A 140,833-nucleotide genomic window follows, 5' to 3' on the forward strand; every position below is an offset into this window, starting at 1 on the left:
CAGGGGCGTCGCCGGCCACTGGGAGGCTTCGAAGGCGCAGCGTCGGGTCCGAGGCCACACACGCCGGGGCTCCTGCTGACCCAGCCCGTCGGCCTGGGGGTGGGACGACAGGACGCAGCGAGCTAACAAGGTCCGGCGACCCCGACCTGCGACAGCCCCGGGGGCCGGGCGCCTCGGGGAGGTGCGAACGGCAGGCAGAGCCCGCGAGTTCGGCCAGGGAGCAGCCGGGTCACAGGTTCCACGACGGAACCGGAAGGACGCGACGGAAGCGGAAGCGGAGCCGGGCCGCGCAGGCGCCGTGGAGCCAGGGTCGCGGCGGCGGGCAGCGGTGAGTGCCTGTGCGGCGGCCAGCGTGCGATGGCCGGCCTGGCGCTCTCTGGGCGCCTCCAGCTCGCGGGCTCCTGCCTTGGCCGGTCCCGGCTGTCTTCCGGCTGTGAGCGGAGGTGGGCGGCATGGCCGTCGGGCACCGGGACGGGGACGGGGATGGGGGGCGCTGAAGGGCCGCGCTCGCCTATGGCGGGGCCGGCGGTGCGGAGCCCTGCTGATCCCGAGAGCTGGCTGGGAGGCGGCCGGTGTGGACTCGGAGTGACTGGGCTGAGGCCACGCCGTCCCGGGACTGTCACCTGCCGGTTACCTGCTACAAGGGCACCGCGCCCAGCAGCCTCGGTGGGGGTCTAGGTCGCACCAGTTAAGATGCAAAGTGGAATTAGGTTCGTTCGCATCCAGGATTTTCAAAAAAGTCACCGAGGTCTGCATCGGGGCTGGCCAACAACAAAGCTCCTACTGCTGGGCGCACTGCACATCCCTCGAGTCGTTGGGGTGGGGGGGTCACAGCAGGGAGCCAAGGGGCTGACTCCTAAGGTTGTGCAAGAACTTTGAAAGACAAATAGAAATTCTTTAAGCAAAATGATCAGATAAAGCTGAATGATCTACCAGTCATAAGTTTTCTTGAACCCATCAGACAGCAGGCATCACAGAGGGATCTCTTATCCTATCTTGAATGACCTAGCTTCCTAGGCCCAACAGACCATGGGAGGGCTTGCCATCCAAGCTGGTAAGTAGTCAGCTAAGTTTTAATGAAATGCTGAATACCAGCTGTTTTAGTCAGCTCTTTCACTGTTCTGACCAAAAGACATGACAAGAACAATTAGAGGAGGATAAGTTTACTTGGGGCTCACAGTATCAGAGTTCTCAGTCCACAGACAGCCAGCTCCATCCATCATGGCAGAAGGCTGTGGCTGGGGATCAGGACACGACAATCAGGAAGTAGACTTCCCTCACCAAGGACAAAATATATACCCCAAAGACATGTCTTCCTCCTCCAGCCACACCCCACCCATCTACATTACCAACCAGTTTATCAGTTTTAATGCACCAATTAGGTTAAGGCTCTCTTAATCAGTCATTTCACCTTTAAACTTTTTTTTGGGGGGGGGCAGCTTCTGGAGATTGAATTCAGGGGTACTCAACCACTGAGCCACATCCCCAACCCTATTTTGTATTTTTTATTTACAGACAGGGTCTCACTGAGTTGCTTAGCACCTTGATTTTGCTGATGCTGGCTTTGAATTCTCAATTCTCCTGTCTCAGCCTCCCAAGCCACTGGGATTACAGGCATGTGCCATTGCTAGCAGCTAAACTTGCTTGCATGCGCTTTTGAGAGACACCTCATATCCAAACCATAACACCAGCTATACCAAGTGTGGACTAGGGTTGGTGTATAGAGCCCCTGGGAGCCACAGAGACAAAGAGAGTTTGCAGTCACTCCGGACTCTTCACCAGCATGCACTGTGCTGTGGAAAAGATCCAGGGCAGGGGCAAAAATGCTTTCTTGGTGGTGCAGACTTGGAGGAAGAGGTGGCTGCTGCTCCAGCTGTACCCTATCATTTGAGGTCTCATATACTTGGGGAAGGGGCGGGATTCATGACACATCCACACATCCAGGGTCACAAGGCCTAGGCCTGACGGTAAAGGAAAGATAGAACTACTACTGTGCAGATGACAGTGAGTAGCATGCAGTTGTACCTGCAGCCTCAAGTGATGGTGCAGCAGATGTTGAGAACATTCTGGACAAATAAATCTCACACCCGAGCAAGGTATTGCTGGGGAAATATAAAGCCTGGCATACTCTAAGGATAACAATAGCAACTACAAAACCCAGACCTATGTCAGCTGCTAACTAGAATGATTCAATACCCAGTACTACAGGCTCAGCAGAAACAGGCTTGTTTTCAGGCGTAAGTACTGCTTACCTCCATTCCAAACAGTGTCAAGTTTTCAACCAGAATAGCAAAACAAAAGGCCCCATTGCCAAGGATCAAACAATCAATAGAACCAGAAGCAGATATGGCTCAGATGTTAGAACTGTCAAGATGGAGTTTAAGCATGATTAATATATTAAGAGCTTTAGTGAAAAAGGTAGACAGTATGCATATACAGATGGGAGTTTCAGCAGAGAAGAGAGCAGAAAGAGTTGATGGAAATGCTAGCAAGAAACAGCAGAGGCACAGAATGCCTTCAAAGGGCACAGCAGTTGACTTGCTATAGGTAAGGGGGGGAAATCAATGAACTTGAAGATAGGTCAATAGAGATCGCCCAAACTGAAATACAAGGAGAAGAGAATGGAAAACCCAAAGTAGAGCATCCAAGAACTGGGGGCCAGTATCAACTGGCATTAACATTTGCAGTAGCAATTTCAGCAGAAAAGAGAAATGGAGCAGAAGAAATATTTGTATTTTTCAGAACTAATGAAAGATACCATCCACAGATTGAAGAATTTGCTTACAGCAGCATCATCAGGATAAGTAACTTCAAAACAAAAGAACAATCCTGGAAATTGCTGAAAGCCAAAGATCAAATCTTCAGAGTAGCCAGAAAGAAATTCTGTAGAGATGAGGGGAAAGTCTTGCAGGTAGAAGGAACAGTAGGAGTGAAGGTGAGGAAGTGAGTTTTTGCTGGATAGGTAATTAGCCCCTAGAACTAGCTGCCTGTGGAAAAAGGTCATATCCAACTAAACTGCCTTATATGCCTAAGAAGGGAGCTCACTCCAGCCAGTTGGGAGCCACTTAGGGCTTCCTCTCCCAGCACAATGTGTAGCTTTGGGTTTTTAATAATCCTCTTGAATTTTATCATGATTTTCCTGTATCTATTGATATGACCATATGATTTTCTTCCCTCTGTTAGTGGCATGAATTGTACACATTGGTTTTTGAATGTCAAACCAACCTTGCATTCCTGGGACAAATCTGCTGTCACAATCCATTAGACCTTTGAATTCAACCTGCTAATATTTTGTTTACTTGTGTTGATGTCCATGAGGATGTTGGTCTGTAGTTATGTGATAAAAGCTTTGTCTAGTTTGCGGTGTCATGGTAACACTGGCAGTTTGGTGTCTACAAAATATTGATATCACAAAACCCCAGGAAGTGTTCCTTCTGCCTGCAGTGCTAGAAGAGTTCACATAGGATTAATGCTACTTCTTCACATGCTTGACGGAATTAGACAGTAAAGCCAGCTAGGCATGACATTTTGAAAAATGTATTTTTGTTTGTTTCATTTTTGGAGAAATTTTTAATTATAAATTTCATTTTCTTAGTAAAAATAGGGCTTGTAGGTTTCCAGTATCTTCTGAGTCACTTTTGATAATTGGTGTATTTACTGTTTTATTTTTTAATTTATTTATGTTGGTCCTGGAGATTGAACCCAGGGATTTTTCCCTTTTAATATTTTTAAATATTTATTTTTTGGTTGTAGTTGGACACAATAGCTTTATTTTATGTGGTGCTGAGGATCGAACCCAGGGCCTCACATGTGCTAGGCGAGCGCACTATTGCTGAGCCACAACCCCAGCCCTGCCCTTTTTATTTTTGAGACAGGATCTCACTATATTACCCACGCAGGCCTTGAACTTGCATCCTCCTGCCTTCAGCCTCCTGAGTCCTGGGATTACAGATGTGCATCACTGTGACTGGCTGATGATTGGCTGATAAATGGTAAAAATTTTTGGTTAAAAGTAATACACGATGTTCCTTTATTATCTGCAAAGTGTTTCTAGTCTTAATGATGCTGCCTCTTTCATTCCTGAGAGTAATAATTTATGTCTTCTTCAACTTTTCTTGATCAATCGAATTAGAGGCTATCGATTTTATTTAACTTTTGGAATAAGCAGTTTGGCTTTATTGAGTCTTTTTCTGTTGGCCTTTACCCCATTTCTTTGACTTCTGTTTCTTTTTTTATTATTATTTTCTTCTTTTCTACATGTGTTGGGTGTTATTTGCTTTCTCCTCCTAGCTTCTTAAGAAATCATCACTATAGGATTGAGTCTAAATATTCTTTTCTAGTGTAAACATGCAAAGTCATGAAATTCCTTCCTAAAAACCATGTAAGCTGCATTCTGCACATTTTGGTGTGTTGTATTTTAGTTTTCATATAGTTAAAAATATTTTCTAATTTGTCTTGTGATTTCTCCTTTGGACTATGGCTTTTTAAGAAGTATATTGCTGAATTTCTAAGTATTTAGGGAATTTCCAGGTACCTTTCTGTGATTGATTTCTAATGTAGTTGTTTCATAGTTGGCGTACATACGTGACAATTCTCATCTTTCAGAGCTTGAGGCTGGTGTCACAGCCCCGCAGTCCATCTCGAGCACACTCAAACATCACATGCGATTGTGAGCAGGTCTTGGGCTTGCTCTGAGCTCGGGATTTCTTGTCTGTAAGGGAGGCTTGCATTTTGTGGGTAAAAAATATGCACCAGACCATCGAGTGTCTGAGATGGGGGTTTGTGGTTCTGAAGGTGTGTTAGTCAGCTTTCTTGCTGCTGTGACTAAAGGACCTGACCAGCACAATTGTAGAGGAGAAAAGGTTAATTTGAGGGCTCACAGTTTCAGAGGTCTTAGTCCATAGAAGGCAGGCTCCAATCTTGGGGCTCAAGATGAGGCTGAACATCACAGCAGAAGAGTGTGGCAGACGAAAGCAGCTCACATCATGAGGAAGCAGAGAGAGAGACTCCACTCACTAGATACAAATGTACACCCCAAAGCCACGCCCCAGTTCCCACTCCTCCAGCCACACCCACCACTTCAGTTAATGCCATCAGGGATTAATTGACTGATGAGGTTAAGGCTATGCCCCAATCATTTCTCCTCCAAGCCTTCTTGCATTGTCTCACACATGAGCTTTCGGGGGAAAACACATCCAAACTATAATAGAAAGTGACATGCCCTGTCTTTTCATCTTGCAGATGGCATCTGAGGCAGAGTGCTGTCCTCTGGGTGTGTTCAAGTGCCAGCTCTGTTCTGTGACAGCTCCATACAGCTATGTGGGGCAGAAGCCCCCCAACACCCAGGCTGTTGTGTGAGTACATGTTTTGGGAGCCAGTGCCCGGGGTGGTTTGGCGGATGCTGGGCCAGAGTCTGACACCTGGCTTGGGTGTTGTGCCTCAGGCCTGTTCCTGCCCAGGCTTTGGGTGTTTCAGGTGTGACCGGTAGAGGCCCAGGCAGGACTTGAGGGCTTCTCGGATGTCCAGCTCCCAGGCTTTTCCTCCTAGCACAGCCCAGGGTTCAAGGACTGTTCCAGCCACGGGGTAGAATCTGTGGCCACGCTGAAACATCCCAGCAGTGGGCAACAGAAGCCATGGTGGCCTCATCATTTGGGGCTATGCCCTATTGTCTGGTGCTACTTCCTGGGAGGGACACCGTCTTCCTTGCTGTCCCGGCAGACGTGAGTGTTGAGGACCACCTCATGTGGGTCTGCCCACAGCAACCAAGAGTGGACCTGGTCTAGCACTTGCTTCTTGACCTTTCCATGTCAAATCAGAGGCCACATGGGGGAAAGCCGACCATGGCCCACTGGCAGGGGCACCAGGCTCCTTTCTTCTAGCTGTGGTTCTTCTGCTGACCAGGAATTGTGTCACCATGTAACCCTGCTGGTGTGAGAGCTGGCAGCTTGGGGGAGCCTTGTGTCCACACCCAGTGGTGAGACTGGGGTTGGGACACACTGGGACAGCCCTTCTTGTTATTAAAAAGGACTTCTCTCTACACAGATGGCTGGTGTAGACCAAGACTGGTTCAGGTCTCAGTTCTCTCCTGGCCTGCAGTGGCTTGGCCATTCTGTCACTACCCTGTGGCAGAGGTGGACAGTCCCTCCTCTGCTGAGCCTAGGCAGGGGTGCAGGTCCCAGCAGGTCCCCTACTGCACAGCCAGTGCCGTGGCTCGCAGCCAGGTGTCCACTGGCTTAGGTTGGGCTTGTCTCCTGCAGCCTGCTGGAAGAGAGCTACGTCATGAAGGACCCCTTCACTTCAGGCACAGACAGATTCCTGGTCCTTGGGTCCCGGTGCAGCTTGTGCAGCAGGCTGGTGTGTGTGGGTCCGGTGGGTAAGCCGCAGGGCCAGGACTGCCTGTCCTCACTGTGGGGATCTGGGGGCCCGCCCGGCACAGGTGGAGCCAGGGAAGCCTTTGTCGGAGGGCAGGTGAGGGTCAGGTGGAGTGTCTTGGCCTGGACAAGGAGTAGAACTAGATCCTTGCACTGTGGTACTGGCATGTGGCCACTGTGACCAGAGAAGTCCTGGAGGCTGAGAAGTCCATGAGCATCTGCCACAGAGCAAAGCACACAAGAGGGAACAGACACAGACAGCACCAGCCCACCAGCCCACCCCTCAAGGTCGGCTGATGAGGGCGTGGCCGAGCCTTGCACAAGCAGGGGTCAGGAGAGGTGGTGGAGGGTGAGGCACAGGAGAGCAGGTGAGCAGAAGGGAGGTGGCCCACACGGGTATCTCCATGGCAAAGGACTGCTTCCAAGAACTCAGGCAATTTGGTTAGTAGTTGAGGCTATGCCATGGTGCTAAGGGGCTGGAGAGAGACCCCCAAAATAGGGTGGTCCAAACAAGAGATACAGTTATTTACTCATTTTCTTATATATGAGTCTATGACAGGCAGTCCTTGCTGGGTGGACTGTGCTGCTATCATCAACATACAACATCCACTTGGGTCCACTATGGCTCTTGTAGCTTCTACCATCACATGTATATCCCAGCTAGCAAGAATGGACAAGGGAGCATATGTCCCTTCCTTTGGAGGGCATGATCAGGAGGTAGCATACTCATGATGACACCCCTGACCATACTCGCCACATGGCCATACCCAGTTGCAAAGCGGGCTGGGAAGTGTCCTGAGCTGGGTGCAAGGGGGAATCTCAGCAGTTCTAGTATTGAGGGTCATGAAGGAGAGTGGACGTGGCTGGGAAGGTCTGGCCTCCTGCCCAGACCAGTCACTGATTGGTGGCCTCTCAGGTCTGTGGGGCTGTCCCTGTCACCCCCTGCTGCTCCTGGCTCAGGCACTTGCCAAGGCCCTGTCCTGCTGAGATAACCAAGCGAGGACTCGGGACTCCAGCCCGAAGTGGGCTTTACTCCTGATGGAGCAGGGCAGGCCCGGCATCTGTCCCCCCGTACCCCCTGCCTCCTGGATGCCTTGCCAGACCCTTAGCTCTTGCTGCTCTGGCTGTGGCCCCCGCCCTCCCTGTGCCTGTGGGGGGCCGCTGGCAGCTCTGGAGGAGCAGCAGTGTCCAGGCCGCTCACTGCCCCCTCCCCTGCCCCAGGAGTGCAGCTTGTTCTACAGCAGGAGGTTCTGCCTCCCTTGTGTCCAGGACAACATCAGTGCCTTCCCTCGGGAAATCCAGCAAGACGTGGAGAAAAGGAAAGGTCCTAAGCGGCCCTCCAGCCAGCCCTGTCCTTGAACGTGAGTGCAGTCTGTGCCAAGTGGGCAGCAGTCTCCTGTGCAGAGCTCCTGGCCTGGTAGGGAGCAGCATCTGCAGCCCCAGGGAGTGGAGGAGCCGTGCCAGGAGGTGGAGCAGACAGCCTGTGGGTCCAGCCTGGTGCTGCGGAGCTGCCCCCAGGGCTGAGGATTCTGAGTGAGAGGGAGACTCCCTTCAGTGGGCAGCTCGGGTAGCCTGGAAGGCGCACACATGAGGCCTGGAACATGGTGGAGGGCCACGCTGCCATCCGTGCACAAGGAAGTCACTCTCCGAGGCTGCCTCCATGCACAGCAGTAGGTCTGGGGGACAGGATTTTTTCTTTACATCCTTATGTAAGCTTGGAAATGTCCTGCATCTTGACCACTCACTGCCCATTACCGACATGACTGAGAACCTCAAGAGCCCACCAATGCTTTGAAAAGAAACTCTTCCACAAGACACTTGGAGACTGGATGTCCCCATAGGCACTCTGGGATGGCAGTGTGAAGATGTTTTTTGTGGACACTTTGGGCAAGACATCATGGACAGGCAGTGGAGGGGGTGCTGGGAAGCCAAGTGTCGGCTTTCCAGCTGCTCAGGCTGGCTCCAGCCCGGGCCCCGCTGCACGCTCTGCCCTGCACTCTCAGGTCAGGAACACTGGCTTCCTTCCCTTCTGCCACCCCTCGCCACCCTGCACTCAGCCCTCTAGTCCACAGCCTCCCAGAGGTCCCCGTGTCTGCTTAGAGTCTCAGAGGCAGGAACTGCTGCCTTACTCTGTGACCACGGCAAGGCCGACCAGCAAGTTGGGTGAGATATAAAGATCTTTGATGTGTACACTGGATTTTATTTAAGAGCTTCCTAGGGGCCGGAATTGTGGCTCGAGTGAGAGCGCTCGCCTTGCACTTGTAAGGCACTGGGTTCGATCCTCGGCACCACATAAAAATAAAGATATTTAAAAAAAAAAAAGCTTCCTGTTTCGTGTACTTCAGATTCATGGATATCATGTTCTGGGGCCACATTGTCCTAGATCCATTCTGTCCTGCAGGGCAGAAGGTGACCCTGTGGTGACGGCGAGCTCCAGCAAGGGCAGGCCCAGAGCAGACCCAGCTGGGCTCGGTCTGTACAGAGCAGCTCTTCTCACAGCATCATTCAGGACTCACCGGGTAATCTTAAAAAATAGTTTATTTTTTAAAACCATTAAGGCAAAACTGTGCCCTGAAATTAACCTTTTACATTCACCAGTCTTACAGTAGGACATTCCAAACCTAAGTTCTCATGAATTCAGGAAACAGATCAACGAGTGTGGTCAGTTCACTCTCCTAAGAGGAAAGTGAAGACCCAAGATCTAAAAGAATTAAGGCCATGCTATAGCCATTTCCACATCACCTGGAACCAATCAGTTACCATGACTAGAAAAATGACACCTGCTTTCCTGTGCACACCCTGGATTCCTGAGGTCCTGGATGTCCCCATACCTGGGGAGGACCCTGGAGCCAGCTTGACGATTCCAACTTGAAACTGCTGCATTTACTAGAGCTAGGAGAGGGCTCTGAGCCCGAGCACTGAGGGCGAGAGGCACATAGGAGCGGTAACCATGACTGGCAAACGCTCTCCCCAGGGTTTTAGCATAACAGCACGGTGGATCCCTGTGGGTGTCAAAAATATACACCACAAAGAAATTTGGCCAAGAAACTGAAAAGGACGTGTGGGAGGCTCCTAGGCTCTGTGCTTCTGGTTGGGCCATCGAAGGCCACCATAGAACCTGCAGGTGCAAACAATAGTGTTCCAGATGGCTAGAGCTCTTTGGTAGTAACCCATAGGTGGTGCCCTGAAGAGCAGGAGCTGTTTACCAAGCAGGAATACACAATGGTCCAATCAGAACACTAGTACGAAGTGACCTGCAACCTGGGGTCTGTGGAGGCTTTGCTGGTAGAAATGCATAAAGACAGACTTGCACTTCTGCATGTAGGGGATGCTGAAGGGGGATCTACACACTGAGATAAAGCCTGCATGGCTCAGAAGAGAAAAACTGGTGTGCGTGTGTGCGCGTGCAATTGCATTTCAGTTGTTTTGTCTCAGCTTCATTTTCAGTAGGTTCACGAGTCAGCCTTTTAAGCATGTACATCACAAACGCTGATTTAAGAAAACAAATGTTTGCTGTTAGATGTATGATTGCAAGTTAGCTGTTTGTATTTTTTTTTTGGGGGGGTACTGTAATTGAACCCAGGGGTGCTTAACCACTGAGCCTCATCCCCAGCCTTTTTTTTTTTTATATACTTTATTTGGAGACAGGGTCTCGCTGAGTTGCTTGGGGCCTCGCTAAGTTGCGAAAGCTGGCTTTGAACTTGTGATCCTCCAGCCTCAGCCTCCCAAGCCTCTGGGATTATAGGCGTGTGCCATCACGCTGGTTATATTGGGATTTTTTTTTGAAAACTCAAGTCACAGTATTTAAGATATAGTTATTGACGTGATTCTTTTTACCATACAGTGTTGATAAGGTAGTGGCATTCAACATGAGTAATACTGTAACCTTACCAAGAAGGGCATTACGTGGTGTTCACTTATTGTGAGGTATATTTCATTTTAGGCCTGGAAAAGGAACTGACTGTGTCTTTAAAGAATGAAATTTCCAAAAGTGATGGACTCTCCAGAAGGCCAGCCACTGGGCGATCTCCAGGGCCAGAGCCCATCCTCGCTGACTAAAGGTAGAGGTGAGGCCCCAGGGGTTCGGGGAAGGTGGAGAGAGGGTCCCTTGCAGTTTGGGACATGGCAGCTCACACACCCCTGCCGCTGGCCTCACCGCTTGTCCTAGGCAGCACCACGGTGGTGCCAGGGCTGGCTTGTGCCTGGCGTCCATGGTGACGTGTCAGTTCATCAGATTCAGGGACTTGTGATGGCGGGGAAGACAGTGAGAGCAGGAGGCTGGCCTCTCTTCTCAAGAAAAAACCTTGGAGGTTTTCACTGTTTAGCCGACTGGCAAACTTTAAAACAAAACAGAACGTCACAGGTCTCACTGCGCTGTCTGTGAAGTAAAAATGGACGTTCCTTGTTTCTCTTTGCCATCAACAGCTGCAGGGCCATTAAGTGCTGGTCGTGGTCAGGTGCCCTGATCCCACTGCGATGTGGATGGACACCACTGGGTCGTACTCGCTGGCTGAGAACTCGGAGAGGATCTGGCAACATGTATCTCAGCGGGACCACGGGAGTGGGGGGTGGGGGAGTAGCCCAGCTTCCCTCCCAGGAGGGGCTCTCTAGGGAGAAAGGAACCCATTAGGTTTCTCATGTCTCAGACTGAGACTCTGAGAAGCAAGTGGGCGGCTAACGGGACTCCAGCTCTGAGAGGCCTCAGGGGTCCTGGGGCTACTCACAAGGGGACAGCAGCCTCTCCCTGCCCTCTCAGGAGGGGCCACACACCACCTTTTTCTGATGAGCCTGCAGCTCTGCTGAAGTAAAGTTTGAGAACTCGCTGCAGCCCACTGAGGTGCCCCAGGGACAGCACTGTGTGTCATTAAGCCAGAGCATGCATAAGGGTCCTTATCTGTTTTCAAACAAAATTTCCAATTTCACATTTCAGTGTGACTTTAAAGAAATAAAATGGCCTCCTACATTCATAGCCAGACCAAATCTATTGCTCTAATTCCTACCCTAGTCTGCTTAACAGGCGGGGTGGGGGGGCGGCAATGAATTTTCCTCAATTCTATTAAAATGGCACCTAATTATGTGTGTGTGCGTGTGTGTCCCAGAAAAAACCTAGACACCAACCTTTGAGCTCTCTCTGATATTTCTAGATAGAAGGTCTTGGAGGAGTACATGACTTGGAGAAAGGCCAGGTGATGAGTCAGTGATGTAGAAGATCCCTTGGTAAGAGGTCCCCGGCTGTCACCAGCACAGCGGAGGCAGATGGAGACCTATCTGTCACCACCCTTTGTTTGCTGCTCAAAGCTGAGCTGCCTTAGAGCTTTCTCTGTAATATCTGTGGACGTGATGTCTGAAGATGGGCTAGACTGTCAGCTCTCACTGTCCCTGTCCCTGGGAAGGTATGCAAGTCCCCTGTGATGACGACTCATTGGTCAGAAGTGTGCCTGTGCAGCTGCCCAGATCTTAGTGCTACTTATAAAGTGACAAATAAAGACAACCCCCCCCCACATGGCAGTGCCAGCATCACACTGAAACAAGCGTCCTGGGACACCTTTTCATAATCAGCTCAGTGGCATCAAGTTGACTTGCAACTTCTAGAAAGTATGATGCCCATGCCTATCTTGAGTCTACACCACATCCTTAACTTAGAGGAAGACTCATGAGGTAACTCCTCAGGGCACTGCCTCAAGTCCCCAGGCCACCGCAGTCGGCAGCTTCAGCCGCAAGAACGTGGGCTGAGCAAAGGGTGACCTCCCAGGTCCTGGAGACTCAGGGGACTCCAGCTAGCTTGTTGTCCCTGGTAGGATGGAGGAGGCGGGGAAGGTGGACAGGCACCACACCCTTCCTCCCCAGTCTGGATGTTTCCATTTAAAATGGAGGCAGATTCTGCATCTGTCCCCTCCAGGGGCTGCAGAGGGAGGAGGCCACGGGAGCCCGCCCTGCAGGCTCGGTGCTGAGCATGTTGAGAGGACATGGGTTGAAGAAGTCCTTCGAAGGGGCCAGAGGTCCTCTGACAAGATGCCACTCTCAGCTGGAAGCATAGACTTTCCGGTTGAAACAACGGGTCCTTCTTTAAACCAGATTCAACACAGACACCTGTGGCCACTGGGCCAGGACAAAAATTCCCCTCCATTAGGCATCGGCTGCTAAGTAGCAAATATGCCCCGTGTCACAGTAGGTTGAGAAGGGGCTTACAATGGGAACCGCTTGCAGTCGGACAGAGGAATGCAGAGGCAAGTGACAGCAGAGGGAGGCGTCTGTCAGGGTCTCTCCTACAGAAGGGCCTGGATTATTGTGGTCAGCAGGAGGGAGGGCTCCTGCAGCAGGGCCGTCAAGTCTTGCTCAGTCTTAGCTTCTCTAGGTGCGGGCAGTAATTGTTACACATGGACCTCTGTAAGACTTCCGTTAAACAACAAAACTGCCTTTAGAAAGTCACACGGTCTGCCATCTCCTTGTGTGTGACAGTCAGAGGTGTGTGAGCCATCAAGGAACCCTGACAGCACCGACTGGTATAGAGATGCCAGAAAGGCCAAGGGTTCTGCCCGCCTTAGCTCCAGCAGTGGGGCTGGGCACGCCTATTGAGGTAGCTGCTCCATGAACAGGAGGCGTTTGCCAACTGAGTCGTTCACTTGTCTCTTCTGTCAAACATTTTCCTAGTGCCTTGGGGTTCTAGGCCTCTCTGGGGATGCTGCATTGTCCCTGGACCCTCCACATGATACCAGAAGTGATCCATTCCTTCAGGGTCTTAAATGGCCCAGTGTTAAGAAGGGCCTCAGCACCAGCAGAAAGGTACCTTCATAGCTCTTAAGAAGAGGGACAGCTCTGGTGGCATTCTTGAGTGTGCCAAGTCCTGGGTTTCTTTCTCAACCACTTCACGTTGAATTTCATTTGTGTGGGCACACACTCTTTAGGAAGATGCTTTAAACTTATCAATGAACTGTGTGGAGGTCATGGGGAATAGGCAGCAAGGTGGGAAGAAAGGACCAGCTTAGCTTGCTGGCTGGCACTCTGAGGACGGCACTGCTGTGAGTCCTGCTGGCATAACTGGAGGCCTCTAATTAAGACGATCTACACTCACCCCGTTGGCCTGGTGCCCACAGGCGCTCAGGTTTCCCAAGGATGGTAGGTACAACATTCAGTGTGCCAGAAGCTCTGCTGGAACACCAGGAGGCAGGAGAACAGGGACTCACTGAGCAGAGAGGGTCCCATCTGGCTGTGAGCCCTACAATCTCAGCTGCACCCCTGCTTGTGCCTTATTCTACTTAGCATCTGGGGCACAAGGGTTATGTGCAGTCTGGGAGTCTGGCACTTGTTACTGTTCAAAGGCGAGAAAGTGAAGAACTGGGAAAGTTGGAGATTTTCTGTTTGCTGCCTGAGGAAGTGGGTGCCACCCATGTGGTCTAGAGGTTCCTGACCTGTCACACACGTCTCTGCTGTACTTTTTGCTGATGCCCAGTGACACCTAGCAAATAGTGAGTGCACTCTTGGTTGCTCCTATTGAAGTGCTGCCATCTGGTGCATGATCATCCAGACTGGATTATTGATACCCTGAGAAATCTTTGATTAAGTGATCCAAGACATTCAGCATTGCGTGGCCATTAGGGACTGATACTGAGATGGGACATGTGATTTTCCTTCCTATTAGCAGAGGTGAACAATGTCAAGTGACTTCTGGGCAGAGGTCTGTGGTCTCCAGCTCCACTGGGGATATCACTGGTCACCTTGCTGGGCCTAAGAGAACCAAGGAAATGAATTGCAGCCTTGGCATCTCAGAGTGGGCGTTCTCCGCATAGGCAACAACACTGATGCGCCGTGCCCTGCAACCTGAAGGCTGGCTTCCCTCGCAGTGAGGCCAACCCCCGAGTGGGACCAGACATGGAAATACTTTTCTCTGGACTTCTGATTCCTAGGACACTTGGGCAGACTGCTTGCTGGTGGTCAACAGATCCTTTGGATCATATTTTATTTATTTATTTGTTTTTGTACTGGGAGTTGAACCCAGGGCCTCGCACATGATAGGCCAGTACTCTACCACTGAGCCACATCCCCAGCTGGATCATATTTTTTAAAAAAGAAAAAAGATAGGGATAAATGTAATTTTTAAAAAGGATGTTTGAACCAAAATTTTCACTTGTTTTCTAGCTGAAATCCCCAGTCCTTTTTATTGGTGCCTTTTCCCAGTGCTGATCCCAGGAACTTTATCAGGACCAATCCTACTCATTCTTGAACAACAAATACTATTAACCTCAGAAAAACCAAATTTCCTAAAGATGGGGGTGGCACACAGGATCCAGCCAGGGCTTAGATGTGCACAACCCCGAGGAGAGGAGGCAGTGATATAGCAGGCTCAGCCCACCTCTGGCTGGAGCAACTGCCGGATGTTCTCCATGTGCGTCACCTGCCTGGTGGACAGAGGGAAAGGCCTCCAGGACTGTAGTTTCTAGACAAATAATGGGCAAAAACCAATGTTTTAGACATTGAGAACACTGCCTCACATAGGTAGTAGGAACAGAAGCCTTGCCTATCTCGGTGTTTAGTAAAACCAAACAAAACCCAACCATGGTGAAATCTGAGAGCAGGCAGGACTGTCCCATGCAGGACACCACACCTTGCCCTGTTCTCCAGGACCACCCTGCCCAGGTGACAAAGGCACATTTGCCTCATCTTCACTCCAGGGAGCTTCTCCAATTAAAAAAAAAATTAACCATCATATTTTAAAAGGCAATGCAAGAAATGACAAAGGGACTGCCGAATGGGCCAGAGGGACACAACACTCGTCAGTTTGTCCCTAAAACTGATCTCACACCTGCAAACAGCCTGACTGAATGCAGGTTGACAGGAGTGGGGGGTGGGGGAGAACACTCCCCGAGGGCCCCTCCTGCTCACCAGACACCAGCCTCAGCCCACCGCGGGTCTTGGGAGGTCTTGGGATCATCCACACCCACCCAGAAATGGGCTTTTCAACGTATGATTTGTGACCATGAAAACGGTGAGCCAAAAGCACACAATGGCCAGATCTCCATAGCTCATCAAATCCTTCTTGAAAACTCTCAATCCTATGATTAAAAACCAGCCCACTGTCTTCCAATTCAGGAAATGGAACTGAAGTCTTCCAAATAAATATTTCACTGCTTTTTAAATATGTAACCTTTGGCTATATCTAGATTTATAGGATTATAAATGTTAAAAAGTGCTGATTAGTTTTCCAAATTATAAAGGAGTACAACAGTCAAAAGGGTGGGAAGAAGGGAAAGACCAGGTATTTTGAGGTTACTCATTAATCAAATGGCAAATTACTAATGTGATATAAAGATATGTGCACCGATTAACACTGGGCTGGTGAAAATCAGACCCTGTACCATCACTCCCCTTAATCTCCAAGTGCGGACTGTTCACCCTGTCGCCAGCGCCTGAGTACTAGGCACATTCTTAGATGTACTGCTGGAGAAGGGGAAGACGTGGAGAGGAGCATTACCGTCACCCAGCCCTCAGGCTTCCCAGTGTCTGAGACTAAAAGGCTGGAAATCTGTGCAAATCCATGCTGCTCCCATTTCTCCTTGAAAAGTGGTTGCCGTGCATTCACAGAGATCAGTACATGTCCCTGTAGATCTCCTGCAGCAAAGGGTGCAGAGCTGCATCCGACTCTGTCTTTTTGATGGTCTGCACGAGCTGTGCATGTTCTGTGACCAGCTGCCGGAGGTCCACCATTTTTTGAAGGAGCTTTGGGAAGAGAAAGGCGTCGTCCGGATGGTTGCTCTGCAGGTGGAGTTTGAGCACGTGCACAATGCCCTCCTGCATTTTCTCAATGTGTCCTATGTTGAGAAGGCCAGGACGGTCTGTTCTCGAAGGAAGAGAGAGATGTTCAAGTAAATAATCATCTCATAACTGCTTATCAGCCTGGGGACCAGACACTCCTACCTCACACGGCCTTCAGATGTCAGCCTGACCAGGACCCAATAAGGACGACAGGAATGAGTCATTCCTCAGTAGTCACACAACCAGGACACAGTCCCTCCTTACGTCCCCCTTGCAGGGGACCCCCTTTTGGATCTGCCTGACTAACACCTGTCAGGGAAAAGAACTAAAAGCCTCGGGAGCAGTGGCACATCGTAGTGGCAGGTGACCACTCTCGTACCACGGGAATGCAGTCCTTCTCTCCCAGCCTCAAGCTCCCCCAGAGATGAAGCAGTGACTGTGTGGGACTTAGGCTGGTGGGTTAAGGACAGCACTGTCACAGGCACCTTCTGACATGACTCAGGTGAAAGAGGAGAGCAAGAGATGAATGAGGCTGGGGTGGACAGGATGCTGAGGAGACCTGGAGTGTGGAGGACTTCCCCTGGACAGTCTCAGCCCGAGTCCTGATCTCGGTCCAGAAAACACTGCCCCATTCACACCCAGCAGGCGGGGGTTGAAGGCCCACTCATTACTGTGCTCTTCAAGCGTGGATAATGAAGGGAAATTTTATCTTCATTTTTTTTTACTTGTAAAGTAAATATAAGTATTAAGTTTTAAACAGAGAAATCATTTAAAAGACAGACCACCTCTCTTGTAATTTTAACCCCACCTAATAGATTTAACCTATCTCACTGGACATGGCTAGATACACAGGATTAGTACAGTACTATATCATCCTTTCTACTACGTCTTGATCAAACAAAGGACAGTTATCAATTGTGCATGCCTCTTGCCCTTGCATCATTGCTGCTGGGCCATAGCAGCAATTCCTTCCATCTGACCAGTGCCCAGACAGATGCCAGCAGGTAGAGTGAGGAGATCATGGTGGACAGCACAGCTGTGGCAGTGGGTGACTGCCCCCCCCCCCACACACTGGTCTCTGCCTAGGCTGGGCAAGGTCAGCTGAGTTTACAGTAGGTGGATGACTTTCCTAGACTTGAGACATGGCTATTTAAAGAAACATGACACTGAGCCAAAAAACTGGCGTTGCAGAGCAGCTCCACAGAGAGGCCCGATTTCCCTGCCTGGGATCTGTTTCCTCTGGCAGAGCAACACTCGGGATTGCTGCCCGCGAACAACCAGTATTTTTCATTGTGAAGTAGCATAAGTGTTACCAAGAGTGACAGCTGTCATACCAACATCTGTATGGCACTGTATAGAACATTAGCTATAGCATGGATAGAGCAACTACAGCAGTGTTGAATATTAATTAGTACTATAGAATGCCATCCTATAGTACCAATGAAATCTGATATGCTTGTAATGCTAGATATAATCACATTACTGTGGAGCATATAAAATCATCATCAATGTTTATATAATATACAACGGTGTACACCATAATATCACACAACACTGCCAGGGCTCCCCCATAACTCCGCTCGGTGGCAGCTCCGGCTTAGGCACCTTCCCCCCTTGCAGTGCCCATTTTGACATAATGGAGCTCAAGCTGGCACTGGGATGACAGTTACCAAGTCCCTCAAGAGAGGAGCCCGTAAATGACTGGACACCAGTGGATTAAGTCGAGTACTTACCTCCACAGCAAATTATAGCAGCCACAAAAAGGGAGATGTCACTGTCGTCCAGCTCCAGTGCATTGAACTTCATGGCGAAGTCAAACTTGGGTTCCATGATGTCACAGAAAGGTTTTCTCAGATTTTTCAGGAATTCCCGTGTTATGAAGCCATTGCCATATGCCACCAGCATCCCATCTTTGTTCATCATGGAGGAAAGCATTGTGAATATGGCCTCATAAACGCCATATTTGAGCAAAGTGACTTGGTCATTCAAGTCCAAGTTTGCAAAGCCTGGGATGGCCTTGGCGAACTCCGTGAGCTCTGTGACGGTCTCCACCGACATGCACTGGCAGCAGTGGAAGAAGCGGACCTCGGCCTCCTTGTTCTGGATGCCATTGGCCACCATCTTGGCTACAAGAGTCTTTTCAGCCATGCACAACGTTTCCATGTCATGGATGACAAAAGGCTGAAAAGAAAGACCCTTACATCAGGCAGGCAGGTCATGATGAGCTATCTAAGTGCTGAGTCCTGATATAACTAGGTGCTCTTAGTTATGGTAAACTAGTGAGGAGCTACCAAGTCCAGGTCACAGCCCCATAACTGTGTACACTTTTTAAAAGATGTTAAAACCAAGTTCTGGCGATGGAAGCAGAGACGGTTAGCCACGTTATCAGCATGGGGTGATGTGTCTGGTGAGGCTGAGAACAGGCATGAACCAGCTGCTGGCCAGAATTAACATCTCTGTGCCAAGCAGGAGGAATGACAGCATCTGGGGGATCTGACTTACGGCCTGTCCCACAGCACACACGTGTGCTCACACACACACACACACACTCACCACATCAGTAGGGAAGTGCGGCCAGCACCATTTCAGGGCCCACCTGGCACACTGAAGCACAGAGCAGCAGCAGCTCAGTGGTTTTGAGAATAGTCTGCCAGAGGCCAGACACACCACTGAACACACCCGGCCCCGCGGCCTGAGTGCTCCCTATTTCTGGGCTGCCGAGCATCGCCAGGAGCTGCAGCGTTGAACCTCAGTGAGGGCTGCTGGGTGGGCCTGCAGCACACGTGGATAGGCTGGGGACAAGCAGGCTGCCTGCGAGATGTTTAAGAACTGGAACTTATAGATAGCACAGAAGTAGACAAAAACCTGACTCCACCTGAGGAAAGGCGACACTACCTGTACTTGTGAGTGAGAGCACATTCTCAGCACAAAATTCAAAGCAGCCAGGCGCTGTGGTACACGCCTTTAATCCCAGCTACTCAGGAGGCTGAGGCAGGAGGACCACGAGTTTAAGACCAGCCTGGGCAACTCCGCAAGGCCCTGTCTCAAAAAACAAACAACAACAAAACTGAAAGCCAACTTTCTAAATAGCTCAAATCTGAATAAGGAAGACAAAACAGTCTCTTTCCAACTTTAACCACAAGCCAGATGGGTGGGCACCATGGTGCACACCTGTAATCCCAGCGACCCAGGAGGCTGAGGCAGGAGGATCACAAATTTGGAGCCAGCTGAGCAACCTAATGAAATCCTATCTCAAAAAAAAAAAAAAAAAAAAAAGAAAGAAAGAAAGAAAAGAAAAGGGCTGGGGATGTGGTTCAGTGGTAAGTGCCCCTAGGTTCAATCCCTAGTATTGGGGGGAAAACATCAGGCCAGATAACCATTGTTTTGAAAAAAATTGGAGCATAGTTATGCTTCACAAAAAAAATGAAGCACAGATTTAAAGAATTGATATTCACAGGGTGGACCAGAAAGACACACACAGTGACCTCTGCATCTGTGGGTTCTGCATTCTGCATCCGCAGAGTCCAAAAAAAAATTGGATCAAAAATATTTTTTAAAAAAATTGTGTCTGTACTTGAGCTGGGTGCGGTGGCGCACACCTGTAGTCCCAGTGGCTTTGGAGGCTGAGGAGGAGGATCGCAAGTTCAAACCAGCCTCAGCAAAAGTGAAGCAAAAGTGAAGCACTAAGCAACTCAATGAGACCCTGTCTCTAAATAAAATACAAAACAGGGCTGGGGGTGTGGCTCCGTGGTTGAGTGCCCCTGAATTCAATCCCCGGTACCAAAAAAATAAAAATAAAAAATTTGTGTCTGTACTGAGTCTGTACAAGCTTCTCCCTGCCCACCACCCCCAGCAGTGTTGGGGATGAAACCCAGGGCTTTGCCCACGCTAGGCAAGGGCTTTGCTATTGAGCTACCCCCCCAATCCCCAGACATTTATTTTCTTGTCATTATTCCCTAAACGCAGCATAACAACTACTTCCATAGTATTTATATTGTATCAAGCATTAGAAATCCTCTAGAGATGACCTTCAGTATATGGGAGGATGTGCATAAGTTCTCAGCAAATTCTACCCTATTTTAAATAAGGGTCCTGAGCACCCTGGATTTTAGCATCCATTGGCTTACTGGACTCAGTCCCCCACAAATACAGAGGGAAGACTGTATTTTTGAAGGATAAATGGGAATATTCTCTCAATTACAGGAAAACATACTAGTAGACCACTTTACCTTTATTCAAATAACTGTCATATTTTCTTTCATTTTTCTTTGGTGTCACTGGGGCTCAAACCCTGGGTCTCACTCTACCAAGCAGCTGTGTCCCTGGCCCATAATTGTTTTCTAAAGTACATAAATGAAGGTGTTGAATAAGTAAAGTGGTTCTATGGTTTAAAAAAAAAATTAGAGCAGTTCTGAGTTAAATCTTGGGACCTCCCAGAGTCTTCACCATGGCAAATGTGTACTGCAACTCTTCCAGAATGAGGCTAGGTGAGTGGAGGCTAGAGTACAAGTGGAGGAGGGGGAGGAGGGGGAAGGGGGGAGAGGGAGGAGGGGGGAGGGGATGGGGGAGGAGGGGGGAGACTTTTTTGGGGGTGGGGATAGAGCATCTCACAGGACCAGAGTCAGCCCAGCTACATAATTTTTGTGATTTAAAGTAGCAAAATGAAAAGGTGGGCCCTCTTTGAGAAGGGATTAAGACTTCCAAGACGCGCTGGGGTTCAATTCCTAGTACTACATAAAAATAAATTAATAAAATAAACCTATAAAATGAAAGAATCATATATATAAGTAAAACTACTTCCAAGTCGGCCTCAGTCAGCCCTGGAGAGTGAAGCTGGCGGGTGAGGCTGGCACAGGACAGCACTGTGTGGAAGAGATGCTCAGGAACAGGCAGAGAATGGAGATGTGAGCTAATGCTGTCTCGATTCGTCTTTATAAAACCATCACTTGGATTCTAGAAAGCAGGCCTCATCTAACAGGCAAAATTGGAAACCATTTGATTGGAAAAATGGTTGCTAACATCGAGAACCTAAAGCTTGGTAAGAGAAACTCTGTTGAAACTCCCTCGAAAGTTTGCCACACTGTATCGATGAACATTTTGTAAGGCGATCTTTTTTTTTTTTTTTTTTTTTGTGGTGCTAGGGATTGAACCCGGGGCTTTGTGCATGCAAGGCAAGCTCTCTACCAACTGAGCTATATTCAGCCCCTTGTAAGGTGATCTTTAAAACCCATGCATCTTGTGCTTAATTCTGAAATGAGTTTTTTTTTTTTGTACTAGGGATTGAACCCAGGGGTGCTTAACCACTGAGTCATATCCCCAGCTCCCTAAGTACCTTTTTCTTTTCTTTTTGTGAGATAGGGTCTAAGTCCTTAAGGCCTCTCGGAGTTGCTGAGATGGCTTTGAACTTGCTATTCTCCTGCCTCAGCCTCCTGAGCAGCTGGGATTACAGATGTGTGCCACCACTCCTGGCTGTAATGTGCTTTTTATAATGATAGATCAGACATCACAGCCTGCCATTTCAATAAAGCATGCTGCAGATTTTGGACAGCGGGAGACAAAAAGTGCCAATTTCCCCAAAACCACTCTGAGGTAAGACCAGAGAGTGCCCCTACTTGACCCAGCACTGTCCCTGCTCACACATTGCTGGGTTCTACGGTGCCCAAAGACATCACTCACGAGAATCAGTCTCTAAAGTGTACTTCGACATTGAAAAGTCAGGCCACTGGTCTGTCTGGAAAAAATTAAATGTGAATCCTTGGTAGAACTGCTTTGGGTAAAACTAGCAGGCTCTGGTTATGCTTGCCTATAAATTCCTATACACAGTATTAAACTCCGTGTTCTTCAATATGAAAATGCCGTAAGGGGCAGGTATAATATTTGACCTTAATACAGCAGCAAGCCCACAATATGGTAGGAGGTGACATCCATCAGGAGAAGCAGTTCTGCCCCGACACACTACTTGGGGACACCTTTACTCCACAGACTCTGAAATGTTGAGGACACGTCTTTCAGAATGACTTTCAGAACCTGACATGAGTGCGATGCCCCCGTCATTACTGTATTCATGGGACTGAATGAGGCTCTGGTTCGTGAGGCTGACATGCAACAGTACTGGGCATCCAGCCGTGTGAAGGCCTGCGTTCAGGCCCCTGCACTCGACACTATGTGATCATGACCTTACACTTTGAATTTCTACAGTCTAAATATTTAGTGCCAAGGGTTTGTTTGGTTGGTTTCACCACTTTTCAGAAGGTACAGCCAGCTCTCCAAACTAAGAGCAGCTGCCTGAGCAAGTGTGTGCATGCCTGAGTGTGCCTGAGTGTGGAGCAGGTGCACAAGCGTGTGCGAGCATGCCCGTGGAGGGAAGCAAACATCCCAGGACAGCTGCTGGCCCTTGAGAGCTCCTGACCCACCTAGGATCGCTCTAAGAAGCTGTTGAAACACCTCTGTGGAAGCCATGCCCAGAGGAGACCCCTGTTCCCTCTTGCCCCTCCACCCTGCTTCCACTGGGTCACCCTCAAGTCAAGGGGCAGCAAGTTTCCCTCCACTCTGGCCCCATCACTAAGGGCCCTGACCATTTTCTGGTACAAGGACCTGAAACCTCAGGGGCCGAGACCAGTCCCAGGTCCAGACAGAAGCAGAAGTTCTCACGTGTTTCCTCAGCTAAAACCCACCTTTCATCAAAGCAGTGTGGCCTCCCTGCAGCTGCCTCCCCTCCCAGCAGTGTCCAGGGACTTTGCTGCAGGTGACTGGTCTGCATAGAGCAAAGGAACGGTCTTCCACAGGCCGTGCTCAGTCCCCTATTTCTAGAAAACCACAGGAGCCTTTGACATGCCACCTGTCCAGCACCTACTTGTCCCCATTAAGGTAGGGAATGGTTTAGGGCCAAGTGCTGGTCAGAGCTTAGGAGGGGGCTGGTGGCTACTCGCACCCGCCCAGCAGATCTGCAAGGAGCAGGAGGAGGACTGCACTGAGGGCCGAAGGGCCACCTTTCCCCAGCACACTGGTCATATTTGTCCTGGTTGTGCAATTCATGCTCCTCCTGAAGCAGAAGCAGAAATGAAGTCAGCTGCAGGCTTCAGGCCTGAGGCTGGCGGCCTCTCTACAGCTCTGCTGGAGGCTGGAGGCGGCCAAACCTGATGAAGCAGTCACTGAGTATTGGGCTACTGGGCAGGGACAGAGTGAATGCCTGGTCTCCCTAGCAGAGTTCTCACCAACAGATGGGACTGCTTTCTAAATCAGCAAGCTAGAGACTGGGGCCTTCCCCAGCCCCTGGCAGAGACAAAACCAGAACTCTGTGAAGAGTTCTTGGGCAGTGTGTCCTGGTGGAGGGCACCCTGCCAGTCAGGCCTCTCCCAGGCTGGGTGCAGATGGAGGAGCAGAGAGGAGGCCTGTGGTGAAGGCCAGGTGCTCTGTAAGCCTGCCAGCAGATGGGCAGGACCCATGGTGGGACATGACCTGGCCTGGAGCTGACAGTGTGGTCAAATGCAACGAGTGACCTGCAGCTGGACATTGCAGGGTGCCTGGCACAGAGATGTGTGGGCAAGAGCAGGCATCTGGCTCTTTGCCAAGTGAACCCCAACCTAGATGGTAACCTAGTGCATTTCTCCTGTGTCAGTGTCCTCAAGAGTCTGACTGCCCCAGCTCTGGCCGAGGCTGGGGGAATTCCTCATGGAGCTTGTGGATCTCAGTGGAGAGAAGCAGAGGAAACTGTGGGGACCAAATCAGCATCAAAGATCAGTATTTTATTAAGTGTAAAAGTGACTTTTAAGTGTGCTTCAAATTCTTTAAATTCAAGGGAGAAATGTAAGATCTCAAACGGAAGTTTTGGTTCTCCTAATTTGGGGTTCTCTTAGCCATCTCCGGGACAGAAATGTAAAGTTAAAGGCTACTCCCTCCACTTCACCCTACAATCCAGAAAGGGGCCACCTGGTGTGGTGCTTGCTGGAGACTTTAAAAATCTCTCATCCTATTTGACTGGAGAATGCATGGAAGAATTCAAAGGCTCAGTAAAAGAGAGGTTTGGTTTGGTCATGAAATTAAGCAGCTCATGAAATCCTTTATTTTACTGTGACTAAAAATTCTAGCTTATAATTCCCAATAAGGAATGTTTCGGTATTCATTAACACAGATTAAACCTGTCATACCATGCTCAAAGGGGAAGGCAGAATGACGTGTGACCACCCTAGGACCAAGCCCTGTGAAAGCTGATGGGACACCACTCCTGACATGGAGACAGGTGCATAAGCCTGCAGGGGGTGGGGAGAGGGTACATCTTAGCTGTCCCTAAAAAGGTCCAGAACTATCCACAAAGTCAGCCGAGTTTCTAGAAACAAAGGAGCCTTTCTAGGGCTTCCTCACTGCAGGGAGGGAAGGCAGGAGGTGTTGGGGACTGGAGGGAAGGTGGAAGCCAGTGGGCCAGTTTTAGGGGAAAGGATATGAGGGCATATTTTGAATAAAAAGTGAACACATTAATTTTCTGGCCTCAAATAAAGATTTTTTTTTTAATGCACCTAAGAAACAATGCTGGCTAGGCATGGTGGTGCATACCTACAATCCCTGCAACTTAGGAGGCTGAGGAAGGAGGATTGCAAGTCTGAGGCCAGCCTGGGCAACTTAGCAAGACCCTCAGCAAATTCGTGAGACCCTGTCTCAAAATAAAAAATGAAAAGGCCTGGGAAAGTGGCCCAGTGATTCAGAGCTCCTGGTTCACTCCCCTGGGGTCCCTGGCAGCACATGAACCAGACCTCTCTCAGTGTGTCAGCTACACGGCCTTGATGAGCACTTGCTTGCTAGGCGTTCCAAGGTGCACTCAAGCAAGAAGCGTTGCTCTAAAGCTACATGTTAGTCTGGGAATGAACCGTCTGCATTCCCACTGCCTTTCATTTGCCTTTGGGATGAACACCATCTTTCCCACACTGAGGTTTCCTGGGTCCCTCTCTACAGCACTGATTGAGGCGTTGCCAGGGGAATACTTGAGACCCTACCAAAGGGCAGCAAAGGCACCTACTGGATTGTGGCCCGTCTTTCCCGCGAGGATGACTCGGGCTTTGACCTTGTTCATTTGAAAGTTCTTCAAGTAGGCCTCGTAAATTCTCTTGGCAAGAGACTTGAGATCTGCAGTTTCAGAATCTTCTACATCATGTTCACAGGTAAGAATTTCTGCTTTCAATTTTGCTTTCTCAGATCTTGGCATTCGTCCAAAACGAATTGCTGAGGTGGGGGTGGGGACAACGGGAAACAAACATAAATAAGCAACGTGGGGAGAAGATCAGGCAAAGGTCAGCAGGTTGAGGAGGGCCGGCCAGCAGCTCCTGGTGTCACACTGCGCGAAGGGGCCTTACGGGGGTCCAGCCCACTCCTACTGCCACGCGACCTTCTACCAAGGAGAGAGAAAACAGCCCAGCCTCCAGAAAGCTAGGTTTCTAAAAGAAGGTTAAAATAAAAGCTAACGCCATCCCTCGCGTCATCAGCAGGACAGCCGACTGTCCTCGGGTGGAGTGGCCTTCATGGTGGGGGTTGAAAAGAGTGAGCAGAGACGAGCCTGCGGGAGCCCCTCCTTTACACGACCTACGCGCGGAAGCCAGCCATTCTAAGATCGCATCTGGCTGAAGCAGAGTGTGACGAACCCCGAGCATGGCACATGCCAAAGCTGGCCCGCACCTCACAGGGAGTGGCCCTCCTGCCACCCTGGTGAGAGCACTGCCCACCGCGTGAGGCTTCCAAGACATCCCCGCACAGGTGCTCTGCCCAGCCACTGCTGTGTCCTCCCCACATCTGTGTCCTCAGGCTTCTCTGGGTACAGGAAGACTCAGGCCTGGCATGTTCCCAGCATCTCATGCAAAACCTGGTCCATTCTGAGGACTGGGAAGTGGACTGCGGCACGGACAGCGCTGTGCGGGCAGCCTTACCTACCGTTGTGTGACATCCCAACGGACAGGCACTTGTGGAAGCGACAGTACTGGCACTTATTCCGATTCTTTTTCTGGATCTTGCAGTTGCGGTCACATTTGTCATATACCAGCTTTAGCCGGATAGTTCTCCGAAAGAAACCCTGCAAGAAGAATGTGTGGCTCATTAAGAACAGGCATGGCTGGGACACCTTGAGATCTTCACTCACCTGTTCTGTTCATTTGTTGTCTCTTTTTAAATGACCTGTGTTTAGAGAGACAATCTTCTTAAAAGTCTCACATAACTGGGACAGATAGAAAACTTTAGCTTTTCATTGCACTTAAAATGAACAACAATAAATGAGGCAGATTCAAAGTAATTTCAAAATGTCCCATTGTGAACATGCCTAGATCTCTCAAACGCCATATGTACAGAGTACCAAACCTGAGAATGTGTGTGCAGAGCCATCACAAAAGGGCGTGATACTTCAGCAGACCTGCAGGATGTGACAGGTCAGGGTCCTTCTGTAAGGACTGGTCTAGGAGCAGCTGCTGGACCACAGAGCCTGCCTTGTGTACTCCTGGTCCTGATCATGTTTGTCTGGCTAAGATATGCATGGGGTGTGGGTGGCTCCAATGGAGAGGTCCCCTGAATACAGGGATGAAGTGCCAGAGGCTCAGAAATGGTGGCAGAGGAGCTGAGCCGAGGTGCTGCCCTCCTGGGCCAGGCACTGTGGGGCCTGAGCAGAAGTCTGGACTCCTGGCGTCGCCAGATCCTCACCTGCTACATGGGAGCAAGAGCCTTACCTGGCCCAATCAGAGGGTCAACAGATAAGTGGGTAGACACGCTCCACATTAAAGCTGGTTTTCTGTCCAAGGACACCCTTATCTCAGTTATGTACAAGCTGAAGTAGAGCAACCTGCCGGACTCTGCGATGGGAGGAGTCAGCCCGTCCCGGGGATCAGTACCCCTCTGCGCCTTCTTCAGGTCTCTCAGCAACAGACATCTGTGTCGGAGACAGCAGTAGGCCCCCCCACCCTCACCCGTGCCACTGTACCTTGCAGCCTTCACATGCGTGGACCCCATAGTGGTAGCCCGAGGCCTTGTCCCCACAGATCCTACACTCGATGTTCAGTGTGCCACTGGGAGGCTCATCCACGCTGCCAGGAACCACAGGGTAACTAACTGAAGAGGGACTCGAAGCTGGAGAGAGGGTGTCTACAGAAAGAAGAGGAACGTGTATGAACATTCCCGGTGTCACGCCCTGTGGAAGCCAGGCCCTTCTGCCGCGGAGGCACATCGTGTGTGGTGTAAGCCGGGCAGCTGCCCATCCTGCGCTGGCCCTGTCCCTGGGCCATCCTCTCTCTGCTCCCTGAGGACCATAGTGCTGGGCTCGGGAGCTGCTGTGCTCTAGTTGGCACCTGCTGAACTGTGTCCTGGGCTGCACAGTGTCACGGTGGCCTTTGACGGGCCTCCGCCTGTGGGCTCCACATGCCTCTGCAGAACTCCTTCCTTCCAGCAGTTCTTCTGCAACAGTCAACACAGGAAACGGGGGCAGAACACAGGACTAAAACCTCCACGGGCAACCCTGCGAGCATAATCCAGGGGAGAGAAGTGAAGTAAGCTGGGACTTGGGGAAGTTCAGAACTTCTGTTAAGAAAATGAAAAGCAAACCACAGACTGGGAGAAAGTGTTCACAAATCCCATCTGAGACTTACATCCAAAATCCACAGAGGAGCCGTGAACTCAGAAATAAGAAACAAGCAACTCGATTAAAATGGGAGAAAGATCTGAAGAGACACTTCTCCCAAGAAGCAAGACAGACGGCTAGAGAGTCCACGAAGGGAGGCTTCACAGCACCTGTCCCCAGGGAACTGTGAGCCCAAGCAGCGGTGGCACATCACTACGCGCCCATTAGGCTGTTGAGAACTTCTAAACACCTAACAATGGCTGACCCTGGTGAGGACCTGGAGCAGCGGGTGCTTCTGGCTGCTGGTGGGATGCGGCCTGGAGGACCCTGGAGGACTGCGGGGCAGTTTTTGGCAAAGCCAAACAGTCTTATAATGGGAACTGCAGTTCTAGGTACCTGCCCAACTGATTTGGAAACTGTATCCATACAGAGAACCACACATGAATGTTTATAGCAGCTTTTTTATTTTATTTCATTTTTTCACTATTGGAGATTGGACCCAGGGCCTTACACGTGCTAGGCAAACGCTCTGCCACTATATTCCCAGTCCCTTTTACTTTGAGACAGGGTCTCCCTGAGTTGCTCAGGCTGGCCTGGAACTTGAGATCTTCCTGCCTCAGCCCCCCAAGTACATAGGATTTAGGCATGTGCTACCATGCCTGGCTAGTTTTATTCTTAATTTCCAAAATAGGAAGCAACCAAGATGTCCCTCAATAGGTGAAGAGATAGATTGTGGTACATCCATACAACGGAACATTATTCAGTGTAAAAAGACATGAGCTCTGAAGTTGTGGGAGACATGGATGCTCCCTGTCAAGTGAAAGGGGCAATCTGAAGAGCCCTCGTGACTCCAGGCACACGGTGTTCTCAAAGAGGCTGCACTCTGGTGATGGTCAAAAGGTCAGCTGCTGGCTTGGGGCTGGGGAGGCAGGGCCGAACAGGTGGAGAGCAGGTGCTCTTGAGTGGAGAATGTAGGGGGCAATACATGGCACTGTGCTTGCCAAATCCCACAGAGTTTGACACTTGAGAGCGAACGTTAAGGCAGGAGGAGTCTGGATCCCAGGGTGGAGTGCAGAATGGGAGGAAGCCATCCCACTGAACTGTGTGTGTAAGAAACCCCTCACTAAAGGAGGCGGGGGAACAGGAAACCATAGCCCGTCAGACTGAAGGCACCGGGTCTGCCCAACCCAGTTGACAGAGTGGTCTTCCTAGGAGCACGGGTCAACCATCCAAGGCCACTGTGCAGGCAAGCTGGAAATGAGCTATTAAGTAAGTGGGTGGATAACGGGAGCCAGGTTTCTCTCTGCAGGAGGGTGAGGTTACAGGTAGGCAAGAGGAGGGGTTCAGATGATCCATGTGGTGTGGATTAACGTCACGGGCCGCAGTGTGAACTCATGTTTAGTTTAACATAGATACTGATGGGTGGTGGGGAAGACTGACAGATATGTGTGCGCACATGTGCATTATTAACACAGAGATGGGTGCATGTGGAAAGATGTGCAGATTCGTGTGTATATGCGTGTGCTCATGTATACATATACACATGTCTTTGCTCTTTCAGCTGAGAAAGGTCAGGGTCCTTCTGACACCCTTATCTCAGTTATGACCTTAGAAAAAAAGGTCACCTTTAGAAAAAAAAGACACTTCATCACAACCTGACATGCCCAGAGCCAAAAGGACGTGGGGCACAGAGGGGTTGGGTACAGTCCCCCTCCCACAGTAGACAGTCCCAGAATTTGTGGAGCATCTTCAGGTGCAGCCTCTACTCAGAGGGTCTTGCCTCAGCAGTGAGGGGAGATCAGCTCCCAAACAAGGACTGCCATGGTCCTCTCCAACAACGCTCAACAGCTCGGCCTGAAAGGATCGAATGTTTCCAAGTAACTCAACGGCACCCCAGAAAGCAGCTTAGGAATATAAAAGTACCCACCACCCAACAAAGTTCACCACATGTGGAATCCAACCCAAAACATGACAAGACATACAAGTCAGAAAAATGTGGCCCAGGATGAGAAAAATCAATGAACTGGAAGAAGAACTACGTAGGCTAGAATTCCTAGCCAAGAACTGAGCATATTCCGAATGTTCAAAAAGCTGGATCAAAGCCCGGCTGCGGGGCCGAGAGAAGGAGGAGGACAGAACCACGACGTCTGTGTGGAGGGCACACGAGAAGCTCTGACACCCAGAGGAAAAGACCAGAAAACCTGAAGACACAGCAGCACCGACTTCCAACAACAAGGTCGTATGAAGACTTTCAGACTCAGGAGCTGGGCCTCCCGACCAGCAGACCCCATGACAAGGAGCACCACAGGAAACCCCCCAGAAGGGAGCCAGGCCAGGTGGGAATGTGGCACACAAGGGCATCAAGAGCACCAGGAAAGGTGCTTCTGTGGTACATTAAGTGACTCTCCTTCTGTTTAAGTGTCCTAAAAAGATAACTGGCCATTCAAGGTAAGCAACAGCAACACGCTGCGACGTTCTTAACGCAGTGGAGATAAAACAATGCCACAAATGCACGAAAGGAGGCGTGGAAGCCTGTGTCTGCAAGGTTCCCACAGCAATGTCAAGCAGGGTGGTGTCACCTGAAGGCAAACTGAGAAGATAAAGATGTGTGCCACAAGCCCTGGGGCAACCACCAGAATAACAGATTTATTTTGTTTTTTGGTGCTAGGGATCAAACCCAGGCTCTTGTGCATGCAAGGCAAGCACTCTACCAACTGAGCTGTCTCCCCAAGCCCCAAAATAATAGTTTTGAATCCAACCCACCACATAAGTTAAAAGAAAAACAATGGGAAAACATACACCAAGTTAAAACATAGGCCATGTTAACAATGGTCAGGAGAAAGTTGCAGTGGCTACATTACTATCAAAGTCGTGACCAGGAGAAAGAGATTTACCAGGGATAAAGCAGATCAGAGAGACCAGCTCATCATGAAGACACAATAATGCTAAAGGGTTACACATCTAAGAACAGAGCCCCTAAAGCTGTGAAGCAAAGCCCGTAGGACTGACAGGAGAAACACTGTCCCAACCGGAGTGGGAGGGGCCGGCGACCTCGCTCAATTACTGATCACATAAGCAGGGGGACACGGAAGATAATACTACTGGCCAAGTCCATCTGCCTGGTGTCCATGGGACACCCCCCCAGCAACTGCAGAGCACACGCCCTTCTCCAGGGCACATGGGACGTTTACTAAGCCAGCCACACTCTGGACATAAGACGGCTCTTAATAAATTCAAAAGGATTTAAGGCATCCAAAGTATGTCCTCTGGCCACTATGGAACTAAATTAGACATCAATAACAGAAATGGATCTGGAAAATCCTCGAATATTTAGAAATTCAAAAATAATCACTAATTAACCTACAGAGTCTCAAGTCAACCACAACTTCAGGGGCTGGAAAGGAGAGAGGAAGACCCAACATCAGGAGAAGGAAGGAAACAACAGAGACTACAGTGGGAATCCAAGGACAGAAATGCAAAACAGCAAAAAATGATGAAACCTACAGCCAGGGTTTTGAGAGAGCAATGAATTCACAAGCATCTAGCTAGATGAATGAGGACAGGGAGGAGACACAATTTTGAATATCAGATATTATACCAAAATATTAAATTATCTATCTCTCTATCTCTCTCTCTCTCTCTCTCTCTCTCTCTCTCTCTATATATATATATATATATATATATATATATATAAATCAGAGAGGCAATATCTCATAGATTCTATACACACCAAAGATCATAAGGGAACGCATGAAAAACTTCATGCCAATAAGTTCAACAATCTGGATGAAGTGGACACACTCCTGGAAAAACACAAATTGCCAAACCTCATTCAAGAAGGGGGAGAGCAACTGAACGGCCCTCTAAACGCTGAAGACACTGAATAGGTAGGTAGACAAGCCATCCCACAGAGAACTCCAGACCAGGTGGATTTGTCTGTGACATCTCCATGCATGTAAGGGACAACAAACAGTTCTGCAGATGCCCTTCCATAGAACCCAAGAGGATTCCTCATTCCACTAAGCAAAGATTCATCAAGACCAGAAAAACATATTGCAAGAAAAGAAAACTAGGACCAATATCCTGCAGAAACATGGGAATGCAAGGTTGGCTTAATATTTCAAAAAGATAACTCACCATATTGACAACTAAAAAAGAAACACCTTTTGGTCACCTTACCAAATGCACAAAAAGTCTTTCCCAAATCCAACATCGATTCCTGATAAACGCTCATAGCATACTAGGTATGGAAGGGAATGTCCTCACCCTGAGAAAGGGTGTTTGAGAAAAACTAGCTAACATCACATCCAGTGGTGAAGACTGATGCGTTCCCCCTAAATAGGGAACAAGGAGAGGATGTTTACCACTTCTACTTAACTTTGTGTGCTAGAATTCTAACCTGTGTGATAATGTAAGAAAAATGAGCAGAAGACATCCAGCTGGAGGAGGAGGCAGAGAGTGTAACTATCTATGTAAAAATCCTGAAGAATCTATAAAAAAGCTACTAGAACTAACTAGTGACTTAGCAAGGGTACAGGATACTAGGTCAATGTCTAAATAACAGCTGCATTTCTATGTATATGTATGGAAACAAACTAATACAAATTAAAATGTAGCTCAGTGATAGAGTGCTTGCCCCGTACATGTGAGGCCCTGGGTTTGATCCTCAGCACCACATAAAAAAATAAGTAAATAAAGATATTGTGTCCATCTACAACTAGTATTTTTAAAAAATTAAAATGTAAAAATAAATGCTGTTTACAATGGCACCAACAATATGAAATAGAGATAAATCTGACCAAACAAGTGAAAAGTGTATACTAGAAACTAAAAAATGTGCTGAGAGAAATTGAAGAAGACCTACATAAGTGAGGAATAATCATGTGTGTGGATCTGAAGGCCCAACCTTGGGGAGATGTCAGTTCTCCCCCATAGACTACAGATTCAGGACCTTAATGGGCTTTTTGGGTCAGAAATGACAACTGATTCTAAAACGTGCCTGGAGGGCTGGGCTCTAGCTCAGTGTCAAGGCGCTCGCCTAGCACGTGTGAGGCAGGGGTTGGCCCTTAACACCACGTAGATATAAACAGTACAGGCATGCTGTCCATCTACGACCAAAAAATAAATAAAAAGGTACATGGAAATGAAAAGAATATGGGCTGAACAAAAAATATTTGGATAAGAAGAATAAACTTATTTCTGGCGACTTCAGGGTTTCTTATAAAGCTACAGTCACATGAGGACATTGTAGGATCAGTGTCCAAAGAAACAAACAAACCAGGGAGTTGCATAAAGAGCTCAGAAATATCTGATCAACAATATATAATAAACTGCTTTTCACAAAAGTACAAGGAAATTTAATGGGGACAGTAGACTTTCTAATAAATGGCACCGAACAACTGCAAATGAGAAAGCAAGCAAAGAAGGAAGAAAGGAAGGAGGGAGGGAGGGAAGGAAGGAGGGAGGGAAGGAGGGAGGGAGGAAGGAGGGAAGGAAGGAAGGAAGAAAAGGAAGGAGGGAGGGAAGGAAGGAAAAAGGAGGGAAGGAGGGAGGGAGGAAGGAGGGAAGGAAGGAAGGAAGAAAGGAAGGAGGGAGGGAAGGAAGGAAAAAGGAGGGAAGGAGGGAAGGAAGGAAGGAAGGAAGGAAGAAAAGGAAGGAGGGAGGGAAGGAAGGAAAAAGGAAGGAAGGAAGGAGAGAAGGAGAGAAGGAGGGAGGGAGGGAGGGAGGAAGGAGGGAGGGAAGGAAGGAAGGAGAGAAGGAAGGAGGGAAGGAAGAAAGGAAGGAAGGAGGGAAGGAGGGAAGGAAGGAGGAAGGGAAGGAGGGAAGGAAGGAAGGAGGGAAGGAAGGAAGGAGGGAGGGAGGGAGGGAGGGAGGGAGGAAGGAAAGATAGTTTGATCCACATGCAAAAATTAAGTCAATGGATCTCAGCCTTAAGATGTGACCGTGGGTCAGGCATATTTCTTAGCTGTGACACAAAAAACACGACCCATGAAAGAAAATACTGGAAATAAAATCGGAAAGAAAATAAATTGGACTTCAACAGAAATCAGCACTGATTTTTTTCTTTAAGGTACTGGGGATTAAACTCAGGGACACTTGACCACTGAGCCACATGCCCAGCCCTATTTTGTATTTTATTTAGAGATGGGGTCTCACTGAGTAGCTTAGTACCTCACTTTTTCTGAAGCTTTGAACTCGCAATCCTCCTGCCTCAGCCTCCTAGGATTACAGGCATGTGCCACTGCGCCTGGCTCAGTACTGCCTTTTGAAAGGTCCAGCTAACAGAAAGAAAAGACACACCACAAACTGGGGGACATTTGTAAATCCCATATCTGATAAAGCAAATAAACTCCCAATAGTCAATAGTGAGAAAAGAAACAACCAACTAAAAAAATGGGGAAAATATTTGAACAGGAACTTCACCAAATAAAACAGAGAACAAAGAAGCACAGGAAAAGATGTTAGTATCATTTGTCATCTGAGAAATGCACACTGAAAGTACCACAATGAGATGCCATTTCACAGCTCTCAGGGTGGCTCAAATTTAAAAGGCTGACTCCATCTACCGTCCATGAGGTGTGGAGGAAAGGCAGAGCACTTCAGAAAATGTCTTGGCAGTTTCTTAAAAAGTTACACAAACACAAGTCGCAGCCATTCTGTTCCTAGGTATTTACCAAAGAGAAACGAAAGCAGATGTCCACACAGAGCCTCGTGTGTTCACAGCAGCTCCACCTGCAATGGCCGCAAACTGGACATGACCCAACCTTCACCAGCAGGTGCTTGGACTAATAAGTTGTGGTCAATCCATGCAACAGGTAAAAAAGAACGAAGTTCTGACACGTGCACAGTGCAGACGGATCTCAAAGGAATTCTGCTAAGCCAGAGAAGTCCAACTGCAAAGTAAGATCCCATTTATATAAAATTCCAGAAAAGACAGACTAACCGCGAGTGAGGGATCCGTGGTTGCTCAGCACAGGAGGGAGGCAGGGAGTTGGGGAAGAGGAGCTACGAAGGAGGGCCAGTAAACTTTGGGGTGACGGACAATGTCACTACTTTGATTGCGATGATGATTTCACAGGGGTGTGTGTGTGTGTGTGCACGCACACAACAAATTTTATACTTTAAATGTATGCAGTTTGTCATAGTCAATTATATGTCAGTAAAGCTGGGGAGAAGAAGGAGGAAAAAGATACCGGCTGAGTGAGCCAGCTCCCCACCTGGTCTTTTAAGTAAAGTATGAAGTGAATATATTTTACATACAGTCAGTCCTTCTACATGAGCAGCTTACATAACTGCAGAAATACTGTCCAAAGGATCAGGTCAGATACAAAGATGAAAAATCTAATTCACGAATAAGAAATCATCTTTAAGAACTGTTGGGGAGGGAGATAGAGTGGGTCTCACGCAGCCACTGCCCTAAAGGCCAGTCCAGAAACCAAGGGCCTGTGTCCAGCACTCCAGTGATCATTATTTCTAAGTTCCTTTTCTTAATTTTTTTAAAAAATATTTATTTTCTAGTTGTAGCTGGACACAATACCTTTATTTCACTTATGTATTTTTATGTGGTGCTGAGGATCGAACCCAGGGTCTCGCACATGTGAGGCGAGCGCTCTACCACTGAGCCACAACCCCCCCCCAAGTCCAGTACTCTCTGTCTCGCCCCACTGAAGACCCTCCAGGAGCCGGAGAAATGAGAGAAGATGAGGAAACACTCGGATCCAGGAGCCAGCACCAGGGGTCCCCGAAGGCGAAAGAGCAGAGACCAAAGGCTGCCAGGGAGGACCTCTCTGTGTTCCCTGGGGACCCGACATCTCACACTCGGGGTGGAAGCCCACACCCTGTTTACCCCCACGAGCTGCTCCAACTAGTCCAAAGCCACTCCCCTTCATCCCCAGCAGCGTGTGCGGTCAGTTCCACCCCCGAGGGAGCTTTCCTCCAACTGAGGATGCGGGTGGCCTCACTGGCCTGGAGTGGCGCAGACGCTGCCTGTCAAGACTAATGGCCCCATGGTTTCTCCCTTCCCAGTGATGCTGCAGGTTACCTGAGCAGACTCCCGTCTTACTCCCATAGACCTGTGTCGCCTGACACCTGTTGTGGTTCTCAATGTGACATAGAAAGTAGAGATATGGTTAATACTGATTTCCATGTTTAAAAAAAGGAGTCACCTTTATTACAATAGGAATCTCTGCTTTAAAGAAATACACATGGAACTTTAAAGGTGCCGCCGACTGTCTTCACTGAATTCCCAGCCTTGCTAGATCTGTGCACAGCATTTACAAGAAGGCATATATGACAAGCAAGACGTGCCCCAAATCTTCCTGGTCCCCATGGCTGTGATGCGTTATCACACCAAGGTTTCTTTTCAAAAAGGCGTGACTTCCCGTGAAAGAGAACAGCTTTCTCTACAGAAATGATTTCTAGATCAAGCTTTCCAGGACGCAGCACACTTACCTGTGATGACGGATCCATCTGACCCAGGACCGCTTCCTAAATACTGGTATTCTGTGAAACTGAAGCTTCCAGAACTGTCCTCCCCGATGGACTGAGATATGTCTTGAATGTTTCCCATCTCTTGTAGGAATTCTTCAGATAACGGGCTTTCCAGGCCATCAGCCTCGAGCGGAGAGAGGGGGCAGATGGGGCTCTCCGTGTCCACCATGTTGACTAGCTGGAGCTGGTCACCCTCAGCTCTGACCTGTAGGAGGAAGGAAGTCATCAGTGAAACTAACAGAAGAGATCTGGGTTTTGTTTACAGGTGAAAACATTGTTCATCGCTGAGGACGAACCTGAAGTCAGAAACCGAACAGTAACTCTGTTGGCATCTTTGAGAAGCACATTGAGACAGGATCTTCAAACAACCAAGGTACGAGGGGCCCACCTGTGCAGCCAGAGCCAGTCACCGCTTCCCACCCACACACCACAGCGAGCCAGGGCTGGGGACACAGGTGGACAGAGACACAGTCCCTGCTCCTGGAGCATCCCTTCTTGGGGACACAGATGGGAGGCAAATCAATGTGAGGTGGGCTTCCTAGTGGACAACAGGAGAGAGTGGACGAGGGGTGGACACAGGGGAGGCAGGAAAGCCAGGCTGACCAGGGCACGGTGGGGACTGGGGCGAAGGAGCCAGCTGTGCAGGCCTCTTGGGAGAGAATGTTCCAGCAAAAAGAACACCAAGTGCTGGGGCGTGCTGGCATATTCCAGGGAGAACGAGGAGGCCGCGGGCTCCGGCAGAGGGACGGGGAGGGCCGAGCACTCAGGCCCTGAGCGGCACATCACATTTGCTCCTGAATGTTCTCCACGTCCCCACAAAGGTCACTCATGCAGGGAGTCCTGAAAAATGATGGCAGGGGAACGCATACCTTGGGGAGGCGTCAAAATCTAAGTGGGCAGCCCCAGACAGTGCCAGAAAACTGCACGTGTGCACGCACGACAGAACGGTGGTCCTCCTGTGCCAGTCTGCACCGGCTCTCACCCCGGCTTCTTAGCCCACTTCCTGGCGCCTCCAGACCCAGGCCCAGTCCTGGGCACCCACTCCAGCCGTGGAAGCTGTCCCTGCTGATTCTGCACTGGGCCCCCACCCTCTGCCCTTGTGGGGGGTCACTGGCCATCACTATCACCCCACCACTCCCACCTTTGCTTTCTGTCCACCTCCCTGAGCCCAGCCGGCTCACCAACCATCCACCTTGGCTGACTGGGAGACGTTTAGCTTCTGGAACAGTTTTCCATCTGCAAAGGGTCACAGGAAGCCCACCGCTCGCCTCACAGAAAAGGTACCAGGAGCTGTGAACTGCCATGGGCCGTGGCTCAACGCAAGGCAATGTGTCACCTATGACCACAGTGCGCCCGGGTCTTCTCACCGAGTGACGAGCACTTTGCAGAGCTAGCGCAGGTCCAGGAGTGCACCTGGGAGCCGCACTTCCGCAATGCAGGTTTGCTCACACAAACAACGACTTTAAGTGCAAAGATGCTGGGAAGCTGTGGCTCCCTCGGGACAAGTCACACATTTTTGTTAAATTCACCTCTCGTGCTTGGAATTCTGACAAATCATCCTAGGTGATAGTAACACAAGGGGAAAAATAACAGGGAATCATTAGCGTTTTTGCAGGATTTAGAAAGCTTCCTTATTGACCACAAACACCATGCTGAGGATCTGCACCTGTTTTCTATCATCATTTGGGAGGTGGTGCGGGGTCAGGCCCAGGGCCCAGCATGTGACGCACTCCCCCACACCGAGCTGCACCTCGACTCTTCCGGGATATTTGGTTGTGCTTGGATCTGATGGAAGACTCCTTCAGGCAGTAGGCAAGATAATGGGTAACAAGCACTACGTGGCCTCTTTTCACCATGAACAGAAAAAGTTCAAAAGCCACAGTCATTGACTCAATATATGGGCCATAAAGTTCATCCTTCATGAACTTCAGCTGGCGGAGTCTGTTGGCGTGGCTCGGGGCGCCCCTGATTCCACCCTACCAGAGGCTCTCCTCGGCAGCTGCAGATGCTCACTGAGTTGCTGTCCCTCCCCCAGAACATTCCTCGTCCTGGCAGGGACATTCCAGCAACACAGGCTGCTTCCTCTGTCTGCCTCTGGGGAGTCGGGAGGTTCTGAATCTTACGATCTGACCTCTCAGTGCTTTTAAAACATAGCGGGTCTACTCAGGGAAACGCTGGTGCCGCTGTCAATGAGCTGGACAGACACGGGGCGGAGGACTTGGCCTGAGCTGTGGCAGGAGGGCCGGGCAGTCGCACAGGTCACTGAACACAGTGGCCCTTCTTCCTCCAACCAGAGCAGATGAGAGTGCTTTTCCTCTGAACGAGTCCCTCAGATAGCAGAGGTCCCGAGGCACACCCCAACCTGCATGCCCTGCGGCTCCAGCACGCCCTGGCTTATTCCAGGGGACAGTCCCCTGCACTTCCATCAGTGCCCACAGAATGCTGCCATGGCCTGGTCCCTTGAGAACAGCAAATGAGGCCAGCCAGTGACGGTGCCCCATGCCTCCAGAAGTGCTCTGGGGGACAGATGATAAGATTCAGCCATGGAACATTCCTTTGGGAACCGTGGAGCAGAGGATGAGCAAACCACAAGACGACCGAAGCGCAAGAGCAATAGACGCAGGTGCAGGTGGAGGCCGGGGGTCTAAGGTCCTTGACAGCCTTTAACACCAGGAGCTGTGCACACGGCTAGGGCTCAGGTGCTTGAAGAATGGGCTAAAATGAGCTGTTGACGGTGTGGCGAGCACTTGGGTGAAGCCACGGCTCAGCCCCTTCTCCTCTGAGGACCCCAGGCCTGGGGCCTATGCTGGTGCAGCCCTAGGTGTATGTGGAGGTGTCCCCTCTTGTGCCTGTCCCTTCCAGGGGACTGTGAAAAGCCCACGGGCCTGGTGAAAGCAAGAAAAACATCCATCTCCTCTTTACATATGTACTTCCAGCTGGGCCCCAACTGTGTGGCAGGCGACTGGAAGCTATTCACACCACCTAGCACAGAACAAGCACTCGTGAACGGCTGCTCCATTAGCAGCCCCGTGAGGGTCTGTGGGCTCTCACCTGGGGTCTGTATGGCTGCCACGGCCTGAGACCCCCAGACAGCAAAAATACAGGGACATTTAGAACAAAGTCAAAGGGATTCCCTGTTGGAAAAGTGATCCATGATTTGCAGAATGGATCATCCCTGAAATCGTCACAGGGGCTGAAAAAAGCCCACAGAGGGGAAAAAAATCAGTATAACCCTGAAGAGCAGGTCCCATGCCAGTGGTCAGACCCTTGAAGAGCAAGGGGGAGAGCAGAGTGCTCTGGGTTAGCCCTCTGTGCTGAGGGTTTGACAGGCTGGCTTACCAGGGACCTGGGCTTTGCATGGGAACTAGCACATAGTACATGCTCAATAAAGTGCACAGCAAAGGAGAGGAGCAAATTATTCATCTGACTCCCTTAGAAACTATGACCTGTAGTCCCAGCTATGTAGGAGGCTGAGACAGAAGGATCATGAGTTCAAGTCCAGCCTGGGCAACTTAGTGAGACCCCATCTCAAAAAGAGAGAAATTTCATCACTTGGGTAGAATAAAAAAAGACTAAGTGGGGCTGGGGTTGTGGCTCAGAGATGGAGCACTTGCCTTGCATGTGTGAGGCCCTGAGTTTGATCCTCAACACCACATAAAAATAAATAAATGAACAAAATAAAGGTATTGTGTCCATCTACAACTAAACAAACAAACAAACAAATAAATAAAAGACTAAGGGGAGCTGAGGCTATGGCTCAGTGGTACAGCACCTGCCTCGCACATGTGAGGCACTGGGTTGGATACTCAGCCCCACACAGATAAAAGTTATCGTGTCCACTGAAAACAAAAATATTTTTTTAAAAAAGACTAAGGAGAAGTCACTTCCCCTTGGCTCCCTCAGGGCACCCACCGTGTCCAACCCATCCTCACTCCACCTTATAAAATGGACTTTTCCTGGACCTAGAAGCACTTTGTACATATTTTCAACAATTACATATTAAGGGGCTGGGGTTGTGGCTCAGTGGTAGAGCGCTTGCCTTGCACACGATGGCGCCGGGTTCGATCCTCAGCACCACATAAAAATAAGTGAGGATACTGTGTCCATCTACAACTAAAAAAACGTTTTAAAAATTATATATGAAGTAGCAGGGGGCTTGATGCTGGCCGACTGTGAAAACAGTTCTACATGCTGTAGGATCAGATCCCTCAGGGAAAGAACAGCTGGGAAGGTCTGGAGCTGTCCACCCAGAACTCACTTGCCATGACACATTCGGGTGAACAGCTGCGTTGGTAGGTCCTTCCCCTGGTCCTCCTGCCACTCACCCTCCCTCGGGGCACTGCAGGAGTCCCTCTGCTCGCTCTGCTCTGTGTCATTACACCACCCTACAGGAGCCTCTCTGGGACCCCTTGGCTAGAGGGAGTCTCCTGCGCCTTTGGAGAGCAGTTTAATGACAGAAGGTGGAAGTCTCGTCAAAGGAGCAGCGATGGACGGCCACCAGACACAGGTCTTTCCCTTTTCCACCCGATTCACTGCCTCGCCAGAGTCTGTAGGCATTTTAGATTTTCATTTCGTATTTAGAAGTTCTTTGGTTCAATTTGTGGGCCACGTGCCCAAATAACATTTCAGAAAAGACAAACAAACAAAAAGCTGCAGTGCCCCCTGAACCTTCACCTAGTACCCAGGGTTCTGGAAATAGATTAATCATTAGCATCTGCACAATGATTAACATGCCAACCGTCAGTGCAGAGAATGCCGGGCAACACCCTTCCAACAGGGAGCCAAGGACAAGGCGTTTGAATACATCCAATCTAACGTGTTACACACAGCTTGCGCATCACCTAGCTTGAGCTACAGGCATCTAGATCTTTCCCGACGATGCTGAAGGCGCTGAACTAGAAATTCTGTTGGCATGTGGAAAAAGCCCGTGGTGGCGTGAGAAAGCAGCTCCGGGGCTCAGGCCTCAAGAACTTCAGGAGGCAAAGGCACCTTCCCATCCACTTCCAAGACACCCACCCTGTGATGGCGTTGTCACTGCCATTTCAGTCCCAGCACTGCCCCCCAGCTTGCTGAAAGCTGCGGGCTCTTGTTTGTCGATGTCATCTCACCCTGTGGATGGTGAGGTCAAAACAACCAGAGAAAAGTGGCACGTCTGGGCACGTCTGTGCCTGTGCGATGGAGGTTGGGTGAGCCGTGAGCCTGTCTCAGGACGGGAAGTGACTGCAGGGACATCTGCACTGCCACTCTGAGGCTCCACTCTGCACAGACACAAGTGCAGTGGCAGAGGGGAGGCTGCGGCAGTTGGCAGCCAAGGATCGGTGGCCTCCCGGGACACACCTGAATGTGCTGAGCCAGTTCACGATGACACTGCAGATCAAGGAAGGTCCCCTGGCGTCTGACAGAAACATCTCAGGTACCCAGCAGGGGACCCTCATGAGACTGAGCCCTTCCTTTTCAAAATTAAACTGATGGTCCCCTTTGGGAGGGGAGACCATGCTTCATGAACTCCGTGGACCATGTGTGTGCACACCGCAGCCTTTGGCTGTGCTTGTCACTGGAGGCCAAAGACAGGCAGTCTCAGCCCTGAGAGGGCTGTGGCCCCAGGGCCTGGGGCAGGAGGCGTGTGGCAACAGAGCAGGAAGCAGGGACGTGGAGAAAAGCAGAGTGTTCTGAGCATGCCCTCAATAAAGTTGCATGTATTTTTCTTTAATTTTCCTGATACGGGAGCTGGGTGGGTGGGTATTTTGGTCCCGTTATCAGGAGAAAGAGACAGAGGTTCAGAGAGGCAAGAAACATGCCCAACTAATAAGAAAGAGACACAAGTCAGCAAATATTTGCAAATACGGTGTGGCACGTGGGGAGTCCTGGAGGGTGGTGGAGTGTCCAGAGAAGGGATGCCCAAGGTGGAGCCGACAAGGCAGAGGTTCAGCAGGAAAACCCAACAGGAACAGGGCAAAGGCACTGTTCCCTGGAGGAGGGAACAGCTGAGCTGCACATGTGGCCTAGGATGTCTTGAGGAAGCAGCTGGCAGTGAGGAGCTGGCCGCACCAGGGACTGGGGATGGGGCCTGGACGACAGGCTCTGGCTTGGGTAACTGAGGTGACCTCCAGAATACAAAGAGCAGAGCACCGTCTGCTGTGGGTGGGGATGAACGAGCTCAGCTTGAAACTATTGTCTAAGGCACCCAAGGAACGCATGCCTGGCCTGGTGGCCTCTCCGCTGAGGAGTAAGTGGCCAGATGGCCTTCGTCCCCAAGGTTCTCAGCAGCAGCTACTGAGGAGGCAAGCCCACCTCAAGGAAGGCACGCTAGGACCTGGAAGCTCAGCGCCACCCCTGTGGATCGGGGTGCAAGGCCTGCCCCTGCCTCCCTCCTCACGGGCCCACCCCCACACCTCCGTCCTTTAACCCTGCTCTACCCCTGCCCAGACTGCCAATGCACAGGCAGAGCCAGGCCTTACTGCTGTGCCGTACACAGCTTCCAACGCAAGTTCACCGACGGCATCAGCCTGCGAGCCCAAGACCACCGTCAATCCTCCCCGGCCGGCTTCTCAGGCAGCTCCCTGGAAGCTCAGATTTCCTCAGGACCAAGAGGAGCCAACCACACAGAAAGACCATGACTTCGGCGGCAGTCCTACACTCTAAAGGGAGCTCTGGATTCGTGGTTTCCAGAAGTTGACAGGGATGGTCCACCTTAAAACCTTCCTCCTTCGGTTCTGAGATCAAGCCGGTGGGATCGTCTTTTGCCAGGACAGATGAGTTCTGAACGTGCAGCATTGAAAGATCAGAACCACAAAGTTCCACAACAAGGGGACCCCCGGCAGACCACTGCTCACTGTTCATAAAGTCACAGGAAGTGGCAGGCACCAGCGAGCGTGCTCCCGACAGGAGCAGGGCAGAGACGCCAACTCAGGACCAAAGAGCGCACGCTACGAAGGGATTGAGAAGGACGGCCTCTCCTGGACAAAAAAACACGATCACAAACCTAACGCGGGGGTGGGGGGGATCGCGTCCACAACCTCCCTGAAAGTAATAAAAAGACAGATGGAAAATGCAAGAAGTGAGAGGACCAGGCCACTGAGAGGAAGCAGCCACAGGCAGGAGCTGCAGAGAGCCAAGCGGAGAAGGCAGAGCACAGGAGAGTGTGACCAGGGAACGAGGGCGCCCAGGGATCTCCAGGTGCCAGCGTCTGACACAGACACAAGCAAGTCCAGTCACTGGGGAGTTTAGGATGCACGGGGGCCAAAGTGCGGTCTTCAAGGTTTCAGAGGGGAAAACACCATGTGGAAAGGACTAGCACCAGAAAGCATTCGGGGTCTCAGGAGCAACACACCGAGCCCAAACCAACCAGCCGCGGCCTCCAAATGTTCAGGACAGAGACTGTCCTCACCGGGTAGCCTGAGGCCCTGTGCGCGGTGCTGCAGCTGCGTTTCGCCCAGCTCTGGGACCCTCTGGGATGCCTGGCACTTACCTCCCTTGGGGGAATGCTGGTGAAGGGGGTTTACAGGGCCAGGTGACTCACGGTGCCTCTTCTGGACACTGTATTGAGTGGGTCTCAAAGCTGCCTGTGTCTCCTGTGCCTGCATCTTTACAGTGTTCCAGGTGCCGCAGCCCAACTCCAGCCACCTTTCAGACACCATGCCATACACATGCTGAAGACACACACTGATGATGGTGGTGGTGGCCAACACCTGCTGTCCACGGTGGCAAGCACCGATGTCCACTAACTCATCCCCGCGCGGCCACACGGGAGGCACAGTTTCCCTGTTTACTTTACAGATAAGGGAACCAAAGTACAGACAGGTCACAATAACATGCCCAGGGGCTCCGAACTGCAGGGCATGGTGAACCCGGGCCTCCACCTCTGATTTTTAATGCCTTTCTTGCTTCAGGCGTTAACATGCGGGGTGAATTTGGATCTGATGGACCTTTTAGGATATCAAATAAAGGTCCCAACTCTCCTGTTGGTATGCCTAGATAAGACCTTATCCAATTTATGTCTCCTAATAACTTTTGAAAGTCGTTAAGTGATTTGAGTTGATCTACTCGTATTTGAATTTTTGGTGGACGGACCATGGTTGAGGATAATAGAACTCCTAAATAACTAATGGGAAAATTTAATTGTACTTTATCTATTGCTATCTCTAGATTATAATTTTTTAATAAGTTTGTAAGTGTGGCATAACATTCTAGCAATGTGTTTTTATCTTTGTGTGCTAACAATACATCATCCATATAGTGAAATATTTGTAGTTCAGGATTTTGATTTCTAAGTGGCTGGATTGCTTTGTTAACATAAATTTGACACATAGTTGGGCTGTTAGCCATCCCTTGAGGGAGTACTTTCCATTCATATCTCTGATCAGGACCTTCATGATTCAGTGCAGGGATAGTAAATGCAAAACGTGGACTATCCTCAGGATGAATTGGAATTGAAAAAAAAAAAACAATCTTTAATATCTATAGCTAAAACATACCAGATTTTTGGCAAAGCAGACAATTGGGGAATCCCCGATTGAGCAGGTCCCATAATAACCATCTCATTATTAATGGCTCTTAAATCTTGCAATAATCTCCATTTACCAGATTTCTTTTTGATGACAAAAATGGGAGTATTATGGGGAGATACGGAAGGTTGTCTATGTCCCTCCGCTAATTGTTGTTCGACCAGGTCATGGGCTGCTTGTATCTTTTCTTTAGTCAGGGGCCACTGAGGAACCCATACTGGTCTTTCTGATTTCCAAGTAATTTTTATTGTCTCAGTGACCCCTTCTGAAAACCCAATCCATGTCTATCTGTTTCTTGATCTATTTGTATTGGTGCTGCTATACCTTGTTCTTGTTCTCCTAATCTTTTTCCTTCCCTAAAACCTTGTCTAGCCATAATAGCCAAATAGCATTTGAATTGATGTTATTTGTTAATGTCAAACCTAATTGATCTAGGACATCTCGTCCCCATAAATTTATAGGAAGATGATCCAATACATATGGCTGTATAGTTCCTTCACATCCTTTAGGATCCTTCCAATCTAATACCATCGCACTTCTATGGGGATTAGTTGCCACTCCTAGGCCTCGAAGGGTTTGAGTGGCCTGTTATAATGGCCAATGTTTCGGCCATTCTTGACGAGAGATGATGCTAAGGTCTGCACCTGTATCCAGTAGCCAATTAAGTTCATGTCCTTGAATATTTAGTTTTAGCATTGGGCGAGAGTCTAAATTTAAAGACAGCATAGCCCAATCTACACCTGTGGAGCCTAATCCCCTGGAACCTCTTTATATAGTACGGCTGGAAAATTTATCATGCAGGCTGGTATTATTAGTAACTGTGCTATTCTATCTCCTGGAGAAATTACTGATAAACCCTTTGGAGAACTGGCTATAATTTTTATTTCACCTTCATAATCGGGATCAAGTACCCCAGGACTTATCATAAGTCCTTTTAGAGTAGAAGAACTGCATCCTAACAATAAGCCTACTGTTCCTTGGGGAAGAGGTCCTTTTATCCCTGTGGGAATGTTTTGAACTCCCATCTCTGGAGTTAGTACTGCTCTGGCGGAGGCGCAGATGTCCAACCCTGCGCTCCCTCTGGTTTGTCTGATGAGGGATCTAATGGATAATGTGTCCTGGGCACTACCCTGATGGTGTTGCTGGGTTCCTCCAGTGCCCCATATACTTGTGGTCGTGGGCCCCGGAGCATTGAGCCCCCCAGTCCGTTTTTTGGCAATGGAGCCCGATGCTTTTCTCCATGATATTGTGGGTAAACACCTGGTCCTTGTCCGTTTTTTGATAACGGAGTACCCTCTATGGTGGTTTGAGAATGGCATTATTTAGCCCAATGTCTCCATCTACGGCATTGTGGGCAAATACCCGGTATTCTATCCCTTTGATACCTAGTTTTGTTAAACCCTCCTCCTATGGGGCAACTCCTTTTAAAATGTCCTGTTTGTTCACAATTGTAGCATGTTTTTGGCCTGGCATCTAAAGCCTGTTGTACTGCAGCTGCCAAGACTTGCCATTGTTCATTAATGTCTCTACATAATTTAATATATGTGTTTAAATCTTCATGTTTCCATGGTCTAATGGCCTCCTTGCACCAACAATTTGCTTGTTCAAAGGCTAGCTGTTTAATTAATGGCATTGCTTGCTCTGTATCCCCCAAAACTCTGGTAGCTTTTGAATAAGCCTATCTACAAATTCAGCGTAAGGTTCATTAGCTCCTTGTATTACCTTAGATAATTGACCTTGTAAACCTCCATGTCCTTGTAAAGTCTTCCATGCCCTAACTGCATCTGCAGCAATTTGTGAGTATATAGCAGGATCATATGCAATTTGTTGCTGCTGATCCTCATAAGGTCCCTTTCCTAACAACATATCTAGATTTCTCTGAGGATAACCAGCTGCTGCATTTTGCCTAGCTGTCTCTGTGCAAAATTCCTCATTGGCAACCTTCCATAATAGGTATTGTCCTCCATTTAGCACAGCTTTACACATACTAGTCCAATCTGCTGGCGTCATATTCAAGTTGGTAATGGATTCGACCAAGCTTACAGTGAAGGGTGCTTGAGGACTATAGGTTGTTACAGCCTCTTTTAGCTGCTTCACTGTTTTGAAATCTAAACCATGGTGATTTCACTGCCGTCCTGCCACCTCAAATACGGGGCATGCTAATCTTTGAGGTCCTGTCTCGGGATCCCATCTATCAACTCCGGGGGTTGAGGGCCACTCAGCATATGTTGTCTCCATAGGTGGAGCTGTTGGTTGGACACTTACGCCCTCTGGTGATAGAAAGGTGTTAGTAGCAACCTCCCGTTGTAACTTCTCTCTGGATAGCCCCTCCTTCTCTAAACATTTTTTCCCTAACTCGAGAGGCTTCCTCTTTTACTTCATTTAAAATGTCTTCTCCTAGACTAGGCAAACAAGATTGTACCAACGTCCATAATGGTAATGTGCCAACTGGCAGAGTTCCTGGGCTTTTCTTTTGTATCTTTTTAAAATCTTCACCATGATGGTTCCATTGTGATATATTTAACCACCCCTCTTTAATGAACCATGGGCTACACCTTTGTATCGTCTTAACGTATGCCCTAACTGTTCTTGATTGTACTGAGATGCCTCCTTCCTCTAGCACTTTACTTAACGCCCTTTTGGTTTGGTTCTTATTAATTTTTAATTCCATATTTCCGTAACAAAGATACCCCTCACTAAGATAATGCAAAACAAAACCGAGACAAAATGAAACAAAAATGGAACAAAAATTCATTCTATCAGCCTTTATATCCTCCTGAAATGTCCATCCGTCCTTTCTCCCTATCTGTTCCTCAGACACAAATAGTTTTTCCTCAGATGTGAGCGGTTTTTCTTCCGTCCCACCCATCTCCAGGGACTGGCAACTTACAACAAAAGCAAAACAAAAGGAAAGAAGAATCTTGAAATGGTTACCCATCCTCTAGCACTGCCCTCAGGAGCGAGCAGTTTACCTTATCACTTACCCTCAGGCGTTCCCCACACAGGCCACCAAATGCCCGCAGTCTGGCTGGGCACAAATCAGGAGCCACTCAAGCAGGAACAAACTTTCTTTCCGAACTCCCGTGAACACCACCCACGTGGCTCTTCCAGGAACACCACACAACAAAGTAGCTGGCGCCTGAGGCGGACAGCAGGGGTCTAATATACAATTGAATACACAGCTTAACATAACCATCATCATCTCAATGGCTCGCTCAGTGGTGTCACCTCTCAACCACTCCCTTCTGGCAAAAATGCCATGCATCATTCCAAAGACTTGGCTGTGGCTCTCAGCACTCTGGGCCTCGGGATGATTCCCTGCTGATGGCCTCTTAGCTTGCACACCCCATGTCCGGCGGTCCAGACCATCCAGAGGATGCGCTTCCTTCCCCCCCATCTGCACTCAGAGCAGATGCTTCACTGTGTCAATGACTGTCGTTTAGAGCCTACAGTAAAATTTAGGGATGAGAAAAACCTACAGTATCATTCTAATTTGCTGTAAAGCAAAGGCTGGAAGTTTGAGCTAAGGAGGAAATGAAGGTGAAGACCCCTGAGCTCTTGGTAGTGGAGATCTGCTGACTCACTCAGCTGATTGTCATCACGCAGGGCCACTGGTGTCTGGATCCTCAGATGAAGCCCTCAGGGCCAAGGCCAGTGTTCCGGTGTCTGCCAGGAGTCAATAATTTTTTAATTAAAAAAAATCAATCAATTTTAATTAATTTTTGATTGATTTAAGAAATGATTCAGTCAGGCGCAGTGGTGCATGCCTGTAATCCCAGCTACTCAGGAGGCTGAGGCAGGAGGATCACAAGTTCAAGGCCAATGTCATCAACTTAACTAAGTCCTGTCTCAAAGTAAGATTTAAAACCCTTAAAAGGGCTAAACATGCAGCTCAGTGGTAGACAGCTTGCCTAGCACGTGTGAGATCCTAGATTCAACCCCCACTTCCTGCCACTCCCTCATTAATTGGCATATAAAGTTTGTGCATATTTAAAGAGTACAAATTGGTAAGTTTTGACATAAGTTTACATCCAGAAACCACCATCGCAATCAAGAACGGTCCCCTCTTGTCCCCCCATGTCCACCCCTCTGGTCTGTTGTCACTACAGATTAGTTTGCCTTTTAGATAAGCCAGCTTTAAACTCTTTCCATTTACATAAGCAAGCTTTCATTAACATAATAATATCTACTTTTATCGGTATAAGCAAGCTTTTAAAATTGCACTGCTCTGAGGAGAGTCAGGCTGGGAATTCTGTCTCCTCTGGTGACAGGTCTGTTCAAATCTTTGGCCAGTTTTTAAAGCCGGGTCATTTATTTTCTTTCAGATGAGTTTGACAGTTCTTTCTGTATTCTGGTTATAATTCCTTTATCGAGTACGTTTTCCATGGACTTAGTCCCAATCTGTTACTTTTTATTTTCCTAAAATTATCTTTTGAAGAGCAAATTTCCCTTTTAATAAAGTCCAACTTACTACTTTTGTCTTTTATGAATGGGGTTATTGGTGCCATATCTGTGACGTCTTTGCTAACCCTGGGTCACGAAGATTTTCTCCTAGAAGTTCTATAGTTTTAGATTTTACATTTAGATCTATGATCTATTTGTAGTTAATATTTGTTATCTGGTGTGAGGTAGGGATTGAGTTCATTTTGGGCATATAGGTAACACATCACTTTCTAAATTTATTGAGACCTATTTTACAACTCAGATTATGGTCTATATTGATAAATTTTCTGTATGCAATGAAAAAATAATGTATATCCTGCTATTGTTGTCAATGAGATCAAGTTGGTTGATAATGTTATTTTATAGGCTGATCTGTGTTTGTTCTATGAATCCGAGTATACTTGTGTGTTGGCCCAGTTCTCCTTGCAGTTCTAGCTCTGCTAGTTAAAGCTCTGCTATTAGATGCATAGACTCTGATGACCGTTAAATCTTTCTAATGAGTTGACCCCACTATTTCTTCCAAGTTTTTTTGTATCACTCTTCTTTTTTCCCCCGGGGTCTTCAATTATACATATATTAAGTTGCTTAAAGCTATTCCACAGTTAACTGATAATGTTCTCTTTTTTAAAAATTATTTTTTCTCTCTGTACTTCATTTTAAATAGTTCTTATTCCTATGCCTCAAGTTCACTGTTTTTCTTCTGCAATGCCTAATCTGCCATTAGTCCTCTGCAGTGTATTTTGATCTTGGACACTGCAGTTTTCATTGTGGATTCTGATTTGCATCTTCTGTTTTATCTTCCATGTCTCCACTTACCCTTGGGAGCCTGTGAGATGCAATCATAGCTACTGTGATGTACAAACCTAACACTTCATTCTGGGTCATTTCAATTCACGGACTTTCTTTCTCATGATGGATCCTCCGTTCCTGCTCCTTTATATGTCTAGCGATCTTTGATTGACACCAGGTATTCTCATTTTACCTTGTTCAGAGCTGGATAGCTTTGTATTCCTATAAATATTCTTGAGCTTGGTTAAGAGATGCAGTGAAATTGCTTGGAAAACTTCTGATCCTCTTGTGCCTTACTTTTGAGATGCATTAGGCAGGACGATGGTTGTGTGTTCCAGTGTGATCATCCCCCTGCCAGGGCAGGATCTTCTCAGGGCTCTGATTCCCACTGAAGTGCAAGGGCTTCGGGGCTGGTGGGTGGAACTGTGTGAGCACCAGGCACTGTTCCTGGCCCAGAGCAAGGGTTGGGCACGGTTCTTTTCCTGGCCTCAAGCACTTCTGTTCACATGCATCCAAAAGTCCCCTGGCAGCTCTCTGGATCCCTCGCTGCACAGCTTTCTCCTCTTGAACTTTGACAGGGACACTCTAGACAAGTTGGTCCCTTCTGGCTCCCAGCTTTATCTCCTCAAAAGGGACTCTGCCAAGCTTTGCCTGGGTGGCTCCTCCCTGCGCTGCAGCCAGGACCCTCTACTCTCTCCCAGCTGTTGGTGCCCTCACTGCTGATGCCCAGCATCCTGGAAGGGACTGCTCCCTGATTGTCTGGAGTCTTGATTCTTGGTTTCTTCCACCTTGAATGAAGGAGCCAGTTTCCCCCGCCCTCAGTGCCAGGGATTGAATGGAGGGTGCCACACATGCCAGCCAAGTGCTCCAGCACATCCCCAGCCCATTTTTATCTTGAGACAGAGAGTTACTCAGCTGCCCAGGCTGGTCTTGAGCTTTGTGATCCTCCTGCCTCAGCCTCCCGAGGAGCTGGGGTTGAGGCATGCACCACCACGTCTGGCAGAACCCAACATCCTCACACATAGAGGAGAGGCAGCTTACCAGGTCACAACCAGGATCTCTCAATCTCTAAACATCCATGTTCCCTTGTGTTAAACAGGAGTATCTTATAATCTCCTTTAATATGGTTCAGATTTGCAAGGCAAATTAGCTATTAATTTATATTTTAATAATTTATTCACTCCTTAAAGATCCTAATAAACCTTCTTGGGCATACACCTGAGTTTGGGGCATTCTGGGTATTGAACTGAGGGCCACTAGCCACTGAACTACACCTCTAGCCCTTTAGATTTCTTTTGAGACAGGGTCATGCTAAATCACTGAGGCTGGCCTCCACCTTGCCATCCTCTTGCCTCAACCTCCCCAGGTGATGGATTATAGGCATGTGCCAACACACCTGGCCTGAGATTCTCATACAGCTCTTTGGGCATGTACCTGAGAGCCTGACACAGGTCCTCGTATATAGACCCAAGGGTGTGATGGACCCTGTTCTCCTCACAAATACTCAAACCCCTCTTTTAACTCAGCCTTGGGATTCATCCCAAACCTGTTCATTTTGAATCTTGGAGGATCTCATACTATCAAGTCTTCATGTAAAATCGTTTTTATAGTTCTGACATTAATGTTAGAATTACTGAAAGACCAACAAAATAGGAAGGAAGAACACCAGCAGGCGATTGAAGAGATTATTCTCTAAAGTACAGAACTCAAGGGACTAGCCAATATAAGTGGACCGTACAGCAGGCGAACCTGATGACCCTAACTGGGCCCTGACAGTTCCCTCTGACACCCGACAGTCACCCGGCAGTAAGTCAGCAAGCCTGCAGAAGGTCTAAGAGACAGTACAGCGCAGGGCTAAGTGACGTCAGAACCTTCCACCTGCTCTCATCTGAGTGCTGGCAGGAAGGAACGTGGAACAGGACAGACCCTGCGGACGCCAGTGAGGCAGCCTCTCAGAAAACGGACAGGGCAGTCGGCTGGCTACTGCACTCCCAGGCAGTCACCCCAGTGAAACGAAAACTCACTTCAGTGAGGACCTACATGCCAGCCAAGAGCTGAACGAGAGAGGAAAACACAGCTCGGACATCAGCAAGACCCTGCCTCTAAAAAAGATATGTTTTTTAAAAGGCTGGGGATGTGGCTCAATGGTAAAGCACCAGTGGGTTCAATCCCTGGTACCAACAACAAGAACAAATAAAACAAGGGTCGGTGAAGGGGTGTGGGTCAGGCCCCTCACACGGCCCATGTGAGTGAAAGGGCAGCCTCTTGGAAAACGATTTGGAGGTGATCAAACAAACACAGTTATCCGGTGACCCAGCAGTTCCATTCCAGGAGAAATGTAGACATACATCCACACAGACCCGTGTGCCTGTGCCACAGCAATGGTATTCACGACAGGCCAAAGGTCAGAGCCAAACGTCCACCAGCTGGCAAATGGTTGAAAGACTGGAATATCTCTTCAATAAACAATGAACCACAGAGGCCATGCCCAGCTCGGGATCCTCAAAGACTCGGCTCTCGGTGGAGGAAGGCCCTCACGGACCTCCTGCCTGATTGCATTTACACCAAGTGTCCCCAGGAGGCAGAGGACATGGGAAGCGGATCCGAGCTTGCCTGGGGCTGGCAGCAGGGGGCGCTGGAGACACTGGATAGGATTACAAATGGCTCAGGGTTTCCTTCAAGGCTGACAAAAATCTTCTGAAACTAGACTGTGTGACATCAACACAGCACTGCGCGTCCCCTGAGACACACGGAATAGCATGTTTTAAATCTGTGCTGTGTAGTCATGTAGGGTACATCTCAACAGATTCACTGAAACAGAACTCTGGGGCACGAATTGATCATAATAGCCCCAAAGCAGAAGCCACCTAGGTGTGCCGCCCTGGCCAGCGACTTCATAGTAAAGGGAAGGAGCTGTGGACACTCCCAACAGCATGGCCGTCCAACCCCAGGGTCCCAGCCACAGTGCAGGACACTGCAGACTCCGCCTGGCTCTGACCTCACCATTTCACCATCTGCTCCCACAGTGGACGTGAGAACACGGGGTCTGCGGGTGAGCGGTGGTCCCACCCTGCACAGGAACTGTGGGTTGCCAACTCCAGCTTACACACCAGAGCACGCGCAGATTTCAGTCCCCTCAGGGAGACTCCAACCTCAAATCTAGGATTCAAATTCACGTCTGGCAAGTGAACCCAACAGCATCCCCAAGGGTGTTTTCCCCCGGTTTGGAGTCCAGCTGGGGGCCAGGTGCATTTGCTGCCATTTCCCCCCCCTCCGGCCCATTCCCACGGCTTCTCTTTGTCTTCTGGGATGATGGCATTTTAGGACTCCGTCTCCAGCTCTCTGCCTGTTTAATGGAGGAGGCAGAAGCTGCTTTAATGCCGACCAGTAGGAGCCCCTCACGGTGGCAGGTGGGAACCTGTCGCCGGAGGCACCTTGTGTCCCATGTGGCAAATACAAGAAACCCACAGTGTGACTGTTCTGGCCATCTCCAACTGAGAGGGCAGAAAGAGGGTGGCATCCCCCTGATGACATCGCTGGAAGCTGTTCGATGTCACCCGAACATTTAGCAAATGCCAGTCACTGGGGCCTCCTTCCACAGCTGAGTGCAGGACCAGCCCTTTCCTAAGGAAACTGGGACAGTTCAATTCAGGGAACACCAAGGGGACAGAAGCAAGCTGCTCTTAAAAATGGAACTTTCTGCTATTAATCAAAGTTCTGCATAAAAATAAGAGAAACAGGGAACCTGCTAAGGGTCTATTCTCCAGGCACAGTGATCTTTCTAGGGTCACTGATTATGGCCAAATACCAGAGCATGCTGGGAAACTGTGGAAGTGGGGGCTTCCTGCAGCCACCCTGCGCCCCTGCCCTGCCGGCAAGCGGGAATGTCCAGACCGCACGGCTGCCCGCAGACTGGGCCCCACACGCCCTGATGCCAGCTTGGACTTCTATGTCTTCACAGAGCTGCCGTTTACGGTCACTTGCAATCGGGTTTTCTTATTTGCTATTTGTTCTGAGTGATTATTTCCCTTTTCAATGACCAGCATCCGTCCCTCAGGGGCACCTTGGCTCAGGGGTCACCTGCTCCCACCCAGCTCCAGCCACAGCCTCTCCCCACTCTCTACCTCCCTCAGGGTGCAGGGCCCCATTCCTGCTGGGTTCATGGTCCTGAGGGAGAGCCCTGACTTGTCCCCACCCCTGCTGAGGGACTCACTGAGCGGCCTCCTCCCAAGTCCTGGGTTTGCAGGTAGGGAAAGAGACCAGGGGCAGGTACCACTCAAGGCCACATGGTCACATTTTTTTAAAGGGGCCACACTCCCTTTTCAAAATAGAATGTAGAAACTGCTTTAATGGTACTGGCAGTAACTCAGGTCTAAGGTCAAGTTCTCCCTGCCCCCGTGGCGGAGCACCTTCTCATACACAAGCCCCTGGCTGCTGGGCTGACTCTCCAGGCTTTGTCAGCTCCTTTAGCCTTGTAAGTGACCTACAGCTCTGCCCTTGGCCCTGACCTGCCAGAGGGAGCCTCTTACCAGCTAAATTGGAGCTGTCCCAGCCCCACTCAGAAGCCCTGGTCTGCTCATACACAGAGCGCAAAGCAGGCTTCCAGGGACCTGATGCCACCTTCTCTTGGGACCTCATGTCCTCCTACCCCGGACATTCCTCCAGTCACACTTCCTTGCTGCTCCTCACTGGCCCAGCAGCACCTGCTCCCGAGTCCTTCCTCCTCCCTGAGGTCCACCTGCCCAGCCCCGGGATCCTCACCCCACCCATATCTGCTCTGTGCTTGCCCTTCCCGCTGCACCTGGCAGCTTCTAACACATCAAGTCACAAACTCAGCCACCATGCAGACGATCTGGCTTCCTCTATGAGAACAGAGATTTTGTGCGTGGGGCTCACTGATGTATCCCTAGTGCTTAAGAGTGGAGCCTGGCACAGGGAAGGAGCTCTCTAAACATTTGATGACGTTTGATCCCAAGTGAACACATCTTCTCTTTATTTCCCTCTGCAAACCCTGTACTCTGACCAAAATAAACTACTCAGCATTTTCCAGACTCACCTCACGTTCCCCAGCCTCCATCCTCCGTCCCGTTCTTTCCGCCTGAAATACCCCACCCCACACTCACACATTTGAGCAGAGCTCAAGTATCTCTTCTTTGAGAGCCTCCTGGACCCCTGGGGAGAAGGACCACATCCACCTCTACATCGCCACAACTCAGGTCGTAGGCACTGGGCTGTACCTTGAGCAGAGCTCTCCTCTGTCCCCTCGTCCCCTACACAGGTAGGTGTTCACTAAAAACTTAATGAGCTAGTGGAACACTGGTGCTATATTCTGGACAGGAGCTTACCCAGGGGATACAGCCAGTGTTTGGGGAACAGAGTTGATCGTAGGACAAACTCTTTTCTAAAGAAATAAGGATAAGTACAACTTAAAAGTGTTAAGAACACCAAGCCAACAGAAGCCAGCTATTTACAAACCATGTGGGATTCTCTACTATGAAGTTCCTAAAGTGCATCCTGGAACCACCTAAAAGGAGAGCACATGGGGGCTCCTAGTCACTGAAAATGTCTATAATGTCTGTAACAAGCTCTGTAAAGTCTACATTGTCCCATTAAACACAGTCAGGACACGTTTGCATGCTTGGTGTCAGATGTCAGAATCCTTACATAGCAAACAAGGCTCTTCTTAACAGTTAACTGACTCCTTTCCAATACTGAGTGTCCCTTCCATGAACATGGTACATCCTTCTGTTTACTGGAGCTATATTTAACTTCCCCCAATAATATAATCAGAATTCTGAGTAGAAGTCTTGCATCTATTTTAAAATTTATTTCTAGGTATCTGCTATACATATTTAATTTAGTTTTAATTAGTAGACTGTTATTATATAGTAGTTTAAGCTTTAGAGAGAAATTAAGAAGCAAGTGCAGAGAGTTTCACCCCCTCCATAGTTTCCCTATTGTCAACATCTTGCATGGGTGAGGTACATTTGTTACCACTGGTGAGCCAATGCTGATATATTATTAGCTAAAGTCCATAATTCTCATTACTGTTCATTCTTTGTGGGTGTACATTCCACAGGTTTTGGCAAATGTATAGAACAGCAGTTATCACCATTATAGTATATACAGAGTCGTCCCACTGCCCTAAAAATGCCCTGCGCTCCACCTACTCAATTTCCCCCCCCAACCCTGAGCCCCTGGCAACTACTGATCTTTTTACAGGCTCCACAATTTTGCCTTTTCTATAATGTCATACAGTTGTGAGATCGTAAGGATGGAGTTTTTCAGGTATAGACATGCTCGATGATAAGGTAACTGGTATTGTCTGCCGACATGTTTCCCAAAGTGGCTGCTGCGTTCCCATCAGCAGCATATGCGAGGCCTGTTCCATGTCCTCACCCACATGTGGTCAGTATGCTGAGCTTCAGCTGCTGCAGGGAGCTACAGTGATATCTTTATTAACAGTGATATCTACTACTATTAATTTACATCTCACTAATGTCCTTTTTTATCTGCTTACTTGCCATCCATTTAAATGTGCCCTTTATTGATGAGCTACTTCAAAGATTTTCTCCATTTTTAATTGGGTTGTTTGTTGTCTTCTTACTGGATTGTAAGAGCTTTCTGTATATTCCAGATCCGTCTTTCTTTAGATATACATTTTGTAAATATTTTCTTTGAGCCTGTGGCTTGACTCTTCATTTCCTTACATATCTTTTGATAAAAAAGTTTATAATTTTATAATAATTTTTTTTTCTTTTATGGTTCATGCTTTTTGAATCATATTTAAAAAAATCTTTGGCAAACCCCAAATCTCTATGACTTTTCCCTATGCTTTCTTCTGGAATTTCTATGGTTTTAAATCTTAAAATTACGTCTATGACCCATTTCAATAACACAATAATATATGATAATATTATGTTATATTAACAATAAATACTATTTGGCATGTGGTATGAGGTGAGGGTTGAGGTTCCTTCTTTTGCATATGGTCATCTAATTGTTGCAGCGCTGTTTGCAGAAAGATGGCCTTTTCCCCACAGAAAAGACTTGGCACCTGACCTGACATCGATTGTCCACATATGCATGGGTCCATTTCTGGACTTCTTATTCTGTTCCATCCATCTGACTTTTTTCTTGTCAATGGTGCCATACTGTCTTGATTCCTGTGGCTCTATAATAATTCTTGAAATCAGGTGGTCTGCATGTCCAGCTATGTTGTTCCTTTTCAAAGTTGTCTTAGTCACCACAGGCCCTTTGTATTTCTGTAGAGTTCAGAACTAGCTTGTCAAATTCCACAACTGGGCATTTTTCGATCTGCTTTTGACTGTCCTGAGTCTGTAGGGCATCCTGGGAAGGACTTCCGAGTCTTCTGATTTAAGAGGATTGTTATAACTCACTCTTTATTAAGGTCTTTTAAAATTTCTCTCAACAGCATTTTGTAGATTTCAGTGAACATGATTCACACATTTTATCCTGAAGCATTTTGTAATTTCAATGCTGGATTACCTATTCCTGGAGTAAACCCAACTTGCAGCACACAGAAGATTCTTTTCATGGTCTTGTCAGTCAACTCTCACTGTGATGAAAATATCTGAGAAATCAACCTATTTTGGCTCGTGGTTTCAGAGGTTTCAGTCCGTGTTTGACTGGCTGCAGTGCTCTGCGTTGGAAACGAGGCAGAGCCATGGCGGGAAGTGGTTGGTAGAACAGAGCTGCTCCCTTATGGCAGCCGGGGAGCAAAAGGACAAAGGGGGCTAGGGGACAAGGCACCCTTCAGAAGCACAGCCCGTGACTCACCCCTTCCAACGAGGCCTAGCTCCTACAGCTTCCACCACCTTTCGATACTGCAGCAAGGGGACACCTGTCCTTCAACACAGGAGCCTTTGGGGGATGGTCCAGATCCAACCATCAGAGCTGTGCTGGAGCCTTCACTGTCTGGCTCAGGGGTTAGCTCCGATGCTCCTTCTTTGAAGGTAATGCCTTTGCTTTTTCCTCTTCTTTTAAGATAACATTTTGTCTTTATTTCTTCAGGAGTTTTACTGTAGTGTAAACATATATATGTAAATCCTGCTTGGGGTTCTCTAGGCTTCTTGGACTTGCAACGTCTTTCCTCATCTCTAGGTGAACTTCAGCCACCATTCACCCCCCACCAGGGTCAGTTACACTCACTACATCCTTTGTATTTCCAGTCCTTCATCTCTTCGTGCTTCACTTTGGCTACTTTTTTCTGATCTATCTTATCATTCACCAATTCTTTATTCGGTGGTGTCTATTCTGCTGTTATAGCTATCTATAGAGTATGTAATTTCACTTTGTGTATCTTTTAGGTTTGCAACTAAAAATGGTTACTTTCAAATCAATGTCCTTTTGGGGAACGTAATTTCTAATGCACTATCAAAATGATCAATTTTATCTTCCACCTTCTTGAACACAGGAAGAAGGTCAAAGTTTATGTCTTATATCTAATGCTAAGAGTCACGGGAGTCTGTTTCTATCATTAGTTGTTTCTACTGATTCATGAGGCTTCTCTCACCTGCTTGGTCAGTTTTGTGCTGTTGCCGTTACTAGAAAGCCTTGACGCACGTGGTAGTGTAAGACCACAGAAGGGTCATGCAAGCTGAAATGGTGCAAAGCAATTTTAATAACCCATAAGAACAATCACACTTGTCCTGTGACTGTTAAATTTTTTGTCAGCATATGAAAACCATCTCTGGCTATGAGTTGTAAACACACAGGGAAACTTTTTTAAAGACAGTAAAACTAGTGTTTGTTTAGCACTGTAATGTAACAGGTAAGAAACCATAGTGAGAACTACCATGCCTACTTTTCTGTAAGAACCTTCCGGAGGCAGCGTGAGTGCACTTGTCTGCTTTGTGGCACTGTGTATGGAGCCTGGGAGGCTGACACAGGCAGCCCCGAGAGGGGACACTAGTCTAGATTCTTGGGGTGGGCCCAGTAGACTCCCCTGAGCTCTTAGCAGCTGACAACCTTTGCTGGCAGAAGGGGTGGCGGGAGTGACCAGGCAAAGGGGGGTAGGGCGAAGGAAGCCAGGGCACTCGCGCGCCACTGACTCTGACCGAGGAGGGAGCCACAGCTGGGGAACATGCTGGCCCCTAGAAGCCTAGCACAACCCTTGGTTAACAGGCAGCACGGGGCCGGGGCCAGATGGGCTTTTCAAACCTCATGAAATTGTGTACAAAGAGGAAGGATTTGACTGTATGCAAATTGCATCTCAATAAATCAAATATAAGAACAAAGCCAAACACCTCCCCTCTGCTGCCTGGCTTCCAGGGGTTCTCATACAAAGTGAGAGCTTGCTATGGAAGGCCCCCCACACACCACACACCTCAGAGCAGGTGACCGGGCTGTGTGTCCAGGACATCAGGAGGCCAGCTTGCTCCCACCTGACGTGACAGGGTTTGTGGCCCCGGGGTCTCCTCCACCCTGGCAGGCAAAGCGAGAGGCAGCCTGCACGAGAAGGCCTCCGTGCCAGGCTTCCTGCTGGCCTCTGCAGGGAGTCCTCGCCTCATTCACGCCTTTCACACCGAGGGGTGCTAGGCCCAGGCCCGCAGCCTGCCCTGCCCCGACCGGGTGGAAGCCAGCCCTCGGCTCTCGGGAGCTGCAGACACACAGCACGAGGGCCGCATGGGCTTGCTGACTTTTCACACTGGACCCGTGGGCGACCCAGCGAGGCAGATGCTGTGACTAAGTGACGTTGTTTCCTGAATGCAGGCCCTCAGGGTCATGTGAGGGTTAATGGTGACCAGAGATTAGATCCTGCTGACCGATGTGGGTCAAGAGGGGTTTAACCGGGACATTTAATGCCTTTAAGATCATAATCGGAAGAATTAAAATGGGTTCTGAAGATTCTTGGAGAATTTTATGTCTTTCTTCTCCCTCAACTTAATTCCTTTAGTGAGAGGCAATTCCGAATGTTGAGGACAAACAGGTACTGAGCTGCGCTGGATCCCTGTAAATCCTGCGCGCCTCCCTGGCCACTCACACGACCCTTGGTCCAGTCTTCACGTGCTGCAGGTCATGCGCTTCCCCACTGCCCCCGCCCCCCCGGCAGCCCCGCTCCACTCACTGTGTCCAGCAGAGCTTTAGACCAGCAGGGACGTGCCTGCTCCTGTCCCTTGCTCCCCCAGCACCTAGGACAGCGCTGGCCACTGCTGACGTCCAGAAAGCACCCGCAAAGCAATGAATGAACTTGGGAATAAATGACGGGCAAGCTTCACAAACAGCCGTGGAGCGAAGGCACCAAGTGTCAAAGCAGACAGATGCAGAGCGCCACAGGGCACGTGCCCCAAGGGATTCCTGGATGTAGCGTGGGAAGACCCAGGAAGGCACTGGACCTAGCCCATGTGAGGCGAGGACACCGAGCGCAGGCCACCTGAGAACGCTACCTGAGTCTGAGAGCCCCGAAGGTGGCAAGGATCCTGTCCCTGTGCTGCCCCGGAGGCCCCCACTCCAGCCCAGCTGGGGCCAGTTACTGAGCCAGGGAAGGGACACCAGAGGCAGGGCAGCTCAGACAGACCCAAGGAGTTGGAGTGTCCTGGGGAAGGTGGAGGCGACGCCTGAAGGCAGAGGGTGATGGACTCGGAGCCCAGCAGAGCAGTAGCCAAGGGCAGGGGTCTCGTGGGAGGCAGAGGGGCAGCCAGGCCGGGGCAGCGAAGACACAGCAGTATGCAGGAAGGGGGACGCCCTCCGGCCTGTCTTCCTGAGGAGGCACACGTGCAGAATCAGGAAGTACACGTCTGCAGCAACTCACCTCCGGGTGGCAGTGGGACACGGGGTGGCCCTCAGGGTAACTGGAGGGTGGACATGTTACACCGAGGGCGGCAGCTTCGTATTTCCGACTCCTTCTCTGAGTCTGAGTTTTTACTCCCCTCCTGTCTTTCAGAGGTTTCATTCTTGTAGAGTAGGTACGAAACCCAACCGTGATGGGGGTGATTTTCTGAAATACCTTTTACAAAGTGCCTTCTCCTGCTAAGAAAGCCCACATTTAGACTCATCCATTCCCCAGGGGGTAACCTCGCACTCCCTAGCTTCTGTGCTCTTCTTAGTAGTCAGGGAAGCTCTGGCGGGATTCTTTTTCTGAAGTCCTAGTTCCCTAAGTCTGTGCCTCTGTTATTATTCAGATTATCAGCTGCCCTTGAGGGTGGTTAAATATTCACCTTCACTTAGACTTCTGCCCCAGACACCAAAAGATAACCTGGTTGGATTCACCAAGAGAACAGAGCAGGTGAAGCTCCCGAGAGGAAGAAAGGCGCACTGTTTCTCTCTTCTTACGTTGGCCTCCGCTGACAGGCCTCACTCTGTCCACACTCAAAGCCAGGGACTTTGGAAGAGCTGCCACCACTCTTGATGGAGAGCTGTCCATGCAAAGCTTTCTCCCGACTCCAGCTGCCATTCCCTTGGCCAGGAACTGGGACCCCTGGGGTTCCCACGCCAGCTCAGACCTCAGTCACATCCTTCCCTGGCCATTCCAAGCAGGGCTTCCTACCTACCCTTCCTCCACCACCGTGATGGATCCACCCCCCACCCCTGGACTCCTGAGTGGGCACGCCACTGTACCCCACGTCTACAATTCTTTCTGCTTCCCTCCCCACCTTCCTGTCATCTCTGGTCACAGAGGTCTCCTAACTCCACCAGTCAACCTCCCTCTCCGGGGCAGGGGCTTTGGCTGCGTTTAGAAGCCCCAACCACTTTCTCTGGCGGTGCCTCTCCCTGTCCGAAGCCCTCCTCGGGACACCGGGCTCCAGCGCAGGTGGGCTGCGCATCTGTGCATTGGCTTTTCCAACTGCTGGCCTCTTTCAGGACTTGTCACCAAGTATCCTCACAGAGAAGGTTGACTTTATGTCTCAAAAATGGCAGCAACAGAATGTCTTCCTTTCTGGAAAACGCTCTCGACAAGACAAGCGAGGTTTTCAAAGGACAGGAGAACAAGGGTCACGTTTTGAACTTTTGGACAGCCAGTCAGGGAAGGCGAGCCAAAGTTCCCTTGCCTCTATCTGATGACGGGTTTTGTAACATTTTTCAAAGTGGGGGAAAGGCGATATAGTACTTAGGCAAAATACTCTCCCTCATAAACCGCAGCCAGGTGCAGTGGCCACACCTGAAAGCCCAGCAACTCAGGAGGCTGAGGCAGGAGGATGGCAAGTTCAAGACTTGAAAAAATAAAAAGGGCTGGGAGTGTGGTAAAGCACCCCTGGGTTCTGTCCCCAGTAGCACAAAAATCAAGCAAATAAATAGACGGATTTTAAAGTCCAAAGATATTGTAGCCACATCAAATACTGCCCTGTTTGTTTTTATTGTAAATAGCTTTCACATACTGAGAGATGAGTCCATCTGAACCAAATTTCAAAGTCCTCTGACCATTTTTTTTTCTACAAACATCATTGATGTTAATCCCATCCCAACACACAAACACACAGAAAGTGAGCAGGGAATCACCCCGACACCGACTCAGTCACCAAGCTGTCCCGTGGAATGAGCTAAAATCGAACTGCAGAAAGAAGTTATCACATTTGCTCATAATTCTAGACAAAGGCTACTACGGGGCTTGTGTTATTTTGCCCAGTAAAGAAAATTGCCAGAAAATGCATTTAAAAATTCTTCCAGGAAGCCGTCTCATACTTCACATACAGGTGATAGAGAAAACTTCAGATCACTTTCAGATCACAGAGACCAGCCTGGCCAGGGAGCAGTCCTGCCTGTTACAAGCCAGAGTGCTTCACGGTAAATGTGCCTTTCAGTGCGCCTCGGGCTGGCCACTGATTGGCGTGGTTCAGGAAGTCAAGCGGCCACGGGTCGACCGCTCTCCTGCTGATGCCTGGTGACTTGTCACCACCGTGTGGTTATCACAAAAGGACAGACTTGTTCAGTTACAGGGGCTGTAAGAGCGCCTGGGGCCCCCTCACTCTTGACCCTAACTTCAACTCGAATCACTCATAACCGGCTTCACAACCTTTGTGACAGTTCTGCATTCTATTCCTGACTCTTACAGTTCCAATTACGCTCTTTCAAAGATTTGCTTCTGGCCCCTAAAGTGTCAAGCACATGGATCAGATCAGACATTTTTATTGCTCTCTATTTGCAAATTTCTTAAAATAGAGCAAAATAAAAAACAGAGGCAGGCTGCACCTGAAACATCTGATCACTGTTTTCTCAAATCTCTCCCAGGAATCTCTCTCTACCGACAGTATTCCCACACTGTTAAGTGTAAGCACTTCCCAACTCACCAAGGTACTCCTTTCCTACTGCGTTGGTTGTTTGGCATTTGAATCCATGATCTTACAGGATAAAAAAATAGCATTTTATTTAAACAGATCCTCAAGCCACTTCATAAGTCTATTTAATGTACAATACCTCCCAAACTTAGTGACCACTACAAACCGAATCACTTCAGCTGCAACTCTCCTAGCCCTGCTGCAATGGCAACTACATGAGGGAAGCTGGGAAATGCCAAGGCGTATCCTGCTGTGGAGGGATGGGATGAGCGGTCATCTGCAGGCTTGGAGCTGTGAGCACTACAGCTTAGGCGCCCCCCAGCCAGCTTCCATGCACAGCTGACTACTGTGCTGATCACAGAGACCCACCATAAGTTTTTGGGATTTAAATTCTATTAACCATTCACATATTCAATAAGCATTTACAAGCACAGGACTAGCAGAGCAGAAACAAACAGGACACACTCTGCCCTCAGGGAGTCTGACCAGGTGGACAAGGAGCCTCAATGCTGGGCAGCAGCTGGCTGTGCATCCAGGGAGACTGCATTTCAGCAGGGCCCTGCAGGATGAGGCACAATCTGTGGCACAATCTAGACACACTGCAAGATACATTATTACCAAAACCTGGGGTCACATCCAAACTCAAAGCCAACAGGAACCACTCAATGCTGATTTGGTTCTTACCAGTGGAGAATGTCCCTTTACCTCTACAAAATTGAAAACAAAAGTGTTTTTGGTATTTATGGGGCAGGGGAAGTGTTTCTTTCCAGTAGTCTTTGAAAGATAACAAATTAATGGGAGCACACCCAACTCAGGCAGCAGATCTGCTGGGTGAGAATGCATGCAGTGTCCTTCCTCCTCGGGACCTCCTGGGATGGGCACAGTTTGGAGCCAGAGCTCACGAGCTTTGCAACACTCCAGAGGGGCCTGGAGGAGAATCCATCTTCTGCTGAGAGGAGGTGGACAGAGGCCTTCACACCTGCAGGCAGAAGCTAATGGGCCAGAACCCAGGACTAACCTTTCTCACCCTCAACCTGTCTCCCTGGTGCCAACCAAAATGTACAGCTGGGCACGGTGGCACACGCCTGTAGTCCCAGAGGCTTGGAAGGCGAAGGCAGGACGATCGTGAGTTCAAAGCCAGCCTTAGAAATTTAGCCAGGCACAGAACAACTCAGTGAGACCCTATCTCTAATAAATTACAAAACAGGTCTGGGGATGTGGCTCAGGGGTTGAGACCCCTGAGTTCAATCCCTTGTACCCAAAAACAAAAATTTTAAAAAAAGTCCAAATACTTTTGTTTCCACCCTATATGGGTCTTAAGACAACTTGGGCGGGACTGGGGAGATAGCTCCTTGCATGCACAAGGCCCTGGGTTCAATCCCCAGACAACCAAAATAAATAATAATAATAATAATAATAATACCACCACCACCACCCAAGAAAACAACTTGGTCTAAGCAGTCATCACACAGGCTGAGCTGGTGAGGGTAAGGGCAGCCTGTGACGGGCACTCTCTTTAGGCCCTCCAGGGTATCACTGCCAGGAGGTACAGAGTCATTAAGTGCTACAGAAGCAAAGAACACACCCCTTCAAACAAGAGCAAACCAGACTGGGTTCCTTCAGTCACCTCTAGAATAGGCTGCAAACACAGCCCACGCACGCAGGGCACTCCTCACCAGAAGCAGCCCACGCATGCTAGCCCCCGAACAATGCAGAGAAGAAGCAAGTTCCTTCACGCGCAGCCCACTCGACGCTAGGGCTTCTCCAGCGGAGTCTTACCTTAAACTATCTGGGTGCTGGGGATGTAGCTCAGAGCTGGACTGTGTGTTTAGCGCGTGAGAGGTCCTGGGTTCCATCCCCAGTACCCCCCCCCCAAAAAAAAACTTAAATAAAACAAAGTCCACCAAAATCCCCCCAACAAAAAAAAAAAAAAGAAACCCACAAATCTCTTACCACCAAGTTATAAATTTAAATTCTGTTCTTAATTTCCCTAACCACATAGTCTAAAAGGTGATCTAGCTTGTTCTATGTATTTATAAGGCTGAAATAACAGGCAAAAGTTTGTTCCACATAAGTGATGCCATTTTATACAATGTCTACAAAACATTTGAAAAATGGACTTTATATCAAGCACCAAAACCAGGTATAAAAGTGGAGAACCTCAATTCCAGAAAAGGACAACTCAACGGGCCGCGTCTTCTGTGTGTGGCGCAACACAATCAGGGTGGGCATGAAACAGTGATGCTGGTCACCCGAGACACTCACCCCATGCCACCAAGAGCGCACCCACTCACACACCCGGACCGTAGGAGAGCAAGGAGGGGAGGGAAGTTTGGCAAGTCTAAAATGCATCTACAGTAAGTAGAAACATTTTAGTGAACATTTTAGAAAATGACTTAATATTTATTATAAAAACACTAATGCTCATAGCATGCAAGAAAAAGAGCACATGGAGCAAGATGTCACTAAGAACAAGATATTGCGGCCAATGGTGCTCCCCTCTCTGCACTCCAGTTTCTTCATCTTTTATATGATGAGAATTATCATTAGGTTTCTTTTCTATATTCCAGAGTGAAAATCAGCTTCATAAGCAGATGGGCAGTTACGCTGTTCATGACTGGGTGCAGTGACCCCCAGCTGCTACTCAGTGAATGGGCATAGAGGGGACGAACTATGTGTGAGTCTGTGGACTGACTAAAGGTTGCTCTATCTAAACACAAAGGAATATTACATGGATATTTAAAAGGATAAAGCAGAAATACATTTTCTTTTTCACACAGAACTGTTTCTCTTAACCTAGTATTCAATAAAGCAAGTTACAAAATTATATAGAAAAAAACCCTTTTCTTTTCTCTGATTCTCTCACACATACATAAAACTTTTAACACTGTTTACAGGCTTGACAGATGTAAGCTAGTTAAAAAGAGCTGTTGTGGGATTGTGGCATGTCTTATATGTTTAAGATGTGGGGGGGGAAGGAAACATTTTTTTTCTACTATCAATTAATTTACTTCTGCTTCCAAGCTGCACAAGATTTGCCAAGCCCATTGCCTCTTGTCTTTCATGGAGGGTGACCACCTAGATGTTCATCATCTGGTGTGTCCTGGGGTCATCCCTGCTGGGGCTGCTGGCAGTTCTGGCACCGACCCACCCGATTGACAAGCATCTGCTTAATGTTCAAAATGATAACTGCTAGTAGACAGCACTCTGGTCTTAACTGGTTGGTGTCAATAAACTCAAGTGATTGGTAAGTTATAACATTTCTCAAAGTTTCATTATCATTTTAAACTACACAAAACCAGTCTGTCACAAAGAAATGATGTTTCCAGTGCAATGACACAGTCATTCAGTGCCGAAAGGGAATCCGTGCACATTCCTCTTACTTTCCAAGCACTGAAAATGCATTTAACATTACATCAGAAAGTGCTGATTAACTCCCAAACTGCCAGCCTGTCGTGCAAGGGAAACAAACACAAGATATTTCAGTCTGGAAGTAGTAAATTAAACCTTTTTACCTGTGTGGTGACAGGTTCTTGGTTCTCAGCGCGTCTTGCCACACACTGTCACTTCACGGATCAGGTAGGGCCTTTAATTTCAACCTTGGCAGTGGGAAGACGGAGGAGGAAATGGTTACTATGTTTTCTGGATGCCCCCCAACTCTCCACCACCTTAGGAAAGTCACGGTGACCCTGCTTCTTGAAACGACAACGGGGTCATGGGGCCGTGTCCGGGAAAGCTCTGTGCCCTCCTCCCATAGCCAGTCCCTGGTTTCTTTGGGGGGTGAGGGTAGTGGCAGAGGTTGAGGTGGATATCAAGCCATAGGGTTCCAGAGTGCCCCTCGGCGCCCAAAACATTACACAACCATGGACGGAATCTAGACACGTGGGGCACACCTCCCTCCTTTATGTTTAAGAAGAAAACAAATAAGCCAGCCAGCCTCGGGGAAAGCCCACAGCCGGCCGTGGGGAGGTGGGCGTGGGCAAAGAGCTCTCGCGGCTCCCATCCCGGGCATCAATCTGTGAAGCTTCACTGGAACCACGCGGGCCGCTCCGCCCAGGGCGCGGAGGAAACCCGGGTGTGCGGTTTCACAGAGTCGCCACCCTACCCCACAGAGCCTGCCCTAGGTTGCTCACTGCGTTCGGGAGCAAAGTGAGAACTGTTCGTCAAACGTGGTCCGCAGCTGGTGACACTAATCGCGTGTGTGTCTCGTCGGGCAGCGGCCGCAGGGTGCACTAGCCCCAGGGTCGATCTATCTGGGCCTAGGGTTACCTTGCCTTGGGGATCCCTGGGGGGAGGGTCCCGGGAAACGCCCCCCAAGCTGGTGACGACCAAGCTCCACCACGCAGGGGGGAGGACAGGGCACGTCGGGATATCCCCGCCCGTGGGCCTTCCCTCCCAGGGTACAACCAGAGGACCCGTCGTCGCTGCGGTCCCCCGAACTCCGCGAAGCCCCCAGCCCCGACAGCTGCGGATGCGGGAGTTCAGAGCAGGCCCCCCGGCGCTCCGAGAGAGACTGAGCCTGGGACAGCCTCGTGGGCCCTGCGCGCCCCGCAAAGTTCTCTGCGTGTGCCCTCGCCCCGCGCCCCGCGCCCCAGGGTCTCTAGACCCGCGCCCCCCAAGGTACGCGCATGCGCCGTCCAGCCCCTCCTTTGCCCTGTCCACCGCCCTCTTCGTCCTGGGGCAAGGGACACCAGGGCCTCGACCCCCGCCCGCCCGCCCGCCTGCCCCTGGGCACCTGGGGCCGCGGTCCGCCGCCTGCCGGTCCACGGGGCTAGCGCACCGAGGGAGGCGGCGCCAGGCAGGGCGCAAGCGGCCGCCTCCACCCCGCCGCCCGCTGCCCCCGCCGTGGGGCCGCTGCGTCCCCGGCCCCTGCCCGGCGCCGCCTCCGCGCGACGGTGCCAGCCGCGCCCCCGCGACACGCACCGCCCCTCGGCCGTCCCCCCCCCCCCCCGGGTCCGGCCGCTGGGTGACCGCCCCGGAAGCCCCGCCCCGGGGCCCGAGCCTGGGCCCTGGGCGGGACACACCCCCGGACGGCGGCTCCTGATTGGCTGTTGCAGGGGAGGGGCGGGCCGCTTTCGGCCATGCCCCCTTCGGGTCGGGCGGCGGTGGCACCAAGGGGGAAACTGAGGCTGGGGAGGCAAAGGGACTGCCCAAGGTCACCCGGCGAGGGAGAAGAGCGCTGCGATGGGTCGCTGCGTGTTCCTGGGCATCCGCGACCCCTCAGGCCCGCGCACCGGGAGGGGCTGAAGTTTAAGTGTGGCACAGGCGCCAGCCCGCGGGACGAGTGGAGGTTCCCGCCGGGCGCCCGTGCCACGCTGGCCAGGCCCGCCTCCCTGACGAGCTGGTCTAGACGAGGAGCGGGTCTCGAACCTTGTTGGGCTGGGAGCCGGCGGGGAGGGAACCTTGTCCCGGAACCCCAGGATGCAAAATAGAGAGAACGCGAGCGCCAGCCGGGAGCACGCGCCAACAGGTGGTGGGGGTGCCAGGGCGGGTGTGGCTGGCGGGGAAGAGAAGGTGAAGGGCAACGCGGACGGGCGTGGGGAGGCGCCGCCGGCTCCGACCCTCTGCCCCCGCCCCGCCCCGCCCCTCCCCGCCCCGCCCCTGGCTGTCGGCGAGCCTTGCCGCCCCTCTCCGTGCGCTGGGGTGAGGGGCTGATTTGGTGCCCAGCCGAAGCGCTGGGGCTCTGCCAGCGCAGGGGGAGGTCGCGGCCCAGCAGCCAATTGCGAAGAGAAGGGGAGAGCGTTGCAAAGCCGCTTTGTTGGGACCGCGCGGTCGGAACTCCCGGACGGAATGCACAAGCGTCAACGTGCCAGCGCAGGGTGCCCCTCCTTTGGGAACGAAATGTGTGCTATGCCAGGCCTCCTCTCTGCCCTCATCCTGCGTCCGCCACTATGTTATTTGTGGCGACAAGTGCACAGGAGAACCTAAAGGGAAGAAAACTTCAAACACAAGCCTCCATTACTCTGGAGGAACTGGAGATCAGGCCCTGCTTGGCCCTTTTACAAAGTTCCTCAACTCACCCTTGCTGATTAGTCCCATACCTGGGGTGAACTTTGCCCCACCCTCCAGACACCCACATAACCTTCGAGCTTGCCCACTGGCAAGCCCAACTTTTATTGCATATGCTAGCTAGTGATAGCTAATGTTTGTGTATCAGAGTTTGCAAAGCGACCTGCACATGTCATATCCTGGATATCATAGGTGGGCAGGCAGCAGCATTGTCTATTTACCCAGCAAGTGGTAGTGTTGTACCTGTATTCCTGCCTGTAGCAGTCAGGGAGGCCCCTGTGGGGCCCATGAGCTGCATCCTCATGAGGACCTCTGGGCACAAAGATGGCATCTTACATCCCCCAGGTCCCCAGGCGCCAAGGAGAGAGAGTCTATGTGCCGGTGTGTTGGCTCTTTTTCTCAGATGGTCAACTAGGCAGTTGGAAAGAACTAGCAAACATGTATGGACAAGGACCAAGGGTGTACAGAGCTCATCAGAGTGGTCATATACACTCACCAGTCACAGATCATTTATATTCTTGGGTTCTTGGGGCTCCCAAGGTTTTAGGGAGGAAACATTTGGTTGTCACGTGCTCTCAGCCAGCCTTCCTGGGTTTCCTAAAGGAAGAGGGAAGCTCAGGGCTTCTTTCATGGAGTAGCCTGGCCAGAACCAGCTCCATATCTGCTGTCTCTGGGGAACAGTGAGTTTCTTTAGAGAAAGCACTTTCAGAGTATAGAGGTAAGAGACCTGTCACATGCAGAATGGGAGAAGCTGTCACAGAGGGCACAAGCCCTGCTTGAGGATGCCTCCTCAACCCTTCTTTCAGTGTTGATGGGCATGGGCACCAGAGGTTCTGCCTGCACAGAGGCCAAGTAGAACTCTAGTTCTGGGACTTATAGGTGCACTGGAAATGTCTCTGGGCTCAACTGAGAATCCTCCTCCCTTGGAGCACATGTAGCTTGCTGTCCTGGCTTGTGTGCTGCCTCAGCCCCTTTTCACGTTTTTTAACCTTTAAGATGTTCCAAGAGGTCATCATGCCCACATTACAGTAAGAAAAACGAGGTACCAAGAGTCCCCTGCGGCACCAGGTCATGCAGGACGGTTGAAAGGCCCAAGAGAAGGTAGGTCTGTAAAGCCACACCTGCTGTGTGCACCCACCTGCCAACCACCAGGGCAGCAGGAGAATCTGGAAGCTGGAACATCCAGAAGAGGAGAGGAAATACCCAGAGGGGGCCACTGCAGGGCCATGGGTGTGCCACTCTGAGCAGGCAGCAGGTTAGACCCCAGACCTGGGAAGTGGGTGTCACAGGTCATCTGTGTCCAGACAGTGTGTGAGACTACTGCCTGCCCCTGCCCCAGTGAAGCTTGTCCCAAGGGTCTGGGGTTCAGGCTGTCTGTTTACCCTGCAGCTTAGGTAAGCCCTTTCCAGGAACCACCCAAGGCCTCTGAGGGTCACTGGCTTGCCCTCTGCTGATCTGCAGCCTCCTGTCGGGTTGGCTTTGTGTGGCCAGGGTGTTTAACCGGGGCAGTGGTCTCTGATCTCCTGGAAGCATGCCCTCAGATCAGGTGGTGGAAGTCCGTCAGGGCAGGGCAAATAGGGAGCCCCGGTAGGTTGAGGCTGGACCTTGGTGAGGGCCAACTGTGGGCGTGCTTAGCCGCCACCCTAGGACTGACATTCCAGGTAACAAAGTATTGTCCCGCTAACGAACAAAATTCACAATAGCCCCCAAAGACAGCTGGGTGCACCCCCATTTACAGATGAGGAAACCAAGGGCCAGGAATGACAGCACTTGGCCAAAGTCCCTAAGAGGAGCGGGAGACCTCTCAGTTCAAATCCACTCCGCCATCAGCATCAGCACCTGCCCCGGGTGCCCTGGACTCGGCTGTCTGGTGCTGAAGCCACCTACCCCCTGACATCTCAGCTGCTGGCAGACAATGGAAGCCTGGTGTTCAGAATCAGTCTGACCCCAGCTGCCCCAGGGGGTGGCAGCAGCATGTTTGGAAGCCCTGGCAGGAAAGAGGGCTGTGCTGAAGGGGAGAGAGGGTGGGAATGGTATAAGATAAGCAGAGGTGGGCAGGACCCTGGCCAGGCAGGGCCTTGTACTTGGGTGGGGAGTGGAGCTTTTTGTTCTGAGGGTTGTGGGAAGCCTATCATGGAGGGTTGTAAGGAGGGGCATGACCTCATCAGGTTAGTAATAAATGATAACAGGTGCTTGTTAACCACTGGTCTTTTACCCAGGTGGTGAGTGAAGCTGCAGGCTCACTCTAGGTCTTCAGGCCCAGAAACTGCTACTACTGTGGGCACTGTACCCCTTTGACAATTAACCTGGCTCTGATCAAGGGTAACAGACTGGCCTGCTCACCTATAGGCCTTGGGAAGGCCAGCCCATCCCAGCCACAGCATTGCTGCCTCCCCCAGAGACAGGTGCCTCCACAGCCAGGCACAAGCTCTGCCCCCAGGTGGCTTAGGCAGCAGTGGCTGCTCCGTCTAGTCCAGAGGTTGGACCCGAAGCTTGGATCAGTGTGACCTCTAGTACCACGGGAGTCTCACTGCAAGGCATGGAGTGTAGGTGGATTCATTCTAATCTGTGTGCCAGTAGGAGCTGCAGCACTCTGACCCAGGCAGGGGCCGACCCTGAGCTGCCCTGCCATGGGCAGGCAGGGGTGAGGGGAGGCAGAGACCGGCTTGGTGTGATGGCCACAGGTGCAAAGTACAGAGCTCCCCTTCCTCCCAGGCCGCGCTCACCAAGGTTTTAGTTAGATGCGGTCTGAAAATGTAAGTGGAAAATTCCAGAGATAAGCAATTCCTATATTTCAAACAACTTACTTATATATTGTCATAATTGTTCTATCTTGTTGTTAGTCTCTTACTGTGCCTAACTCATAAGCATGCCCGAATAGGATAACTATCTATGTGGTCTGGCACTATTGAGGATCCAGGCATCCCTGGGGTCTTGGGACAGATCCGTCACAGATGGTGGGGGACTACTGGACCTGCAGGTATATATGCCTCTGCCTGGACACCCCCTTCCAGGTCCTCTAGGGAAATCAATAGGCCAAGCGTGGAGCTGGGCTCCAACAGACTAGACTCAAATCCTTGCTGTACCTTTTAGTTCCTCTCCCACCTCAAGCATTGGACTTGACTCCAGTCTGAGCCTCCTCATCCTCCAAGCAGGGCAGGGACGCCTACCGGGAGGGTCCTGGTGGGAGGCTGAGGAGGGAGCTCACGGAGTGCAGGGACAGGGCCTGATGGTGCTCCAGCATGGTCAGCGCTGGTCCAAGGGCTCTGCCCAGGGCTGCCTCCCCAGGGAAGCCTGCTGGGCAAACACCTTGCTGCAAAGCCGTCTCCTGTCTGTGTCACCCCCCCCCCCCGCCTCCTGCACCCTGGCCATTCCCCACCATCTTCAGAGCCCATCTCCCTGGCCTGTCTCACCGCCCAGAGCCACTAAGACCCCAGCTGGGTGCCTGCTCCTTGCCCCCTCACATGACCTTCCCTTCCCCTAAGCTGCCTGCTCTTTGGTGTCAGCAGGCCCAGGCCGTCTGAACTTGAGCCCAGGAGAGCCTGCAGGCCCCTCTGAGCCTCCCTGTGAATGTGGCTGAGCAAATGGGGGAATGTTCTGCTGGCATAGCTAGGTCTTGGTTTTCACTAAAATGAGGAACTAGACCATGCTGTCAGGGCCCTGGAAGAGAAAGGCTGTCTTTGACAAAGTTTTCCTGATCAGCATCAAGGTATAAACCACGACATTACAGACAGTTTTCTAGAAAGCTCCATCTGGTTGTTTTAAAGAAATATCCTTATTCTTCCTGAGATCACGTCCTTTATGTGCTTTTATTGTTGTTGAAAATGCCTTTTCTTAGTGAAAACTTCTGAGATGAAGTGCTAGCAATAGCTGGTAGGGATTGGTTTGTTTTGACTTGGCCCAACAAAGACATTGGCACCCCATGTCAGTCTCTGTTCAAAACCATATTGGCGGAAAGCCCGAGGCCCCACGAACACCCCACCCCTGTCCAGACAGCGCTGTTCACTGATAAGCTAAGGAGTGTTGCGAAGGCTTCGTGACAGTGTTCCAATCTTTCCGTGCCCAGCTCTCTCCTCTGGTTTTATTTGTGATAGTTATTCTCAAGTCAACACGTTGGCTTGTGTTGAGACTTGTAGCATGGCATAGAAAAGTCTGTGAGCGCCTGATTTTGATCTTTAAGGAGGCCCAGGCACGGGGTGTGGGCGGTGAAGCCTGCAGGAGTCACACCCATGGGAGTCCAGGCTCACAAGCCACTGGGCACCCTCCCAGGGGCTCAGCCTGGGGAAGCACATGCCCTCTACCTAGAGCCTGGGCTTCTGGGGCGCGGGGGTGACTGGAGGCAGGAAGGAAGCTTAAGGAAGTTTGATTGCTCATGGTTTGTGAAGGCAGTCTGTGTTTCTCTGGGGGCTGTGACAGGGGGCAGTGAAGGACAGGGGCCTCGAAATGCAGGGGCCAACACCCTGGCAGGCAGGGCTGTTGGGTAACTGGTAGGAGAACAGTCTGGGAGACCGTGACCCCATCACTTTACCTCTCCAGGTGAAAGCATCATGGCAGGTATTAGTGCTGAGCTTGATATTAAAACCCAACCAAAAAACTGGTGAGTGCTCAGTAGGAGCGAGGACTGGCACTTTCCAAGCAGGAGTCCTGTTTTCCTGCCGAGCAAGACCCCAGTGCTGAGTTCCTCTGGGCAAGCAAACAAGGTGGGCTCTGGCGCTTGTGGGCAGATAGACGTTTCCTCTTCAATCCCGTGTTCCTGGCCTCTTGAGGCCTTGGGGTATGTTGGGAGCTGTGCTGACCATCCACCCTTCCTGGCCTGTCTAAACTGCTGTCCCCTTGACACCTCCAGCTCCCCCCAACCCCCGCTGGGAGTCGTCCTCACTGACCCCTGGATACCTGGCTAGCCTCCACCTCCTACCTACCTCCTTCTTCTTCCTGAGACATTTCCTTGCCTGCCTCCCTCGCCAGACTTGGAGGGCCTCAGCCTTCCCTACATGTGGCCTTGAGGGATGTCAACGGACCTGCTGCAAAACCGCACCAGCTCTATTGTCACGTGTGTGCACGTACGAACATGCAACAGCAAAGTCCACCCTTACGTACTACTAAACGCACCAATAAAAAATGTGGGGAGAAAATTTAAAAAAGAATGGCACCAGCCTCATGTTGTCCACCTGGGAGCCCAGGCATCCAGGGCTGTGGCTGCACAAGAATTTGGACCCTGCACATGGGAGGCCTTGAAATGCAGGCAACAGAGCTGGGACTTTGCCCTGGAGACAGCAGGGAGCTAAAGAAGATGTTCAAGCAGAGCAGCGACAGATTCAGAGGCAGAGCACTTACCCACCTGCTTGTCCTCATGTGCCCGGGTCCTAGAGGAAGGAGCAGGACACAGTGTCCTGCACGTTGTTCCACAAGGCCCAGTGGAACTCGGCCCCCAGGGTGGCAGGAAGTGGTCTTGCCTGCATCTAAGCAGAACGGAGTACCCCTCCCTGTGGGGCACTGTGTGATGAGCACACGCAGGCAAGTCCCACGACAGATGTAAAACTCAGAAACTGCTGTTCACGGGGGCAGATGTCACGTCTGAGTGCTTCGGCAATCTCTCCAAGGGCAGTGGGATTAGGACGGTGCAGGCAAAACCAGAGGACACCACCTGGGAAGGGCCGGTGCATTTTAGAAGGCAGTTTGCGTCCACCTGTGGGAAGGGGCAGGGGGAGATCTTCTTATGTGTACCCTTTTTATCAAGAGCAAGTCCTTGGGCTGGGGATGTGGCTCAAGCGGTAGCGCGCTCGCCTGGCATGCGTGCGGCCCGGGTTCGATCCTCAGCACCACATACAAACAAGGATGTTGTGTCTGCCGAAAACTAAAAAAAAAATAAATATTAAAAAAAAAAAAGAGCAAGTCCTTGACTCCTTCCCTCACACACAGAGGTTACACAGTATCAAAGGCAGGGAACACCTCGCCCCCGCTCTGCCCAACAGTCACTGCCAGGCCACCCAGCCATTGTGTGCCCGCACCTCCCTCCTGGCTCGGGGAAGTCCAGGATGAGCCCGCCTGGGCCTGTGGCCTCTCCTGTGGAATTCTTGGGGGAATGAGAGCCGCACCCTGTGCTCAGCCCACGGCTTGTGCACCTCCACGGTTGCTGTTTGGAATGGAGTCTCTCCAGTCTGCTCAGGAGGAGGCGCTCTGAGGCTGGTTCTCACTCACGGTGCCTTGGCTCCTTTCATCCCGGTATCACTGGTGAGTCTCAGGACCCTAGAAAGAGTATTTGTGGGCTTCCCTGAGGTCAAGGGTAGAGGGTCCTTCTAACAAGGGTCCATATCTGCTGCTCTTGTCCAGACCATCTGAAACCCAGTGCGCAGCCGGAAGCTCAGTGATGACGATCAGGTTCCAGCTTTGCAGGGCCAGTCCTTACGCGCAAGTCGAATTTCTTTCCCTTTTTTCTGCTACTCCTTTTAATGCTCATGAGTGCTTCCTTCTAGATTGGCAGGGAAGGTAAGAGAGGGTCAGAGTTTCCTGCTTCACTTAACCTGAGGGATCTTGGGTCCCCAGCTGATTCCAAAGAGATTCCCGGATTGACTCCTGACACCCTGACTTCCGTCCACTCACCTGCTGCCCTCCGAGGTCACAGCTTTGCAGGACTGGCAGACACCATGGGGTGAAATGCCCCATGGCCCCCTCTAGGTCGGGCTGTCCCCTACAAGGTTCCCACTGTCCTGGCAACTTATTGGTGCTTTTAACATTATTTTCTAAGATTATTTTCATCTATGATCTTTGCTTCTTCCAGAGGGGGAGTCGGTCCAGACACTGTCAGCTGCCATTGCTGGACCCTTATTTCAATCATGGACGCTCTTTGCTTTCCAGGTGGGGTTTGCTACTTGTCCAAAGGCTGGGAAGCTGGAGGACAGGACCTGTCCTTGTGCTTTATGGCCATGCCTCACCTTGCCAAGTGGGATATTTGAGCATGCTGCTTGGGGGCAGTGCTGATCTAGAGGAAGGAGCTGCCATCTCCCTGGGCTGGGGGACAGGTGTCTGAACACCTTCTGGGCTTGACTGCCTAGAGAGGTGACTAAGGAGTGTTCCCTGTGCGCAGGGCTCTGCTCACGCCTCACAGCCCTGCTGGCTCTCCCTCTGCCTGCTCCCAGCTGTGGACACTGCAGCCACCTGCCTGGGAGCGCAGGCGGGCTCGGGGCCGAGAGCCCTGTGCACATGTGCTCATTTTTTCCACTGTTCTCACTGCTCCCTTCCAGGCTCGGTGACCTTGGACAGCCCCGGCTGCTCTGAGTCCATTCCCGACTGTAAAACGAGAGGCTGGACTGGCTGATCTCAAATGTCCCTGCCAGCCCCGGATTCTGCGTTGTGCCAGAGGTGTGACTGCGACATGCCCCAGAAGGGAGCCTGTGTGACGCTCAGGGTGGAGGGCTGGGAACAGACACGTGATTGTGCACAGCTCAGCCTCGTGGCAAATTGCGATCACTGACTGTGCTGTTTTGGAAATGCCTTCGGGGCCAGCCCCAGCCGGAACCCGAGCCCTGAACGCCTGCCCCGGGGCTCGGCTCCATGTCAGTGGAACCTCTCGGGCCAAGCAGGTCAGCTGAAAGTCACTCACCTTGGCCTCCCACAGACTGCCCAAGCCCCACGGCAGCCCTTCCCACCCTCCAGGCTGATTCGCCACTCCACTTCCTCTCTGGGTCCTGCCACTGTCCCGCCCACATCTTTGGTCTGAAAGTCCACTGTGGCTTATTTCTGGAACCAGCAGAAGTGAGGGCCCTGCTGCTGGGGGCAGAGTTGCCCTCAGGGCCAATCAACCACGTGGTGGGACCTGAAAGCCGGTTCTGCAGGTGTCCTTGACTTCGTGCACGCAGTCAGGGGACCCCAGGCTCTGGGAAGTGAAGGCCCACCCGGGCCTCTTTGCCTAGTAGCTTTTGCCTCCTTGGGGAGGAGCCCAAGAAGTCCTCTGGGAAGGAACCTCTGAACAGGGCTGAGGCTCAGTTAGAACATTCTGGACTGTGGTCTCCTTGAGGGCAGGGCCCCATGGAGCCCCTCTGTGACCCCAGGGCAGGCCAGTCCTTGAGAGGAAGGCTGGGACAGCTGCAGAGGCTTCTCTGGCTCCCCCCACCTCCCTGTGCCTGTCCTCAGGGTTATGGAGGTCAGCTGCACAGGCCAACGGGCTCCAGAGGGACTTCCCCTGCTTGGCGGCTGTCCCCTTCCCGGTCTTACATTTGTATTCCACTGGCCTCCAGGCTCTGTCCACCTGCACAACTCAGTTCTGGCCACGCCCCTGAATCGCTGGCAGCCCACAGGCCTGGACAGAGCCCCTTGGCCCGACACCTGGGGTTGGCCAGGGTCGTGTCCTCTCCTCTCTCCCCAGCCACGCCACTCCCTCGGCTTCACGTCATGCTTGCTCTTCCTTCTGAAGGGCAGCTCCTTCCCCCACCTCTGTTTTTCCTTTGAAGACTTACTTCAGGTGCCACCTCCTCCAGGAAGGCCTCCTGATCTCTCCCCTCCTCCCTGGTTCCAGGGACTCCCACTGAGGTCACTACAGTGTGTTTGCTTGTAGGTCGTCTCCCTCACTAGACAGGAAGTGTCTTGGGAACTGGGCTCTCAGATGATTACTAATAACATAATAACAGGAATGAGGAAATAAAAATAATCACCTGACCATCGTCTTAATAATAACTGAATCAGGCAAAAGTCGACCACAGATGCTAAAATTAGTGGGTCAAAGTTCAGGTAACTGGATGTTCATCAAGTCTCAAAGTATCTCCTCCTAATGACAGAAGGAATCGGTGGCTGCCCCAGGCCCTGTCACAGAATGGCTCACCGCCACAGGCCTCATAATGGGATGCACCAAGAAGGGCTTCCTCTGGCGGTCCTCCTGCCAGCGGGTAAGCTGAGTCTCATCGCGGTGGACAGTCTACAGAACAACTGGTTCACACACGAAGGCCGAGGTGCGCTCAGGTTCAAGGAGACTCACAAATCACACGTGGGAGGGAGACACTGCACGCACACAGGAGGGTCTCACTCAGCCACGCGGGAGAATGAGGTGACCTCCTGCCGGACGTGGGTGGAAATGGAGAGCATCGCGCTCAGTGAAGCCTCCAGACTAGAGCATCAGGCTTCCTCTGCTCCGTGGAAGTGAGAGCAAAATAAGGGGAAGGGGGTCAGATAGAGTGACCATGTAGGGAAGACGAGTGGAGTGGGAGAAGGAGGGGGGGGAAGGGAAGGGGAGGAGATGTGGGGCGATTCAACAAGGTCACGCCCTGTGCATGTCTGAATGTACCAGTGGGAATTCCACTTTTCTGTCTATGTAGAAATACGATCAAACATAAATAAACAAAGGATTGAAAGGGAGGTCAGTACAGCAGAGGAGGAGAGTAGGGAAGGAGGAAGGGGTGGGATGGAAACAGAATTCCTTGTGTATGATTTCGTCAAAATGAACCCAACCATTGTGAATAAATAAAATGCTCTAATAAAAAAAATCCCTCATGGGCTGGGATGCCCCTCAACGCGGATCACCTGCCCAGCGTGCCCCAGGCCCCAGGGTGTTAGAGTCTGTAAACAAGTCAAAATAACACCTGGCATTTAGCCAGGGGAATGTTAGAGTTCGTAAACAAGTCTGGATGGTGCCTGGCAAAATGCCAGAGGGAGTGGTTTGTGAAGTAACGCCAGCGAGCCATTAAGTGTGGAGATTCCTGATTGGTTGACTGCTGTATCTAGTTTATGCTAATTAGATAAGCTGTGTGGAATGTATAAATACTGCTCCTGTCCTACATTAAACGGCTTCCACTCCTGCTGTATCGATCTACACAAGTTGTTCGTCACCCCCCGGTTATTTTGCTGCAGCCGGACTGCAGCAGATGGTGGCCCGTACGGGGAGCCCCGGGACACTCGGGGGTAAGTGACGAAAAAAAAAAAAAAAAAGCTGCCCGTCCGTAGATAGGACGGGAGCAAATCTGCTCGTCCCTAGGCAGATAGGGCGAGAGGAAAAATGGCCATTTCGAGAAAATGGAGAAGATTGATACAGTATGTTTGTGTCTTGTTTTGTCTCAGTGTATTGTATTGTCTTTGTGATGAAAATATGGAAGGGGTGAGAAGTAAATTACTAAGGGAAGAAGGTACCCCAGTGGAACCAAGAATAGTTAGGGCATTTGTTGATGGAAGCCCAGGAACTCTAGTCAGAAAGAAAAAGAAAGTTCAGAAGAAGAAGGATTATCAGGAAAAAAGTTGCAGCAAAAGGCTATTACTAAATACTTTTCGTTACTGGAGGGTGCGTGAAGCGGAGAGGCGGCTGCCGAGTGTGCAAGCCGGTCACAGAGCAGCAAGGATTTTCCAAGAGGTGGCGGCGACTGGCCCTTCCCTGCCTCCTGGCCGGGGTAGGTGTGGCTGGCTCTTCCACTGCCGCGAGCCCAAATCTAGACCCGACCTGGAGGCACAGTCTCGCAGGCTCTTGCTCCCTGTGCCCAGTAGCAGTTTGAGTCGGGGACACTCCCCAGGGCCATCTGGGGCTGCCCAGGCACTACAGCCAGCAGAAGACGCTACTGGTGTCCCTGATGTTTGGTTATTTTCAATGCCAAAAACTAAGCTACAATGGTTCTCCCACACCTGGAAGCTGATGAGTAATGAGCACTATTAATGCTTATTTCAAATGCAAAAAAAACTTGAGATAATGTACTAAATTGTTCAGAAGGTTGTTTTCTTAGTGGAGCTACAGGATTTTCTTTAGCATCATTGCTGGAGTTCCTGCCTTCATCCCAGTGCTGGTGAAAACGAGGGTGGAAGAATTTCCAGTGTTGCTGAAAACCGGACGAGACTTTGGCTGAGAAACGGAAGAGAATTCGGATTAAGCTAGCTGCCTGCAGAACTTGCCTGAACTGTGATTTAAGCTAGCTACCTGCAGAACTTACCTGGACTGTGATTTACCTGGACTGTGAGTTAATCTATTGAGACACTGCTTTACCTGGACTGAGACAACAAACTGCAATCTACAACAAATTGTAACTCGGTATCTTTGCTAACAGTGTCATTGCTGGTATAATTTTTCCAAGGGCTTCCTGCATGGAGCCATCAATTGTCTTGGTATTGTGGCATTTTGTATCCTCCCTTTCTGTTTGTAGCAGGTTATTTATGGTGTTTCTGTAAAAACCACTATGGTCGTTATTTAAATTAAACAAAAGGGGGAAATGTTAGAGTCTGTAAACAAGTCAAAATAACACCTGGCATTTTGCCAGGGGAATGTTAGAGTTCGTAAACAAGTCTGGATGGTGCCTGGCAAAATGCCAGAGGGAGTGGTTTGAGAAGTAACAAAAGCCAGCCATTAAGTGTGGAGATTCCTTATTGGTTGACTGCTGTATCTAGTTTATGCTAATTAGATAAGTTGTGTGGAATGTATAAATACTGCTCCTGTCCTGCAATAAAGGGCTCCCTCTCCTGCTGCATCAATGTACACAAGTTGTTCATCACCCCCCGGTTATTTTGCTGCAGCCGGCCTGCACCCAGCACGCCTGTGCCCATGCACGCAGACACAAAAGCACCCCATCCTCGGAGATTTTTTTCCCTTAGAATTTTACATCCTACACGTTCAAATTTAGCAACACCCAGCTTGTTTTGTGTAGAAACTTTTTGCTAGTGAAATAGCACACAGCTACTTTACACTGCAATAGCATTTATGGTGAGGAGATCACACATACCCTGGGTTTGCTTGTTCTTATCAGGGTGCATGCAACCCGCTCGACATTTAGACACACTTTATCTTCTACGTGTTTTCCTGTAGCAAGGTATGCATAGAACTTGACTGACATTTACTGTTGAAAGGCACAGTTCTGTGGCATCACATGCTCTTACAATATTGTATGACCATCACTGTCATTTGCTTCCAGAACTTTCTCCATCATCCCAAACTGAGATTCTGGACCCATTGAACACTAACTCCCCATATCCCACGCAGAGCTTGGATTTGCTGGAGGGAGGTTTGGGGACACTGGGTGAAATCAGGTCTGTAGTTCACAGATAGTGTGTCCTGGCTGACTTTCTGGTGTGAACATTTTACAGAGATTATACAGGACAGCGATGCTCAGATCTTTTGCCTTCACGACACTTTCACTCTTGGAAAGTGTTGAGAACTCCAAAATGTGTTTATCTTGGCTTTTGTCGAGATTGATAGAATTAGAAATGAAAACTAGGAAAATCCTTTAATATTTAATCATTCATATAAAATAACAGGAAGCCATTCAGATGTCATAAATAATAGATGTCATAAATGATATCCTAATGAAAATGATCGTGTTTTTCAAAGCAGAACATTTTTGAAGCTCTCCTGCATGTTTGGCCTAATAGGGAGCAGTAGCTGGATGCTCACGTCTGCTTCTGCGTTCAACCTGCTGCCGGGCTACTTTTATTGACATCGAGGAAATCAATTGACCTAATGCCCAGGAGGGTCCCGTGCTTTGCCACGGCTGTTCCTCCGGCCTGAGGGAGGGGATGTAGTGACTAGAGGTTATTGTGGGAACTTGTCAAAACTTCTCCAAAATCCAACAGGAGGACGTTTCTTTTCTTTTCCTGCTTTTGTGCAGTGTACTTCACAGATCATACAAGTCACCTTCTGGAAGGGCACAATTCAAGGGTAGGCAGAGTATTCTCAGTTGCAAAACCCTCATCTATTCTCCCCTGGGCTTCTGGGAGCACGTTTGAGGTCAGTGTGTTCAGGCCAGGGTCAAACCAGGAAAGCAGCCCTGTCCCTGGTCAGAAGACACAATGGAAAGAGGTGCCACATGGCCATTCCCTGAGGAAGGCACAAAGGGGCTGCCCAGCAGAGAGGGTGCCAGGAATGCCCGTGACGGACGCTCGGTGGGTAGGGCCATGCCTGTTGTCCCCCTACAGGCTGCTGCATGGCCTTCTCTCACTTGCCTTCACAAGTGCTCTGAGGTGAGTTCCCATCACCATGGGACACAGAGCCCTTCCCAGGGCTCCAGGGAAGAGTGACTTCCTCCACTTCCTGGCCTCCAGAGGCCCCTGTCCCTTGACCTGCGACTCCTTCTTTCACTTTGAAACTGGCAGTGCCTTCAGGTCTCTCTCTGTCTCTGACCTCCTTCCTCTTGAAGGACCCTGGGGATTCCACTGGACCCACTGAGGTCACCAGGTAATCTCAGGATTCTTGACCTGGTCACCTCTGTAAGGTTCTTCTGCCATGTGAGGTGATTTGTTTGCAGGTTCTGGGGACGAGGACGTTGACACCTTGGGACCATTATTCTGCCAGCCACCATGATCAGGAGGGTGGCACCCAGGGCGGATGACCGCCATGGGCTGCAGCGATGGGGGCTCCTCTCACAGCCCTGAGCCTCGGTGTCCCCAGGGGTGTAGAGGAGACAAGGAAAGGCCTAGCTCACCGGTGGTCAGAGGCTGGGCAGGTGAAGTATCTGCAGGTCCTCGGCGGGGCTGGCCCTGGGGAGTGTGGGTACAGTGTGTCCGTGCTGCCATCAGGGTGGGAGCCGCAGGGAGAGTGTGCTGGAGGAGGTGGAGAGGGAAGGGAGGAGGAGGAGGGAAAGGAAGGAGAGGAGGGAGAGGAGGAGGAGGAGGAAGGGGAGGAGTTTGGTGGAGTGACAGGTGGGAAGTTTTCTGAGGCCCCCAAGGGCTGCTGTGCTGGCTGTGCGGGGGCTGGGTGGGGGCCTTTGCCCTTGCAGCCCAGGGACAAGGTCTTGACAAGCTGCCAGGCTGCCCTAGCACCCACCCGGCCTGGGCTGCCCGGCCTGCTTCGGAATGGTAGACGTGCCGCCCTGGGGTGGGGCAGGGGAGGGCTAGTTGTGCCCTGGGCCTGTTGGAGACCCCCTTCTCCTGAGGACCTTGGGAGGATCTGGGGGCTGTGGCACAGAAGCCAGCCCCAGGGAGCTGTTCTGTCCACCAGCCATTGTGCCGGAGGCCAAGCTGGCCAGGGGTGGGGCGGGGGCTCCCTTGCTGACCACACAGCACCTACCCCAGACGCCCGGGCTGTGGGCTGCGGTTCTGGAGCCTCCCTGGGGCCAGCCTGTGCCAGTGACACAGGCAGAACAGCAGTCCATCTGTCCACTGCCCCTTCCTGAGTCCAGGGTTGATCCCAGACACAGGCAGGAAACATGCTAGGCACCAGGGAGAGCCAGGGGTGGAAGGGCAGGGCAGAGGCCCGAGCAGGCCGGTGCCACCAGCCAGAGGGGGTCTTGTGGATTCCACGGGTTATAGCAGGAAGGACTGGAGCTTCTGTTAGCGTGAGTCCTCCCCAGTGAGGGGCGTCACAGCGACAGGACCCAAGTTCCCCGCCTGGCTGCTCCAAGTCTCAGATTCCCCTCCTGTAGAGCGAAGGGGGCACTTATTTCAAAGCCAGGACAAGAGTGCTGGCCCCAGCAGGCTGTGTGACCTTGAGCCTTCCCTTCTCACCTCTGCTGCGGGTGGGCACAGCCTGCCCTTGGCCCAGGAAGGCAGCTGGGGAGGCCCCGCCCCGTGCACTCCCCCGGACCTCAGAACTGCAGCAGAGCTGGCACAGGCCCAAGACCCCACAGGGGACACGAGGGCGGGAGAGCCACCCAGTGCCACCCAGGTGCTCCTGACTCTCAGCTCAGGGCTCCTGCCACCTAGGTGTGTACGCGTAAGTGCTCATGTGGGCCTGTGAGTGCGTATTTGTTGTGTGTGTGCTGCGTGTGTGGGCGTGCGTGCTTGCCTGTGTGCACACACGTGAGGTTCTGTTCACTCTCAGGGATTGAGACCGTGGGCATCAGGTGCAAAGACAAAGGTAAGAGGAACAGCTGTCCTGGGCCTTGGCCTGCCTCCGCTGACCCACCGTCTGCTGAGGACCGGGAAGGCACTGAGACCTGGAACTCAGCAGAGCCAGGGTCAGTGGGGCCAGGGAGCCTCTGCAGACCATGCTGCCAGCACCTCTGACCTTCTCTGCGGCCTGTTTCCCAACTTCCCTGGCTCAAGGGCATCTTGCCTGTGTCTCTTGGTTTCAAGCCATTCCAAGAGCCAGCTGCCGTGTCCTTGTAAGTCTCTGTGTCCCAGTGAGTGGCTACAGAATTTTCCCCTGCCCAGGGAGGGTGCCGAGGGCAGCCTGCCCCTGCTTGTGCCCTGAAGGGCTCTTTCCCTGCTGACCAGCCTCGATGGGCACTGGGCTTGTTCCCAGTGCCCTTCCTGGAGGCCCAGAGACCTCCTTTTTAAGGCTCGGCAGTAATTCCGACAGCATCCATTTCTCCACGATTGGCTTCATCCGGGAACAAAGATAGAATTGTAATGGCCTGTGGGAAAGGGGCACAAAGATTTTTTTTTCCTTCCTGATCTGAGCCCTGTCACCAGGCCAATGGGTCTGCCTGGGAATCCAGTAGCTTCTGGGAGCAGGCTGGGGCAGGTGGTTTGGGCAGTCCCCCAGGCAGGGCCTTCCTGGGGACATCCACCTGCCCCAGGTCATCTACACCTGAGAGCCTTGGGGTTTCCCGTCTCCTCCCCACGCCTGAAGTCCGGCCCTCCTGCTCCTGGCTCTGAGCTGCCGAGCTGGATTTCCCCGTCTCTGCTCAGGTCTTGACCTCTGTCCTCCTCCCTCCTGGCCTGCCCACTCTCCCTGGCTGTCCCCAGCACCTCCCGGGCTGTCTCCTGGCAGGCCTTCCTCCTGAGCTGCCTGCTGGGGCCTCAGCGGAACCCCCAGTACTCTCTCAGCCTGGCCCCTCCTGCTTTCCGCCTCAGCCGGCTGCAGCCAGTGGCGTGGGAGAGGCCTCCACCCCATCACCTCCCCATCCTCACCTCCTCCCTGGGGCACCACTGCTCCCCACACAGACCCCCCCTCTCCCTGGTGCGGCCTAAAATGTTCCCGGGGCTTCAAGGGGCTGCAGGGTAAGGCCTCACGTCCTGGTGCACTCCTGGCCCCCGGATGCCCTGTGCTCTGGGTGGCTTAAATTCTGCACCCTGACACGTGCGCTCGCCCCCAGGCAGCTCTGAAAGGCTGCTGGCCACAGCCATCAGGGCCTGGGGGAGGACTGGACGGGGTGAGGGAGAGCCGGGGGAGGAGCCAGGATGACAGGACTCTGGCTTGAGCTCCAGAGTGGGCTCAGGACCTTTGCCCTGGAGGGAAGATGTGGCCGGAAGTCTGGGCTGAAGAGGCCAGGGCTTTGGGCCCTGAGAGGGGCAGGGTTAGGAACCACGCTGGTGCTGCCAGCCCCACCAGGCGCCCCTCCGTGAACAGACCTGGTCCTGATGTCCCCGTAGTCCTCCTCGGCACCATGGGCTGACCCCTGAGGGCCATGTGACCTGACTGTGGTGGCCTTCTGTCTGTGGGGCAGGGGGCCTGAGAGGGTGGCCTGCAGTCGCCCCTCCCTGGTCGCCAGGCAATCCTTCCCTGGGGAAGACCCCCACAGCACGCCCACCACCTGTGCCCCAGCCCTGCCCGCCCTGTAGAGCTGAGAGTGTCCTCGGGCTTCTGCTCCAACTCTACGGAGTCCAGGTCACTTTGCAAGGGCTCCAAATGCCACCAGACCCACAGATCCCATGGCCAACATAGCCCAGGGCTGGCTTCTCCAAGGACAGGAGGAGACCTGACCTCAGGTACACCCCCTTGCTGGACGCCCTGTCCAGCAAAGGTTCAGTGTGGAGGTTGGGAGCCCTGGCTTCCAGCCCTGGGTGCCCTGAGTACAGCATGACCTTGGCCTGATCTTTGGACTCTTGGGGCCACGTCACACAGATGCTGAGCAAGGAGGCCCTTTTGCCTAGTGACTCGGATGGCTGTGTCCTGACAATCTGCCCACAACACCCCACTTCCTGCCACTGCCCTGCTCCTGAGGGGCCCCAGACCACCAAGAAGAGGCATTGGCCAGTGCTGGAGGCCAAGGGCCAGCAGCTAGCACTTGGCCAACGGCCTCTGACTGGGCCAGACTAGCGTGCACTCGGGGTGACTGTGTCACTTGGGCTGTCAAGGCCCAGCTTCTCCTGCCCATCTCTCTGTCTCAGGAGCTCCAGTATCCCCAGCGCCCAAGGGCCCCCCGCCCCCCCGATGTGGTCACAGGGTGGCTATTATCATGAACTGCCCAGGAAGGATCAACTACAAGATGAATTTCCAACTGAATCTGGCCAGAGGGTGACAGACGAGAGCCCCCTCTGTGGGGTGGGGAACGCTGGGTCCAGCATGCGGCTTCACATGTGGCCTGCTGACTAAGAGGCCAGCACTGAGGACAGGCTGCCCCAGCAGGGGCAGTGCCTGGGACCCGTATCCTGCCGGGTGCAGCAGTATGGGTGCTAAAGCAAGCTGGGAACCCAGAGGCTGACCCAGCTGTCCAGCCCGGGTCTCTGTCCTGGCCATGCCACTGCCCACCACCAACTGAATCTGGGAGCAGTCCGCAGCCTTGTCTCCAAAAGCCACACTCCTGCTGAACTCCTAGAAGCCTCTGGGTCCTCAAATCCTGCCCCACTGCCCTTCCCCTCCTGCATTTCCTGAGTGCAGGGACGTGTCTTCTCCTGGGAGGCTGGCTGCTGTCACCCTGCGCTCCTGGAAAGAGGCTGGGCCTCAGCAGGTCTCCAGGAAGGTCCCAAACACTGGCCTGCTGGCTCTGCCCCTGCCTGTGCTCTTGGCCCGAGCCCCTCCCCAGCCTCAGCTGCCTCCACCCCACCCCCCTGGAGTCTCTTCCCTCCTCCCGGGGCTCCCCCTGGGTGCAGAGCTCGCGCTGCAGCCCACCCACCTCCTGCATGGCACATGCTGCTCCCTGAGCCTGGAGCACACACTCCTGCCTCTGCAGCCGGGTGGCCCAGAGTATTGGGAAGGGCGTCCCTGTCCCTGGCAGAAGTGGCCCCTGCCCTGCCCCCTCAGGCGCAGCGTTAGTCCACAACCGGTCCTGTCTCCCAGGAGCCCATGTTGCTGGCCGTCCTTGGGCTGGGTGTCTGGGGTTGGGCTGGAGGGCTGGACGCCTCCAGAGCCCAGTCTGCCCAGCTTCCATGCCCTGCGGGAGAGCCGTGGGTCAGGCCTCGGAGGGCAGAGGAACTGGGAATGGGGGCCAGAGGCCCTGGCAACACCAGCCCTGTGACAGGGACACTGTGGGAAGGGGGAGCAGCCCTGAGTCCAGCTAACACCCCTCACCTGTCACTGGAGATGTGCCGAGTGCTACGGGGGCCTCCAGAGTCCCCCCGCCTCGCCGCAGGAGCTCTCCCAAAGCCCCTGCCTTCCTCCACCCTCCAGGCCGGTCCCACCCCTGTCCCCGCTCTCGGTCCCAGCTCCTGAGCCAGAGGGACGTCTACCCACGTGTCTGGTCTCGGCACCATGCTGAAATCCTCCATGGCTCCTCTCGGGGACCCAGGGAGCCCGGGACCCTCTGTGGTTTGCCCACATACTCTGGCCTCGGGCTCTGAGCCTGCCAGCAGCCCCTGCCCCAGGGGGACTGTGCGTGCTTCTCCTAGCCCTGCACCCTACAGAGCCCTGAAGACATCCCTCCTCCAGGAAGCCCTCCCTGCCCCAGTGGCGAGGGCACCCACCCAGCCCTTGCGTCTTCCCACGTCTGCCTTTACTCTGTGGTCCCTCCGGGCCCCTGGACGCCCCCTCACTGCGGGGAGGTGTGTCTGGGGTACAGTCGGGACGCTGCCCTGGAGTCCCCAGGCGCGAGGCTGTTATTGCTCAGGCTCAGGGTGTGACTTGGGGACTGCTTCTCCCCTCGGGCCTCAGCTTCTCCATCCGAGACATGTGGAGCTGTCCCCCAGCACAGGGGCCGTGGTGGATGCTGGAGAGTGTGGCTGTGTCCAGTGGGAGCGTCCACGGCCAACTCTGTCACTTGCCCTGTTTGACCTTGGTTTGATGGCACCAGCCTCTTTCCTGGGGGAAAGGGGACAACAGAAGTGGCGTGGGCTTGGATAAGCAGGAGGGTTTGTAGAGGCTCCGTCAAAACTGGGCCTGCAGGAGGGGCCCAGAAACCCGAGCAGGGAGGTCCCAGGCTGGCCCCCGAGGGGTCCCAGCAGGGCAGGGGCCATGGAGCAGGAGGCAGTGGCTGCTCCCAGCCCCTCCCCCACTGCTGCCCTGGGGAAGGTTGCCAGCCTTCGGAGCTCTCTGCACTCCAAGGCCTCATGGCCGGGCCAGGTCCCCTGCATTCCCAGGCCCCTGTCACAGTAGGGCAGCCCAGCTGTCCCTGGAGCTGGCTGGCTGAGGTGGGCCCTGGGCCAGCCCGCGTCTCTGCCTTGGCCCAGGAACAGCAGCCCCATGAGGCGGGGTCCCCCTGCGCCCCTCCCCTCCTGCCACAGCGGGTGCCCAGGTGCCCCTCGGCAGCAGCACCTGAGACCCTTGGCCAGCACAGGCTTGGCGTGGATGAGCAAGCACTGGGGACGGGGCACGGGCAAGGAGCTGGCTGCCACTTACCCTCACGGGCACTTCCCTCCTCAGCCTTGGCTTCCCCAGCCCCTGCCCTCGCCCACTAAGCATGGCACCAACACTGGCCTTAGCGGTCCAAAAGGGCCCCATCTGGTCCAACTGACTCCAGGATAGGCTGACCCCTGCTACATGGGACAAAGGGTGCAAAGGCCGGGGAACTCAGGGCCCTGGGGACTGTCCCTACTAGCCAGAATGTCAAGCTTTGTCAAACTCTAATAGCATTCCATAGCATGTGGCCCAGAGAGGGTGGGGGACTTCCTGGGGACACCTGGGGGGGGGGGCTGCTGACCTCTAGACTCAGGTGGTGGCTCAGGTCAGATGACGGAGCCCAGTCCAGCTGCAGGTACTTGTGAGGGAGGCTGAGCACCTGGACACTGTGTGGTAGTGGACCCAGCAGCACGGGGCTCCTGGGGGCTGGGCCGGGTGATCGGATACTCACCCCTGCTGTGCCCGTGGCCCCCAAGCTCCGTGGTGCAGCCCTCTGGGTCTCCAGAGTGCACACCTGCCCCCTCACTCCACCCTGTTGCTGCCCCTGGGAAGCAGTGGGGACGGCAGGGGGAGCTGCCCCCGTGCACAGCTGTCCAGGCCCATGGTCAGCACCCCACCTAGTCAGAGGGGTGGGCTGGGCTGGGCATGGGGACCCATGGGTGGCCATAGGAAGTCTCAGGTCATTGCCAGAGGCTGTGGCACTCCTGTGGCTGGGAGTGCCAACACCTGCCCTGAGCCCAGTCCCATCCACCTGGGTGGCCTGGCCCAGGCCTGATCTCAAGAGGCTGCCCAACTGTAAGGAGTGCTTGGAGGATGGGGCTGGGGTCAGGAGGAGGGGCGGGGTCCTGGCAGGGTGACTCTGAGCCCATCTTGGGGAATGGTGGGTGCAGCAATGGCAAGAGGCTCAGGCTCACACTGAATGGGGAGGGGAGGGGAGGGATGGGCCAGGGTTGGAGGGAGGACTCCCGTTCATCCTTCAAAGCCCAGACCCAGAAACACCTCATTTTTCTGACAGGTGCCCACTTGGGTCAGCTCTGTTCTAGCAGGTGCTGAGCATGAGACACAATAGCATTGGTCTCCTAGCGGTCACCAAGTTCACTGTCTGTCCAAATAGGAGTCTTGAGTCTGACCCCTTGCGTGGCCAGTGTCGCAGTTCTGAGAGGCAATAGAAAGTGTCCATGACCCTTGTCCTGGGTGGTGGCCAGGGCGTGCTTCTGGGCTGTACTCAGGGCCTGCAGACATGCCTCTCTCTGTGGTTTGCTCCTTCTCTGCCCACATGCCAGGACTCGGGGACATCTGGGTACAGTGTGGTGGCAGAGGGAGAGTTGAGGGCCAGGAAGAAGGATGAGAGGTTGGGCCTCTGGGCCTGGAGGAGGCCAGAACAGGCAGGTGGCTAGTGATTCATGGAGGCTGGGGGTGGAGGCTGAGACAGAAGGCTTAGGAGGGGTCACCAGAGAAGGGGCAACAGAAGGACCCAGTATGAGTGCAGGCCAGACGCCTGTGCTCGGGGGTGTGCAGGGGGTCTTCTGGGGCCAGGTAGAGGGCTGAAGAGAGGCTGCCCTGGGGCTGGGGGGAGCAAGCTGAGGCTGAGTGGGAGTCTGGCCTCTCCATTCCTAGCAGGTTGATCTCTCTGAGCAGCAGACCCTGCATAGGGACAGGTCCTGTGCTGGGTGGGGCAGCAGTGGCTCTGGCCTTGACCTCTTCAGCATGACCTTGCCCGGGCCAGTGAGGTGGCCTTGCCCATTGTCTCCCAGACCAGGTGCCCTGGCTGGGACTCTGCCCTGGCTGTCAGGGTCTTTGGAGTGGCCCAGGCCACCGGGCCTGGCCTCTGTGTCCAACCTGTGCCTACATGCCTACCTTGTTTCCCAGGGATCAGGCCAGCAGCTGCCCTTGCTCCCTGCCCATGAGGCAATCTCGCTGGGCAAGGATGGCCCGGTGGGGTGAGCCCTGGCTCCATGGCTGCCCGTGCCTCCTGCGTGCCCAGCACAGCCAAGCCCCCCTGCTGCCCTTGCCCGCCTCGAGTCCATCCTCGTGAGCCCAGAATGCTCGGAGCCTCCTATGGCTGGGCGACCCCCTGGGGGCAGGTCTCCCTGAGGCTCTGGGAGGTCCATTATTCACCCAGTGTCACCCGGGTGATCAAGCTGGTTCCAACCACCACCCACCCTGACTGCCCACCACCACTGTGGCCAGGCTCACCAGCAGAGGGGAGCAGGGAAGGCCCTGCTCTGGGGCACATTGCTGGGTGACTCAGGCCTTGGCATGGATCTCGGGGTCTCGTGTCCTCATCTGGAGCACAGGGATACCCAAACGGCCCTCATCTGGCTGGACAGATTCTCCTTGTGGCCGGTGAGACCGTGAGACCACCCGCCCCGGCCCCCCTTGAGCCGTGGGGAGCAGGGCTCTCCTTCTGCCCCTTCCCTCCCATCTCATCTCCTGCGGGGTATGACCTCGGGCCACAGCCTCTGTGGCCAGGTATGGGGCAGCCCCTCCCCTTTTCAGGGCGGCCCCTTGGGTCACCCAGTCTGTAGGAGCTGGCGTGGAGAGGAGGCAGGAGACAGGGAGGGAGGTGTGGCTGGAGGCGGGTGGACGGGCCACACTCACCCAGGATAGAGGTGAGGTCATCTGTTCTACAGATGGAGACCCGGAGCCTGGGAGGAGCAGTGGCCACCGTGGCCCAGGGCCACTGCAGGAGCAAGTCAGGTTGGTGTGGGTCTGACCCAGCCTGCGGGGAGGGCTGGGGACGGCCGTGTTCTCGGGATGGACCCTGATGTCCTCCCTTCAGCCCCGGTCACCTCAGGAACAGAGCGTGGCACACCCCAGGGGTGCCGCAGGTGGAGGGGCACGGGACCCTTGCTCCGGGGTGGCCGGGCGGTCCGTGCTGGTCCCCCCTTTCCACTGATCCTGGGGTTGAGCAAGGGGGCTTCACCCGTCCTTTCTACTTATGGTGCGGTGGATTTCACTGGGTTGTCCGGCTGCTCTTGAACCTGCCATCCTCCTGTCTCAGGGGTGTGCCAGCTCACAGCCTCACTCCTTTCCTTTTCCTTTTTTTTAACTTTTATTTCACTTATTTATTTTTATGTGGTGCTGGGGATGGAACCCAGGGTCTCGCACGTGTGAGGGGAGTGTTCTACCCCAGCCCCAGCCCCAGCCCCTCAACTCCTCACTCTTGATGGATGCTGCTGGGCCAGGGGACTTCGGAGCCACCGGGCCTCCCCACCCAGCCATCCCTTTGCCACCTGCCACGTTTTCCCCTGGTGCCAGGCGCCACCTGGTGGTGAAGTCGGGAGCCGCTGTGACCCGGGCAACAGTGGAGAGCAGACCTTCAGGCCCACTCCACCCAGAGAGCACAGAGGGGTCCGGAGCTCCACAGCCCCCAGGAGGCAGGGACAGAGGCCAGGGCTGGTGATGCCCTGAGGGGTTGGTGGCCTAACTAATGTGGCGTGGGGACAGAAGGATGTTTAACCCAGCCCTGGAAGGACTGGAGTCCCCGTGGGCTTGTGAACCCAGGACTGAGTGTGGCCCTGGCTGTGGTCTGTCTGCCCGCCTTGGCCAAGCTGAGGCCCAGAGCCTCCTGCCCCCAGCTCACTGCTGGCCAGGATCTTTGGGGAGGCCCTGCCTGGCTCTTGGCCACGTGTCGGTAGGACTGGGTCGGCTTCATGTTTAAGTGCCAGGCTCCGTCCAGTCCCGAGGCCAGGCTGGGGAGCAGGACTCCGCAGCAGCCAGGGCTTTCTGGAAAGCAGACATGGCAGAACTGGACATCCGTTCCTACCCTTGGGCGCCCAGTGCCCACCTTGAGGGCCTCTCAGCCCCCCCTAGTGCCCCGCCCAGCGCTGCGCCGTGGGCACCCGGCAGCGGTTCCCTCTGCTCCTGGGCCTGCCGCAGCCAGGTGCCCACAGGGCGGGCGTGCAGGGCACTCTCCCACCCCAGGGCCCAGGATGAGTGTGCCCGCAGGGGGGCGGGACACAGGAGATGCCCCACAGAAGGCATCTGGCTTCCTACAGGGTGGGGCCTGGGGGCAGCCCTGGAGCAAGGCCTGGTCCCCTGCTCTCAAGCTCAGTCCCTGGGCACCTCAGTCCCTGGGCACCTCAGGCCCTGGGCACCTCGCGTGTGACGCGTCCCACCACCACTTGCCACAGACAATTTCTAGCCTGGCCCTCTGTCCTCTGTCCTCCTGTCCACCCGGCCCCCTGCTGCCCTGCAGTGTCCCTCTAGCACTGCCTCAGACCCGAGGACTCCAATGCTCTGCTCCCCACCATGGTCTGGGCCCATCCACCTTGGCCTGAGCCCTGGTGGCTGTCACCTTTCAGGGCCATTTGCCTATAGGACCCTCTTCCCTCATGGTGGCCAGTGAGGAGCAACCTCCCAGGCTGGGCTAAAACCCCATGATGGCCTCTGCTCTGGGGACAGCCACTGGTGTCTTTGAGAAATGGGGGCTGATACGGTCAGGACTGCCTGGGACTCTGGACAAGCCAAGGCCCCGCAGGCCTTGTCAGAGCCTTCAGTGGGCTCTGAGAGAGGACACTGGGCGGCAGCTCTGGACACCTCTGTCCAGGGACCTTCGGAGTTCAAGGGCTTCTCAGGAGTCTTGCAAGGGACAACGGTCCCGCCCCTGCCTGGGTTCTCGGGTTCCTAGGGCTGCCTGCGGCTCTCCCACGGGTCCCAGGCCGGGACCTCTCTGGGTCTCTCCCTCATGGCAGAGCTAGCCTGCTCCACCCCAGGGATGCCAGGGCCCTGTGGCTGGGCCTTCGACAGCTCCTGGAGGAAAAGGAACGTGTGTCAGGGGCCCACCGTGCGCTGTTAGCCAGGGGTCAGGCCTCTGTGGGCGACCGCTCCTTCCTCCTACCCAGCCTGCCTGCCTGCAGCCCCCTGACCCTTGCTGAACTTGTTGCCCGGGATCTGTCAGTAACAGTGCGAACCAGGTCTCTGTCTTCAGTCTGGGTTAGGACAGTGGGCACAGAGAGGGTGAGGGACACAGCACATCTGGGCCAGGGCTCTGTACTTCCTGCTGGACGGTTCCTTCTGCCACACCCTGAGGCTGCTCTGTTGTGTAGAAGCTTCTGGAGTGAAAGATCCACTGCCCAGAGTCCTAGCTGTTGGCAGGGCTCCTGGCGCCGGAGCTCAGCCTCCCTGGGCTGGGGCACATGGGCCCTAGGGGAGTGGTGCCTCTGTCTGGGGGTGACCTCAGACCACCTCGACTCTACCAGAGGCCTTGGGGTGCTCCCTAGGCCTCAGGCCCCATGGGGCAGTGGACCATCTGTCTGGACCCTTGTGGGTCCCTAGGTTCTACTGGGACCTCTGCAGACATCGCCCTGGGCTTCCTCACTCCCGATAACTGCCCCCACCCTGCTATGAGGGTCCCTGTCTCTGTCGGATCCCCCAGGGCACCTCTGGTGTCCTCTCCTGCGGGGCCTCCTCCCCCGGTGACTCTCAGGGCCTGTCCCTGGCCTCCCTGGGCTTGCTCCTCCTGGGGACTCTTGGAAGGGCCCCCACAGCTCCTCCCACTACCCCCAGCACCAAACTTGGCCCTTCCTCCTTTCTGCTGAAGGCCCAGTGCTGTGGGGCCTCCTCGCCCCTGCGCCGCCTCCTGGGTCCCCCCCCACCCCCCGTCCCTCTCTTCTCCCCATCTTCACCTCTCGGCCACCCCAGCAGCCGCCTGGGCCCTGACATGGCCAGCCTCCCGGCCAGCTGCTCACCCCCTGGAGCCCAGCTCCTGCCGGGCCCTGGACTCTGGTGGTGCCGACCAGGCAAGGGCAGAAGAAGGGGAGGCCCGGGCTTGGGGAGAGAGGCGCAGGTGGCGGGGGTGTGCAGGGGAGGGGGAGAGGGAGGACAGGGGCCGCCGCCCGCCCTCTCTGCTTATTCCAGGAGGCCCAGGAGGTGGCGCTTTCTTCTCAACCAACTCAGACGTGCTGCACCGGCCCCTGGCTGGAGGCAGGCCCAGGCGCCGGGCCCTGGGGAGGACAAGAGCTGGGACCAGGCCAACAGGGCAGCCCCACCACCTCCGCCCAGGTCGGGCCTGAGGGCAAAGCCGCTTCCTGTGGGGTGGCCACTCACCTGCCAAGGTGAACCCTCAGGTGCCAAGCAGGAAGGGCCCGGACCTGGCCCAGTTCCTGGGCCCAGGCCTCCCCCTGCTCCTCCTGGAGGCCTGGGCAGCTGAGCAGGCAGGATGGCTCCAGGACCAGCTGCCCCTGCAGTCCATCCTGTCTGCTGTGTGGCCTTGGGACAGTTGCTCCATTGCTCTGAGTCTCCATTTCCACGTCCCTGGATGGCCCTGAAGACCACGGCCTGTGGCAGACACTTCAGTGTTCACAGCTGTGGCCTGAGCCTTCCTTTCCTGTCCCCAGAGAAGTTGTCTCCCCTTAGGAGAGAAACCTGGCTTCCCACCTGGACTCAAGCAGTGGGGGCTCTGGGCCTGGTCCTGGCTGGGCAGCTCAGGAGGCCCTGGGGTCTTGGAGGGGTTGGAGGATCACGGGCACTGGCTGGCAGCGTGTGGATGGTGAACTTGGGCCAGCAGGCAGGGTGGGAAGGTGGCCACAGGGCACCTGGTGGCCTCACGTGTCCTTAGGCTCAGCAGTAGGAGCAGCAGTGGGATCCAAGCCCTTTGAGCAAGCCACACCTGAAGGCCCTCTGCTCCCTCCCTGGTGGCAGCACAGCTGGTGCTCCTCCACTTCAAGAGAAAGGGAGATGGGGCCCAGAGTGAGGCGGTCCAACCACACTGCCCTCGCTGGCACGTGGCCAGCCCTTACCTCTCAGACCCTGCCTGTTCCAGGGGGCAACGTCACCGAGACCATGCCCCTAAATGCCATTAGATGGGCACAAGTCTGCCACAGGGTCACAGCCCTGACAGTGGAGGCGAGACCCAGGCCCTGGCCCCCAGCACCTGGGCTCCCAGGCTGCAGCCTTCCCCATGCCACCCCTCTGCCGGAAGCCACCCGAACTCCAGGTCTTTAAATGACAGGCCATCCTCGCCCCTCCCCCGCTACCCCCCGCCTGCGTCCCCCCGCGTCCCCCCCCCAGGACGGCCTCCCTTCCTGCACCCACTGGGCTGCAGGTGTCTGCTGGGGGAGGCGGCTCCCTGCAGCCCCCTTCCCTGGCTCGCTCTTTGTGTGGCTAGTTGGAGGGGAACAGAGGCTTGGGGGGGGCTGTGGGACAGGGATGGCACTGCCCGCTCACTGGCAGCAAGCAGGGTCTGCACAGGACGTGGCCAAACTTGTCACCTGGGGCTCAGCATCCTCCCTGTGACTCAGAATGGTGCAGCACAGAGCAGAGGAGAGGGTAGGCGGGGGCAGGACGGGCACAGAACAAACACCTGCGTCTCCTCTCCAGGCGGCTCAGACTCCAGCCCCCACGGCCCTCCCCTGAGTTGTCCTTGAACCCAAGACTTCGGCAGCCCAGAGCCACACACCCCCCCCACCCACTGCTGGGTTGGAGGGTGGGCAGGGCTCACACAGCTGCTACTGCCTCCTGCTGCCACACGGGGTCGCTGTTGGGAAAGGCACCGTTTGGTGGCAGGTGGCCCAGGGGGCTGTGCACCCAGGGTCTCCTGAGGGCCACGAGGTGTGGGGATGAAGCAGGCCCAGTGGGCTCAGAACTGAAGGAGGGGCTCACCCTCCCAGGGTGAACCCCCTGGAATGGGCCAGGCCTTCCTGGGCCCTTCCTCCATAAAAATATCCCCCACTCTAGGTATGTATGTATGTATTTTTATTTTTTTTATTTTTAGGTGGACACAATATCTTTATTTTATATTGATGTGGTGCTGAGGATGGAACCCAGTGTCTCGTGCTCGCTAGGCGAGCGCTCTACCTCTGAGCCACAACCCCAGTCCCCCCCAGTGTATTTGTGACTGGAATAGTGAAGGTAAATCTATAACCCAGGGAGACACCACGGACAGCCTAAGATCCACTGTCCACTCTGCGCTGCATGCCATACAATAAAAAGCACACACTTGCTTATTATGTTTAGATCACATCAATATTCCTTATATATGGTTCATGCTAATATTTTAATACTCATTTGTCCTTTAGATTTTAAAAGGGGTGGAACTGAACAGTCCTGCGTCCCTGGCAGGCCTGATGTGGGGACCCAGCCCCTGACTGGCCCCAGCGCTCATCCTGGACCACAGCCCTGTCCCTTAGTGCCCCCAATGCCAGGTGGGCCTTGGCTCAGCTCTGGGATGCAGGGTCTGCTGGACAGTCATCCCTCCTGGGGTCCAGGGTCAGAGGTGGCTTCCTTGGAACTTAGGGCCTCTCAAAGGCCCAGCTGGACACTGCAGAAGCCTGGGGTCTCTGACTTCTAGGAGGAGGATGCAGACGTGCTTGGCCTGCCTAGGCTGTGTCCACATGCTGGGGCCACCTGAGGGGTCCTGGCCTGGCTCTCTTCCCAGGACCCCTGGGTGTGCTCAAGGCCAGACCCGTATGCCTGTCTGGGGAGCTTGGTCTAGGGGCCGGGGCAGGTCCCTGGGTCCTCTAGCACGCAGCATGCAGTACGAACCCAGCTGTCCCCAGGTCCAGGGGCAGAAGCCACCTCCTGAACCACACAGCCTGGCTCTGACCACCCTCTCACACACACCAGCTGAGCACGATGCCCTTGAATCCTGAGGCCACCCTCTGAAGTGGCAGCTCTGTGCCCCTGTGTGATGGCTAGGCAGGCCCCTCTCTGTGCCCACAGGAGGAGGGGAAGCAGGTGTGGTGAGCAGAAGGCTGGCTTGGGCCTGACGTCCCAGAGCTCCCCCTTGCTGCTGGCCAGGCAATGCAGCTGACCAGAGTCCCCCTTCCACAGCCCACATGTCCACCTGACATCTTGCAGTCAGCCGAGGCACAGCACCGGAAGTCAGGAAGGGACATGGGGTGAGCCAGCTGTTGCCTCTTTCAGGAAGCCACCCTGACTTCAGGCCCTCCCCCAGGCGGCCCTGCTGTGGTCCAGCCCTCAAGGGGGGCTGCTTCTGTCGCTGGCTGCGCCCCCAGGCCTTGAGCTCTGCAGGACAGCACCTGGCTGCCCTGTGGTGTAGGTAGCAGGAGGGAAGGTGGCGTCCCCTGGACATTCACAGTCAGCTTGGGCAGGCCTGGCTGCAGGCCCAGAGGTGGGCCCTGAGCAGTGGATGGGGTGGGACACTGTGATGAGCAGGAGAGCTGGGGCGGGGGGCAGGGTGGACGGGATGAACACTGGTGCAAGGAAGGGGTCATGGGCAGACAGCACAGGGAGGGGCAGAGAGCGCGCCCGGGACTCAGGCCTGGGGTGGGGGTGTGGAGAGACAGACAGGACCAGGGGTTCCAGGGTCCAGTCAGGCACCAGGGCTGAGCTGCTGACCGTGGCTGCGAGGCGCTGCAGGCTGGGTCTCTGTGCTCAGCACGCCTGGCTCAAAGGGGTGTGTGCAGGGTGAAGGATGTGCTGGGGCCCAGGGTGCAGGGGGCCCCCAAAGGAACTGGGGTAGATAGCCAGGAGCTCCAGACAGGCTAGCCCCCTGGCCTGAGGCTCCCTGCAGTGACCCCCCAGAACCGTGCCCTCCGCCCCTGGGCTTCTGCAATGAACGGGCCAACTCCAGATCCTGTCAGAACAGCTTTTATTGACGTCCTGGCCCCAGGCAGCCCCCTCAGGGCCTGCGAGCGGGGTGGCCCTCCTGGGGGACGACGTGTCTCTGGGCGCCTCAGGGAAGGCAGTAGGTTGTATAGTTATCTTCTGAGGGGCAACATCACTGCCCTGAAACCACACAACCTACTACCTCACCCCGCGGGCGCCCCAGCTCACCCTGCAGGAGGGCCGCCCGCCTCGCCACCCCACGCCCGCCCAGCCTTGCCCGTGTCGCATGGCCACCGGAGCTGGAGGGCCGGGCAGGCGCAGGGCAGGTGCAGGGCAGGTGCAGGGCAGGAGGGAAGCTGGAAACCGCGCCTCGTCAGGAAAGGCAGCGTGTGTGCCGGCTGGCCTTGGGAGGCCCTGGACTTGGGTTTCACTATCCACCTCCACGGTGTACCTGTGGGCACCCCAGTGTGCTCAGAGAGCGCTCCTGGAGAGGAGCGCTTCCCACTTGGCCGCCCCCACCCCAGGGAAGGCCCGACACTGAGCTGGACCTGCCCACACCAGGTATGTGGGCGGACTGCCTTGGGGTGGCAGGCCAGGCTGACCCTCACTGCCCCCCGACCCTGCCAAGCCTGAGCTGCCAGCCTGCAGCTCTATCGGCTGCCCTATCGGCTGGAGCCAGGTGCAGTCCAGACCCTGCCCAGGGAGGCCTGAGCCTGGGCCTGATGTGGGGCCCGAGGGAGGCTGGGCCAGCTGCGCCCAGTGGGCGGCAGCAGCTGTGAGCCCCTCTGCCCTGGACAGGTCACAAAGCATCTCCTTCAATCCCCATTTGTCCCATTTCACGGAGGAGGAAACCGAGACTCAGGGAAGGGCGCTGAGGGACCCATCCAAGGCCATGCACGCGGACCCCAGGCCTGTTAGCCCTCCCACTGCCCGGCAGCCACTGCCCCATGCCCCATGGCCCTCCCAGCCAGGGCGGCGTCTGTCCATCGCAGAGATCACAGCCACTTCAGGAAAGACAGTAGATTGTATAGTTAACCCACAGCAGGGCAGAGCCCCAAACTATACAACCTACTACCTCACCCCAAAGGGCGGTCAGTCTTGGCGCCGAGTCGGACTTCGGGTTTCCAAGGGCACCTCCTGTGGAGGGGAAGAGAGCTGGGGAGGGGGTCAGGACCTGCTGTTGAGGGCACAGGTGCCAGCAGAGGCCCGGGGCTCTGAGGTCCCCAGAGTGGCCGCTTGGCCGGTCACCAGCATCATCAGGCACAGGAGGCTTCAGGAGACCAAGTGGAGGGACAGCAGAGCAGAGGGGCAGCCCAGGGGCTTTGGTCACAGGCAACTGGATCACTGCCTTCAGACAGGAGCAGCCACACGTCCCCAGGGATTCCTCCTGCGTTGGAGACACTAGGAGGAAGGTGTCACTTGCCAAAGGCCAAGTGTCCAAGGGTGCTCTGCGGCTCTGCCTGGCCGAGACCCACTCCCACACACGGCCTGGCCTGCTTCCTGCTGTCATCAACAGTGTTCATGACCCAGGGTCTCGGGCTGGGCAGTGCCCAGGCCGGCACCCTCCCCTGGACAGGTAGGGAGCCCTTCTCTTACCCAGAGCTTCCAAAGACAGCCTCGAACACCACTGACCACAGCCACCAGTGTGGCCATCACCTTCCCAGGGGACCCCGTGGGGAGGCTGGTGAACAGAACTTCTGCTAACCCTTCTCACAGGAGAGGAGGCTGAGGCCTGGAGGTTGTGACTCTCTAAGGTCACACAGCTCCTGGTGGCAGAGCCGCTGGAACATTCTGCTTCCAGCCTAGTAAGGTGGCACTACGGCTCTGAGCTCCCTGATGTCCACGCAGTCTTGAAAACTGCCTCAGACCTCCTTCAGGCCCCTCCTGACAGGCTGCCTCCTCCAGGCAGGCACCAGGCTATGCCACCCCGTCCTCACAGCCCTGGTGGGGCTGGGACCACCCACCCCACTTCACAGTGAGGCAGCTGAGGCTCAGAGGGTAGGGTCTCTGGCCCCAGATGACAGACCTCAGGGGCAGGCAGGCTGCTTGCTGTCCTCAGTCACTGCTCTCTGGGTGGGCCTTGGGCACCTGACACTGTGCAGCTCCCCACCCCAGGAGGACACCAGAACAAGTCCCAGGTGCCCATCACAAAAATAGCACTGGGGCTCGGGTCCAGCGCTCCCCACTCCCATGGGGCGCAGCCAGGAGGGCCCCATGAGGTGACATCTAGCCATGGTGGCAGACACCCATGTTCCTCAGGGCCCCAGAAGGAAGTGTGCTCAGAAGTGTTCCCCGGCCTCCAGCTTGCACCCCTGGCCTGGCAGACAGGACACGAGGTCCCTGAGACTCCCCTGGGGTGGCTGAGTGGTCCACTGGTGAGCAGTCTAAGCAGGAAGTCTGGGGGCATCTTGCACTGCCTAGCCACCAGGAACGGTACCTGGCTGTGGTCAGCCTTGTCACCAGGGAGGACACTGGCTCCCGGCCCAGGGCCCCACTTGGATGTCCGAGAGGGACTAGAGGTCCCATCAACTGCCTCCATCTGGACCCCACGGAAGCGGCTCAGGAGGTGGCAGGCTGGCCTCGCCTCGGGCTCTCTCTGGGACTTCTGAGCCTCTGCTGCTGAGGGTCTGCAGCAGGACTCCAGGCAGAGGAGCTGCCCCGGGAGTCCGGCACAGACCCTGTGTGCTGTGATGTTTCTGGCACTTTCTAGGCCACATTCTGTTTTGCAGTACTGGGGAGGGAACCCAGGGTGCTCTACCACTGAGCTGCACCCCCAGCCCTTTTTATTTTTTGAGACAGGGTTTCAGGCTGGCCTTGAACTTGCAATCCTACTGGCTCGGCCTCCTAAGAAGCTGGGATTACAGGTGTGGCCATGGCGCCCAGGTGGGCTGCTCTTAATGAACAAGCAGAGCTGGACACACGTGTGCGTGTGCCCCCTCACAGACCACAGCCCTGCTCCTAGCCTGCACCTGCCTGCCCCCCGGGGGCCTGGGGTCACGCAGAGCCTGCAGTGCTCACCATGCACAGCCATGAGACGGTGGGGGACAGAGACAGAACCCTGGCCCGCCCTGGCCACAAGTCCTCTCCCCTGGACCCCAGCCCAGCCAGGCAGCAGCAGACGGGACTCAGTTTCCCTCAGTGGACTTTCTTCCCGTTCCAGGTTAGACTCACCCGTGTGGCATCCCAGTTGGCCGTCAAGGAGAGGTGACCGGAGAGTATCGGGTCACACTGGAGGGCTGAGTGGCGGAAGGGCAGAGAGGGGGGAAGGGCAGAGAGGGGGGCTACCTCAGCACCTCCTGTCCCCAGGGCCCTCGAGGCTGGGCAAGCCGGCGGAGGGACAGGTGCACACAACCCCAAGCTGGGGACAATGTGTCCTCAGGGTGCGACGGAGGCGGAGCTGAGGGTTCCTCTTCCACGTGGACGCTCTGCAACGTCTGGTCTGATGGGAAGGCCAGGAAGAACCTGCAGAGACCAACAGGGTCCAAGGTCACCATGTCACATGCATCATGAGAAGATGACGTGGGTCAACTGAGGAGTCCACTCCACCCGAGGCAGGAAGACAGGGGAGGCACAGTTTGGGCCAAGGTTTGGCAGGGGGACGAGGCCCCCACACAGGGGCCTGAGTGGGGGGCAGGGAGAGAAGAGCAGGAGTGTCTGAGCCTGGCCTCCCGCAGCACCTCCGTGGCTGCCGACTTTCCTGAGCAAGTGGTCGGAGGCCCCTCGCTGGGAGGAAGGCCAGCTGTGGACAGCAGCAGCTGCCTGGGAGCCACCCCTTGGGCGTCAGCCTCTGGGGGTGTGTCCTCCCCTGGCCGCCTCCTTGAGTGTCACCTCACTGACACCTCAGCTAGCTGTCTCTCACCTAGTGGCACTGCCTACATGCAGGCCAGGATTAGAGGGTCTTCATGGCCAGCCCTGCACTGGACAATGCTGGATCAGAGGTGACCAAGTCCCAGCCCTGTCCTCGAACAGCCAGGGCAGGGCAGCCAGTGCTCCTGGGCCGGGGGCAGCGACCTGGAGCAAGGCCTGCGAAGGGAAGAACTGCCATCCCACCTCCTCTGCCCACTCCAGCCAAAGTGCCCTCACAGGGCCAGTAGGGGTGGGAGGACACTGAGACAAACCCAAGCAGGAAGGGACATGGGTAGCCCTGGAAGAAGCCTGGGCAGCTGGGGGCTGCAGGCCTGAGCCCGGTATGCTGGGTGCACACTGCGGCCCAGACACGGGCCAGCATGGAGACCTCAAGCCAGGTGGCCTCTCTGAGCCTGGGTGTCCCCGGCCAATGGTGACAGCAAGATCAGGCCATTTGGTTACTGAGGGTGCAGGGAGATCGTGGAGGTGGGGCGCCCTCCTCTCCTTGAGCGCCAGCCTGCCTGCACTCCCCGACGGACGGCCAGGCCGCCCGTCACGACCCACACCCTCTCCGTGAGCCTCTGCTGCTTCCCACCAGGCACCACCAGCTCGGGCTCCCCTCCCTGCCCTGGACAGGCCTCCCTGCCTCCGGGCCTTTGCCCTGGCCTGTCCCTCTGCCAGGAGCTCCTGCCCCTTCCCACCAGGCCCTGTGCTGCTCGCTGGGCTCTGGCCGGCCCTTGCCTCCTGGGCTGCAGTCCTGAGGCCGACAGGCAGGGCCTCCATGGACGACGCACTCTTCCCCTACAGAACCCTGCTGTGCTCCGAAGCCAGGCACAGACACCGTGGCCCCAGAGGGCTCCCTGCTCTGCTCTGCCCCACCTAGGGGGCTCACCCAGGGTCCAGGGTCCTCAGCCACAACACAGTTTGGGGCAGGGACAGGGCCTTCACCGCTGGGTCTGGGACCTGTTGCTGGAGCCATTTCTGAACCAGTGGGGGAAAGACCTGCTTCCAGGCCTGGGCCGGGGGCTGGGATCTGCTGGGCCTGCCTGCCCAACCTGAGTGGGACCATGGGCTTCGGGCCTTGAGGGGCCACAGAGACTTCCGCTTTGTCAGGAGGACGCCAGGGAAGGGCCTGAGACAGACCAAGGGGTCCTTCCCTGCCAGTCTGGGCGCGGGCCGGGAGGGATGGGCGTGAATAGACCCCTCGGGAGAAGCCGCCCGGAGCGAGCGTCAGCAGACGTCCTGCCATCTGCCAGCTCCCAGCTCCGGCTCCCGGCCCTGCCCTGGCCTGCAGCGTCTGGCCATGGGCAGGGTGCCGGGCAGGCTGGGAGGGGGAGGAGCCACACTGGCTGGGACAGGTGCGCCGGAGGCCTCCGTGGGCAGGTGGCCCTTTCAGGGCTGAGCGGACGTCTGGAGCGAATGAGGCAGACAGACGGTGTCACCCTGAAGTCACCTCGGGCTTGGCTCAGGGCCACTCGGAGCAGACCCGACCCCCCTCCGGCAACCCCCCCTCAGCCGCCCTGATTAGGTTTCTCCCATAAAGCGGCCAGTGTCTGCTCAGCTAGCCGCTCCAACAATGGGTCTGGGGAGGAGCCGGGAGGGGCGGCTGGGGGTCAGGCGGGGGCCGGTCTCCCCACAAACGTGGCCCACAAAGTTACCAAGTCAGCACACCCCACAGCTCAGCCACTCTGGCAGGCCGGGGAAGGGCCCAGAGGTGGCCCCACCCACTGTGCACCGGTCAGGCCTGGGACTCGGGTGAGGGAGAACTTTAAAGGGTCAAAACTCAGCCCCCAGCGACATCTTCTTATGAAATCTGTAAAACAATCAATAATGCAAACAGGTCCCTGGCATAAAAATACCTGATTTAAATAAAGCTGGGCCAGGCACGCTGGCCTGGCCTCTGACCTGGGCCGCCAAACAGCTGGACTGTCCTGCCAGGGCTGTGTGCAGGGGCCAGCAGCCTCGGGTCTCCTACAGAACTCACCACAGGGTCACAGTGGCAAACATCTGGACTTCTTCGTCCCCAGATTTCCCTGGCCCTGAGCACCCAGCGCAGGCAGAGGAGGGTGGCATCTCCGGGTGGAGCCCCTGCCTGGCACCCTGAGTCAGACCCGAGGCCTGCCCTCCTCGTGCGGCCGTCTGCAGCCCAGCCTGGTTCTCCTTAGGCCCTGCCCGCCCGGCGGCCCTTCTCTGGGGAGCTCCTCCTGCGAGGGAAGCCTGGGCGGCTGAACTCCCAGGAGGCTCCAGGCCTGCTGTGGCATGTGGACAGCGATGGGCTGGGCAGCTGGGCGGCGGAGGGCATCCCACCGTTCTGTCTTCAGCTGGTCTCCCTGGAGGGAGGACCTGTGCCAACTTCCCTTTGGGGTGACAGAACATTCCATCTGGGAATTGCAGAAGTGGAGCCTGGGAAGGGCTTGGGGAGACCCCAGCCCAGCCTCACAGGACGTGGGGTGCTGCCCACAGGCGGGGTGCCATCCTTTGGGCACTTTTCAGCATCCTCCCTACTTTGCAGAGGAGCTTCCACCGACTTCTGAGGGCCTTCTTGGTAATGGTCGCAGGCAAGCAGGGACAGGGCCTGCTCCCTTCCACCTTGGGAGAACCAGGCCTTGTCAGGCACCATGGCACACGCCTGTCATCCAGCCGCTGGAGGGGCTGAGACAAGAGGGTCACAAGTTCAAGGCCAGCCTCATTAACTGACAGAGGCCCTAAGCAATTGAGTGAGGCCTTAGTGAACAGGGCCAGGGCTCAACCTCCCCTGGGGTGAACCCCCAGTACCATGCTGCTTCTGGTCGGCCAGGTATGGGGAAGTCACAGGATCAACACACTAGAGAGCCAGGAGCAGGCCCAGAGGACGTGCCTGCTGGCTGAGGTTGCTGGACACACGAGCTGGGCAGGGACAGGGGAGGCTGTGGAAGCTGGTGGCTGGGGGACAGCTCGCCCCACTTGGCTCATTCTAGAACCTCAGCAGCCCAGGGCTTGCCTCCTTCAGGAAGCCCCCAGCCTGTTTCCCCAAGGATGGGCAGAGCCTGGCCCAGGTCAGTGGCCCGACTGACCACTGCAGGACCGCAGCATTGGGAACTGTGTCTGACCAGGGAGCCCCGAGGTCCTCGGCCAGGTCAGCAGTATGAAGGGGCGGGTGGGGCCCAGAGGGTACTCTTCCCTCCCTGCTGGATCCTGAAGCAACCCTGCCCCACCACTGCCGAGGACTCCCTCTGTGGCGTGGCCTCAGGGACCCGCTCCTGGGCTCTGGTGTGCGGCCTGCCTCGGGGTGGCGAGGGGCTGGCAGGACTGGGTGAGGGGCCAGGCCTCCCAGCCTCCCTGCCAAGTGGCTGTGCCAAGCCTGGGGTGGCCATGGCCAAGGCCGGGCAGGCGGGGCTGGTGCTGGGCTCTGTCCAGGCCACGAGGGCAGGCAGTGAGCAGGGGTCTCCCTCCCTCCCTTCTCCCCTCCCAAGGACACTGCCCGCCGCAGTTACAAAATGGCGGAGGGCCGTGGCAGCCATTTTGTGGAGCCCTTGGAAGACAAAGGCAGCCAAAGCCCGAGGGCGGGGTGGTGGGCAGGGGAGGAGCGTCACTCCGGAAACTGCTCTGGGTGGCCTGGCCACAGGGAGTGGGGCAGGCAGGCCCTTTCTGGAACCTTCATCCTGCCCAAGATCCTGGTCATCCAGGGTTTCCAATGGCTGGTCACTCCCTTCAAGAGGCTCTGGGTGATCCTGGGGTCAGGCACCTGCCCAAGAGCTTGCCCACCTTACAGTGGAGGCCACCCAACAAGGTCAGTGAGGCCTCGCCAGCCTGTGCTCCTGGACTAGAAGTCCTCCTCTGCCCAGACTCAGAGGACAGGTCCTCGCTGGCCTAGGCAGAGCCCGCCCCTGTGCTGGCCTGCATCCCAGGGCCACCGGGGCCAAGCAGTAACTTCCCCCTGATCCCAACGGACCCTGGAGCAGCCAGCAGGGCTGAGGTGCCAGAAGTGGTCCAGTTGCCACAGTGGCCATCCACGGGTGCCGGGAGGGCCCACTCGGGGATAGGCGGCTGCACCCCCTCCCCACCTCCTGTGGCTCCAGCCCCAGGGTGCGTTGGAGGCCTGTCCATGTGGTTGGGTCCACTGTGCCCAGCACACCCAACACCAGCTACTTCCCAAGTAACCACCCACCGCTACTCTGTCCCCTCCTCTGGCCTCCAGTCAAGAAGTCCTCTGCTTCCAAAAACTCTAGTGTGACGCCCACCCTGGGCAGAGCCCGGCAGACAGTGGGCGCTCAGTGAGGGCCACAGACCGCCCCAGGGATGAAGCCCGGGGTCTGTCCTCCTGCCCCTGCCTCTTCACCTCTGGTCTCCACATCTTACTTAGAACCCCAAATGGAAAGTAAAGCCAGCTCGAGGGACTGTGGTCCAGCCTCCTGACCACCCACTCATGGCCTGTGGGAGTGAAAACCTGTGATGGAGAGCAGCCCCATCTATTAGAGAGCAAGCAGATGAGGACAGTAGCAGGACCCTCAGAGGGTGACCAGGCCAGGGGCGGGCACCACTCACACACCGAGGACTTGGGCCTCTGACGGGGACCCCGGTGCAGAGCCAGGGGCAGAGCCTGGGTCAGAGAGCAGGAGTGGAACTGGAAGGAGACCAGCTTCACCCTGTTTTTCTTTTTCAATCCTGGGGATGGAACTCAGGGCCACTTAGCCACTGAGCCACATCCCAGCCCTCGCTTATATTCTATTTAGAGACAGGGTCTCGCTGAGTTGCTCAGGGCCTTGCTAAGTTGCTGGGGCTGGCTTTGAACTTGCAGTCCTCTTGCCTCAGCCTCCTGAGCTGCTGGGATGACAGGCTTGTGTCACCACAGCTGGACCCACTTCATTCTTACAGGTGTGGTTGCCATGGTGACAAGGTACAAGGGCAGGTGGCACCAGGCCACAAAAAGTGCAACCACAGCTGTCCTGAAACCTCCCAGGCAGGACAGCACAGCGGCCTCCAGAGTCCACTGAGGAGGTCTCCCGGGCACCCCTCCTCAGTGGGGGTGGATGGGCCTCAGAGCCTCGGGCTCCTGGGTTCAAATCCCACCCCTGGGGATGGGGCAAGTGTGAGCTTCCCACCCTAACACACCGGGCACTGAGCTATGCCCACCTGCCCGAGGCCAAGTAGCCACCGGGAGGGCCAGACCCTTCTGAGCAGGGTGACTCCGTGAAGCCCACATCAAAGAGGGCCCCTGTCCCATCCCCAGGTGCATTTCTCCAAGGGCACCTTGCCCACCCTGCCTGGTGGCCTCCGCTATGGCCCAGGAAGGCCAGTGAGCGAGGCTCGGGACCCCTGGTGGGTGCTGGAGGAAGGCTTTGATCCCAGGGGTTCTGCAGGGAGCCAAGAGCAGGGGAAGGTATCCTGGGGGCACCTGCAGAGCACTGGCTACTTCCTGTTGGAGCAAAACCCTGCTCCCCCCGAGCCCGCCCTGGGCACCTGCGGCGGCAGCCCACCCTGTACCCTCAGGTGTGAAGGTCTGTGGTCTGCTGCTGGGGCCACCTGGGCCACTCTCCACTGTGGTGTCAGAGCCTGGTCAGCCCTGAGCCCCCAGTGTGGCTTTCCAGGGTGGGTCCTTCTGGGTGTCAGGCCCACCACCCTGGGCCCCAAGCCTCGGTGTCCCGAGCCCCACATCTGCCTCTAATGCACAGGAAGCCGGGAGGCTGGGGAACCAGGGGACGGGGACAATTCCTACAGAAAACCAGCCAGCACCGGGACTGGGTGGCCCCGTGGCCATGGCCCTGCTTGGCTCACACTCCACTATGAGTAGGCCCTGGGATCAACACCGGGGCATGGTGGGGACACAGCAGCCGGGGCGCGAGGGATAGGAGGGACAGAAAAGGGAGCCTTGGGTGGGGGACAAGGCCCAGAGCTGTCTGTCCCAGCTCTCCCCGCCCTGGCCCGTCTGGGCAGCCTTCAGGAGAGCGATTTCCAGCCAGTCAAAAAGAAACCCTGCACCTTCACGGCTCCTCTCACCCGAGCTGGTGTCCCAGAGTCCCCAGGGCCGCAGGGAAGAAGGGAGCTGGTGGTTCCCCGCCTCCTGAGCCTGGGCCTCTGGAAGGACAGGCAGGGACAGTGAGTCCATCTTGAGGGGGTCAAGGCCAATGGAGAGGTGTCCTCAGCCAGCACGGAGCAGGTGCCCCCAGGGGAGGGGGAGAGACCCCTGCACCCTCCACACACCAGGCCCCCTCCCCGCATCCTGCCCCCTCAGGCTGCCGCCGGTGGCCTGGCCCTGCTCAGACACACAGGCCTGGGGCGGCTTCGGCAGGGCCTGGCGGGCAAGCCCGCCTCGTGAGCTCACAGAGGCCCAGATGGCACCGGGGTCCCGGCCCACGTGGCACTGCTCCAGCTTGTGTGGGGCAGCCTGCACCCTCCCCACAGCCGCCAGGAGACGCAGTGGAAGGACACGGTCCTGTGGGGCGTGAGGAGGCCAGCCCTGGCCTGACCCACGTGGCCACCGCCTCCCCTGAGGCTGGATCCTCCAAGCAGGCCTAGGGCTGGCCCCCGTGGGCTGGCTCCCCAAGGGCGGGGCTGGCGTGGGCACAACCAGGGCGGCCTCTCAGCATGGCAGGTCCCCAGTCTCAGCCTCTAGGCAGCCGAGTGGCAGGGGGACCTTAGCCCACTGAGTCCTGAGCAACACTGCGGAAGTGCCAACTGCCCTGTGGTCACCGGCCCCAGGCCACCCTGGCCATTACAGAGCCCTCAGAGTGGCCAGGGCTTAGAAGATGGTCCTAGTCCAATGTCCTGGGTGAGACTTGGGAAAGCCCTCGAAGTCCTGGAGACCCTGGTCCCTCAGCTACGGAGAGAGTGGCAAGGGCAGGGAGCCAGGCAGGAGCCAGCAATGAGACCCTGCCATGGGCGAGAAGGCCCGCCCTCGGCAGCCCTGCAGGCCCGTGAGGCTACATGCGCGTGTGTCACAGAGGTGTCCAGTGTAAGGACTGCCCAGATAAAGGCAGTGGTGTGGAGGGGACCCTGATTTCCATCAACATTCAAAGTCCTGCACTGACCTGAGGTGGACAGGTGGACAGCCTCGGGCTTCACCTGGAGTGGTCAGAAGAGGGGCCGAGACCTGGAAAGAAAGGGACATGGGGTGAGTCTTGGGGCAGCCCAGGGTGTGCGACCTCCCTCCTGCACACCCTGTGCCTGGCCCTCTCTGTCCTAACCCCACGAGGCCTGGCACAGCTCAGGAGCCACCGTGTCTACGTGACTTTGGCCAAATGGACTCAAACATGGGTTCCTGGGTCTACCCCTTCCTAAGATGCACCAGTCAGCAGCAGGGTACAGCTGCAAGGATGTGAATTTGGGGACCAAAGAGACGCAAGTTCACAGTCAGGCCGAGCCAAAGCCTGCGTGGCCCTCTGTGTAGGTCCTAGGGTTGGGAGCTGACCTGAGCTGCCCCAGCTGGATCTTCTTCCCTGCCGGGGCTGGATCTGTGGGACTCTGGAGCTGGCCTCTGGAGCTCGGAACCGGCCAGCTCCCTCTCAACACCACCATGATGTCAGTCCTCCCCAAATGTCACTTACAACAAGGAATGTCTTTCTCTCTTTGCTTTGGCTGCTAGGAAGCTCAGAGCTGAACTCTACCAACGGGGAGGTTTCTAGGCCTTCCTTCAGTTTTCCCTGGGTCCCGATGTCCTCTGTCGTCCACTGTCTTCCTACCCTGTCCATGTTGTTCCAACTGTCCAGCAAGAACCCCTCCACTCCCTTCCTCCCGTGTGACTGGTACAGGCGGGGTGTGCAGGCTTCAGCTCTGCAAGAGGTGGGGGAGGCCTGGCTAGCTTGGAGTGGGGCTGGGCGCTGGCCTGGCCACAGCTGGTCCCTTTTCTCCTCCTCTGGAGAGAGATGGAGAGGTCCAGATTCTCTCCTCACAAAGGAGAAATCAGAATCCCAGGGAAGGGCCGTGACCCCTCAAGACCCCAGAGCAGTAAGTGGGCGGGGGACAGGACCAGGGGGTCTGACCGTGGTGCTGTGGCTTAGGCCCCTCCCGCAGGCCAGCCACCACCATGGGTCCCTAGGGCTCACGGTGCCAAGCCTGGGTCTGGGGGGCCGTAAGGACAGACTGCGGGGAGCTCTCTCTGGGAGCGGTGGGCCTGCCCAAGAACCCGGAGCTCTGCAACCTGGCCAACACAGGCCCTCAGCAGGCGGCTCCCCTGCCCTGTCCAGGTGACATGCAGTGGACCCAGGGCCACAGAGGGGAGCCACCCAGGTCCTGAGTCCTCCGAGTGGCTACCACTTCCCATCTGGCCACCATCCTGTGTCCTTGCTGGCTAGGGGACTTCCACACCCCTCTCCACCCAAAGCCGTGCTCCTGAAGCAGGCTGGACAGCTAGGGACCAAGACCTGCTGAGGTCAGCTGAGAGGGGAGGCCAGGCGAGAGCCAGGGCCGGCCAAATGTCTGGGTGGCTTTCCGTGAGTTATGAACGCCCGACACCTCTTGGTGCCGACTGCAGGGACCGTGTGGCTCCCTGGGCTTCTGGACAGAGGTCACAGGCACTTCACTGGCACCCCCAGAGCTCTGGAGGAGGCAGGCTGCCCACCCTACAGGAGGGGAACCTGGGGCTCGGGTCGCAGGACACTGGGAGGTGGGCGGGGTGAGTCTGGCTGCAGGGGGTGGTCACACAGGACAGCTCAGTAGAGCCAGCACCAACAACCCGGCCTCCCTGTCCTCCCAGGCCCATGTCCCTGCCCGATTCCTTCTGCTTCAAGGAGGCAGGCTGGGCATCACAGGCCATAGGACGAACACGCAGCAGGCCAGGGTGTCCTTGCACTGTCCCCTCACTCCTGTCCTGGGGGGACGTCCCCTCACCTGCTGGGAACTCTGGCAGGTGGGCCTGGTTGCAAGGGGGGGGCGCAAGGGCAGGGCTGGGGCTGGAGTCCCTTCTCTACCAGGGTGCCCACTCCCGGGCAGCTTCTAGCCAGAGTACGCCCCTCCCCGCCCGGCCTGGGGCCAAGATGCAGCTACCTGGGCCACGAGGGGCTGGACGGTCTTCCACGGCCCTCGGTGGGCTCCCGACCTCCTGGGCGGTACTCCGGGACAGGCCACGTTCTGTAAGACACAAGGAGACCAGGGGTCAGCTTGGCAGGTCTGGTGGCTCAAGACAAGATTGGGGCAGGGTCAGCTGGGTGTCCTGCCCCCTCTCAGTCACCCCCTCTGCTGTGGCTCTGCAGAGGCCCAGCGATTAGGAGCTCGGCAGGGAGGACCCCACGGAAAGCCCTGCTGGACCTGTCCTTGGCCTGCCTGACCCACACTCCACAGCAAACCCCAGAAGCTGGCCCCTGGAAGCCCAGCCATGGACCAGTAGGCCCTCCTGGCCTCAGAGGAAGGGGTGGATTGGTCTGGGGGTGAGCGGTCACTCTGGGGCGGTGCTCAGGGACACCACTCCTGCTTCACTCCAGCTCCACGTGGCACCCTCCGTGGCTGGGAGTTCTCCCCCATCACCGGCCCAATTCCTAGCCACCCTCTAGGTCACCTCCTGCGGAGCCCTCCTGTGTCAGGGACCTTCCTAGCCCTAGCAGTAGGCTATGGGTCCCTCAAAATCAGCTCACACACGCTTGTCCTGCCCACCTCCCCAAGCCTGGGAACACTGGGGCAGGGACCTCACTGACACAGCCAGGTGTCCTGGGCCAGCACAGCACCTGGCGCCCACCTGACAGAAGTGTCCCACCACCCTCCCTGCTCTTGGAATACCTGATATTTGGGGCTTATGAAGTGAAATGGGACTTTGGATCTTTCCCAGTGGTCACTTGACTGATCACTGTAGGCCAGTAAGCAGCAGACCAGGACAGGCCACAGACACCAGGGCCCAGGCCATGACTCCCCTCCCTGCCCGCACACCTGGGCTGAGGCCTCTGGATGGCGCCCACTGCTTCTCTCTCACCCTCTGAGCTGGGCAGAGGCTCATGGACCCTGATTACAAGAAGGTGTGGCCAGTCCTCTCTGGAGCACTGACCATTCCTAAATCCTGTCACCTGAGGACGGGGGTCCACTCTCCTGCCGACAGGGTTAGGGTTGCGAGAGGAACAGAGCAGGTATGGTGGGGTCACCAGTCTCTGTGCCCACTAGCTCCCCCCACCCCCCTGAGCAATGTCCCAGACTCCTCAAGTTGGTTTGGGAGGAATCGTGAAGCCCCAGAGGCGGGAGGGACCCCCCGAGGGCTCCCCACGTTGGGCCGAGGACCAGGGCTGGCACCTGCAGCGGCCTCATGGTCTGGCCAGCCCTCAGAGGCCGTCTCCCCAGAGGGCTGCCCGGAGGAGGGTCCAGGCCACTGCTGTGGTGCAGTCCCAGGCCCTCGTGAGCCGGAGCCCTTGGCCACCTGCTTCACAGGAGAGGAACTGGTGCCCACGCAGGGACTGCCCTGAGGGCGCACAGCCCATACCTGATGGCCAGATACCCCTCCCCTCCTACCTGTGGCATGGCCAAATCGCATACCCTACCTCGGGGCCCAGGAGAACAGACCCAACTTAAAGAGCCCGGCCAGCTGCCCCGCCCCAGCCCTGCGAGACCACGTGGCTCACCTCAGCTGCCGCACCCGTGCCACCTCGGAGGCACCCCCACCCCGCAGCCAACAGCACAGCAGCTCGGGGCCCTACCCAGGAGAGGACCCCGCCCAGGGCTGGCAGAGCAGGGCCTGCTGGGCTTATGGGGGCACCTACCCCGGGGCCGGCAGCGAGGCCCCGCTTTGTGGAAACAGCCTGACTTTGACCCAGTTGGGCTTCTAGGCTGCGGGGCAACGGCTGCAGGGGACAGTGGCTCTGGGGGTCTGGGTCCCAGATGTAGAGCACTGTGACAGGCCCCAACCTCAGAGGTGCACAGACAGACTGTCCCCAACAGCCAAAGGCTCCAGTCCTTTCACCTGCTCTCCCCACAACTCAATGCACAGCAAGCCAAGTGACCACAGTGTCCAGGCAGGTGGACGCCATCTTGCGCCCTGCCTGTCCTTCCTCACCTGTCCTCCTGTCGCTGCCCAGTTTCAGTGGCTGGGTTCCTGGGCTGTTGGACGTTGTTACTGGCCCCCGGGGCCTCAACTACCTGGTGGGAGAGCACCCTCCCCTCTCAGGGTCCTGAGCCTCCTGCAGCTGCTCTCAGAGCCTGCACCCTATGCTGTGGTCACTCGTGTGACAGAGCCAGTCCAGGCCACGTTCATGGTCTGTGGCCCACTGAAGTGGGCACTGAATCTGGCAGACCAGACATGCAGAGTCCCATCCAGATTCAACCCAGCCTGGTCCTTGGCCCTCCCACAGGGTCCATCTATAGCGTGGCCCATCGGGTCTCAGATGGACCGGCCCCTTCCCCTCTCTGGACTTCAGTCTCTTCATCTATAAGATGGGACATGTCCCCTTCTTAGGTTTACACACAGGGTCAGAAATGAAGCACACTCCATGCCCAGGCACAGGAGGACTCAGTGGTCAGTGGCACCAATCCTCAGGGGCACTTTGGGGACACATGAGAAGTCACCACAGACTTGGTGCCTGCAGAAGTTCCTCCCCAGCCTCTTTCACACGGCTGATGGACTCTGGCCTGGCCCGTGGCTGGAGGAGTCTGAGGAGAGCTGCGAGGCCAGCTGGGGACACAGGCTCAAGGACAGCAGGCAGCAGCCAGGTGGACTCTGCTGAGGCCAGGCCCTGGGGCTGGGAGGCTCTGAGTGGGGGCAGATCTCCATGTTGGCAGAGCCATGAGCTCAGACCATGGGTGCAGAGACCCCAAGGACTCAGTCTCGCCTGGGACGCCTGTGTCCCCCGGGTCACATGGAGCAGGAATGTTCCCTCAAGGTAAGTCCCGTGAGCACCCTGGATTTGCGTGGGCAAATGCCGCGGGATGGACAAGGACCAGCTTTGGTGACACCGTACCAGATGCCCAGGGCCTTGCAGGGAGCAAGTCCCAAGTCAGGAATGGGCTGGTCACACCCTCCCAGATCCCATGTCTGGCAGACACACAAACCAGGGCCGTGTCCCCAGTTCAGCCGCTTGATGGGGACCAAGTAGTCAATGGTGTCAAGGCCAGGGGAGTGCAGGTGCCCCCGGGTCAGCCTGAGGGGGCCTCTGAGAGGACGCAGACCCTGGAGCCCAGCAGGCTGAGCAGAATCCTCCAGGCTGTGTGGCCTTCGGACCCCAGCCTCTCTGAGCCCCAATTCTGTGTATCCAGGGGGGCTGTTGACACCTGCAGCACAGCACAGACCCAGAGATGACAGAGACAAGTTGGCATGTGGGATTCCCAGCAGCTGCCTGGCGCACAGTAGGTTCTCACTCGGGGCAGCCACCTGCAGCACTGCACTGACCGCCAGTTGATTCTGGAGAGGCCAGCCCAGCCAGACAGCCACACGCCCGCCCAGAACGCTCTGCTCAGCTCATCGCGAGTGACGTTCTCATCTGCGATGGCAAAATGACAGCTGGTTCTCAGGCAACTGGGAAACGCAGCCCTGTTTTCTCGAGATGTCACATGCAGACCTGACTCCCAACATTCTAGCCGCAGGAAGGAGACCAACGAGGGTGGGCTCTGAGGTCATCGAAGCTGGCCTTCAGCTCCGGGTGGCCTCTGCTCCCGGTTCACGGGCAGAACACACCCGGGGGACGGGGCTCCCTGCCCAGCCCCATGAGCTTCTGCACATTCTGTCGATGGCTCTCCTGGTGGGGAGAACACGCAGCGACACCTGGGTCTCTTGGCTCCAGCCGTCCCCTCACGGCAGGAGGAACGGGGGTGCTCAGTGAGCAGGACGCGGGGAACGGAAGCAAATGTGGGCCTCCTCCGCCCAGCCGGGCTTACAGCGCAACGTCACCCGTGGACGCGCCTCCTCCGCCTGCCCAGTGTGCCAGGCTGGACAGCTGCATGAGTGCCACCAGGTCACCGTATCACAACTGCCTGGGAGAGTGGGCGGTTGCTTCTAGGTCTTTGTGTCTGTATGAAGAGGTGCTGGGCAGACACCTCTGCTCCCTGGGGAGCCCACAAGCAGGGTCTCAGGGCAAAGCCAGGAACATGTTCAGGCCGGAAGCAGCTGCTCCAAGCTGGACCCAAGAACTCTCCAGAGACCCACTAAGGTCAGAGGAGATGGGGAAGCCGGGGCTCAGAGCAGGAGGGCGACTGGCCCAAGACCACACAGCCCTGGCCCGTGAGTCCGTGAGGAGTCCCACGCACACTCTTCACACAGCCTTCGCAAGCCACTGGGACCTCAGCCGCCAGATGCCAGGTCCCTGTGGAGCAGACCCCTGAAGGGGAATGACAGAAGGCAAGGGACCAGGGGCTGTGGTCCCCAGGGAGGGGGCTGGCTGTCAGGAACCGACCTCTGCTAGCGCAGGGAGGACGCAAGAGGGCCTCTGCGAGAGGAGGGCCGTGAGCCGCAGCGGGGAGGCAGGACCACACGGCGGTCCACGGACTGGACACAGCCTGCTCCCCGCTAGTGGTGTGAGGAGGAAAGGCCACGTGACCGCCCACGTTCCTCCAGCCAGACGCTGACCCAGGACACTCCACGCTTCCACGGCAAGTCCCCAGAGACACCGTTGTGGGTCCCCCCAGCCACAGGACATCCTGCCTCCATGACTGCTCAGCCTGTCTGTGGCTACCTACAGTGAGCCGCATGTCACGAGCCCCAGTGGGCCCTGGAGGAAGGTCCTGGGGATGGAGACGATGGCGGCACTGTGGCCTCTCTGCACTCACAAGATGTTCCAGGGCCCTCCCCAGCCAGGCCAGTGCCAGGCCCCAGGGCCCAGGGGGTGCTGGCCCTCCTGCCCAAGCTGCTGGCAGGGCAACACACAGGTGAACCGGCCATCCCACTCAGAGCTGCGGGCCCAGGGCAGTGGGTGGGTGGGGGCTCAGGGAGCTGCCAGGAGGTGACCCAGCCATGGTCAGGAGAGTAGGTGAGGACTGTGGAGGGCACAGGGCTGGGTCCTCGAGGGCCAGCAGGAGACTGGCCTTCAGCCGGGAGCAGGTCGGGGCCCTTGTCCAGGTGGGAGATGGGAGGTGGACAGGGCTGTCTGTGGCCCCTGCAGAGACACTGGTTCTAGGGGGCCGCCCCGGGCCCTGCCCTCCCCAGGCCCCTGGCACAGTCGTGGGCAAAGGCGAAGGCCAGGGCTCGGGACAGCCGCCTACCTGCTCAGCTCCTCCTCAGACACGCCCTCGGCTTCCCCATCTGCAAGACTGGGCTGATGACCCCCAGGTGACAGATGTCAGAGTGGGCACACAGGAGCCCTGTCCTCTTCACTGCGCCTTCTGCCCAGCGCCTGCTCAGGGCTCGTCCCCAGGAGACAAGACAGAGCCAAGGTGCTGGGCCGTGCCCGTCAGTCACGCAGCCTTCCTCACGCAGGCCTCGGGGGCACAGGGCATGGAGAGGGAGGGGTGGTGGCGCAGGCCAGTGCAGAGTGCCCACCCTGCTGTAAATCATCGTGCCACGCTCGGTGGATCATCTGGGCACTTCAGCCCTCTGTCTCGTCCTCCCCTTCCCTGGAGAAATGTCCCTCATGTCCTGTGTTGCCCAGTCTCCTGTGTGATCCTACAGCCTGCTGCTGTGCCAGCTCCCTTGGCCACTTCCACTGGTGGGGGGACGTGGCAGGGTGGTGGTGCCAGCATGCATCAGGGCGCCACCATCACCACCAAAGAGAACTGACAAGCCTCTGAGCTGTGGTGACAATGTCCCCAGGGCCCTTCAGTTGATCTCCGGCCACTGGAATGGGTCAGCAAACCCGGGTGGCCTCAGAAGGAGGCAGGGGTGGCACTGTGGACTCAGCCCTTGGCAGTGGCGAAGGACAACGGCCTTTGACTACTGGGACACCGGGACACTCTCGGGCAGCTGCGTCCAGCAGCAGCTCCCGGTGTCCCTGCCTTCGCACCATGGACCTGTGGTGCCCTAGGACCTGTGGCCTGCTTCCTCACCACCAGAATCCTGTGCTGGGGCCGTTTCGAGGTGGCCCCTGCCACTTCCCCAGTCCTGGCCCCTCCTGCCTCTGGCTCTCTCACAAACCCCAAAAGCCAGGGTCACTCTCTCCCTTTACAGCTGAGGCCACTGAGGCCACAAGAGGCAAAGTAACCGCCTAAATCAGGACAAACCTCACCCTGGTGTGGAGAGGCCCGCTGCCCAGGGCTCTGCTCCTCGTCTGGGAGCTGAAAAGTGTCCCTGTGTGGGGTTAGCACCACAGGACTCGGCAGAGGCCAGCGGTTGTGACATTTGGCCATAAGCAGGCAGGAGCTAACAGATTCTGTGGGAGAAGACACACTGGCCATTTGAAGGCCGGACAGAAGTCCCCAGGGACCAGTGCCAACGCCCACCTCTGCAGTGCTTCCCCCACCCCGGAGTCAGAGGAGGGTGACCTGCCCTCAGCATGTGGCACGGGTGGCAGCCGTGGCCAAGCCCCAGGCACCCCCGCTGGGATCTGGAGCCAGCTACGAGCAGCACTTCCCCGGCTCCCTGGCTCCCCAGCTGGACCTCAGTCTCTGCCCAGGTTTCTGACCTTGGGAGACCTCTTAGGCAGCCTGTCTGCAGACCTCGGGCTCCGTGGTCAGCACAGGCGCAGTCTCCACTCATGCCCGGCCACAGGTGCCAAGCAGATGCAGAGCCCGACTGCCCTGCAGAGCCAGGCCTGCTGTGGCACGCACCGGGGGCTCAGCCTCGACACCCGTCTCAGGCAGAGTCCACGACTCCTCCCCAGACACACACGGCCCCTCCTGAGAACTGGGCGGGGGCTGGCAAGGGTACAGCTCCGTGTTCTCCTTTCTTTCAAGAAACTGTTCCACTCTCCTGATGGGTAAACTGAGGCCTAGAAAAAGGAAGGGGGTTGTCCAAGGTCCCCTGGGATGCTGTGGCTGGGATGGGCGCCCAGGATCCAGGCCTCAGTCCACAACAGTGTGACCATAGCAGCTGCTGGTCTGCCGAAGACCAGCCGGGAGGGACAGAGTTCCAGGCTGCTCTAGTACCGGGCATGGGAGACTGGAGCCCATCAGACTCCTCTGGGGGAGGCTGGCCAGTGAGGAGGGCCCTGGACCCTGGGTTCCCTGGCACAGACTAGTACTCAGTCGATGTGGTTAGAAACCCCCAGGGGCAGCCCTGAACCCAGGGGCAGGGCTCCAGGAAAGCAGGACGCTCTAATGGGAACCAGCCAGCAGGCCCAATGCAGCCCGCCCCCGTGGTTTCCATGGGGATGGGGACAGGAGGTGGGGCTCTGGCGGGCTGCTGCAGCAGATGTATCCTACACAGGGCTGGCTGGGGCGGCACCTGGCGGGGGGCCCTGGGACGTGGCAGGCCTGAGGGTTGGACTTGGGGCCCTGCAGCCACAGCCCTGGCGGTCAGCTTTGGGAAAGAGCCCGGGCTGAGTCCACCTCCTCCAAGAGGCCTTCTGGGGTCCTCAGGTGCTCCACGTCCCTGTCTGGAGCCTCACTTGGCTGACCAGGCCCCTGCCGGCCTCTCCTCAACCTCAGCCTGTCCTCCTGAGGGCGCTGTGTTTGCTGATGTCATGGAACCCGCCTCTCAGGGTGGCGCCATGCCTGGAGCTGCCGAGTGGTGTGGTGGCGGGCCTCGGGTGGCGGTGCCCCTCCAGCCAAGAGCCCCGCACCCTGCGTGGCCCGCTCTATCCATTCCTCAGGGCGCCGTCCAGCCTCCTGCCACAGCCACGGCAGGCCTGGCACCGCAAGTCCCCAGAGAATGCAGCACGCCCCGTGCTGGGCAAGCAAGGGAGCCCTCAGGGACAGGCGACCTGCAGCTTGGGTGGGGTGGGGTCTCCCGGCGTCCCTTGCTGGTGCCCTGTTTGCCCTGGTGTCACAGAGCCCGCCTGGCCTTACACGTGGCACTCAGGCCCGCAGTCACATAAGCCCCCACCTCAGGGCCACAGGAACTCTGACTCCAGGTGACCCTGCAGCTCCCTCCCGCCCGTCACCTGCTGCCACCTGCGTGTGACCACAGCCCACCAGCACACCTGACTGTGAAGGCCCGGGGTCCCCAAGCCAGCCGCAGGGTATCCTGGAGTGTCACCGGCTATCAGGCCCTAGACCCTGAGGGCACGGCAGCCCAGCCAGGGAAAGGTCCTCGGCACCCAGAACCGTATGACACAGGGCCCCAGGACAAGTCCTCTTCTCCGTGGGGAAGAAAAGCTCCAGTCAAAGGAAAGGGCCCCCCTGGCACTGGGCATCTGGGGAGAACTGACCAAGGTCAGCATCTGAGAGAGGCTGAAAAGCAGCAGGCATCCCATGCGGGGCTGCTCCGCACGGCCACAGGCCACCTGGCCAGGGGGCCCTCTGCCACCCGCTGCTGGGGGACAGAGGAGGTCCTCGGCCTCTCTGGGCCTCGTTTTGTCACACGGAAAGCTTGGCCCAGTCCCGCTGGACTGGAACTTTCACTGGGCAGAGACCATGAAGGGCCTGTGTATTCTGTGCTCTTGCGGAACACAGCGCCAGCACCCGTGGGCTCTCACGGTGTTGACATGGAGTGGAATCGGGCAGATCCAGTTGTAAAATAAATCCTTTAAAAAGTACCTGGATGGGCTGGGGATGTGGCTCAAGCGGTAACGCGCTCCCCTGGCATGCACGGGGCGCTGAGTTCCATCCTCAGCACCACATACAAATAAAGATGTTGTGTCCGCCGAAAACTAAAAAATAAATATTAAAAAATTCTCTCTCTCTCACTCACTCTCTTAAAAAAAAAAAAAAAAAAGTACCCGCAGCCGAGGCCCGTTCACAACGCTCCACACGCACAGGCGGCCCTGGGAGAAGCCCACACATGGACCCAGCTCTCTCCACTGGGCCTTCCTGCCACCCCACACCTCGGCCTGGTCCTGCCCAAATGGTTCACCATTTCCTAGCAGCTGGTGCTGACTGTGGTGGCCGTGCCCTTCCTGTCCTGGCACCTGCCTGAGGCTGCGTGGTTGGTTTGGCCCCAGAAGTGTCCACCTGCAGGCTGGCACACAGGGCAGCACATCTTGGGGCAGAGGTCCCCAGGTGCCAGAGCGCCAGGATAGAGGCCTGTGACCTTTGTGGTTCGTCTCCAAGGTGCGGGCGTGGCGCGACCTACTGTTTGTGCATTCACGCCACCTCCATGCCACAGAGGACTCCACACGAGGTTGTGGTGGGCTCTGCAGGGCGTCCACTGCAGATCACATGTGCCTGAGTCCGGTGGGTGGGGTGGGGAGGCTCCTCCAGGCCTCGAACACTGGACCCAGGTGGGACCCGGTGTCCTGGCGGGGCGGGAACAGTGGATCCCAGGGTCCCTCCACACGTCTGGGCTGGAAGTATGGGCACTCCCACCCCAGGAATCCAGGGCAGGGCTGAGCGCCCAGGAAACTGGGGCAGAGGCTCCCTTGCTCGCTGGCTGCCTCCTGGCACCCCCGCCTGATCCCTTAGGGGTCTGCAGTGGCAGGCCCAGGCCACACGCCACATCCTGCCTGCCTCAGATGCAAAGCCCAGAGTCCCGTGGCCCAAAGCCAGGACCCTCGCCCAGGGTCCATCCACAGCCACCCCCAGCCACCAGGGCGCCATCACAGTGAACTCCGTGAGAAACCTGTGGGCAGGGCGCAGCCCCTCCCTTGCCAGAGGGCGACACAGTGGCTGCACCGGGAAGGAGCCAGGGTGCCCAGGCCTCCTGTTCTCCCCACAGTCACTGGAGGGAAAGGCACGAGCCCGGGGCCTCCACAGAGCTCAGCTGCGTCCACTCCAGGCACTGAGACCAACCCATGACCCCATTTGGAGGGCCAGAGAGCCGAGGCCCGCAGTCACGACAGTGTCGGGGCTGCTCGCTGGAGGGTGTGTGGGCACCACCGCAGCAGCCACGGCCCAGCACAAAGGGGCACGTGCGTCCACACGTGGCACACATGGCCCCCGGCCCCCAGGGGGGAGGAGGAGGAGGCCAGCTTGCCACCAGCCGCCATTTCCTCTCCTCTGCCCGAGTCCCACACCCGCCCGCAGCCTGCAAATGGCCGCGCAGGACAGACGGCAGTGGGCAGCAGGCACAGCAGGCCTGGCCAGGGCCTCCCTGACAGCAGCACCGCTGAGCAGCACTGCACCTGGACTGCCTGGGGCTGGCTCTGGGCTGGGGAATGACCTGTCCAGGCCCCCAGGACACAGCCCTACAGCCCCCTGGGAAGTGACAAAGACACCTGCCCTCCTGCCAGGGGCCCACGGGGGAATTGGGGACACAGCACACGTGTGCCCTTTACCTGCACACCTCTGTGCACCCACCTCAGGCAAAGGCCCCAGGCACATCCACACCCCTGAGCCCGTGTGGCAACCGGCATTCGCGAGTGCACAGCAGAGCTCACCAGGGGCTGGAGGAAGGCAGGGCGGCTGGAACCCCAGCCTGTCACCGCTGACCTCGGGAGCCCGAGCCTCTCCAGGGGCCGCCTCTGCAGGTGGAAGGGACGGACAGGGAGGCCTCTGGCAGGCCCGCCCCAGGGCTCCGCGGCACACCGAGGACCTAACAGCCCTATGGATGCCCCCTGTGAACCACGCTTTCTGGGTGTCCCTAAGTCAGCACTTACTGTCCCCCTTTCACAGACAAGCAAACCGAGGCATACAGAGGTGAAATGATTTGTCCTTGATCAACACAGCCAGAGGCACAGATGGCTCCAGGGGAACAGGGCCGAAGCCTCACATCCCTGTTACCAGCAACTACGCACCCCCCCCCCCAGTGCTGAGCAGGAGCCTCGGGTCTCGTGCACCCCGACCAGGGCCGTGGTCCTCTCATTCCCAGCGCAGTCCACAAGCTGAGGGACAACGCAGAAGGTGAAATGGTTCAAAGCCAGACCACAGAGCTGCTGGACACGGCCCCCAGTCACTCCCCAGCACCTCCACCAACAGGCACGACGGACGCGCTTCCCTTACCGGCCGGGCTGACCCCCACAGGCACCTCCCCAGCGCTCCCAAGGCAGGACGGACCTTCTCCGCGTGAGGAACTGCAGGGTGTGAACCCAGACTCTGGAAACGGGAGGCAGATGTTTTAAACGTGGGAAGGGAAAACATCGAGGTTTTGGAGCTGATGACATCATGATGTTCAAATTTCACAAAATAAACAGTTATCATCCTTTGCAAATTATTGGGGCTATAAAACTGCTCGGCCCTCGAGGGTGCTGATATGGACCCGTAAATTCTGTACCTTGTTATCTTGGTGAGATAATATATATATATATATTTTTTAAGTTTACAGCTCCTCTATGTAGCCTACCTGCTGAAGTAGTTTTAAAGTTTGGATTTAAATGTACCTTTAGACAGTCCAAAATATTTACCATCCGATTTTTCATAAAGGCTCAAAATAGTCACAAGTCAAGGCAGAAGAGTCAGTGACTGCGCCTCTTTCTTACAGATTAAGCTACGAAAGCAAAAGTCCCACAGCCCCAAAGTCTAAGTCTAGTGCCCTACACTGTTTATATAGCAAAACAAGATAAAAAAAAAATGGTAACTAATTAAAACATCTAAGGTCCTCTGACATAGGGCATTTGAAGTCTTAAAAACAAAGATCAAAAATTAAATTACAATTTAATGGAGGTGATGGCTGATACTCTGCTGAGGGTCCCAGGCGATGGGCTCACGGCGTAAGTTTGTTTCCGTACACAAATGCAACTTGTTTATTTTGACCTCAGTTCTTCGAAATTGTCGACTCCACAATTGAAATATGCTGTGTGTTCCAACAAGTACCAGGCAGTCGTAATGACAGACCAGCCCATCTGTGCTGCGAGAATGTATAATTTCAGTCTATAGTGGAATTTATATAGAAGCAATGATGTGAAAAGTGCTTTGCGTGGTACTTTCTTAAAAAAAAAAAAAAAAACTGCGGAGAAACACTGGATGCTCTGGTGGAGGCCAAGATCCTGCCCATTTTTTTTTTTTAAACAACATCTACAGTATTTAGCTGACTTGGGGGGAGTGTTGGGGGCTCACCAGGAGAGATGCTTAGTGACAGCTGTTCACATACAACCACCTCAGGGGGCTAAGGTGCACCAGGAACCTGTGTGATCCATACACACAAAAAGCACTAGATGAAAAAAAAAATCAGTGGAAATACTGACTTAGAATGAAAATGCTCATTTATGTAAGTTAATCAATTTTTTTTTTTTTTGCTGCTTGCCTCTATCTTGGCCAAAAAGATGAATTATTGCTCAGTAAATTTTGTCACGTGTCATTTCAGAGTTTAGGATTAAAGGTACCTACATTTGTACCTGGTTAATTATACCAAAAAACAAAACAAAAACAAAATCAAAACCCACAAAAGCTAAAAAATAAAAGTAAGGGGAGGAGGAGGGGGCAGCTAGGAAGACACTTCCATTTTTTAAAAGTGCTGAACTCCCCTTCCCTTCCGCCTATCTTCTCAACTCCTTTGCCTTTAAAATACACTACACTGTTTTTTCCTATTACTTTTATTTTGCCACCAGTGTTTTATTCGAAGCTTGCTAAATATTTGGGTGGAATGGATCCTCCAGCTTGCAGCAGCAGAATGTGGCTGTCACAATCATGAAAATGTTTTAATTATCTCGGCTCTATATGCCTGTCTCTGCAGCCCCAAATCCTCCAGTATCGACTGCTGCTAATCTAAGAACAAAAGCAGCTGCCGATACCCCTCTCGTGAGCTAGTCCGTTTTCCTGTTTGGTGGTGTGTTCTGGCCGCTGCTCAGACAGAGGCCAGGACACCCACGGCCCACACGCCTCCACTCTAGGAAAACAAAGATGTATTTACGTGGGAATTTTCCTCTTTGTGTGATTCAGAACTTTCTGGGTCTGATTTTCCATTTCCCATAAATCGAGACCCCAGCTACTCTCAAATGTGGGAAGCCAGAGCGCGTCAAGGATGCTTTTGTCAATCTGCCAGGGGGTGGGGTGAGGGTGGAGTGGCCCTGCAGAGCCCACCTCTCTGTACAGAGGCTCGGCACCCTGAAGGGCCGGGGACCAAGCTCAAGCACCCACCTACACAGCCCACGGACATCGGAGTGGAGGGCACACAGAGGTCTTCGAGGGACTCTTGGCCCCACAGGCACCACTTCTGGCTCTGGATGGCCTGGCACAGCTCTGCAGGTGGGACCCCAGGACGGGCCAGGGCAGGCCTTGGGACCTCCCAGGGGCTCTCTGAAGGTGGAGGGTGCCCACATGCACCCTTTGCCCAGCCCTATGAGCCAGGCGCAGCACTGTGAGGGGCAAACCCCAAACTTAAATAAGTGCTTAAAAAGCCAAGCTCAAAACAACCTCAAAGATTTTTCCCCACACTGAGCCGAAAGCCAAAAAAAGCTCTTCTTTCTGTCTTCAAAAACTAAAATAAAACGAGAGGCGGAAAGAACTAGATGCCGAAACGGTGGAAACGGAGGCATTAGAGATGCGGGACAAAATAAAAGGGGCTCTGTTTCTGGTGGCCGAGTCCTCCCTCCCGGGTGCCAGCCTGGCCCTGCCGCGCGGAGGTTGCTGGGAGGAGTGGGGACGGGTCTGCTGTTTTTCCTTCTACTCCTCCTGGCACCGCCAAACGTCAAAATGACAATAATGATGAGACCCCCACAACAAAGCGACACCCCCGGGCAAGAGAGGGTCGGCCAGCCCTCCGTGCCTCCCGCAGCACTCGTTCAGATTGTCATTGAACACGCGGCCACTGTGAAATAACAACATTCATTTTTATGATGGATTCTAAAGCCTGTAGCTTTGGATCTTAAAAATAAATGGGCTTGGCTCCTGCCTCTTTCCCGCAGCTTTTGGCAGGGCCCGCTTCACTCAGGATGGGGGGGGGAGATAGAATTTGGGGCTTTGGATAAGCCAATTAGAGGGGAGGGACAGAACGGGCAGGGGAACACAAGATGGCAGGGCCCTCGGCTCGGCTCCAGCAGAAGGGAGAAGGTGACTTACCGAGGTGCAGGAGGACGGAGGCGCTTTCCCAAGAGCCAGGAAATGAAAATGATGTCCCCTGCCCCGACCGGTCACCGGGGCAGGGGAAGAGGGTGGGTCCTGCTGGCCAGCAGGCTGTCCCCAGGTGCCAGCCCTGTCCGACAGGCCCTCGGGCCTCCTGGGCTCTGGCCGCCCACCATCCATCGGTCCCTCGGTCCTGGCCTGGGCCTCGGCCCCTCCGGCACCCGGGGGCAGGGCTGCCAGGAGCGGGTGGCGCTGGGGGAAGCCCTGCTGCCGCCCAGGAGGACGAGGAGAACGCTACTTTTGTCTCCCGCTCTCCTCTGGCACTGGCTGCCCGGGGAGGGGGGGCCAGAGGCGGCCGCTGCGGCTCGGCCCCGCCCACCGGGAATTTTCGAAAGATGCTCGTGGGTGCGGGAGGGTGGCAGACGTGGCAGAGGCGGGTGGGCCGGGTCCCCAAACCCACCACCAAAAAAAGGAGGGGGCTAGCCGAGGGGGAGAGGGAGGAGGACGCCACAGCGTCTGGCCACTCAGGAGCCGCCCGAGGAGGACGCTGGGAGTGGCCCGGCCCAGGCCCAGCCCCGGCGCCCGCCAGCCCCTTGGACAGGCAGCATGGCCTGGGCGCCATGTTGCAGCGCCTGCCTGGCTGGGCCATTCCAAGGGGCCCAAGTCCAGGCGGCCTGGCTTGCTGGAGGATAGAGGCCACATTGTTCCCACACCCAGCTCTGCAGAGGAGCAGGCTGTGGCCAGCACCCGGGCTGCTTCCCTTAAGGAGAGGCCAGGGGCCACCACCCCAGGAGCTCCCACTCAGAGCCCTGCAGCGAACCATCTGACACCTGTGGCTGTGGGTGCTGTCCTGGCTAGGAGTCCAGGCCAGGGATTTGAATCCAGCCTCGTATCTACCTAGCCAACTGACCGTGGCAGGTCAGCAAGTCATCCATCTTCCCCCAGCCTCAGTTTCCCCAGCCACATAAGGAGGAGACAACCATTCCCACAGGGTGGGCTGCTAGGGCGCCAGGATGAAGCGGAGTCTGAGCACTGCGCCTGGCACCCCGCAGGCCCTCTCTCAACTGCCTTGAGGCCCAGGAGGGCCAAGGGTCCTTGTGGCATCCAGGCAGGTGGACAGGAAAAGAGGGCATCAGGGCTGGAGCCTGCGCTCATTCCCCCTGCCCTCTCCAACCATCAGTATCCTTTGGTGTCACCAGAGTTGATGCTTGCCACCACCAGGACATGTTTCTATCCCCTGCCCTGTGACCTGGCTCCACATGCTTAGGTTTGAACGTGGGCACTTCTACTGAAGTTCATCAGACTCTGCCGCCATTCCATCAGACACAAGGCTGGCTCCACCTGGCCGCCCCATCCGTCCAGTCTCCCCTGTGGCCCCTAATGTGACACCAGCTCTGGTCACCTGGGAGGGCCTGGGGAAGGCTGTGGGCCTTGCCAAACCCTCGACAGGAGTCTGGCCCAGCAAGGCCAAGTTCCAGCAATGCCAAGGGCCACCTGGGCTGCTGCCTGCAGAGGCCCATGCCAGGTTCTGAGCCTGACTCCTGGACACAGTGAAGGACTCTGTGTCCACAAGGACTCCAGGGAAAGAGCAGCAGGACCCGGGGAAACGCCCATCGGCCCCTGGGGCAGGAGCCCCCGAGGCCGGCACTGTGTCTCCGCCTGCTCAGAGCCAAGGGGTGGGTGGAGCAGTGCGAGAGAAGGAAGCCGAGGAGTCCTGCCGTCCTCAGCCTTGGTCTCACGCACACGCCACGTGACCGCCTGCCAGCTGACGCCAGAGACAAAGCAGGTAGGATTCCGATGCCATGCGCTCAACCAGGAACGCCGGGAATCCATGCCAACAACGGCTTGGCCTGGCTGCCAAGAGCCCGGCCCCAGGAGAAGAAGGGTCCCCGTGCTCTGTGGGGTGGGCCGTGCAGTGAGGCCTGCCCTGCTGGCCAGCACCACAGGGGAGCCACTGAAGGCCTGGTGGCCATTTAAAAGGAGAGCAGGCGAACCTGGGTCCCAGCTGCAGGAGGGCTGTGCCCTGCAGTGTCACCATGACTAGAAGAGCCACTGCTGTGCCCAGAGATGCCGGCCTCCAGCCCACTGCACACCAGGCAGGCCCCAGGCCATCGTGGGCTCAGGACATAGGCACCTGGAGGAGGGCCCTTCTTGGAGGGAGGTGCGTGCCTTAGGGTTTGGCAGCCTCAGCACGGTGCTGGGTCAGAAGCCTATCAACAAGCCCTTCTGGGGGCTGGTGGAGGGGACACCACAGGTGACATCCACGGCCCCCAACAGGCAGGTCTGGGCACGACCCAGGGGTTCACCAGCTTCCCTTACTGTTGAAACGTACGGGAACCTGCAGCCAGACACCCTTGTTCTATTATGATTTAAAATGTTATTATAAAAGTCTGATTGGATGTAAATCTCTCTCTTAAACACATGAAAGGCAATTCCAAATTTAAGAGACCCCAAATCAGCAGGTAAATATTTCAGCTAAAGGCTCTTCCTGCCAGCTGAACTGCAGCATTACAGAGCATGGCTCACGGGAAAACCCAGCCTGGCTCTAGCCAGCAAGACAGGAGTCAAGGTCTTCTCTGACCTTGAGCAAAATTTCTATCAGAATATAGGTATACGTAGGTGTATGTATATATATACACACACACATAAAGTTTATGAATTTACTTCGCCCTCTTGGGCACGTTTTACAACCACAACTACCAGTCTTATTGCACAACACTAATTGTGGCCTCTGCTGGTAACGTCTCTAGTCACAAACCCTCCCAGCCCCTGGACAGTGAGTCCCGGACATTGGTGCACATGAGTATCCGAGCCTCAGGGGCAGCTGAGATCTGGAATCCAGACTCCACCCCAAAACTGGACAAGACAGGGCTGGGTTCTGTGCTCGAGCGCCCTCACCAAGTGAACAGAGACCTGTGGGACAGAGGGTTTCTTTCTTTTTTCATTATTTCAATTTCACCACTTCTACTGTGGCCTCAAAGCCTGTCTGGACACCCCCAAAATTGACAGCACTCCTGTGGCAGCAATCTGTGGGCAACTTAACGCAGAGAGTGCAACCGGCTCGGCTAAGAGGTTCCAGCATTAAAAATAACAAGATACAACAGCAGTTTTTAAAAAATAAAACCTCGTTTTGAAGACAAATGTTATCCATACCAACAAAACCTTGGGTGACGATGGAACAACTCCCCGTCTGTCCTCCTGCTCTGGCTTCTTGGAGGCATCCAGAGGACCACCTAAGGTGGCAGGTGTCGCCAGTCAGCCGACTGATGGTTCCCAGAGCTAAAGGGCCCTGGCACTGGGGCAGACCCGAGGGCTGTGGACCTGGCACTCCTAATGTCCTGTCCCCCGCCTCAGCTTCTCCGTAGGTCCCCAGGTGAGCCTGGGCTCCCGACCTCTTCCCTGTGCCCACAGCATGGTGGTGCAGGCCTTAGGTGGGGACTCTGCAAACTCTATGAAATCAGAAAATACTCAGAGGTACTCCCCCTGGGCTGGGTTTGTGGTGCATCACAAAAACGTCCGCTGCAGCCAGGGTGGGTGTTTGAGGGCCTGTGTGCGGCTCTCCAGTCCATTCAAACTCCCCACGGCCTACAGGCCACTCCCAAGTTCATCTGAGAGCAGGGTTCAGGAGAGGGAGGTGAGGCTGGAACCCACAGCTAGGGGCCGATCGCTCACTGCAAGGCCTCTCCGGCACCCTCTGGGGACCTCCCTTTCTCCTCCTGTCCCCGTTTGTCCCCCTTCCATGCTGCAACCCAGCCAGGAGACAAAGGCTGACCTGGGCCTGGCCGGAGGGAGGCCTCATCCGGCTCACAATGTGCAACCTGGCCACCTCTCCAGAACTGGCGAATGCGCCCCTGCCACCTCTAAGAAGAAATCACAGAAGAGAAAAAATAAACTTGTGAAAGTTTAAACTCCACTCAACAAAGAAAGCCGGATGTGCCTCCTGAGTTGGCCCAAGAGCCACAGGTCAGAAGACTTTCTTTTTCCTTCTTTAAACCTCTGCCCCTGACTATCCAGCCAGGGCCTGCGATACCCAGACAGTGCAGCTCAACAGCCATCCCGGCTGACAGAATACTGGTCACCCCGAAAATAAATATTCCACATAAAAGAGCCATTGTCTCTGCTGGGTGACAATTGTTGCTGTTCTCCCTCCTCGGCTTGGTAACATTGGAAAGCACTGCCAGTGCTGTTCAGGGTTCCTTCTTGCTCCGGCAAAATATTTGGAGAAAGGACAATCTCTCTGGGTCTCTGTGAGCCATTTGGCAGGCCTCCTCCTGTACCTGGCCAAGGAACAATTAGCTCTTCAGGGTGGCGAAGCTCCCACCAAATCACCACCTGCATTTCCAGCAAGGCCACTGGCCACTGATGGGCCACTCTGGACCCCCATGGGGAGCAAAGGTCAGACACAGGGCCAGCCCCTGAAGTGCCACTCCTAATGAGGTTCCCATCCTGCTCTCGGAAGAGAAGGGGTGCCTCCTCCTCAGCACATCCTTGGTCCCCAAGTGGACCCTGGACTCATCTCCTGTACCTAATAGGAGATACAGGATGCATTCAGGTTGTCCTGTTCACACCAAGTCCCTGGGACAAGGGAAGAGCTGCCTTTGGCTAGTTCCTGCCAGTCTACCTTGTCCACTTTGGCTACCACCTGTAGGCAGGGCCGGAAACTTGTTGGTGCCCTTCCCTGGGAAAAGAAAACTGGGAACTCTGTACTCAGAACATCATATTATAACACAAATGAATGATAATAAACAAATACATTAACAATTATAGTGACTGTCATTTACAACAATGACCAAAGTAGAAGCCATTTAATTCCTCTCCACGATGGGCCACATGTGGATTTATGGAAATCCTGTTGTCTGAAGTCTCTGAGATTGGTCATTATCGTCTTTGTTCCTGCTTTAGCACTCAGGGCACAGGTCCAGGGAGGTGACCTGACCTGACCAGGGTCACACGGTGAGCTGGGCAGGGCTAGATGGAAGCTCAGGGGGCTCTGACATATACTGACATGAGCTTGGACAATCAGACTGACCACAACTCTGTAAGAGTCTTCCCCTCTCCCCAAACATACACATACACCCCAAAACCCAACCATCTCAACACACAACTGAGAGGGGAGTTCTAGGATGTGCCTGGCCTGGCCTGGAACACCCCTCCCTTCCCCCATACTGCCCGTGGAGGCACACGCAAAGGCACCCTGGACTTCTCTGGATAGGAGGAAGGACCTGCCCTACAGGGTGCCCTCCTGCCTTGCAGAAGGGCTTCATCCATGCTGGGCTGGGACTAACCCAGGGCCCTGTGGGGACCGAAGCAAGGAAGACACCTTTTCAAAGCAGCCAACCGGCCAGGTGTAAACCACACGGGTGAAAAGCGACCCACTGCGGAGCTCCAGCTGCCCCATAGAGAAAAGCCAAGCACAGGTCTGCATGTGCTAAGGCAGATGCACCACACCCGGCCACGGCGGAGGGGATGAGTGAGCCTCATGGCCGCACACTGCCGGGCGCTTGGCCTGGCCAGCCTCTGCCAGCAACTTGGAGACCCCTCACCTGGGAGGGTCTATGGCATAGCAGGGTCCTACACAGTTGAGGAGCCACCCCAGGCTGGGCCCTGGTTTCATACAAAAACAGAACACCCATCTCCCCACCAGCCCACACTGCGGCCCACTCCACCAGGCCCTGCTTACCCCATTCCTTATGTCGTATCCAGCAGTGAGCAAATCCGACAAAGAGCCGGTTTCGTTTTCAGGGCCTCCTCTTTTGTGCGAGTGTTGAGTCCTCAAAAGTCAATATTCCAAAATGGAGATGCCCTGGCTGGCCCCACTGTGTACTCAAGAATCTCAATCTGGCCACCGTCTGTGGACCAGGGTATTTATTCTCTGTGGCAGCAGAGGGGACCCTGAAGCTTTAACGAATAGCAACTACACTATGAGGCCCTGGGCCCAGCTCTTCTGAGGCTCTGATCTTTGCTCCTTGCCTTTGATCACGCCTGTGAGCCTAGTGAAAAGGAGACAAAGTGCCTTTTGGGGTCTGTTTTAATCCTGGGGTTTACCCATCAGCCTCTGCAGAAGACCAAACTTCTCATCCAATGAGCACTGTCACCATCTTCCATGGACCAGGGGGAACATCTCTGGCTTCTTATAATGACTAACCCCATCGCCGACCAGGCCAGGCCAAGCGGCAGCTCCCGCTACAGTGGCATGCCCTCAACACTGTGCCGCCTGCCTCTGAGATCACCCCTGAAGTCCCACCCTGGGGTTCATGTCTGCTAGGTGCCTCTGATAAAGTCATAAATAAAATTTAAAACCGGGAGGGGGTGCCGGGGAAAGCAGGCTAGCAGAAACCATGAGCAAGGCCAGCCTCTCCAGGACTGGAGCGGACTTTCATCCTCGGGTCCCTGCTGCCAGACCCTGCTGAAATGGTCTCCCGTGGCTCTCCCCGAAAGGAAGACAACCAGGGAACCCAGAGAGAGCGAGGCATAAAGTCTGGACTACACAGGCCTTGTCCACGTTCCCGGAAACAGGGCCTCAGTGCCAGCCCAGGACTCGGGGCGTTATGGAAACCGGCCGCAAGACTGTGGTGAACGCAGGCACCCGGGATCCAAACCACATCCACAAGGTGGGAAGGGAGGGGAATCGCACCTGTGGCACTACCGCCTTGAAAAGCAGGCTTAATCCACAGCGACGGGTTTCCTGTAGCCCTGGAGCGGTGCATGCACGCAGGGACACACGTTTTAAAATCCCCAGGAGCCAGAACCAATGAGTTAAAACGAAACAAAGCTATGGCCGGCCTGTGGTGATCGCCTCAGCTACTGAAACCCAACTCTGGAGAAATTAATTTCAGTGCTACCTTAAAGCCCCATAATCCCAGCTAACAAGCATTCCTTCACCTCTCTCCTGCTTCCCACAGTCTCCCCAGGGCCACTGGCCCAGTCTGTGTGTGACCCACCTATAAAGAGACATTTATTACAAAAAGTTAAGAGTTGTTTTTCATTCCACGCCACCATAAAAGACGGCAGGCACACCAGGGCCTCTGGCTCCACGGTGAACTGCTGGGATGGGAGTGGAAGGGTTCTCCTACAGCTCCCCAAAATGTCCAAGCAGAGAAAAAAAAAAAAAAAGCAGCAGAGAGGGCTTAGGAAGCAAAGGAGAGTTCATTTTTCAAGACAGGGCTGTGGCTTCCAAGTAACCTTTCAAACACATCTATCCCCCAAACAGATGTTTGTTCTTTCTATTGTTCCAGACGCCCTTTGGAGCTTATTTTAGGAATTCACCAGTATTTTCTCTGGCTAGTAGCCTGCACACCTGAGATGAGAAGCTGGACTTCACGAATTCCAAGTTCCAGACTGAAGGACGACGGTGGAGTTCTTGCAAGCTGGCGGTCTCTTCAGGTTGGGGAGCAACCTCCTTCGGGTGTCCCCTGGACTGTAAAAGGCCTGCCCCGCGGAAGGAGCCCTCTGAGAAATCCCTTCGTTAATATTTAAATACTCACTAAGTAGCGAAAGTGAGAAATGCACTTACCGTCCTCCGGAGTCGCCCTGAACGGATCGTGCCCGCAGCGCACAGGTCGACAGTCCTGCCCTTGCTGGGCGACCGCGCCTGGCCGTAGCCAGCGCAGTGCTAACGTGTCCACGGCCGCAGAGGCTCTTGGCCGAGAGTGCCGGGTTCGCAATGCTTGCCTCCTTCCCGCGCCGAAACCTCGGACAGAGCGGTGCGGTTCCCGCAACTCTTGAGGGTGGAACGGCCCGGCCGCAAACACACGGCCAGGCCCCGCGCCGCTCCTTCCTCCGGCATCCTGGTATTCAGCGAGCGGCCGCACGAAGAGTGGTCCGAATGACCTGGTCACCGCGTCCGCGACCGGCGCCGCCACCGGGGACCTTTGTCCCAGACGAAAACGAAAGCGCGCCGGCCCGGGAGCGCCCACGCCCTACCGCGGAGGGCCCGGCCGGCGCGCCCCGCGACTTTCTCCAAGTTCACGTGCATCCCGGGGCGGCCCGGCGGGCGCAGCGGACCCGGACTCGCAGAGCCTGGCCGTCGGGCGGGCGCGGGCCAAGGCGGGCTCGGGGAGGACCAGCCCGTGGTGATGGCCCGGGCACAATGGGCGCCGCGGAGCGGGCGCGGGGACAGCGCGGGCCCGGTCGCCGCGCGGCCGCTCGTCTGGCGCTGCCCGGGCGCCGAATGCGGCGGCGGCTTGGCACAGACGCGCCGCGCGCCCGGTGCATGCTAATGGCCGGCGGCCGCGCCATGAATTATTCAGCAGCGGCGCGGAGAGGGCGAGCGCGGCGCGGAGGGCGGCCCTGGCCGTGCGTCCCCCGCCGCTGCGAAGCGGCCGCGGCGACTTCCCAAACTTTCCCGGGTCCGCACCGAGGATGCGGCCCCCGCGGTGCCGCCGTCCCCGCCCGAGCGCGCCGGCCGCGCTTCCCCCGTTGCCGCCTATTTTATGTCTTTTGTCTCGGAGTTGGCACCTGTCCCAGAGAGCGCGTTTCCCTGCCCACCCCTTCGCCGCCGGATCGGGGCGGGGGAGGGGGTACGGGGGACCCGGGGAGGAGGGGACAGAGGAAGCAATGCGCCTGCGGGCACCTCAGCCCGAAGAGATCGCCCGGGGGTGGCGGCCGTGCCCGCACACCAGGGCACCCCTGCTCCGCGGGCAGGTCAGGGCTGCGGACGCGTCCGGAATACCGACGAGGCGCCTGCGGCCCCCGCAGTGCCCGTTGCGGGTGAGGAACGGGAGCCGCCCCTCCCGGGCTCCCCCCAACCTCGGACCAGCGCGCTCGGGCCGGGGCGGGAGGCAAGAGCAGCGGATTCGCCGCCCCGGCCCCGCGCCTCGCCCTGCAGCCCCGCGTGCGCGCCCCCGCGGGCACGCCGCCCCAGGCGCTGCGCGCCCCCGCCTCCGCCCCGCCCGCCCGCCCTCGCCCGAGCAGGGGCGCCACGCCGCGGGGACCCACTAGCCTTTTGCTTCGCGACCTGGGGCCCGCGCGACCGAGGCGGGCAGGCAGACGCAAGCTCCCGGGCCGGCCCGCCCCCACCTCCCTGGCACCGAAGCGGCTGCCGGGGCGCGCTCGGCGGCTGCGCTCCAAGGCGCCGGCTGCCATGATTGCGGGCAGCGGGACGCGCGCGCACGCTCGGGCCCGGCTCCGGGACCCTCCGCGGACCGACAGTCGCGGCCTGCCCGCAGCCCTGTGCGCGCTGCGGGCAGCGCGAGGGTCTCCCGGCTTATTTCAGTGGGACCATTGTGTATCTTGGAGCTCTAGACCAGGCACTAGGACAGTACTCGTGGCCGACAGTGGCAGTGGCTTTCCCCAGGGCAGGTCGCGCGCACGGGCGCCCAGCAGCCTCTTCCCGGACACCACCGGCCCCGCGGAGCAAGGGGCGCGGTACCCTTTGGGCTGTGGTGGAGCGGATCCCGCGAGCGGGAGTGGGAGGACAGCGCACTATGCCGGAGATGTAAGGGGGTCGCGCGAGGTGCCTGGCAAAGTTGGGGGGCGCTCACGGTGCCTAGGGAGGCATGGAATGGGCGGGGGCACAGTGCCCAGAGCCACTGCCCAGCTCGGAACTCGCCCTCTTCCTTCCCTGTGGAAACAACTTCCTGCTTCCCTGACTCAGGGCGCAGAAACTGCGGGGAGAAGTTCAAGGCCGCAGCTTTGCTCTCAGCCCGACGGCGACACTGCTGGCTCCAGGCCACACTGTTCTTTCCTGGGCTCCTTCAGGGGAAGGGGAACGCCTGGGCTCCATGGTCTGGACACTGGTTAGGATGTGAAGGAGTCTGCAGCGTCTTTCCCCGCCGGCTTTGCAGGGGCGTCCAAGCCGTCCGCAAACTGCAGAGGCGCAGGCCTGGGACTCTGGCCCTGGGGAACACCCGTCAGCACACAGTCGCTACACTCAGACCCCTTCCCCCTGCCTGGGTATGCTCTGGCTCAGAGCCACGCCGACCTAGCTCTTCCTGAACTCCAGCGATGGCCCCGTTGATGGCCAGGGCCCGAGAGAAACATGGCCTCGGGGCCCCATCCCACTCTCTGTGCCTGTCTCCCCCCTACTACCCCCCCTGGCCTTGGCATTCTAACCAGTGTCCCTTGACGTCACATCTCGCCATTTCTGTCAACCAATTGAAACTTGCCCGTTGTCATAAAAATATATATTTTTATGCCATTGGTAAATTCAAAAGTTCCTCGCATGCCCAGCTGCCCAGGAAACTCCACTCCACGTTGGATTGGATTGCCCAGGAGGGGAAAACTGGCCACTTAGTTAAGGCTGGGCTAGACAGCACTGTGAGGACCCGGGGCTGTCCAAACTTGGTAGACCCCATGGCCTTGGCTAGTGCTGGACACTACACACCAGCATCATCACCACAACCCATGACACAGAATGGGGGGGGGGCGGGAATCCAGGATATGCTAAGAAATCTTCCCAGTTGCTTTCCTGGGAGTCTGGGGTGTGGAATCTTACTTCTTTTTACTAGGGTTAGCTTGCTTTTTCCCTATCAGAAAACTAGGGTTTAGAAAACAGAGCCGAAACATTTCCAGCCCATGTTTTCACTGGAATTTTTACCAACTTTCACTTTCCATGGCTGCCAGCAGCAGTAAAGATTCGGCCCAAGCAGGAGCCATTTCACTCTTTCCTGCAGAGGGTGCATTGTGGCCTCTGCCTCAAGAGCTGTGGGACCCAGGGCCAGGAGCCCTGGAGCCCTGTGCCCCTTCCTCAGAAGACAGCCTGAGCTCAGGAAGGCCATGCCTCTGAGAGAAGGACAGGGAGAATCAGTCTTGTCTAGCACCGTCCTTTATAAAGTCTTCACTGTCAGAGTCCCCAACCAGGAAGTGTGGGAAAGGAGCATTACATCCACCCAGGGTGACTGCACTGGCAGTCCCCAAAAGCTACTCGGATCCCTGTGTGAGCCCCCTTCTGCTCCACCCACACCAGGGACAAGCTCAGCCACCAACTGCCATTACCAGCTTCTCCTGTGCCCCTCCTTACTGCACGGTTCAACCACTTCCAAAACATGAAAGACATCTTGAGGTTTAGTAAGTTCAGAAGCTCCAGCAGAACAAACTGCGTAGGGACAGGGCCGGGGGCAGGGATCATAACAGTATAAGCACCAGGCCCTTTTAATGCCGAATCTCACTTTTCTAACCTAATGAGCAAGCTCAGAACGACCAAACAAATGGGGGTTCTGAACTAAATATATGGAGACTTCCCATGTAAAACTCTTCTCAGGCACAAATTCTGAAAATGCTGCATACCTTTGAGATATAATCGTGAAGAAATAAAAGACTGTATCCAACAACCACACCATAATCTATTTATAATCACTTTTCCAAACACTATAAATATTACAACTAATGTGATATACGTTTTGTGATTAAAACATGAATTAAATAGTGGATTAAAACACTGAATTTTAAAAAGCCACAAAGAAAAAGAGATTATCTTCCATTACGCCACTTACAACTTTGTTCCATTGGCACAAATACAAATTTGACAACGGTATCATTACTGAATGCAGTAGATGCCAGGATATTAGCTTTGTAATTTTCACCTGAAATCGTTGTATAATCACACCAGCTTGCTCACCTTCTTTTTATTGGCCATTTTTTTCTTGCTCTCACACAGTAATAAGTTAATTTAATGTATTTTCCCTCCTTCCAATTTTTATTTGATAAAACAAGAAATCAAGTGAGTCAGAAGAATATTCAAGAACACCCACTTTTTAAAAACTCTCCTGTACTTGGCAAGGATTTACACACAATTTGGTTGCAAATTCAGAAAACAAATTCTGCTTAATTCTAGGAAAATAATAGCGCTCAGGTAATTCCACTGGTATTATTCAGTTGGACGCTTTTCCCCCCCTCACTACTTGCCATCACATATTATTCAAAGTAAAAAATATTTTTAAAGTGAGCTCAAAGACTCAAAAAGGGAAGATGGAAAATTTACATTGCTGATGAGCATTATGCTGGACAATTTTCCTGGAAGAAAAACTTGGCTTGTCCCTTTAGGCCACAACCATGCCTGAGGTCAGATGTTTGAAAATAAGTCCTAGGAAGCCTGTCGCTGTACCAGGATGTTTATAGTATCAGCCTTATACAGTTATTTTTTCCTGATTTCTCCCAAGATCTGCCTAATGGGAATGCGGCCGGCAACTTCCTGCCATACCCTTGAGCCCTGGCTCTCTCTCCTTTGCCCTTGGCCAGCGGTCCAGCCTCAGAAGGCTGGGGGTGGGCTTCAGTTTCAATTCTCTTCTCTCCTCATAGCGACATTTAATAGTGTTAAATTTCCAGGACCCGAGAAATCACGAGGACTTAGTAAGCAGATGCATTTAATCTAGTCAAAGCAAGCAGATGCATGTGAGTGAAACCCACTCGGGTTCTGATCCTTCAGTTTGCACGTCAAGAACTGTGATGTGTCCAAAGCTGGCCCGATAAACCTGGGATCGCAAATCTGCCGAAGTAAGATGCCACTTGGATCAGCCCTGACAATGTGCCTTCAGAGTTGCTGCTAAGCAGCTTTGGTTATTCCGTAAAAAGGCAAACCAGGCTTCTGTTTTCTTTCTTTCGCCTTTGTCTCAGAGGAGTTTGCAGATTGGAGAGTCCATTTTAATATGCCTGGCTCGGGGTAACTTGTGCTGCTACTTTGTGAAGGCTTTACTCTCACTCACGCACAAAACCTATAGCATCCCTTTCCTTTGGGTAAATATGTGTGAGTATATACATATTATCAGAAATACGTAGCCGCACACAGGTATGATTTCTTACAGAGGAAGTTGAGGAAGGAGAGAACAAAAAACTCCTGATTTCCATAGATGTAAGACAGCAGAAGCTGCTGAGAGCTGATGTGGTCTAGACAGGGACAGGATCGAGCAAACTGCCACAGAAGGCACTCTCCTCCTTCCAGACATAATGAAGGCTTTGCACAATCTTTTGCTGCAGTCCCCCGTGTAGGTCACATTTGGTGTTGATTTACCACCAACAGTAACGCAGCCTGGCTGCAGGACAATGGTGTCCGAGGACACCATCTCCCCTTCTTCTTTCCTGAAATACAGAGAACACCCTGAAGCTGTCTGCAGCTGGCCACACCAAGCATCATGTCCTCTGCTCTCGGGGCTGCTGGGTGCTGACCCCATTCCATGCTGCTGGCTGGTTAGCAAGCTGCTAGGAGCCTGGCACCATGGACTTCAACCCACTTGGGAAGTTCACACGTTTGCTACCCACAAAGCGTCACCAGTGCCCCCAACTTGAAAAGAAGTCTAAAACCCCAAAGGCATTCTTAAGGGGTTAGTATTATTTCTCTAATAAAGGAAAGCTTAAAACCACAAGGAATCTATGATTAATGTGTGTTTAACCAAATGTAGATACATTAATATATTGTTTGGAATAGACACACACCAGTAGGGAGAATTTGCTTTTGTATAGATGAGCAACGAAAATTAATATTTTCCCTGCCAAAGTAGTAACAGCACAAAAATATGATGGAGCAAATCTGATTATCTATGCATGCATCCTATGCCAAAACAAGATTCTTGGCTTTATGTAAGAAGCAAGAGAAGGTACAGTACAAACTAAAATTAAAAAAAAATAAATAAAAATCACCTTTCAAAGAGAAGTGGAATCGTTTTAGAATGATTCTATTCTAAAATGGAATCATCATAAACTGGGAAAATATCATTTTTCTAAAGAATTGATTGTGTTAATTTTAGCATTTTATTAGCAACTTAACATATATTAGAATTTGGAGTTTTATAGTTTCTGGTAGGAGGTACCAATTTCCAAGAAAATGAAAGTACATCAGAAAAATTGGAAAGAATTTTACTCCCCCAAAATCCAAAGTCTTCTTTCCTTTTACAGCCAAGAAGCCCGATTTATTGGAAGTGTTTTTGCACTTTCTCCATCCTTTCCTGGGGTCTTAAATTGTTATTACTTTAATGATCAAATGTTCTTTTGAATCACATCTAGGCAGAATTTAGCTGTGTAATTTTAAACTTTAAAAACTGTCTCAAATATTTATGTTTATGCTTCAAATTTTTAAATAATGCTGAAATGCTAATGAAAGTCAGTTGAAATTTCTTTTCCCCGTAGCTGAAATGAGAGAAGTTTACTAGTATTTCTTAGATACATAGTTCTTCAGTGGGCTGGTTAAATTAGAAGCCTCTAGAATAAAGGAAAAAAAAAGACAGGGAGAGGAAAAAGCTGATTTAAAACTCAAAATGGCTCATTGTTAAATTGCAAGGGATTGCAGGATTTTTTTTTTTTTTTCAAATCAAGACTTCACGGATTGCTTCTTTAAAAGGATTGCGACAGCACTTAGCTGCCCGCAGAAGGAACGCAGGCTGAACGTGGCATTTTGAGGAGGGGGGAGGGCTGCCAATTACAAATTGCTTGAAATGTGAACACACTGGTCATATTTATCGAAATGCTCTTATTGGATTCTTGTAAAATCCAGTATGATTTTGCACAACACAAAGGAGTAACTTCCTACAGAAAGACAGTTTCATTTTCCTATATCTATGTATCCCAGTTTTTTAATATGGTCACCTTCAAGGTTAAGGTCTAATTTTTCACATATGCCCTTTCTACAAAAAGTACAAAAATATTTTAACAACATTTACCACTGCAAGAAAAGATACTATTTAATGCTTCCAAAGGAAGATACCAAAGAAGAAAACGGATGCTTTCGTTTTGTTTCTGGCTATTTATAGAGCAACTCTTGGTCTAATTCCTAATTTCAAAAGCACTCGAAGTTCATTTTCTCTTACCAAAAGAAGTAGTAATGCAAGCTATCAGACAAGAATACATACTGGCCTTGGAAATAAACATCTATATAATTTTTACATGATAAATGCAGAATTTTAAATTGTATTTCAAAATAACCAGAGATATGAGATATTTTCAGTCCTGAGTTTGGTTTTCAATGAGAGGCAGAGACAGGGATTTTTAGTTTGAAGCAGAAGTTTGCACTTTTGCTAATACCTTACTCATTAACCAGCTTCAGCGCCCTCATACTCTGAACATGCTGCAAGCTTTTGCCCCACAGTGTGCCTCGCTCTTGACCTTGTGTCTCAGAGGAAGCACTGGACGAAGGTACTGCCGGCACCCTCCCACCCTCCCAAAATCTCTCTAAAATTGGAAGTCTACCGCACATAGAGCACTGGGAATTTATAGCAGGACTCCGAGGCTCACTGGGAAACCTCTCGAGCTGGGAAAAAGCTTGTCAATGCACACCTGGCCCTACAGATTCGGAAAAATTAACCAGCTGTAGCCAAAAACCAAAACACTCAACCACCCGAACACAGTCTGCAAGAAACACAGAGTTCTTTGACGTGACAAGAAGAATTATAAATAAAATAGCTCCAAGGCAGACAAGCTGAATGAGCCTTTTAAGACAGCCTGTTGGTGCCTCAAACTTTAATACTTAGAGCACTAAAATTTCACTCCACGAGGAGAATATCCTGGAATATGCACTTGTGTGAGTGCACAAATATGTGTGTGCAAGTGTGTGTGTGTGTGTGTGTGTGTGCGCGCGCACAGACACGGGCACATGCATGTGGAACAATTAAAGTTCATCTGCCCCTGTAGCCTAGGGGCTGATCTGAGGTCTTGCTGGAGGGCACCTGGCTCAGGTGAAGGGCAGGCCCTTGCCTGAGTCCTCTGGTTTCACCCTGTCTCCTTACACACTTGCCAATACCCAATAGCAGCCGAAACACAAGCTGTTGTAGATGACAAGGACAGATCTCAGACACAGAGAAGCCTTCCCTGAAATTAAAAAAAAAAAAAGTGTGTTGTGAATGGGAGCTGAGTAGTTAAGCTCTCTGGAAACTGAAGGAGCCCAGTCCCCCTGGGGAGGGGTGAGGGCCAAAGGGTTGACTTTAGCTGTGACCAGGCTGGGATTGGGCCCCGAAGACGACTACGTACCCGGCTGGGCAGGGAATACAGACTGGAAGGCAGGCTGGGTCCCTAAGAGCACAGGGTTTTCAGACATACATCCCAGGAGGGTCTTCAAACTCCAGTCCCCCAAATTGAAGCCATCTTGTTATCAGGCTCAAAGTCTTCAGGGGGGCTGGGATGTTCTCTATCTTCCCTGATTTCTTGCCTTGCTTAGAACGCACACTTCTTAGAGGCAGTGCAGAGAACTTTGACACAGCTAAAGTCAACAGCAACATCCTGGCCACTTAGTTAAGTGCCAGTACCAAGACAATCACTAAACATTT

General features: G+C 54.4%; 2 protein-coding genes and 2 long non-coding RNA genes across 8 annotated transcripts; 1 reads left to right on the top strand and 3 right to left on the bottom strand.

Moving 5' to 3' along the window:
- Positions 1-547: 547 nt before the first annotated feature.
- On the top strand, positions 548-8,686 carry Cdpf1 (cysteine rich DPF motif domain containing 1). Its single transcript, XM_027954639.2, has 4 exons — positions 548-3,992; positions 5,242-5,354; positions 6,258-6,369; positions 7,593-8,686. Exons 1-4 carry the CDS (start codon positions 3,990-3,992, stop codon positions 7,728-7,730), a joined length of 366 nt encoding a protein of 121 aa, XP_027810440.1. The 5' UTR covers positions 548-3,989; the 3' UTR covers positions 7,731-8,686.
- A 205-nt stretch (positions 8,687-8,891) lies between these two features.
- Positions 8,892-68,015, bottom strand: Ppara (peroxisome proliferator activated receptor alpha). Of its 5 annotated transcripts, none has more exons than XM_071609391.1 (8): positions 67,899-68,015; positions 66,679-66,762; positions 36,154-36,397; positions 27,070-27,230; positions 26,037-26,175; positions 25,132-25,334; positions 17,855-18,302; positions 8,892-16,201 (listed from the first exon to the last, which is right to left on the bottom strand). In XM_071609391.1, the coding sequence occupies exons 3-8, from the start codon at positions 36,359-36,361 to the stop codon at positions 15,954-15,956; spliced, it is 1,407 nt and encodes a 468-aa protein (XP_071465492.1). In that variant the 5' UTR covers positions 36,362-36,397; positions 66,679-66,762; positions 67,899-68,015; the 3' UTR covers positions 8,892-15,953. The 5 variants fall into 5 exon arrangements, with proteins under 5 accessions (XP_071465492.1, XP_071465491.1, XP_071465493.1 ...); XM_071609390.1 differs by lacking the exon at positions 67,899-68,015 and adding an exon at positions 67,297-67,698; XM_071609392.1 differs by lacking the exons at positions 66,679-66,762; positions 67,899-68,015 and adding an exon at positions 64,943-65,034.
- A 13,320-nt stretch (positions 68,016-81,335) lies between these two features.
- On the bottom strand, positions 81,336-86,906 carry LOC139704975 (uncharacterized). Its single transcript, XR_011706903.1, has 2 exons — positions 86,845-86,906; positions 81,336-84,420 (listed from the first exon to the last, which is right to left on the bottom strand). It is a non-coding gene; the product is annotated as an uncharacterized lncRNA (long non-coding RNA).
- An 11,165-nt stretch (positions 86,907-98,071) lies between these two features.
- LOC139705137 (uncharacterized) lies at positions 98,072-110,907 on the bottom strand. The gene is made up of 3 exons (XR_011706991.1): positions 110,823-110,907; positions 108,869-108,930; positions 98,072-101,477 (listed from the first exon to the last, which is right to left on the bottom strand). It is a non-coding gene; the product is annotated as an uncharacterized lncRNA (long non-coding RNA).
- Between the last annotated feature and the right edge of the window lie 29,926 nt (positions 110,908-140,833).

Source organism: Marmota flaviventris, chromosome 3 (genome assembly GCF_047511675.1).
Source record: "Marmota flaviventris isolate mMarFla1 chromosome 3, mMarFla1.hap1, whole genome shotgun sequence".
NCBI lineage: Eukaryota > Metazoa > Chordata > Mammalia > Rodentia > Sciuridae > Marmota > Marmota flaviventris.

Excerpts from the sequence above, each read along its gene's own strand:
- Cdpf1 (XM_027954639.2), top strand. Across the intron at positions 5,355-6,257 it reads CCCAACACCCAGGCTGTTGT|CCTGCTGGAAGAGAGCTACG; the intron begins GTGAGTACATGT and ends TGTCTCCTGCAG. Across the intron at positions 6,370-7,592 it reads GGCTGGTGTGTGTGGGTCCG|GAGTGCAGCTTGTTCTACAG; the intron begins GTGGGTAAGCCG and ends CCCCTGCCCCAG.
- Ppara (XM_071609389.1), bottom strand. The coding sequence starts at position 60,843 with ATGAAACCTCTGAAAGACAGGAGGGGAGTAAAAACTCAGACTCAGAGA. Across the intron at positions 25,335-26,036 it reads CGTTGGGATGTCACACAACG|CAATTCGTTTTGGACGAATG; the intron begins GTAGGTAAGGCT and ends CCCCCACCTCAG. Across the intron at positions 16,202-17,854 it reads TGCTATAATTTGCTGTGGAG|ACCGTCCTGGCCTTCTCAAC; the intron begins GTAAGTACTCGA and ends CTTCGAGAACAG.